Below are 144,179 nucleotides of genomic sequence, written 5' to 3'. Positions count from 1 at the left end.
AGTCTTTCTCTCCAAAATCCACCACCGACTGCAAACTAACACTTTAGTTTGAACCTATTTTCGTAAACTTTAGTAACAAATTTGTCAATTTTGATTTGAGCCTTGGCAGGCCTTATATGATCCAATTTGCAGAAAATACATATCTGTTCTTTATGATTCCGTCAAACGCAGACATGGTAAGGCAAAATAGAGAAATGCACTTACCAGGCTTTGTTGTATTGGAATCCTGTTCGTGACGCCAATTTATGATGGAAATCTTAGAGCTAGTTCCTTCGAGACAGAAGAAGTTTCGGCAGAACATTTATTGTTTCTCGATCGAGGAGAACAGGGAGACACCACGTGTGAATCACAGCGTACTGCTACCCAATTCTGAAGATGGTGTCCTTGAGCACAGTATTTTAACTTCCCCAGACCAGCTAAGTTCCGCTATATCCAAATAGGGTTAGTTCTACATCAGTCTGGCGTGTGTGAGGATTCTATTGGATATAAGATCTAAACAAGGAAATACATCTACATTTGCTGTGTTAGCAACAACATAGCCTCTGTACATTCTCTCTTATCCAGCGTCTCCAACCAGGCGCCAACCGAATACACGTTTCTAGCTGACCGTGGCCCACCAGCTGCCATAGCCAGCTCGGCCTTATCAGGCACATAGAGTGAGACAGGCGAAGAGAGACAGACAGTTGACCTGACCTACAGACAGTTACCTTTAACCTACATGAGGGAAGTTTAACATACAATAAGGAAAATTCCTTCACAGGTGGTAATTATGATAATCTATCTAGTCTTTAAATAGAATCATAACGTGATGAAATCATGTATCGAGATATCATGATGCACAATTATAGTTGTCTTAATAGATTTTAACAAGCACATACTAAAATCTGATGTTAAATATTTTAGGGAATGTAATTTAAAGATTGCAGTTTTGTGTTTACATTACACTTTGTCATTATATCTCAGTTCAGAGTGATTAACAAAGTGGATTCCAACTGGCAACCTTCCAGACGGTGAATAGGGGTAAAAAAAAATCCGTATCATCATGAAACTTCCCCAGTTGATTACTGAACTTAAGACAATCATTTTTATAACTGTTTTTCTGAAAATACATGTTTAAATATGTTAATTAACCGTGATCTTATCCGATATGTGATCATTTGCTGTGTTTCATGTTGTTGACATGTTATATTATATTAGGTTTTTACAGAGGGAATTTTGGATACCTCTTATGTTCTTAATACAATTAGAAAATACTCAAGACCTTGTCTAGTATTTAATTTCCACAGGAGTATACACAAAAACAGGCTTTACCATATAGACTTTTTATTTATTGAATTACTAAAAAACATGCTGTGACAAATATCATTATTGAGATATGAAATGACCTGTACAGATAGAAGCTTTTGGTCACATCGCCCAGCTCTAACTCAGGCCAGTCTCAGAGGACCGTTTAGCTGCACCAGGCAAATCATTGTGCCCCTTCACGTTTATTAGCTACCTGATGGATGGTCCTGTTGAACTGATAATGACATCTGCCTCGTGTGAACCGTGGTTCTCCGTATGTCGCAGTGTCTCAATTTGAAGCTCAGCGGGAGCCTCGTGTCAGCAGGAACGCTTCATATTGTACGCCCATCTGTTAGTGTCTATAAGAATATCAGTGGGCGTGATAGGCCAGTCACTGTTTGCCCAGATTAATCACTTGAAAACAAAACAAATATAAGGAGTTGGAACAAGCTGACATCAAAATGATTTGTTAAAAGTTTTCTGAAATGGTATGTTTGAATATGCAAATTTGGCATTATCTTATTAGATATGTGTTTATTTGCTCACATTACCAGAACAGAAATCTGAACATTGGATAAAGCCAAGTTTAAAATTCTTGTTGCATTTCTTCAACATATAAGAGTGAAAGGATTTTACTGAGGGAATTTCAGATATATTTTGATCACTCCATAAATCAGAAAATATTGTCAATAAAAAGCCATTAAAAAAACATTTTTGCCATGTTTTTAAGAATAAAATGTATAAATCAGGCTATGAATGATGTATGAACAAACCCATCTGTGAAAACCCTCGGAATAGTGATTAGAATGAAACTGGAAAGTTTGGTGTATGTAAGTGATACTGAAGTGGAGATTTCTGACTCAGATTTTGAGAAAAACATTCTTAAATAATAATAATAACTTTACTTAGATAGCACCTTTTGTGGATTTAGAGAGAAATCTACTGACACAAATGGATAAGGTAGTATAATAAACACCTAAATGTGTATTTTAAATGTTTTCTTTCCACTAGTCTGAAAGAAGACATTATGTTATGGAAGCTAAATGGCCTGAGGATGGTTGGCAGTGTGAGTGGGAAGAACGGACCACCGTTGATTATCCAGAAAAACAAAATTAGTTCAAAACCCGTCACGAAAAGTGGAAACATAAACCACTTTATTAGGGTCCTATGCAGACAATTAATTAGAAGAAACCTTCCAGTGCACAAAACACACTCCTTCCTCCATTTTCTTTCTGCAGAATGAAAAACAGACCAACCAGCCTGCAGTCATTCAAAACCTTTTATAGCTCGTCACCTGCTCTCTGTGGCCAATCAGGGAGCATCTCTGGGATTAGTGCCACTCAAAGCCAGGTGGCATCAATCTGCCCTCATTTGGAGCCAATTAGTCGAATGCATTTTGGTAAAAGATATTAATCAAACTAACATTCTCAAGAGGCATAAACAAAACATAAATATTGTTAATGAAGTAGAGAAACAAGTAAACATTCCCTTGTTTGGGATGGACAAGCAGGAACAAATATATCAACAAAGACATATTAAAGGGCACTCCTTCTTCTAAAAGGATCATTCTGGTCAGGGAGTTAATATCCTCAGAAAAGACGCTCACAAGTGAACAAGCATTTTTCAAACATCCCAAGGTAACGGCTCAATTAAATGTTGAACAGATGAGTGAGAGGAATGTGCACCTTCGTCTCAGCACTGACTCAAGGAGATAATAATAATATACTGGTAGTGGATGTCAGTGGTTGTGATTACACTTTTCAATGCGTCTTTTGTGATCAGACGTGCCAGATCAAAACTCAGCTGTGTCCACATATATGTGTCCACACTTCAATGCGACCTTCCTGATTGGATCAGCTGATCATATGTATTTTTGGTCAAATGAGGATGAACACATTTAATTTCCTATAAATTCTTCGTTATTTTTGCTACTTCCGGCCGTTACACACCGGAGTGCTAACGATAATATGGCACAAAAATTGCAAATGACATGCCTGAGAATATTCCGCATTAAAGCTATTCATGCCGGCATTGATGCAAAATGCGACTTCTTCAATACAAGGTTTGAATAGACCAAATACTGGGATCCTATTGACTCAGAGCAGCGACTGGAAGTCTGACTGAGTTAAATTGTTCTATAGCCTAAGCTACTGTAAGCTATTAAATTGAGTTTCCTTTAAGCAAAACACAATGAGGTAATTTGAGTTTCCTCTGGTAAGCAGTTAAAGAGTGTAGATCTAGGGCTTTTATCGTGAAAGGTACGGGAGTGGATCTGTTCTGCGCTGCTTTTGTCAAGCTGAAAAGAAGTAATAAAGTAACAAAACACTGACTCAAGAGTCTTTAGTGTTTTTACGTTACCTGAAGGCCATTCAAGTTCTCTGACAAGCTTGTGAAACTGAGTTCTTGTATGCAGAGCGGTCACCATGGATGACGAAGAGCACGTGATCTCATATATTATCTTCCCATCAGGACGGGCCGCCCACCAGTCATTAACTGTCTTCACACGAAGCCCTAAAGCAGCATCTTCTCCTCGAGTGGCCGGCTGCTTCAACACAACACCGCAGCTGCAATTGCGCACTTGTACATGCATGCACCAGTGAGTTTTTTGCTCTCCTACACTTCAAGCTCACACACTGGGGTCATTGATTAGTGCCAACATGTGGACGGCGCTGGCGGTTGCGTCAAAACAGAGGTGGTCCGGCAGCACTTGAGTCGCAATGAATTCAGTTTCAAGTGCTGTTGTGAAGAAAAAAAAAGGCGACCAGGACCTTCAGAGGATGACGGACCCCCGAATACCCGTTTAGACACACCTGTAAAAAAACAATGGATCAAGAAATATCCAACCATACAGCTGTTGCAAATTTGCTGCTTGGCTTGGAATAAAAAAAGCTGATTACACCGTATCTTTATGCACGACGCCTGTAAACAAGCACACTTTATTCCATATATTAAAATCAATCTGATGTACATAAAAAAAACTAAGAACAAAGCAGGAAAAGTTATTAAAACTGAGCTTTTTTAATTCCAGCGTCTATTCCCCTCTCAGAGATTTTTCCATTTTCTTTGCCGGCTGCAGGGTGACTTCACCGCGTCGTGTGAATGAATCTCCCAGGAGATCAAGCCCCGTCGTGGGCAGGACAGGAAGACCTGTTACACTGTGTGCTTCACATCAATTGTTCTGACACACGGGATGATGAGACCGAAACTCGCCTCGGCCCATTATGATGGAGATGTTCACGCGTATTATCATGTGCAAATTGCTCAAATCTTGCTCTAAAGCTTCTCGCCCGTGTTCTCCTCCCATCTCTTGGAACAAGATTTACATGTTGTAATAGAGCAGCTATTTCATTTACATTCGATTCCCTCCTCCCTCGTGTGTCAATTTACAAAAATAAATTAAACTGACCTTCAAACAACAGCAGGGGCTTTTTTAATACGCTGTGAGGATGCAGGAATAGGAAGTTGAAAGACAAGAGAAAAGAGGAAATATAAGATTTTAAGGGCGAGCGAGCGGTTTAGGAGAGTGATGTGATTGACTGGAGGGGGAAAAGGTGGGAGTGTCTCTGCGTGGCTGTTCCTTGTGATAACTTGTTAATTAACAGCAAGTTTTAGCTCTGTTGGACTCAGAGGCTCTAAGTCAATAATATTGATTAGCGTTAATGAAAACGTTGTTTCACCCCTCGGAGAGTATCTTTGCGGCCTGAAGTCCAGCCAGCTCATGGAATTTCTTTGCATGCATTTTGTATTTCGGTATACCAGGATATTTACAGATCCCAACGGTACCGTCGTTACCGTAACCTCTCGTAGGTGACCCCAGAGGACGGAGTTGAGATTTTTCTAGGCGCCCAAAACGATACAATTCATTTTTACGAACTGAAAACACCCTGTGAAAGGGTTAAAGTTGTAATACGAAAACACGAACAATTCACAGACCGGACAGCGTTGTGATAGCAACCTGTCAATAAAAAAGACCACGTAGCCACGCCCTAAAGCATTCCCTTGCATTATGGTCTAATTAACTCTTAATGGAACCATAATTTACTAAATGAACATCATGCTTTTTTTAAAATTAAATTCATCACCTGCCTTTATGTCAGCGCTGTCAAAGCATATCAGCTGAATGAAGCACGAGAACCTGCAACCTGTCAGATCATCAGCAGGGTGTTAGTGTTAATACTCCAGCTCGGGTTTGTTCTGTCCAAAGACAACGGTAAGAGAAAAATGGTTCTGTGAAAAAAGGAGGAAAATTACAGCTTATGGCAGCTTTTAAACATCCATTAACATCAATTATATGGAAAATGGGTTATGTCACACTAGAATTTAGCAGCACGATAGAACTTGTATGGAGGAAAAATAACCTACTTTGTTCTCTTTTCACTGATATGTTGTATGCTTGCCTGTGTAGCACTTAGCAGAAGCATTTCAGAAATTATACATAATGGCCGTTCTTACATAAATCCTATAATATAACACACATATGGTGTTTCTATCGCCACAGTGACCATAATAGCTATAAAGTGAGTTATCTTGCGTATCAAACAGAGGCAGGGTCTTTATAAGATTTCCACTCTACTATATGCAAAACTGCACATAACCAGCCACAAATAAAGAGCAGAAGAGATCGATTTAAAGGTTTAATAGCTTCTGACTTTGATATGTTTCAAGTGGGGCCCTTGATAATAATATGACAATTATAATAATGTCATTTTTGTTGGAGGTTAGCACTAAAAGAGACTGACTTTTCTGAGTAGAGGTCAGGTTTTGTACTCACCATGCCGCTGCTTATAATCACTTTCAAGCATTCTCATCTTTTCGTTGGATTTTGATTTGACAACCTGTGAGCTGCTGAACCAGAAACATGTGTTTAAAGATCTATTCTCCTTCAGAGTAGTTTTCTCAGGAGGAATTTAGGCGCAGCAATATGTATTGTATATTTCATATTTTCACACAGCAGCCAGGTTTTTGCCCTCGGCTTCTTTCTTGCAAACTGCTGCTTCATGTCTTGATCTTCAGGCATATTCTCTTCATGACTTGTTTTATAACAGCAACGCTTTCTTATTTAGAAAAGTGTTTGTATCGTGGGGCACAACCCCCGATGAAGGCAGCATTGTCTGCTTGTTTCTGTGGACAGTCCAAATATATATGAGAGTGGGCCTTGATTTTTATAAATAAGTACGTACAGCAGATCCTTTGGCCTGTAGCTAACCAAAGTGTGGACGCTTCTCTTCAGATACTTACCACAAACCAAACCAAATATGTCACAAAAAAAAACATCTACCAGGACGATATTTCCTGCACATCCAAAAAAACGCATGTGAAAATTTTGCATCCAATTAAGTTGATGGGGGTTCATTAAATCATGGCACATTTCTAAACAAGCTGCAATTAAAAAAGCTTTTGATGAGTGAGACACAAAGAAGTGAACGACTTGCAGAAGAAGAGGAAGAACACATCAATCAGGATGTTTTGTGATTATAATGAAGCTGAAAGCTTATTATTGGTTATGAGACACATGCAGATGTGGGCAACACATGTAAAAATGTGTGCGTGACACACCAGTCAGCTTAAGGTCTAATGATATTGACCCTCTCTCCTCTTCACCGGCACTTGTTGCCTGGGAAATGCCATCACCTGCATGTGCCGCTGCATGTCTTTACACAGGCATACGTGGACGTAGAGGAGGGATGAGAGGCTGGTAATTGTTGCTCCACTGCGACGTTGTCTGTAGGGAAAGCCATCTATGTGCCTCCTCTCACTCTGCTTGTTCTCAGTGCTGAATTATCAATGACCCCGTGGTGTGTCGGTGATGACAGAGGAGAGTGGATATAGGTTACTCCCGCTGAGCAAACACAGCCTTCACACAGAGAAAAGATATCAGTGACGACTTTATTGCCTTCGTTTTTACTTAGAGACCGGCTCCACCGCAATGGCTGTGTCACAGTATTTTATTATTCATTAAAAAAAAAGAGATAGATTGAACAATCTGTCTCTTTTCGAGTCACTGAAATCTGACTCACCATGGCTGCAATCAGATCCTCATAACTATATGAAACCTGGTTTAAATAATGGGATAATATAAAATGTACCATATATTTTAGAGGCATGAAGTGTAGGAACATAAGAATTGTTTCAAATTTAAGATATTGGGAAACAGGTAATTTACAAAGCATGGGTTAAAGTGCAAATTACACACAAACACAACATCACTCCCAACATGCTTTATATTATAGGGCATAATTAGCAGCTGATATTTGCCAGGGGATAAACAGAAGCAGGGGCTGCGTGCCGAAAGCTTTATCCACCTGCCAAATTGAATAAAGTGCTGCAATAAAGAGGGACAACTCTTGTTTAGGTGTTTTCACACTGAGGTGACTCACTTTGTTCCCTTATTTTGTTATTGTTGGGAAAGACTGTAACAATACCCAGTGAGAACACCCTTAGCAAGAGGTCACTGTAATCAGGTGCACAGGTGCGGAATATAAGATTATTACTTGGTCTCTTAGGTTGATATTTGTCAAATTTTGAGCAAAAAGCATCTCAGGGACAGTTGACTGTTGACTAAGCCCCACACTCCCTAGTTACTGTTGCTACAGCTGTCAAAGATTCTCACACGGCACACCTCCAAAACCTTAAGTAATTTATTTAAAGATGGAAATAAAAGTCTCTTTTCCAGCCGGGAACTGTCAATTTTGCTGTCTAAAATGAGGACTTTCCCTGGAAGATGCTTTCATGTGTAGCTAGTTAGCTAATTAAGCGAACGCCTGCTCAATGAGCTGTCATAATTTTTCCAGCCCGCTCATTTTAAAATGTTAATCTTGTAAAAGTGGTCATAAGGTTTAGTGTGTAGGATTTAGCAGCATCTAGCCATGAAGTTGCAGACTGTAACCAATTGAAACTTCTTCCGTGTGTCAATAAGCGTGGAGGAGAACTACAAATACATTTTATAGATTTCATTGAAGACGCAAAATGTTGATGATAAGCAAGGGTCAGAAATCTGTATTTACTGCTCACTATTGCGTAGTGGGATTACGGATCGTAGTTTAATCGGGATCCCTCCCCGAAATTGGCGGGAGAGCTAGTAACGTTGGCAGCACTGGAGCTAACTGCTAACTTACGGAGGTTACATTATGATGCGTTCAAGCCCTACTGAGTAGATTATAAGGTCATCAGGATGTGTTTCAATGTTATCTTGTAAAGTGAAGTTTTTTGCATGAAACTAGAAGGAGACATTTTCACTCCAACATAAATAGATATTAGAGAGGGAATAATGACCTGTTTAACCTCCTACCCTCAGCTCTAAGCAGCTTATAATAAATAAAACACATTAAAAACTACTAATGCCAATAGTTGTGTTTTTCAGTAGTGTTTTTATGTGGAAAAACCACTATAGATGACTAAAACTAAGTAAAAGGATAATATTTAGAATTTCTGACATTTTACACCAACTTCTTGGCGGTTGAAATTATTTTTCTGGGCGGTGATAAAAAAAAAAAAATACCAGCTATAACAAAATAAATCAGATCCGTGACTTAAAACCTTGGTGCACTCCGAGCTGTGAGTTTTGTGATCCCTTGCACCTCTTCTATTGCTCACATAATGAGAGTCTAATATATAAGGAGCAGTGAATGAGTGAACGAGGGAATGATTTGAAACACAGCCTGAGGCTTAAGTTTCATGTTCCCTGCAAAAACACATCCTCACCAGTTAATGAGCCATGTAGAAGAAGCTCTTGCTCTTGTATTGCAGTGTAGAGATAATTAGTCCCAGTGTTAAGGTTATGATAATGTCAGATCTGACTGCTTCATTCTAACGTAACCCTTTTTGGGTTCATTGGGTTTAGCTAATGCCCAATTTAGTACAAGTTGTCTTTTTTAAGAAAACACAGTAACTTTGAGTTTTTTTCCTAAATTGACACTTTAAGTGAAGTCTTCCTTATGCCGAATGGCTCACCTATTTTTTCATTCACCAAAAAAATCACAGATGTAAATAGCTTTCATTCTACATTTCTACATTCAGCATTTTGATTTTAGGACAATTTTTCTTAGTTCATCATGTTGTTAATGACGTTCCTCTGATCCTCTAAGAAAAGATAAATGTAGCTTCATAACTCACGTCATGGCAGTTAAGTACAAATCCATTAGACAAAACAAAACATTAAATATTAAACACGAGCCATTCAGATTGATGACCACATATGTGTGTATATGAGTCTCACACTAAGGCATGAAGACGTTCATGTACTGTAGGTGGATATCTGTGATACGAGGAGAAATTGGCCAATAAAAGGAGATAAATGACCATCATTAGGCTTATTTCTCATGTTGAGAAACCATTACCCAGATATAAAAAGGCCAAACAGTGTCATTATTGATCTCTGCAGCTGTAAATATCAAACACAATCTTTACAAATGAACCAAATATTGATCAGTCTCTGGGGAAATTATCCCTTAGTTAACTTCATGTGTCATGGTCCCTTCATATGCTGGAGGAAATGCATAATACCAAGTGTTCATCTGCGGAGGTAATGAACTTATCGTGTTCACACTATGTTTGTTTACTCTGGTTTTGTTTGTTCGGGTGAAAACAACATTATTTAAACTCGGGCGTCACCAAATAACAGCATCAGTCTGCTCAAAATGAGCGTCAGGGATGGTGACATGTGAAAATGAAATCACATCAACAGCAAACAACCCCAACAAAAATATTAACCACTCATACCAAAATAGCTCTGCTTGGAAACAACAGCATGAACCATATAATCACCATATGATCATATTACATTATCATATTATTATAAGCCAAATGGTTGTAGATGCCTCAACCTGAAGGCTTTCTGTGTTAAAGTTTATTACAACTGTGGTCTTGTTTTCATAGTTTGGCCCATCACTTTTTGTTGCTGTTAAAACAATAAGGCAGATGCTATTAGCACCCAGTTGTCATGCCAACAATACTATTTGCATGGACCCTGACACACATTATATACTGTATGAGTATATGTAGACTACTGAAGGCTATGTTTATTGTCTGAATTACCAAGTAGTCTTGCCGCCTGAACCTAACAAACTAGTTTGGTTGCCTAAACCTCAGCAAACCACGGCTGAAATCTGATAATAATAATAATAAAAAACAGAAAACAATATGTAAATTAGACTTCTCACAAGACTCAAATCATCAGTATTTTGTGTAGATGTTCTGAGTTTGACTCATCCATCCACCACGACCTACTCCATCAGATACTTGTCGCTCATTATACTAGTACTACAACTTTAACTAATACTACTTAATATTTCAGCCACAAAGCATTTTCTGCTAAAAAGCCTCTCATCTAGCTTACTATGGCTTAATTAAGTACCATATTTAACTTGTGTAAACAGTGCAAATAGACATTCCCAAAACAATTAATCTGATTATCAAAACCATCTAAACCCAGAAATGGAAGGTTTAAACATTTATAGGGAGAGGTGAGGCTGGAAACTCTGGTGGGTGTTTGAAACAAACAGTTTTGATTAAAAAAAAAAAGCCTTCCATAAACGTTTTTGCTGACCTTGAGGTTTGTTTACAACCTGTCTTATCGGCTTTGTAGTCGTGTGGATTATATGTGCCAAAAAAATGTTGATTATGCCACAACTTGTTACAAGAATGAAGAATAGAGACGGTAAATTAAGCCAAAGTCTATCATGGCCAGTTAAAGCTACAGGGACTATTGCGACTAAATGCCAAAAATCTACAGTTTAGCAGAACAACAGGTGGACATTCTGACCAATCAGCATTCTCTCCGATCCATCTGATCCATGTCGCTGTTGCCCTAAAACTACTGACCTGTCTAAACTGTCTCAGGTTTGGACCAGAGAATACAAACTGAAGGTGTGACTGCAGCAGATGACTGCTCTGTGATGTAACTGTTGCTCTGAATCACAGTGTTTTCCTGCCAGCTCTGCTGAATTTAAATAAGCGACAGACAGTCAATGGACGAAGGATCCTGGCGCGTCTCTCACCCATGTTAGCGAAGGAATAGTGAGTAAACTCTCACTTTTCTCTCTCCTTCTCTTTATGCTGCTCTCTTGGCTTGCCATCCATTTCTAAACACTTGTTGAATGCTGAAGACAGCAGGAGATTTAATGATTTTTTAGAAATCATTAAATCTCACACACTCACACACACTCCTCTGTCTCTGCCTCCCACAGGATGTATAATTCAGTAGGCGTTAGTGGGGTTTGGCAGCCATTGGCTCAGTGAGAGTTCAGAGCTGCAATGTGACACGAATTTGGCAATCACCAAAGCAGTCTCCACGGGGGGGAGACAGCAGAGAGAGCTTTGGTGTGTGCTGGTGAGGTAGATTACAGGTGTCAGCGATGCTTCTGGCTGCTGCTGGTTAGAAACCGTCAATTAACGCGTCCAACCGATTCAACCGATTAAATCAAAGGATTTTGGAGCATTTTTGAACCTCTGTATGATGTCATTCTGGCTCTAGTATGTTTACTTCTGATAATGTGATACTTTACAAGCCTCTTTTTACCTGAGAGCCAGTTTCACAGCATGAAACCTGAAGCTCATAGATATTCAGCCCTGTGCTCAGATTTACTTCAGCAAGTGAGGCTGGAAGAGATAGTTTGTACTGACACACACACACACACACACACACACACACACACACACACACACACACACACACACACACACACACACACACACACACACACACACACACACACACACACACACGGACAAACAAAAACTCCAGACAGTTGCAAAGCAGACGATTGCTATGCCAGCATGCAGAGGCTCAGCATGTACCTCCCATCCTGCAAACCAGTTGTCGATCAGCACCACGGACAGCAACCAAATTATATCACAGACACAGATTTAAATCCCTAATTCCAGTCTATAATAACAAAGAGATACCCATGCTCACCCAGTAGAAGTTCATCCTATGGGCCTTGAAAGTCATTAATAACATTGCTCTAAAACCAGGTCCTTTTTCTGAACTATCGTTTCTATTTATTTCTGTCCCTCGCTTTGGAAGCGTTGCATGTGGGGAGCTCTTGGACCTTGTTGTGTCCCCAATTCACTGCCATTTACGGTTGCTATAAGTTAGCCGTAAGTTAAGTTAACGATAAGTTTTTTTTATATCCCACTGGTTGCGTCGTACAAATAGCACATCATCAAAACGTCACACCAGCTGTCACTTTTCACACAGATTCTGTGACTACCACGGCTGCTGTAAATCTCTATCCCCAGAGTAAAGTGATACAGATTGCGATTAACTACTGAGAGCTTCAGATGAACTACCTTTAATGTTCGGAGCAGAACAACTCTCCATCTCACTGACCAGATGTGGACCTCTATTGTGTTGCTCTGCTGCTGTTTTCAGGCTCTCATAGCAGAGAGAAAATCTGGAGAAAAAAAGATCTTACATTTTTGCCAACCTATTATGATGAGCATACAATTAGCTATGTGCAAAATGTCCCTCTATAACATTTCTCTCTGCACCATTCAGCATCATGATATAAGTACAGCGAACGGAAACACTTTAATTTCTGGGACAGTCATTTTTCTACTAATATCCTATTCATTTTCTTGTAGGTTCACCGGAAAAAGACAAGTTCAAGCAGTATATTACTCCACTACACTGAACTGCAACATTTATGGAAAGGATTCGCAAACAGCAGCATGACAGCTCCCGAGATCGTCCCCTGGTGGCACGCATTTAAATATCAATAACGATATGTGTTCATTTTGTTTTGGGGAGGCAAAGTCGTGATCATGATTAATAATGGATCTGCTATGCATTGACTAAAATACTGGAATTAATAATTGGAAAAACAATTTTACCAACAATTGGCAGCAAACGTAAACATATTTTCTCCTAGAAAATTATTAATAAATAATTTAAAATTTTCGACACGCAAGTCTGACTGAGTTAAGGCCCAACTTTAAAGATTCTGATTGGTTTAAGAACTTCAAACAAACAATTAAATTGGAGAAAAAAATGTTTAATCCTGGCTGGAACAACACAATCATATTGCTGCGATAGTGCAGGTCTGAAAAACAAAAAACTAAATGATCGTAATCAGATCTGAAGTGAAGGATTTAGTCACACAACCACGCTGAAATCCATATAGTCATTTATGTGGCCACACATGCAACCACTCTCTCTCCCACACACACACACACACACACACACACACACACACACACACACACACACACACACACACACACACACACACACACACACACACACACACACACACTGACAGGTACATCCAGCTCCCATCTTATTGCATATGGATGACCAAAGCCTCAGGCTCTACTGAAATACAGTATGCATGGTATGCCTGTGTGCTTCTATGAATCATAATGAATATTTCATATCTGGCATGCCTTGTCTGGAGAAGCAGATGGTACCTGTTCTGCCTGTCTCCCGTGCACCTGGACCCCGTTCTCGTATTAGCATTCAAGAGCGTCTCGTCCCTCTCTTACTTCTCTCGGTCTTAATGTCTCTTTCCCTCTCTCTTTCCTCATCTTTTTCTCCGCCTCTGTCTAAACCATGGTATGCACTCACTCTCCAGGAAACATCTGATTAGTTCGGTTTGACAGCACGAGATCAGCTGCTCGATATCTGCTCGAATTTCTGCCACATTTTGTTTATTGTTAATTTCAAATGGGATCTGGGCTTAAAATATGAACTTTATGGAGCACTTGGTCTATTTGTAGACAGTAGTTGAAGCCATTAGTACACCAAACCAGAAACAAATGGTTATTTCTTGCTCTTGGATTCTTATTTTGTATTTTTGGTTTGGTATACCAGGCTTGTTTGAGGTTTGGCAGTCAAAATGCTGCAAAGCATTTCTTAGACAATTTGCGTAAAACTGACAAAGGATTTTGAAAAATGAACGCAATAAGTTGAATGGACAGAGCTGTTTTTCACCTAAGGATATATTGTATTATTCAGGCTATAAAGCAAAGCTGAAAATTATCTATCATCTTATTTAGGAGATGACTAACAAAACCACCCTGACATAAACTGTAGTTGAGTCAAAAGGCTATAAAAATAAAGACTTCATTCTAAGCTTGTAGAATATACCTTTTAACCTTAAAACAAAGTTTTAAAGCAAAAATGTCATTGTAAAGTCTATATTTGTGTTTTCATGCACAGTGGATTCAGGGATGGAGATATATTCTTGTGCAGAGTCACAATTATCCAATCCATGGGCATCCCATTAGTCAGCCATGTGGGCCACAAGATGCCAAAATAAAATAGAAGAAGAAGAAAAAAGCAACCTTAGTCTACAGAGAATCCCACAGAGATGAAGCCAGACGCGAGACTTGACAGACGATCGCAGAGGAGCCAAGCCGCCCATCTCCCAGATGGCTCCATCTACATGCAGTTAGGGGGGTGTAGGTACGCACAACAATCCTGGAGGAACTACTGAAGCTTCCTGCGCTGCAAGAAAATATAAAAGAAATGATCATTTTCTTAACAATTAAATTTGGTTAAATGAAATAAATTGAAAATACATTTAATAATTTCCCTCATTAGTGATCAAATTGTTTTGATTTTATGTAATAATGTATGAGTATTAGAGATGCTGACCTGCCGATTCAGATTTTCTTTCTTTCTAAGAACTATAATTGACAGCATTCCAAAAAAACGTTGTCACTTTTCTTTCACGGAAAATTTAAATTCAACTGTGTATGTTTATAATAAAACAGACATCGAGAAAAGTTACAGGACATTCTCTCACTCAACAGACAAATCTCAACATAGAAGTCTCCAGTTTACTAGACAAATAAAATCCTGAAGATGAGTAGCTGTATATCCAACTTTATCTAACATGTTTTACTTTCCCAGAGGACTACAGGTAAGACCTTTCTCACAACACACAGGTAAACAGTGGTTTCCAACCGCCTCTGTGTTGTTGCAATGTGGGAGGTATGTTCAAATGACAGTGTTCGGCTTCTTCTGTAATAGTGGCGACCAAAGTTCAACGTTTACCAATAAGCAAAAGTAATGACTTAACTTGCTTTTATGACTTGTGATGCTGTTTTTTTGTTTTTTGTGATGTGTAAAGCTGTAACAGTTAATCAACTTAACCATAAGTCGATCAATAGAAGATTTATCTCTGTGGACTGTCAATGTTTACAAATTTGTATTGCATCCATGATCCAATAGTTGTTCAAATATTTCAGTCAGGGCCAAAGTGATGGAGGGACCATCTGCAACCACTGTTACAAAAAGTTCAAATTATTTGCAGGCAGAGTGAAGAACTTTGTAACTTTTATCATAACAATCACCTCATTTTAAATAACTAAATTATCATACTAATTCATTAAAATGGCATGATCTTTTTGGGTCCACTTAATGGCATAAAAGGCTTTGCTTATTCAGAAGGCCACAAGTTCCTCACCAGGTTGCATCTCAGAGCAGCAAAATAAATTACAACAGCTCAGTTTTTACCGGACGCGCTCTGCTATGACCCGCTCAGTTGACTCATATCACAGTAATGGACCAGGAACAGCGGCGGTGAAATGACTCACAGAGACAATAAGTTGTATCACACACTCACTTCAGTGGTTATTAGATATCAGTTTATCATCAATAGTTAATGGAAATCATTTTGTACAAATCCTAATGGTTCCAGTGAGCAGCTGGATGTTTCAGTGATCAAGGTTGTGTGAGTGTAAAATTGGATCATTCATTTTTCTGGGGAGAATAAAAACCTGCATGTTGTCCTAGGGTTTTTAAGACATTGATCCCATCTTTCCATTTTACGTTAACATCTTTAACATGGTAGACTGTATAAAAGAAGTCGACGTAGTGACCCTGACTTCATTCACTGGTTTGTAGACTGCAGTGTTGAAGCCTCCAGTTGGGCATTTTGGCCGTTGCCATCTTGTTTTTTTGCAACCACTAGTGACAAGAGAGGGTGGAGTTAAGTACAACTGAACGTTGGATAAGACATTTTTAGGCGACCAAATGTTACGATTAACTAAAGTCTAAAGAGTGATCACTTCCATGCAACAGGCTTTTTAAAGTACATTTAATATTGAAAAAAACATCTCAAATGTTTCCAGTCATTTGGGGGGAAATGCCACTCTAAAAAAATGCACTTGCAGTGCAAGCCTGGAAAAGTTGTGTTCAACTATCCTCGTTATCAGTCCATGTAGGATTAGGTGGAGGAAATTGACGCTGGAGCACTTACCAAACTCAATGTGCAGCGACGTCTGTTTGAGAGGCTGTTAATTAGAAAGAGGAGATGATTACATCTCTCTGTCGGGCACAGCGTCGGTCCCTCCATTCCAACCTGTTGTTTTGTTATTTTCTTCTCCTTCTTTACTGTTTGTCAGAGAGAGCTGCCACTACAACACACTAATGACCAAAAAATTGTTCTGACTGTTTGTAAATTGTCCCATTAGTGTGACAAGAGGATCAGTAGCACATTCATTGTTCCAGTGTGTCTGATACATAGGTGGAGCTGTTAAATTGTGTTTGTATTTGTATGTTTGTATGTGGTAGCGCCACAATCCGAGTTGATGTGATACACGTTTCTGCCGAGTGTGGCGATGCACAGCAACAGTTGGTGGCATCAATGCGCCAATCAAAGGTAGCAGTTATATAAGATAAGAAGAAGAAGACCTCATGCTGACGTAAACAATGTTAGATTTTGAATCAAACTGGACCAAACTTTTTAGCTCCTTCTGTTTTTAATGAGTTAGCGAAACATAGTTAGCAAAACAAAGTTAGCAAAACATAGTTAGCAATACAAAGTTAGCAATTCAAAGTTAGCGATTCAAAGTTAGCAAGACAAAGCTTGCGCGAGACAAAACTAAAAGACAAAGCTACGAGACAAAAGATAGTGAGACAAAGCTAGCAAGACAAATACAAAGTTGGTGAGACAAAAATAGCAAGACTAAATTTAAGTTATAAAGACAATGGTAACGAGACAAAGGTAGCAAGAAAAGGTAGTGAGACAAAGGTAGCGAGACAAAGGTAGCGAGACAGTGGTAGCGAGATCATGTTTGTGACTAGTTGGTGAACAGAGAACTTTTTTCAGCTAAAGAGAATATATTCAATTAGGGAGCAGGTGGAGATCAAAGCGGAGGAAAAAATTGTGAAAATAATTGTCAGGTGGCCAAGACACTCGACTCCAATAGGCCTTCTACTTCTTTGCTATATCTTCTCCTGAATGGCAAAAAATCAGGAGACAATCAAACAGGCGAGAGAGAGAGAGCAGGACTGGTTGCTTGCGGTGCTTCCATTAATTGAAGTATAAATCCCCAAAGTTCTAGTTTGTAAAAAACTTAACAGAACCTGGACCTTACAGGGCTCTTACATGTTAAGTTCCTTTAGTGGAAAAAGACCTATAAATGTTAATTAATTTGATGTGTCTGCTGGATGTGCAGGATGTTTGCTACCAAGTTCACCATAACAACTTTTTAAGGTAATAATATATCAGATATTATCCTGCTGTCTGCAAGAGGCCAAAAAAATTAACTCATGTAGATTTTAAAGGATATTTTGGTGCTGACAGTTCACACTGGACTAAACATCAATTATTCTGCCTTCAGAGGGTATAACTATACAGGTGCTTTCAATTCTAACCATATGAATGTTTTATAGTTCAATGCCATACAATTACTTAGCCTACTCTATTCTATAGTAAACCGAATATTAAAAAACCTTTACAAATCCAATATGAGTAACAGGTGTTAAACAAACAAATTATTTGACATTTAGCCACGGGTAAACAACAGCCTAAGCCTCACTTTCAATCAAGAATATCTTTAGTGTCTGCATCTTTAAAAATGTACTACAGTTCTCCCGGCAGCGTCACATCGCTTGTCGTCATTGCTGACAGCAAGGACGGCGGTGAAGCTTCTAATCTCTCAATCCCTGTCCTGTTTGGCTTGACGGATGCATCCACCATCGCCACATGTCAAAACACGGCAGCCTTGAGACAAATGACAACAGCATATGGTAGTTTGTTTCTGCTGCTGCAGGGCGGAGCGGTATGATAGAGTGGTCCATGTGGAGTGGGAGGTTATTGTCAGGCTTTGGGAGTAACAGAATAAAGACATATAAAGGTGTTAAGATACCAAACAAACGGAATTGTTTTCCATAACAGATATAGAAAAAAACAAAGATGTGATCAGATAACTGATGCATAATTAGCAGGCTTATAATTTAAAACTACATTTTAGAACAAAGAAGCGATTTAAAACTATGCACAACATGTCTCACACAATTGCCTCTAACGTTAGTTAAACAAACGCGCCATTATTTTGCATGTAAATCAGAAAAATGGGGAACAACATCACGGTACAGTGTGAGTTAACACAATGCGTGATGGTTTGCGCACTCTTGAGCTCATTAAGATTATTCTTTTTGCAAATCTCTGGTCCAGCAAGCAAACAAATACAAGATAAACCGCTAAATTTACAGGTTAATTTCTTGATCTAAGTTAAAATGCAGCAACACAAATGATCTGAGTCCTTATAATTTCACAGCATTTAAACAGCTGGAAGGCAGCACTTGCACTGTACTGAGATATTGTTCCCTTTTTCGGCTAAAAATAAATAAATAAATAATGGCCAAGTTCCTCAAATTTTCTTCTTTATTAGCATATTTGGTATTGATGCAATTCAAAAGTAACGGGAAGTAATCTATACTTTATAAGTAACGTAATCCAAGGATCACAATATTAAAGTGTTTTAAGGTGATGAGCCATTTTAGCATGATAAATTCTTAAAGTAATTCTCTTTGTTACAGTTGAATTGTGGGATATTGCACTTGAAATGTGGGTCCTTTCCCCAGTTATTTTCCAACATCAAACAGATCTCCAGTTTGGAAAAAAATACTTGAAAAGTCGCATAACCATGATAATGTGGTTTATTCTTAGCTGAAAGTCTTTCCCTGTCACTCCGTCTTTATTTATGTATGCCTGCAGACCTTAATGGTGACGTGGGATTATAAAGTCTCTTTGGTGTTCATTAGAGGGTTTCCTTTTTCCCACAACTTTTGTTCCAGAGGAAGTGAGAAAGAGAGAAAGAGAAAAGGAAATGGACTCGGGAGAGAAAAGGACAGAGGTGAGGACATGGGAAGATAGTTGAGATGAGAGACTTTCATTCTGTCGTTCTCCTCAACTATAAACATTCAGCATGAGCTTGAAATATAACTTATTAACTGTGTTAAACTGTGGCCACATTAAATACAGAAAAAAATTGAGCTAACTAAGGGTAAATTCAATGAGGTGTGATTTCGAAATATGCATAATATCAGTGGTGTGTAATTATAGATGCAGCTCACAGTGTTAGCTGTTTTACAGATGTAGAGGAAAGAAAAAAACGTGTTCCAAACACATAATGAACTGTATTGACTTTGCCATAATAAAAAGCTATAAACCCCTTTGTTTTCTGTTTACTCTACCACACATTTAGGGACATAAAATGTAATAGAATGAGTGAATCTGAATGGGAAAACCATTTGGATGTTGATTTGTCTGTGAAACGGCTGCTTGTCTGGGTTTCTTTAAATGCGATCAGCAGGAGAAGGATCAGAGAAATAACACAGTATTGTTAACCTCGTACATTTTTAATGCCCTCTGCTTCAATATTTGATGGGCCGAGAGGCTTCACAGATATTGTGGCGTCAGCTGACAGATGTTAGCTTTACAAGTCTGAGGGGGGGGGCTCAGAGCTTTCAGAGTTTATGTCTCAATTTCTTCCTCTATGAGAGGAGAGGATGGAGACTGAGAGAATATAAAAAAAATAAGTGATTTTCTGGGGGATGTTCCATTTTTCTTTGTTGTGCTGCCCTGATTTTCTAACCAGGGATGTTTCTATAAACCTGAAGGAATCGATTTTTATGGCCACCTAAGGCCAATGCATCAAGCCATAAACACATTATCACCTTATAAAGTTAGAATGGCAAACCTTTTAGCAAACAGGACTTATTTACACATTGAGCAGATACAAAAATACATTAATGACACACATTCATTGTGTCCATGTTGCAAATATTTGTCAAATATTCACTCACTTTTTAGCTCTGTTTGGTCTTCACTAAATATCTTTCTCTTTAGCTGCTAAATGCTCCACTATGTTCACCAGCTAGTTGCTGACTTTATCTGATGTTTGGTGCTTCACAGGAAGTGTACACTGGGGTTTTATAGCGGGTTTTTGTTATGAAAACAGCATCTCGAAACAAGTCTGAGTGCACTCAGAGTGCAGATCTCCGCCAGGCGAGTCTACCTCTTCCCTCTCAAACAATCAAAGAGTTAGATCTCACTCAATCGTCCCTCCAGGCTCCCTTACAGTCAAGATAGAGGCGAAGATAACAAAAACAAGGATTTATTCACCTTGTACAGTGCCTCACTTTAGTGGAACATAAAATATTTGATATGGAATTACTCTCCAGATTCTCCGGTTCAAAATTAGACCAAACTTTTTTATGTAGGTTAGTTTTTGAGGCACAACAAAGGCCAAAATGTGGCCGGCAACAGAGTAAGTACAGCTTGTTTTTGGCCTAGAAGATTGACAGAAATTCAAAGTAAGGAGTCAGAAGTCAGGTGCGGTATGAAACACAACCGCAACCAGAAGAAGTCCTTGAGCATATAGTCATAAATGTGCACAAAAAAAACATTAGGCTTAGGAGTCCAGTGGCATGCAAGATTAACCGTGGACAGACTCACACACGCACGAATATTCACACCATACACATGATCTCCACACAGGCTACAACAGCTTTATAAGAAGCTAAAAAGCTCTGTAGAGCTGAGAGGAACTGCGACGTGAAGTGATACTTGTCTGGTTTTGTAAGTATGAAAAAACACTTTTAAATTAAACATTGCATTTAACTAGAATTACTGTCTTGTTGGTGTACCACCGACAACTGGTCACGTCATGTCTGTCCAAAATGTCATCATATTGTCCTATTAGACATTTGTGTGAAATTGCCATAATTAGCATATGAATTATTGTGTTATTGCTAAAAACGTGTTTTGTGCGGCCACAAATTCTAATCACCTTGAAAGCAACTGGTAGTCTGTGCCAAATATAAAATAATTTGCTAAAGGGGTTCCTGAGAATAGACCAAACGAACAACCAGAAAACATAATGCCTCCATCCACGGCTGTGTCCATCATGGAGGCATGAAAACATTGTGAAGCTTTAAGCTTGATCTAAAAGCAGCTTGAAATATCAAAATTGTTCCTTCTTCCTTCAATTACTCTGAAATTCAATCCAATCCAATAACAAATGTGTCTTTAAGAGGATGTACAGCCCTTAATACTCAATAATCCTACACCCATTTCATTTTGAATAAGTCACTGGTGGCGTGCCCTTTAATCGATCAGTGATCTGTTCTGCCAATAGCACTGTGTTTGCTGTACTCAATTTGATATTGACTAAATCATTATCCCAACAGAAGTAAAGACGCCGTTCCAGCCTCTTATCTCGCTATCAGATGACTTTTAAATGTTGTGCACACATCATTCAGCTCAAGGTGCCGTTTGTCTGCGACGTGAATGAGACTTGAGCTCGTGTTCGCTGTGGATCATTAACACTTCAGCATCATTTAACCATTTAGATTTTCTACAAAGGAGGAAGATGGAAGCAGTTTTAAAAGGGGAGCACTTTCTCATTCTAATAAGACATCTTTTGTAAAGATGGCTATATTATTGGCTATAATTGGTATGTATATATATATATACACGTATATATATATATATATATATATATATATATATTATTTTTGGGGTGTTTTATGTTCGTATATATATATACTTTTGCATTTTATATTTCATGTGTACATAATAGTTTAATGTTTATCTTTATACTTTGTTCTTCTTTGTTCTCCTTGTTTTTTTATTTATTTGTCCATTTCTGTGTACAAGTGAGCTGAAAAAACTGGAGTCAGATTCCTTGTATGCATTCGCAAACATGGCCAATAAAGCTGATTCTGATTCTTATACAGATTAATTGTTAATAAATAAAATACTAATCCTTTATGATCATTAAAAGGAAAAATTATTGGATTGTCAGGTTGTGAAAAATCTCCGGTTTATGTCTGTTGAGTCACCACTTTTGTTCAGACTGAAAATATCTCAACAACTAGTTTTTATGGATTTCCATGATTTTTTTCAATTTGTACCCCTCGGAGGATGAAGATCTCTCTCTGACTTCAGAAGTAAGTTGACTTATATGAGTCAGTCTTCCAAATTCCCGGAGTATTCCTCTAGAGCCAATCAGAGCAGTGGAAAGAAATCCTTTCGTTCAAACAGAAAATGATATGAATGAGTGGGAGATGAACACACGGAGGATGGAGACGCATGAATAAATGGAGGTTGATCATAAGTGATGTAGAGCACATTGTGAGTGTTTGAACTCACGTAATGACCTGTGTGTGTGTGTGTGTTCTGACCTTTTCACACTGAGGCAACAGGGGAAATCTGTGTTTTGATTTGTTAAGTGAAGTTCAGCTCCCCCTGGGTGTTTTCATTTGAGAAGGAGAGACAAATAATAAGATTATCATATTGACACCAGCACATATTTATGCTTGACTGGCTTCTAAGAGGTGTTAGTAACAAACAAGAGGACTTAGGGAATGACAAATTGGCTGGTTTAACTATAAAAAACACACAGACGTAGGGTGAAATTCAACAACTCTCTGGAGAGACAGATTCTTCCTTTCTTGGGGCAAGAAAAATACGACCAAAACAATAAATCAATAGATAAATATTTATGCTTAAAATCAGGAACAAGCTGTTGGGGGTAATTCAATTATGCAAAATCTTTTTTCTCTCACTCATATCTTGCTGTGACTTCAAATATATGGAAAGCCAAAACTGTGCAAATAGTAGTACTAGTAGTAGTAGAAGCTATCTTCATAAAAATACTAGTAAGACATGACTTCCTGTTACAGACTATCCTGTTTTGTTGTCTCATTTAGCCACTTGTTAGCAACCGCCTTTTTTAAGTGGGGTATTTACTGAAATAATAAAAATAATAAACTTAATTTGTATAGCATCTTTAACACAAGAAGTGCAGCACAAAGTGCTTTACAATAAAGGGAGATAGGCGTAATAGGAACATTAAAAAAACTAGTAATCGTAAACTCTGAAGGTTAGATGTCTTGTCTACAATTAATATTTGGTAACACAGACCCTCCCAATTCTACACTAGACACAAATACACTCTAAATCCCGATTGCACCAAAATAAGCATTCTTTTGCCATCTCAAAAATTGTTAAAGTTATTAAACTTGTGTTAACCTCAGACCTCATTTAAGGGAATCCAAACAAAAACCCATTCAAAAGACTCCTGGATGAAAGATCTGCGTTGTGTGATAATTAATCCAAATTAATGCGTTGACACTCTCAGGTACTTAAGCTTTGAATAAACTGTCAATACATTGCTAACTTGTACGATTTTTTATTTTTATCCGAGGCTTGGAGCGATCGATTTTAGTACCTCTTGGATGATGCACTGATCTAAAATGTCTCACACAATCAAACACCAGTAACTATTAATACTCTACCAGGCCATACATAAGCAGAAAAGAAAAAAAAACTAAACTGCGCAACATTTTCACTGCCGACAATTTGCAACTGCGCCACCGTTGGAAGATGCCCTTATCAGAAACACCGGGTATGCCATGGCAACATAAGAGGAAACACGAGGACAATATTTTTCTATATTCATATATATGAGTAAAAGTTTTTGCAATTTAAATTATTACTACTGCTTTACATAGTAAGCTTTTAAAAAGATATTCTTCTCAATTGGGAGTAACATATAATAAAGATTTCTCTAGAATCCCCAAAACATTTTGCTGTTGAGGCTTTCAGAGGGTCTCAAGTGTCAATCAAGCCTGTATTTCGCACACTGCAGGATGATTATTATGAAAAAGCTTGTGTTCAGTGTGTTCATATGCCTAAATGAAGGATGTATTTAGTTATATTTTTCACCTGTCTGATCATCCAGAAATGAAAGTTCCTAGAGAGGAAGGACACAGCAGAGCAGCAAAACCTCCTAAGACATAAAGTATGTCATCGCTGTTTTGTGTCTCGTATTTGTATTCACTGTTTACCTGCAAATCCTGTCCTCCCTCACTTCCTCTGGGGTTATTTCTGTCTTTGTCGGCATACGCACGCATGAAAGGACTCAAATTTCTGGACGAGAGCGGCCTAAATCAGTGTGCAGGAGATGCAGTCATCCACGGTCGGTCTCATTTTTAACCAGGGAGGAAGCCTGGGATGGATGGACGGGTAATTTTATGCCAGCGAACACGGGGCCCAGAACAGAGCAAAGGTCAATGAGCTCTTACGTGGCTCCATCTTGCATCCGTCGCTTTGTATGGATATCAGTCCGCTGCCTGCTGTGATGGCTGGGTGCACGCTCGACTACGTTGTGTGTGTGTGTGTGTGTGTGTGTGTGTGTGTGTGTGTGTGTGTGTGTGTGTGTGTGTGTGTGTGTGTGTGTGTGTGTGTAAGCGTCTCTGATGCATGATGACTAGGGAGAGTAGTGGTCAGCCTTGATACAATTTGAGGTTAAAAGGCCGCGTGAGTCTGCAATGCAAACGTTGGTTTATGTCGCCCACATTCAATCTCATTCTGCCTGACAACGCTGCTATAGTGGGGATTGCCATGATTCACTGACGGGGAGGTTAGGAGGATAAACATCCAATTCGTCTGTGGTAGAAATTAATCAAGAGGACAGGATCAGGTAATGCAAGTAGCCATTTGTCCCACAGCTGCTACGTCAACACAGTGTCATCCAAACTCATCTGTCAGGGTTTCACCCAAAAAGATATAAGGCAGAGCTCCTGTCTTTTGGAGGAAAATGAGCCAACTATGAATCCGTGTGTCATCTCGATCTGCCTCGGCAGAAAAGTGGGCATCATGTTTTCAAGTTTAGTAAATTGCTCTCATTGAGTATCATTTTCGCTCGTGTAGAAAAGTGCGTAAGCATATATGTGGGTGAGACTAATAGACCTTTAAATTGGGTCTTTGAATTGGATATGATGGTGAATTTACAGTAGATGAGATTATTTCTTGGCATGCAGCAAATCAGCCCAGCAGCAGCAGCAGCAGCAATAGTGAATAAACAACATAATGAGTGATTTTAACACCTTATCTTTGGCCGAGCTAAATCTGTCTGTATGTTCCCGTGTCACAGCGGCCATGAGAGAGGCACAAATTGACACTGTACGCAGTAAGACATGGAGGGGAATTTAATCACAATATGATGAAGAGGAGCATGGTAGTGGTCCAATAGCTGCTGCTGGATGCTGTTGAGCAGGAGCAGTGGGTAAAAAGCTCACGTTAGCTAGCTTAGCTTCTTCAACTAATGTTACATCTTCGTCAGCAACTTTTTGCTTCTCCATCATGGAGTCTCTCACTGTTTTATTTATGTCTTTCTTTTACTATGTCTCTTGTGTGCACTTTACTCTATGATGCTGTAATGCTGTAAATTTCCCTGCTGCGGGACTAATAAAGGATTATCTTATCTTATCTTATCTTATCTTATCTTAAAAGCAGTAAGGCTGCTAACGTTAGCTACTCGCTCCTCCTCTGTCGTGGATTCTCTGGCTGTTTTGTGAAACAATTTCTTCGGTTTAGGTAAACTTTCCTTAAACATGCATCCTCCTTCTTTCTCTTTCTCTTTTCAAATTTGAAAACGCTCATGGTAAAGATAGCAACGTCATTTGATTTTGGCCTGAAAACCAGAATGAGTTAGCATTTTTGCACTTCCAGTTCCTTTATCTCAAAGTCATTGTCGTTTTTTAATGGGTTTTAGGTTAGATGCCTGAAATAAGGTATGTGGTTAACACAAGCTTAAGAGATTTTAACATTTTGTTCTACAACATAAAAATATGTCAGTAAACACCACTTCTGGCTTGGCCTACAAAAATACGCCATCACTGCTTTACTCTATTGTCCATTAAATGTGAAATGTGGGTGATAATAATTATCGGCAAATATAGATATTTAATTGGATAGGCATATTTACATTTTGTTAACATATTATCATTCGCGACAAGAGAGGAAAAATGTTTTACAAATCAAAAAGAAAAAGGCAACACAGGACCCAAACAATCACCTACCTATGACGTAGTGTGAAACTATGGTTATGTGAAGTAAAATTACAAAAATACTGCCAAGGAGGAATTGATTTTCTCAAATCCAAAACATCTAATAACGAAAAAGCTGTTTTCAAAGTTTTCACTTTGTGTATCTTTTTATTTTTTTTCAGGGTGAAAAGGCTCATTATCTCATGTTGCTGTCTGGTCGTCTACATGATGAGTCAGAGAGCAAACGTGTCTTGATTGTTAGTTGAAGTCAATAGGCTTGAAAAGTCTTTGCGTGCAATACAAGACACAAATCAATGTCTATCTCTTTCTGTTTTCCTCCCTCTGCTGCTGCCACACATCTGCCCCCTCATCTTTTCCTCCTTCCCGACACCTCCTCATCTCTGAAGGGGTGACTTTCCTCAGGTACAGGGTGGAATTGGATATGAAGGCACCCTGGGGGATTCGTGTTTTTCTGGGTTCTCAACTACGTCACCTCAACGTCAAGACTATGTCAGCTGCTCGCTCTGCTCTGTACAGGAGGAGGGGGCGGTCAACTCCACCCACGCCTCGGTATCTCATATGTCGTACATTCTGACCTGCTCCGAAGGAAATTATAGTCCAGAGGAAGTAATCTACTCAGTTAAACTCAAACACACACCTGTAATGGGAATCACTCCAAGTCTACGGGTCAGAAATGTCTCAAAACCAAAAAGGTTAAAAAGGTTTTGGGATGCTTTTATGGAGCCCTGAAGTGTTCAATGTTGAATACTAAATATGTTTTGAAATACATAATTATATAAGTTAATATTAAGAAATATATAAATGAGCAAATAATAACTATAGGAATTATTGAACCTTAATTGGTTTGAATGGTATTTAATCAGAATCAGGTTAATTGCCAACTAGGTTTTCACATACAAGGACTTGTATGAAAAACAGTTTGATACTGAATAAAAGTTTAATTGTATATTTTTATTAATACATTTCTATGACGAAATTAGTAGATATTGTGGAAATAAGGAGGATTAAATGTTAATTCACACAATTTAATTTAATTTTCATATCAAAGACTGCGGAACTCAATGGCCTCTGGGCCCTTTTAATGTCTTCTCAGTGCAAACAAACAAGTAGAGTGAAAACTATGAGCGTGTAACGCAGCTCTGCGGTGACTAAAGGTGACGGATGCTCTCGGCTGACTCTGGCAAAGCAGCCGGGTTTGTGCCGCCACCAAAGCAAAACAATCTGGATCCCCGTGCTCTATGGCGACTTCTCAGTCTGCTTCAGCTAATTGGCTCCTCTGAGAGCAACGCACAGTCATTCCTACACACACAGACATCTATGCAAACACAAACACAAACACACACACACCAACCCGGGGCCTCCCAGCCATCTGTTGGGGGCTCGCACATACAGGTGCTCCTCTGCTCCTGCTTTCTCAGCTCAGTGCTCAAAAGGGAGGGGTGGTGTTCAGGTCCCACCAGCCTGCTGTTGTGTTAGATCAGAGACGCAGAGTCGCGTCTCGTCATTGTTTTTTTGGCTCAAACCTGTAGTTCACGACTCATCTCGGTGCAAATCAGACACTTCTCCCACTCTCTACCTCTACCTGAGCTCTGAAAAGATTCCCTTCACACACAGACAATCACGTTCTTATCCAGTAGCAGCATTCATTGATATATACTGTACCACAAATCTTCTGTAACATTATCCCATGGTGATGCTCACGGGGTGAATCTGAAACGTTACGCTGCTGACATCAAGTTGTGGAGGCAGGGAACTACAACAGGAGTCCGATTCTGACGCACTTTATCGAGGGAAATGTGTCTTCTCTGGGATTCTTGTCAGTAATAATCCAACTGTGGCTCACTGGGAGTTAGTTGATTTGATCTAGAGGACAAAACAATCCAAGGGATGACACGTAAAGCTACATTTATTTCTAACATTGTGCCTGATGTGATAGAAAACAGGACAGACAATCACACGTACCATGCTCAGAATCCCTAAAAGCAATAAAACATCCCACAAACGAAAAAGTACTTTCATTGTCTTCCCAATTTAACTATATTTCCTTAAATATTCAAATAACCCCCCCCAAAAAATTCAAAGCAGACATTTTGACTTGCAAAAAAGCAGGAAATGCACAGGTGAAATTAATGATATTAATGACAGCTGAATTGCATTCAGGTGAGCCAGTTCCAGTGAATGCTTACTCATGTTTTCTATGACTTTTAATAGAATGGAGCCATCATTAATGTGATTATTTACACCTGTGCTTTTGATGCTTTCACAGGCCAAAATGTCTGATGTGAAATGGTCTTATTTGCTCAGTAAAGGCAGGTAGTTGTTCTAAAATATAAAAGAAAACTTGGTGTTTTTCACTGACACACAATTTGAATTTTGACATGTCACAGTTGGAAAAAAGCACAGGTGAGACTGAAAACATAAATAAAGCACATCCGCGCTTTCCCGTCAAAATGGCTGCCGTGAGTCTTTAAAGACAAAATGCTCTGAAGTTGTTTTCATTACTTGATATCCCTAAGTTAATTTAACATAGCCCTGTTTATGTTTGCATTTTATCAATTAATCTATTTTTATTTTTGTTTGATTACTGTCATTTTTAAAAAATTTGTTTTTTTTTATCTTGCTCAACTTGAGGCAGAAGATTTCCCGATGAATGAAACATGTAAAGATGCCTTGTTTATTTGTACTTTTAACTTTCTTCCTGACACCTCCACTAGGGGGGGGGATGACGGCCCATAATGCACTGGTCCATGTGTAGAATATGTAGATGAGGTCATATGTTTTTGTTCAGTCCTTTGAAAAGTCAAACATAAATCCATGTTGTAACAGCAGGAAACCATCTCTGTAGAACAATAAAGTGAGGCCCATAAATCCTGCACTAAAAAAAATGCACCATTTTAATAACATTTATCCTTAATACTTTTGGATTAATAGGTTGCAAGTAAAAAATAGTTTATTAGAATTTTATTAGACTTATTTCAGGGTTTAGATTAGTTTAAATTACAGCTTGCACTCTTTCATTCCCAGTGTTCCCAGCACTGGGGGTTGAGGTCTGCTGACTTTAATTGATTGTTTTGCAGGAAATTTAATCTCCACACGTTTGAAAATGGTACTTTCCCTTATTACTTATTATTATAAATGCTATCATTCATGTTATTCTAAGTTATTCTACTATTAAATAAATATGACATTTTTTTGTAGATGATAACCAATTTTTTGTTAACATTTAAGAAATTGTAAAACATCTACAAAACATTATTGACCACTTTTCTTTATGTTTAAATATTGTAATGTAAACAGTCTATAAAAAATATTTGGATGGCTATTATAAAGTTGCAACTGATGGTTATAATACCTTGTTAAATGGTTAGTAAATACTTTTTAAAGCATGAATAAATATTATTTAGATCGATAGTTAACACTTTGGAAATGGTTTATAGTTGATTTGTGGGTCATCTATCTACAGTATGTAATGTTTGTAGATGTTTTACAAATGACTGCATAAAAGTTAACTTATCATTTAGTTATATAACAAATTATAACATTATAATGTGTGCAACAATAAACTGTTATTTAATAGTTCACTAATGTAATCAGAATATTGTTATCTTATCCTATCAGATATGATGCCATATATTAATTTTAAACAAATTATTTCATATTACAAAAGCTAATGATAAAATTACAAATGATTAGTAAACATTAATCACATTTAATTGTTTAACATAAAAAAATACAATTAACTAAATTTAAATAACTACCAATTAATTATTTAGCAATGATTATCATATTCATTATTATTATTAATTCTTAATTATTATAAAGTGTTTATAAAAAATATACTATTAAGGCACTGATTACCTTCTGTGAAAAAGTACTTCACTGAGAAAGATATATCTTGTGTGTACTGTGAAGTAGTTTTCTGTGCTTCATCTGAGTGAAACGTTCGCAGGAATAAATCGATTTTAGTGTTGGTGCAGTTTAAGAGCAAAGAACAAGTCACAGGTTTTTGAAGTCAAAGAAATACAACTTTATTTAAGTGTAAACAAAAACAAAAAAAAACTGCATAGGAAATGTTTAAAGTCCACAGAGTACAGAGAGAGCAGCAGGTGGCCAATATATTATAGTCTCATCTGCCTTATTTAGACTGAAGACCTGACATCTGCACTTGAACTCAGCAGGAACGTGTGAATGAGTGTGTGTAAAGAGGGAGGGAAGGTTTTGACTGAAACACACACATATACACACACACACACAAACACAACGGCCTGGATGAGGAAGCGCCAGCAGCAACCATCTAAACTCAGCGGGCCACCCTGGCTCGCCCTGCCTCTTGGACTGTTAGGAGGATACATTCAGTGGATTTCTGCTCACGCAACACGGATGCAGAGCACAAACACAGTTTTCCCTACACACACAACCGGCTGCCGGGGGCGAAACGGGACACAAGACACACACACGAGATGAGCTGGTTGTCAATTCACCATCGGGGCCAAACACCTGGGTAAAGGCCGACGTAAAAGCTGGTAGAAAAAAAGAAAAAAAAACGACTGCGGCGCTGCTTGTTCCACTACAACCACATGATTCCACCTCACACTCGAAGTATTGCCGGTGGTGGAACATTTAGCATCAAATATTACAGAGAAAAAGTGTGTTGTGTCTTTTTAACGCCTCCGGCAGCTGGTTGTGGCGAGTGAACATCAACATGATCCCATTAAACCCTTTTCTTCACAAAATACATTCTAAAAGGGCCAACGGACATCAAGTGGTGTGAAGTGTTTGTACTTTTATTTGTAAAACAGAACAATAAATTGGCAAAAAAACGAAAAAAAAACAATACCCAAATTAATCAAGGGGAAACTAATGTTATTGTTTCAGATTTAGAAATAATTTGTTTTATAATATGTAAATGGGCACACAAAATAATTAGACTAGTACTGGGAGGTCATAATGGGAAGGAGGGGGGAGGGGGAGGAGTCACTACATCATCACTACGGGACACGTTTCAATGAGACACCTGCGGGGCAGGGCCGCTGAGAACTACCTGAGTTTTATTTATTTTTTTTCTTTCTAAATTTTCTTTCCGACATTTCTTTCTTTTTTTTTTGTCTTTCTGTCTTTAGAGTATACAATCATTAAAATGAGGTCTACGACCTTTTGCACACGTCACCGGGTGCAGCTTTGCTTTTTTTGAGAGGCCAGCAATAAAATGGTGGACAAAAAAAAACAAACCACATGGGCCCAAAACAAACAAAAAAACAACCCAGCAAACAGGAGTGCAGTTAACCGGTAACGTGCTCAGCAGCCGTCACCGCACTTCCTGGTTTTCTTATAAGGACAGCGGAGGAAGCCGATTCGCTAGTTTGTGCTGGAGACACCTAGCTGCTCCTCACGTGACAGCGAGAGTTCCCATCACGAGGTCAAAAACAAAGATCGCCACCTTATTGATTCATAATAATTGGGAAGGTAAATCTACGCTCAGCAGGAAGCTTTTACAGCTTGCTGAGGTTATAGGGCTCGAGTATGAAAGGACAAAATGTCAATATGTCTACCCATATTATGTATATACTAGAGGGAGATTAAGTAAATTAAGCACTAATGGTAGAGGGACACATCAGCCTTTATCTGAAAAAAATCTGCCACCGTGGTTTCTCAGGAGTCGAGGCCTGGCTGTCTGAACAGGTTGTGCTCTGCAGAGCCTCTTGAGAACAGGAAATACAATCGCAAAGGTCAAAGGTTAATCCCATCCAACGCAATCCTAACGCACACACACACATCTTTGGGTATATATATTTTGGTAAAACCATCCCCAATAGTTTCGCTTCCCACCCCATCTGAGTTGTTTTTTTTTCAACACCTATCTGAGAGACGTCATTATAATACAAAGGACTTTTTAAAGCATGCAACAAAAATGAAAAACAAATAAAAAATAAAAAAAAAGGTTTAAAATACATTTTCTTTCCTCTTTAAGAGTGAAGACCTAAGGATCTTAAAGATAGAATTCTGCAATTTCAATAAAAGAAAAAAACGAAACAAAAAAACGGATTTGCAACATGAGTGAAACATTTCAGAGTAATACTGAAACGCAAAAGACAATCTTATTGGTGAAACTAGGTGTTGAGTTCAAAGCAGCTGGGTCTGTGGAATCAAACTGGCTCGCCATCAATGTGCTAACAGCTCCACTTCAATAATAAACCACACTGTTGTCACGCATTAGACGTGATCCTGTGATGCGTTCGTTTAAACCGCCAGAGGATGGTGGAGTCAAGACTCGTCTCAAGGTCCTCCACAAATCCACACTGAAATATGGGTTACTTGTGCTGAAATCAGAACTAATTCGTGAAGTTCTTATCTCTTTTAAAGAGGCCACATCCTCTTGCCCTCATCCTTTGCGCACAGCTGCAAAAGTACAAGTGGAATCTTCTTGTTCATCATCATTATGAGGTAAAAGATAAATCGGGCCCAGCCCTCTTAAGTGCATCAATCAGAGAGAGAGAGAGAGAGAGTGAGAGGATTTTTCCTCGGCCGCTCTGATTTTACATTTGTATCTATGATATAATGGTCCAGTCTACAACAGCGTGGTCCCAGATGCCAATCCTGTTTGGCACAGAACTCTCATAGATCAGTTTTTTTTTGGCACAATGCTTTCCATCTGACATATTTGGTTTCTTTTGACGACAAAAGGCAGAGTTTACCAGACACTTTACAGTAGATTCAAACAAACCAAAAGCTGCTCAGGGTTGCAAGATGGAGCGATGACCACACTTAAAAAAAAAAAAAAAAAAAAAAAAAAAAAAAAAAAAAAAAAAAATGTTATTTCCACTCCAGACAGTACCATGATCTTTGGTCCTAGAGCTATGGGACATGTACTGTACTGTAACACAAGACGATTCAAAGAATGAGGTATATTTTGTAATGCATAAATATCCGACGAGGTATGCTTAAATAAAAGAGTAAAAATGAGGTATTCAGAATGTGTAACAAGTTGAGGTATTTGAACGTTTTAAATGCACAGTAGCTACGAGTGACATACTTGAGGTATTCAGGAGATGAGGTATACGAGAAAAGGAGGTAAAAACGACGACGCGAATTCCCGATCGTGTGCAGAGGGGCCCTCTCCTCAGAGGGGAGAGCCGGTCGGTGAATCTTTCCATCGGTCCCGAAGATTCGTCGCTAGAACAGAACCATAATTGTCTAGTGCTTCCAGTGGGACGCAGATTGAACATAAAAGGGGCAAGGAGGGGTTCAAAACCCCACAATGCTTTCACCACAAAGAGTTAGTAGCCATTAGTGTCTATGGTAAATTTGGATTGGGATACAAAGGCTAATCTGAGACGTTCGATGGGCTGAGGCGATAAATGCGAGTGTGTGGGGGAGGGGGGGGTTCTTTGGTGGGGTTATCTTCTGTATTTCGACACGAATATCTCTGCAGACAGATTAAACCTGCCTCACACGGCAACATAGCAGGATGTGAAAGTACTTATGCACAATATACTGTGACTTAAGCACACTTTATTCTTCTTAGCCTAACATGGACAGGGCTATGAACTCAACTCTGCACGCGTGTGATGAACTTCAGACTTCCCAGCAACAATGATTATTCAAGAAAATGTTAATTCATTTATATATTTTTTTTAAGTTTCTTTAAATCACCAAATCTACAGTTGGCCATTGTGCAGAGATTCTAACTTTGGTTGACTCCAGAAGTCGGTCTACAGACCTCCGTCTTTAGAGGAATCGGTCTACTAGCTTCTCAATCTGCGAGAAAGTCCTTTCAACTCCAAGCGTCAATAGATAGGGCAGGTTCTTTTTTTTTATGGACTAAATCCCAAGGCCCCCAAGGAGCCGAGGCGTGGCTTTCAACCACCATCTAAATCCAAAGCATCGTAATTGATGTCCTTAATGTCCTCTGGACAGCCAGATTAGGCGTCTACTTGTGAGGCTTTTGTCACACAGCATGCCTCATCAGAAAATAAAGGTGTCATTCAATTAATTGATTAAATCTCTACGTGAGGATCGCTAACAGATCCAGATCTTGGAAAAATTCAACACCAAAAATCCTTTGGTGGGTCCTCCCTTTTGGAGGAGATGCTGCTCTCCTTGCATACTTGTCTTTGCATCTTAGTTGTTCATGCAACTGACGGGGTAGTGACGACACAGGTCGTCTTATTTTATCAAAAGCATTAATTCAACCGGTCTGATTAGACAGGAGTGGGGGAGGGGTTTGTATTAGTTTTTAGGGCTTCTTATTTATTACTTATTTCAGGGATCATTTTGTAGATTTGTTTGTCAAAAAATTCATCAAATCAGCGTTAGCCAGTAAAGCTAAAGGGAGAACCCGAAAAGCACTGATCATTTTAAATCAGTCCTAGCGTGACCTGAGCTAAATTTGATTCTATCTAGTTTGGCATCGCGTCGCACTCTCTTCTTAGGCTATCATGACACTAACGAACTCCACAGAGTGTAAAGGGCTGATGCATATGCAAAAAAAAAAAAAAAAAATAACGCTCCTATAAACATGAAAAAGGACACTACTGTACCCTAGTTTCCTCTCCGAGCAAAGCCCCTCTGACGAGAATAAATCATGCAGCCTCTACAGCGGTCTGAGTATTGTCTCAGCAACAACATTCAGGAGGTTCACTTGAACTCATATTTAAAAAAAAAAAAAAAAAAAAAAGCACAGCAAGAATGTCTTTAATCCTGTGCAAATATCAAGTGAACAGTCTATTCTTCTTTTTTTTTTGTCTCTTTTAAATAACAAAGTATAGAGGTAGGCTTTTTTTTTTCTTCTTTGTAGAACTTCACGGACTAAAACCTCTGCTCAGTGACTATGAGTACATTCATAAAGAGCTAAATGAGGTAGGTGTGGAGCAGAGGGTACAAGATTTCAAGAAAAGTGAAAAAATCCCTGAGATGGATAACTAAGGAGAGCTCACGGAGAGGATTCAGAGCAGCCGAGACCGAGGGAGGGAAATATGGCTTTATCTACTGATTATCAATTTGTAGAGGTCCCCTTTGTCATACACACCACAGATATCTGATTGGGAAATATAGCAATGTTAATGAAATAAAAAAAAATCTATAGTTTTAATTTCCCTTTACTTCAACATGCTCTCAATCCTCTCCGAGCTCTCCTCCTGTTGTGTCTGTTGATTCATTCTCTCGCCTCCATTTCCTTCATCAAGAAAAACTGTAAAAAGGCCAAACAGAGGGAGAGAATGCAAAAAAAAAATAATAGTCTTTTAGAACTTGATGATGCGATTATTTCCAAAGTCAACGACCACAATGACCCCGTCGGGCGTCACAGCCACACCGGAGGGGCGGTCCATCTGTCCGAAGCCACTCCCCTGTGTGCCAAATTTGCATAAGAAGTTCCCGTTGGGCTCGAACACCTGGACCCGGTGGTTGCGGGAGTCGGCCACGATGATGCGGTTCTCCAGGTCCACGGCGACGCCCTGGGGCCGCAGGAACTGCCCGTTCCCGGTGCCCTCGGAGCCCAGGAAGCGGGCCGACTGGCAGTCCGGCCGGATGACCAGGAGCCGGTGGTTGTTGAAGTCGGTCACCACCAGGTGGTCCTCGTGGTTAAAGGCCACTCCTCTGGGAGAGTCAAAGTGTTTCCACAGGGCCCCCTCGAAGCCGTACTTGTTGAGGAAAGAGCCATCGGGGCCAAAGAGCTGCACCCGGTGGTTCCGGGTGTCCGAGACCAGGATCTTCCCCTCGGAGTTGACAGCCACATCCCAGGGATAGTTGAACTGCCCATTCTTGGTACCCTTTTCCCCAAACTTCAGCAGGAACTGGCCCTCGAAAGTAAACACCTGTCAGAGGAAGCAAATGTCTTAGGGCCCAACATGTTTACGTCTGCAGCGGAGAGAGTAAGCATGAGGAGCTATGTGTTTATGTGTGTGTGTGTGTGTGTGTGTGTGTGTGTGTGTGTGTGTGTGTGTGTGTGTGTGTGTGTGTGTGTGTGTTTACAAGCTAACTAAGCAGACTTTTTCTCTCGTGGATGTTGGACTCAACGATCCACACGTGAATATGACAGAATTTCAACAATTATGCTAGATTAAAAAAGCAGAAATGTGTTGGTTTTCGTACCTGCACACGGTGATTGTCCTTATCAGCCACAATGATTCGCCTCTGACTGTCACACGCAACCCCCGCTGGACGATCAAACTGACCGGGCCGAGAACCCAGCGTGCCAAACTTATGGTGGAACGCACCGCAGGGCTTAAATATCTGAAGAGGGGATGAAAAAAAACAATTTAAAAAAAACAACAATTCTGTAAATCTCTCTCTTAAACCTGCATGTTGAATCCAATTGTCAAATTCAGTTGTGTTTTTGTGTAGTTTTTACAGACTTCTGCAAACACTCTAATGTACATAAAGCTAATATCTTCACCATTTAAAGCCATATAAACATGTGTGAGAGTCACTTAAGCACGAGTGAGTGGTGATTTTTAAGAGCCGTCCTTAAAATTGAGTCCATTTTGTTCTATTAAATACTGATAAATTTCCTGCGTTTCATCACTAAAGCAACCTTTTAGTGAAGACACATCGCAGTAACGACGGTGTATGAAAGTGGGGATGCCCCCGTGCACTTTTCAACATTCGAAAAACACAAAGTTTGCTAAGCAGACTCTCTCTGCTATGTAAACATGTCGGCACGAAAATCAACAGTGTGAAGTTGGTGAGTGAATGATGAGTGGATGATGAATTATATACAACCACTCTAAATGCAATTTAGGTTCAGATATGTGTGGTGTTTAGTAAAGACAGACTGAGAATGAAGGGGGACAGAGAGTCGGTTGAAGAGCTCTAGATCTCTTTCTTTACATTTGCTTTAATCACATTTAAAGCTGCAGTTTGTAGGTTTTATAAAACAACTTGTTTTACATCATATTTGCTCAAACTGTCACTATATCCCTACAGTAACACGTGAGACAAGATAGTTGAATCTACTACAAAATGGTGTTTGCAGTAGTGTTTTTGTTTATTTTCTACTGTTTATCTGTAAAATGAGAGTTTGTGACCTGGCAGCCATGTTGAAAATAATCAACGCAAAACCAAGACACGCCCACCGGCCTTAACAAACTCTCATTTTAGATTTACCAGTTCACTAAAATATATTTCCAAAAACATTTTGGGTGAGAAATATGCAATACAATGACATCATCTGTATTCATATTGCATCAGCGCTGCCTAGTTTGATTAGAGTTCAGTAAATGACAGCTGCTTTAGAGATTCCTCCGCTCTGATTGGTTGTTTTTCTGCAGGCGCAAGGCACTATGAGGAGGCAGAAGAACCTGATATTTCCCCAAAGATCTGTCATATTTACTTCTGTCAGGATTCAGGGAAAGTTTGAGCAAATATGACAAAAACAGACATACAATTCACCATCCTTGTGACGGTGTTATTGCAGATAAAAAGAGGTGGTGCTCTACCTGTATGCGGTTGTTGCTGCGATCGGCCACCACCACGTATCCCTCCTTGTCCACGCTGATTCCCCACGGTCGACACAGCTGCCCGTCTCCCTCACCCTCGCACCCGAAGGCCGCCACCTGTGAGCCCAGGGTGCCATAGCTCCGCCCCGACTTCACCATCACCTTGAAGGGGCTGCCCTGGATGTGCTGGTTACACACCAGCACCGACACCAGGTGCTCCCCCTCACTTTTAGGCAGGTAGCCCACAGTGTACGAGCCGTTCTGGTGGTCCGTTACCTCGGCGGAGGACAGGTTCCCGTCTGGGACCGACATGACTATTGAAGACACCGCGTCCCCGCCCGAGAGACGCGGCTCGCCGTCGTGGTCGTATCCAATCACGGTGAAGGAGGAGGGTTTGCCACGAAGAGCAGTTTTCAGACCCTCACCGTGGGCTTTGGTGACCGGGGCGAAGGCTCCGCTGCTGATGAGGCCCATGGACTGGACGGCTATGTAGAGAGCCTGTAGAAACCACCACACAATACATTTGTAAGGTTAAAAGGTCAACCTGTTACCTCAGAATACATTTAAACAGGCCCTATTATGTTTTTTTCCAGGTGCATATTTATATCTCAAGTTACAGTTAGAACATGTTTACATGCGTTAATGCTCATAATCCTCCTTGTTTTTCTCATCCTGGCTGTCCTGCAGCACCTCTTCTCACCCTCTCTCTGAAAAGCTTGCTCCTCCCTCCAGAAGGAAAAGTCTGCTCTGATTGGTCAGCTTTTACATGTGCAAAAATATATATAACACACTAAAGAAGAGGGAAAAAGTGGAAAAGCATAATAGGGCCACTTTAAATAACCCCCTCATAGCACCTCTCCTACAGCTACTTATCTGACATCAGGCTCGTCAAATGTAGCCATGATTTCATAATGTTAAAACCCATCCAATCTTGTTCATGATCCAGTATCTACAGCGTCGCAGCTCCTACCTGGTCCGGAGGCGTGAACATGAAGCGGTCGTCCTCCTGCGCCTGCAGCAGGCCCCTCAGAGCCTTGAGTTCGTGGATCTGTGTGAGCATTCGCTCCCTGGCCAGCAGCACGTCGAGGTGGCGGCCCTCGTCCAGCACCTGGCTGACGGCGGCGATGGTGCTGTCCAACTTGGTCAGACTCTGGTGCAGTTTCTCCACCTGCAGGTACAGAGACTTGGCCTTCACCTGACGGATCTTCTCCACCTGAACGGAGAACAGAAGACAGACTGTTTACTACCACAAAAGGGGTTTTATTGTTCAAACTGAACAGACAGCACGTGACAGAGTCACTTTATTGAACCATTTAAGCATTTTGTTTTATGTTGTAAAATGTATTTAATCAGCACAGGTCAGGGTTCAGCATTAACAATGCCCCATGGCCACACAACTTCCAGCAGACCACAGTCTGCCCACAGGATGGCAGCATAATGCTGAAAAAAAATCAAGTCTGTCACATATTTAGGAAGAAGAAGAAGACGCCAATTTGGTAGACATGCAGCTAGTTGCCTGCATACAGTTTTGATTGGGCATCATTTGAATTCTTGACAGTGTTAATGTTAACGAGTCCTGAAGAGAGCAGGTTAAGTGAAAAGATGTGAGGTAGTTATAAGAATAGATATATTATAAAATGTATTTGATGTGGACTTAAGGTTGATGGACATGAAAGGGAAATAGTAGATAAAGACATATGACACATTTACATACTTTTAATTGTGATGCAATATTCCTAACGTGGAAGGGCATCATTTATGCATATTTTTTAGGTATTAGTAAAGAGTGCACTCGTGGTCAAATATTATTATTTCATCTTTAAAACTCAAATCTCCAACACTGTGTAGAAAAGATAACCGAGTAGAAGAGAATTTAACCTTCTGACGGTGCTGCGGTGTTTATTGATGTTTATGTGAATTCTGCAAATATGGGTACTGATTTTAATATTATAATCTTGGGTTATTAGTTTTATTTTTCATCCTAGCTATTTACATTTTTATCTCGCCTTTTTTTCCTAATTTATAAAAAAAATGTGTTTTTCCATTAATTATGCCTATTACGGCAGTCTGTTTTCTTTTCTTTTTGCAAAGCACTTTGTGATGCATTTCTTGTATGAAAGGTGCTATACAAAGTAGTAGTATTATCATTATAATATTTAATTAGCTCTAAGAAGGTTGCTCCTAATCAACTTTGCATCACAGATAACATTTTCTTAACCGGTTGTAAGCGACACGTTTCTTCCTTCTTGCCTGAACAACGAGAAGAACGAGAAGAACAGAAGAAAATAAGATAACGATGTCCAACACTGCATACAGAGTATGCTATTCAAAGAGACACTGGGGTCTGGGGCTGACAAGGCTGAAGAAAGGGAACTATAATATTACTGATTTATTCATCTTATTGGGGGAAAACGTGACCGTCACTTAACCACAACACATATCTGTAGCCGTGAGAAGCCAGATGGAGTTACAGTGTAGTCAGCGAGAATAAAAGCATTAAAGAGGTTGGTAGAATCTGAGAAGCATGGATCGGGCTCTTACTTACCCTCACCTAACAAAAAGAGAATAACACAATAGCCCGACTGCCTCCATGGCTAGAAGGACTCCTGATAGAAGGGAGGAACTATGAAAGAAACAAAGACTCCTAAAGAGAGGGGCCTTTTGTGAATCCATGGCATAAGTGGAACTCCAATTTGCATCTGTGAGACTCGAGTTACACTTTATAGTCGCCGAGAACAAAGACTCACGTTCGGCTTCCCTAATGACATCTAGTTTGAGTTCCCTCCTCAGTTGAAAAACACGCACTAGAAGTGTTGGGACGTACTTCACAGTGTTAGAAAGCAAAAATCCCAAGAGACAGAGAGACTTTGATGTCGTTCGATGAAACAACTTCTTATAAGTTAAATAACCTCACGTGCTAGCACAACCGCTGCGTTACGCATTGACATCATGAGTCACCGTGGATTCGGTTTCTGTTTTCCGGACACCGTCCGCCGTCACACAGTACGGGAAGTACTAGCTGAGTCATTTGTAATATATAGTGTATGATTCAGAGGTTGTAAACTGTCTGCACCTGAGCAGAGAACACTAATGTAGCACAACAACAGTGAGGCCCTTTTATTGGGCTGAAATTACCTAAAACGATTATATTGGACAAGGAGCCGGACAGATTAAACTGGAATCATTCAATCATTATTATTATCATCATTGGGATGATTCACAAATGGTTCAACTATTAGTATTTCAAACTACGAGTCTGAAAATACACAATTCCTCGGAAGCCAAAATACCTTCTTTAAAATGACTTGAACAACAGTCTAAATGACTTAAAAAAAAAAAAAACACTTCTTAGCACAATTGCTTAAACTGTCACCATATCCTTATAATACTATATGAGACAGAAAAAATCTGGTTCCTCTACCTCCTCTTTTAGTGCTCCTTACGGCATTTGCAAGATTCCACCGCGGCCAAATGAAAAACAACCAATCAGAGCCGAGGAGTCTCTCTAATGCAGCCGTCAATCACTGCTTGTGGAGCTTGTAAACTCTGATCAAACTGTCAAACTAGGCAGTACTGATCAAATATGAATCAAGATTATGTCACTGCATTGCAACATGTTTATTGAAACCTATTTTAGTGCACCGTTTAGCCGAAATATGAGAATGTTTCAAGTCGCACCAAAACCAAGCACCGCAAAAACAAACTTTCTCAGTGAGAAAAAAGTTGTCAAATGCAGCTTTAAATGACTCATCAAATGCTGCACATTAATTTTCTGACAAACTGTTTCAGCCCTATTTAACAGGTATATACTCCTCCACCACAAACAAAGATACATTAGATCTTAGTAGTAGAAATAGTTAACCAGCAGCATTCCTACTGGTTCTACAAGCATTAGCACTTTATCAGCGCCTTCCTGCTTTGCGTGTTGCCTTCACTTGCCCTCGGGTACTACTGGAATTGTCAATGACATTTTTTGCAAACAACTGTAAGCACACTTAGTCACATACTTATTCATAAAACATGTAAAACAGTCAGTCGTTCAGTTTGCTAGTAAAAAAAAAAACAAAGTGTGTGTGTGTGTGTGTGTGTGTGTGTGTGTGTGTGTGTGTGTGTGTGTGTGTGTGTGTGTGTGTGTGTGGAGGGTGGGGGGTGCTACGGTTGCCTGTAATGACTTTATCAGGTCAGGGATAAAGCGTGAGTCCTGTAGCGGTGTAAAAAAGGATTAAAGAGGGAACACGGGTAAGTGAAAACCTCCTTTGTGACACTTTGACCTGCACACACAAGAGCCGTAAGATCTAAAGGGAGTAAGACGGAGGTCAGATTTTACAATGTCACCGAGCCTGCTCTCAGGAGAAGAGGAGAAAATGTTTGGTAGACTGGTGGGTGTTGAGGTAAATCATTGGTTATGTTCTGTCAGGGCTCGGCCGATACACATTTCACTATCTGGTTTCGTAGCACAGTCTCCTTTTTATGTGGTCATTCATTTATTACCAAAAGGGTTAGGGATTTTGCAAACACGTTTTAGCCGGGTGGGGTGAGGGGCCTCTGGGATTCTTTCTTTTCACTGGTTCTCCGGGTAACCGTAAACCAGGGAGGCCCTGAGCAGAGGATTCCTGAAGCGCAGGCTGTGGGCCAAACTGCCAGGTCAACGGCGGGCTCCTTGGATTTGTTTAGCTTCAACAATGCAAATGAATCAGTCCTGATGACACAATACATGATCTGTAAAAAGCATGTGCTTGTTTAGCATCGGTTTATTAGGTACAATTAGCTAAAACTAAAGCAATACGGAGTGTTGGTGTTGATTTAGGTTTGTTTTGGTGTGGAGTTTTGTGATGTTTGTGGTTTGACAAAATCTATAAATGAAATATTTAAAATAGTGAATGTATGGTATTTTTTAGGGCTGCACGATAAAAGGAAAAATACGCAATAATGATAAATAAACTACAATAATCAAATGCTCTCAGTTCTGCCTTTTCTTTTTGCTTTCAGTGTACCGCTCAAACTGCCCGCTTTGGGACTTGACACTGATGAACATGAAGGAGGAGCTCACCTTCCACAGTAGTTCACACTCCCTCTCCTCCAGCGCTTTCTTGTGCTTGAGCACAAGGGCCTTCACCTCAGTCTGCACCACCTTGGCTTTGATCTCCACCTGCTCTGCCATGGCCTGGACCTTCTCCATGCTTAGCTGAGGAAAACAAAAACAAAACAAACATGTGACCACACTGATGTGCCATAACGCCCCTTTCAGGTTTACAGTGAGATAGAGGAAGAGAGATACATGACACATGATTATATCTCACTCTGCAGCGTCCCAAATGACCAAACACACCACCGCCTGGTCGGTTTTATTACTCAGATGGGATACAGAGACAGGATGCAGAGCAGCAGGAAACATAAAAAGGGCACTGACAGTGACATCTTCCTGGAGTGAATGCACAATCACCTGCTCAGTTCTTGTGATCTATTTCTTTCTCACGTTTGGTGGCTCATTTAGAAAAGGGAAAAGGAAACATGGGTCAGGAATAGGAAGTCACTTCACGCTGCGCGAAATGGTGCAACTTCCTGCTGAGCTGAAATCCTATTCAGCCCTGATATTGAAAGACGGCGTCATAAATAAGATAAGATAAAATAAGATAATCCTTTATTAGTCCCGCAGCGGGAACATTTGCAGGATTACAGCAGCAGATGGGATAGTGCAAACAAGAGACATAGTAAAAAAACAAGATCAAAACAAGTATTATAAATAAGTAAATAAGTAATTATACAGCAAAGAATATTAAATAAGTTATAAGCACTACATTCAAAACCCTTTATGAAAAGTGTCGATATAATTAATAAATTAGAAAATATTTGGCAAATCTTTATTTCAAAGCTTCTAAAAGCTACTACGAGGAACTTTAATTTTGCGTTAATTTTGCGTTAATTTTGCGTTGATTTTGGCGGTCCCTGTGGACAAAAGCGGTAGTGTTTCTTAACACCAGAGTCCCTTAAAAAAACCTCTGATTTTATTGCAGCTGGGTCTGACTGTTTCCCCCGCCCACTCCTGGTTCTGGTTTTCCCGTTTCTCCCTTTCCTATTCTAACATTAGACTTATTAGTCAGTTATTTATCTAACAATGAGCAGTTTGGTCGTTTGCTATGTAACAAAAAGGTTAAAATATGTTTAGATTTCCTAAACGAAGGTATATTTTTTTGGTATCAAAACTCAGCCATTACATCATTAAAACATTTAAAACAAAAGCCAATCCCTTTAGAGTAACATGCACAGATTACATTTTTGGTAAGTTTAATTGTTAAGCCTGTATGTACTGAACAAGAAACTCTTTTTGCCCGGTGCCTCTCACTACACAGAGTAGAATTACTTAAGCAGGGCTTCTTTACAATGAGATGAAGACACCAAGTTCCTTAATTGCCTTTATAACCACAGGCACTGAAAAGCAAATGTATGGCCTAAACTCAAGGTTTTTAGCTTTTACAACCCACAATTTAGGCTAAATGCACATTTCCTCTTTTTGTCTCCCTCCCTCCCTCCCCCCCCCGCTGTGTTTTATCTGGCTTTTCCTCTGGCATTTTCCTGGGAGGTCACCGGGTGAACCGGACCTCACAGGGAACGAAGGGGAGGTGGGATAAGGCCTTCTTTGTGATATCAGCCGCAGGGATCAAAGGTCACCTAAACCTCTGCAGGTCATGATCTGCAACCCCTGTCTTGAGACGCATACCGCCCACCCCCACCACTCCACCCAACAAGAACAAAGCCTGGCAGCAGGGCTCCTTTTCTCTTTCGCCTGGCCATTTGAGGTGGACAGCTAAAGAGTCAAATAAATCAGGCCCCCAGAGAGGGAACAGCAGGGAGGCAATCCTGCAAGAATCGGGGGAGTGTTATCAATACATGGTGAGGAAGGAGGCAGGGTACAATATAAAGCCTCCAGCCTTCTCCAGTTGTCTCTTTGTAGTTTTTTAAAAATTCTATTCATTTGTTTTTCTCCATTATTGTTCTTCCTTCTCCTCTGATTTTGTCCTCTTTCCCTCCGGCACATTCTCTTTTTTTTTGACACTTCATTTTCTGTCCCCTACTTTTCTGTCTCATGATCTCCCTTGGGCCGCAGAGAGAAGGAGCTCTGGCCAACCGGGAGGTCACAGGCCCCGGGGGTCAGAGGTCAGGGAAGATAATGGGTGTGGAGTGGGTGGAAATTTCCTACCTCAGGGGAACAGGAGTGTGTGTGTGTGTGTGTGTGTGTGTGTGTGTGTGTGTGTGTGTGTGTGTGTGTGTGTGTGTGTGTGTGTGTGTGTGTGTGTGTGTGTGCATATTATCTGGCGTCAGCGTTTATCCACCATGGTGACCTGCGACAAAGTGGACAAACATGTGATCTACTGCCAGATGGTTGGAGGTGTTGCTTATGACTCAGCGGCAAAGATCCGGGTGCTTTTCATTAAATAAATGATTGGAGCTGATTTGACTCTCATTGGTCAAGAATAAGTGTATTCTGTGGTGCCTGGTTTTTCTAATCTTTACTACACTTGACCTGGTGTCTGGCGTTCAACTGAGCAGATCCTTGTTGTGATACCTTGGAGCTTTAAGAGCACCCATAGTGACACAAGTACCCATCCATTAAGGTACAAGGTGTGACCCAGTCACACGAAGGTCAAGCGCCGCTGAGAAGATAGTACATGCCAGCGTGTCACATGACCTTAGTGGAGCATCTAGTATTTCATGTTTGGGGAGAGGTAATAACACTGCTGCACCTTCAAGGCACATTAGACAACCCTAGAAGGAGTGACCGATCACTGTTGACATTCTCCTTTACCTCAGTATGGAACTAAATATCCTTTGTGATCCTTCAATATCAGGTCAAACTTTAAATTTGTCATATAACAAACACCTGCAGGTATTTTGTGGTTCGGATGTTGACCCTAGACATTACGAAGAGGAGCTGTATGTGAGAACCCAAATGTTTAAATCATTCGGACCGGACTTTAAATGGGCTTTACTCCGCCAGCTCCATAGTACAAAATCTGTGTATTTGAGACCATGTGTGAATTGAGCCGCTCATTGTACGGAGAATTCACGGCGAGAGAGCGGGCATGTTGATGACGTTTCATGCGGCTTTTCGCAAAACTGGAAAAAAACCAAACATCTGAGGATGAAGAAGAAAGGTCATTTACACCAAGACACCATTTAGAAATGTAACTGGTGAGACGAGGAGGTTCGGAAACTATCGCCGCTAAGAGCCGACACAAATTCAAGGAATGGCAAGAGACTCCGGTGTAAAGGACCAAATTACAAACTGGTTACGTGACCATGTTGTAGTCATCATCATGTCCTGTCTCCTGCATGCTCTGCCCCTCATAAACCAAACAGAGTATTTCCAGTAAGTGAGAATATGTCTGACGCACGCAATCTCCTTTATTGAGTGCTACATGGGTTGAAAGGGAAACTCCTGAAAACTTGCAGACCTGATCCTCCACCCTTTGTCCAGAGTTCAAATGAGGAACATTTCCTGCTAGCAGGTTAGCATTGTTATTCTGTGCATTGTTAGCGCGCAGACATTTATATTTAGCTCGCCGCTTTACAGAGAGGCTAGTGTGGCTGTCGACTCCATATTTAGCTATTTTATAAATAATTCATTGCTTATCAAAATTGCTGAGAAATTTCGTCACAATTTCAAACCTTTCCCTTCAGCACAAACTAGACTGTCATTATCAAAGTGTAAGTGGAACCTCTCCTCCTTCCTTCACTTGTGCATGTGTCACTGTGTTTACTGGACTCTACAGGGGTTATAGGAGGCTGCCATCCAAATCTGTAATTACGCAATTTTGCAACAATGTGTGTGTTTGTGTGGGAGTGAGAGTAAAAGGTGGGGGGGGGAGTGGCTGAAGAAGGGGGAGGGCAAAGTGTCCCAGTTCTTTGAAAAAAAAAAAAAAAAAAAAAAAAAAAAAAAAAAAAGAGGAGGGGAGTTCTCCTTTCTCTGAAATCCTTTAAATACCTCATCCACCCTCCCCCAAGCCTCCTCACCCCTCCTCCCCTTTGACCTTCAGCCCTGCCCCCGGCAGACCTCACCCCATGTGACCCACCCACCCCCCTCAGGGCCAGCTGGACACCTTTAACCTCAGGCTTCCCAGCAGCCCAGGACTGGTCACTCTCCAAACACATTCAAGCTGATCACCCCTTTGGTCGCTCCGTGCTGGAAGGACACAGCTGCTCTCCTCAGCTTCTCCTCCGTCTCTCTGGGAGATGGATGAGCGTGGTCTTGTGTGGTTTGACCTTCATAAAAGGTCTTTTTGTCAGACTCTGAAGAATCATGCAGAAGAGTTCTTTGCATTGTTTAGTTAAGACTTTAATCAGGTTGACCTTTTTTGGATCCTGCGGAGTGACACAAGGCCATTTTCTTTTGGTGCAGTTATGAGAACATCTGACCATGTTCGCTTAAATTGATTAGGTTTCATGTTTGCCTCAATACTGCTGCCCCTAACGAATAAATAACTTAAATATATTTTCCTTTTTATTCCCCGAGAATGAGTCTGTCCGGGTTTCTGTCTCACCTGCACAGCCTGACGTCCTTGTTGTGCGTCGGCCAGCAGCTGGATGGTGATGGCCCTGCAGTCCTGTACAGCGTCCTGCAGATAAACGAAGGTGTGTCCCATATGACGGCCAACACTGCACTCCCTACAGATCGGCACCGAGCAGGATTCACAGAAGAACAGAAATATCTGGGAAACAAGGAAGATAAAATGGACAAATCAGTTTTGTGTAACCATATATACATGTTTGGATGCCTTCATTTTAACAACATGAATGGCCTATAAGTCTCAGCTGCATGCATCCCTGAACACACACATTCATTCATTCAAACTGTATGTTTGGGAAGTAAATGTGCACGTGCTCATTTCTAGACTAGCAGAGATACGGAAGTTGCGTTTCTTGTTGGACTTGCTGCCTGTCCGTCGTCTTTCCGACTTTGGTGCGTTCATGAGCTTTAAGTTTTAATATGGAAACATGACGGACGCTACAAAGAAGATGTCTTCTAGTTTATTGATAAAACAACACGTTTGCAGTTTTTGAGTTGTTGTTCCGATGTTAGTGAATGTGAAACACAATGTGTGTACAAACAAAGAAAGACAAACCGAGAGGAAAACAAAACTTTCCGCAGATGTTACTCGCTGTTTTTTTATATTGAGCCAATATTAGCAGATGTGTGTTCTTGTTGAAAGTGTGATCATAAAACAGGTTGTTGTAACTTTTATGTGGGTTTGACAGGCAGCTTGTGTCCCCTGCAGTGAATCTATTAGTGATGCGGAGTACTGGACCACACCAACCTACTTCCACCCATGCCACTAGAGCCCCAACCATTACTGTTAATATAATGACCTGTGGCAATGTGATAATGTGGTCAGTGATTTTAAAAACGGACACAAAGATATATGTCGCTCCCCTCTTCCTACCATTCAGCTCTGTGAAAGCTAATGTGTTTTAGTGTTTGAGTCAAGCTAAAAGCATTAATCAGTGCGACACTCTGTCCTCTCCTCTCTCTCTCTCACTCGACCGCACATTAATGAGAAAAGACCCTGAATGATAAACATGTCGTCCATAAGCGTGTGTTACCAGAGAGGCTCATACGAGTTTCACAAAAGCCAGAAGAAGCACAGAGCAACTGAAAAGGGACACCTAAACTAGATCAATACTCATTCTGAACATCTGTGGAGGAAAGGCCATAAAAGGGAGATCACATTTATCAAACCATTTATTATTGTTACTACTGTGGCAAGTCTCATGCTTGTTTAAATTTTTAGTTTTGACTTGGAAGTGTATAAGTTTCTTAACTACGATTATGGCTTCTCTCCTACATTTCTATTGATTGAAATATACAGCTACGTTTGCCATATTACACTCCAGTTATCTCTGTAGCAGAAAAAAAAAAAAATTGTCATTTAACCTTTGTTCCTCAAACCTAAGCCTTGCTTTAAGCCCCTTGTCTGAATGCTGATTGTTTGTAATGGATGGCTAATTAAATATGCACTAGCTTTCATATCCCAAAGAGACACCAGATTAATGGCCTCCAATAGCAGCAGACCTGAGTGGACGGGGAGGGGCCTGCAATCAATCCATCAATAATGGCTGTTCCCCCGGGGAGCGGCATAATCTAATGACGCACACACACACACACACACACTCACACACACCTCCCCCATTATTATCTGACTTCCTCCTCTTTTCTGCCCTCTCCTAAAGCTCCTCTTGCATCCTTTTCTTCTAGTCCTTTTCTTGCCATCTTTTTTCTGCACTCTGAACGGGTCCGTCACTCAATGCTCTCCCCGTCCCGTCCCGTCCCACCCCCGTCGACATCTCCTAAATTCCAAAGGGGGGACGTGACACACAACAGCAAGGAATGCAGCTGGGCTGGAGTGGAGGAGGAGGAAGGTGGAGACGGACGATGACGGACACGGGGCTCTGGGAGTTTAGGGTGAGGGACAGGCAGATCGATGGGGCAAACGATCGGATGGATTGTTGATCGAGTGATTGACCCAAAGTATCTCGTCAAATGCAGCTGTTCCCATATTGACAATCGCATCACAAGCTGTTAAATGAACTAAAATGGTGATATAAAAACGCTGACTTGCTTTGTTGCCATCTGTGATGCTAATAGGTGGAGCACCTACTGTCCGTTAGAGGAGCCGGATTCAAGTCTTACAAAAACTAAATATCTAAAGTGATCACGATTGTATCCACCCACCATTGCATGAGCAGACCACCAATATTTTCTACTGATCATAAAAAGCCATCTTGTTACAACATTTTCAGCGGTGTGTCGTAGATTTGTTCACTAGTGTTTGTGCGTGGTGTTATTAATGTGTACACAAGAAGGTTTCACTGCTGTGTGAACATGATATCACTAATATTCATGCTTTGACTACGACCAAAACATTTTAAAATATAGAACAATCACTATGTTCATTTAATCATTTAATTTTGGAGCACTTTATAAAACAACAAACGTGAAAACATAAGGGGGAAAAAAAATCCCTTGCAGGCGTCTACCTTCAATTTATCTTTGATCCATGTTGTTACTTTGGAAATTAAACTTCTTACTAAAATATCACCATTGCACATGACACAATAAAATATTAAAACCATACATGTTTAAAAAGAAAACATTAAAAAAAAAAAAAACTCAGTTAACTAGAACATCCATTTGACCAATTAGATTTTATATGTCCCATTCAGAAATCAATGCTCTCTTATGAATGTATTATCTCATGTTTACAGTCCCCATATGTGTTTGCAGAAACATGACATAATGCAAAAAAACAACAACAGAAGGCCAGTGATTAAAAACGCCGCAGTCCTATTTCACAGAACCAGATCATGTGACAAATCGCTGCAACAGGCTTCTGCTATCTCAAATTCTATCTGCTGCTCATGTGCCGTCAACAGCTCCACAGTCCTCGTGGTGAAACACGCTCACTCAAAACACACAAGGTTGAGGGTTACATAACACCCCCAGCCACTTGGAACGCCAGTCAATAGTATTGACTCACACAGGATACCGGCTCTTCCCAGAGGTCCTCATGGAAGGAAGCCGTTCCCTCTCGTCTTTATCTGCCTCCCTTTAAACCCCCATCATTCACAATCTTTAGGAGTTATTTGCCACAAAAATGTATATTCAACCCATGAGAGACAAAACGTGCTTAACACACACACGGCAAATTCCTCGCGAGCCAGAAATACAGCTGCTCCCCTCACACATGTGGCACCAGAACGGAGCAGGAATGGCACGGCGATGCCACACACCGGACACGCCGGATCACCTCACCCATGCAAGAAACACGCCAGGAAAAACCTCCAGTGTGCATGCGACGCAAGAAATGTGAAAAACAACGTAAAAACGGGCGTGTTGTCACGCTGACAGAGTTGTAAATCCACAGAGAAAAACACCATGAAGGGGGGGGGCTTTCAGGGAGAGGTGACTCACCCACATCAACATGTTGTATGCTCCTACAAAACATACAAGCTGAAGCACATGTTGACGTGCCTGCGAGGCGCACAAGGAAGAAAAGTAAACTTAACTCAAATAACTGGAACAAACAAACAAACCATCATGGGCTCTAAAGCTGTGAGCGACAGAGCTAGGAAACGTTGGGGGAAGTGAGTTATAGTATTTCATTAGTGCGCCGGATGTTTCTCAATCTCTCCCTCTGTCCATTACGCTCCTCCATTATGAATTTACTCTCACATGTTGGTGTGTGTTTGTGTTTGAAAATGTCTTCATAAACACAAAAGAATTCAAGGACTTTTTTTAATTATTGTTTTGTTTGTTATTGTTGCCATTAAAAAACATTCAAATGAAACTGTAAACAATTAGTGGATTAATGGATTGGAAATGAGTTCAATACCAATTTTTATAATCCATTTGCAGATTTTTCTGATCTCTGTTTTTATTTCATTGTACATTTAATATCTTTGTTTTTTTGCAGTGTTGTTCCAAAAGCAATTTAAGGATGTCGCCTTGCGCTGTGGAAAATTATGATGGGAATTTACACCATTTTCAAGACTAAAAATATCAATATATTCTAAAAATAACTGACAAATTAAATCAATAATAATAATAATTGTTAGTTGCAGCCATACATTCCAATATAGACTAATGCTGCTAGTGCACCAGCAACCCAAGTTCTGAAAAATACTTGTGGATTAGTAATTCCAGTAACTCATCTAAGATTAACTCCACAGTAAAACAGTTAATAAATGATGGAAGGTGCCTTCAAGTACAATTATTTCATGGGTAATGTATAAACTGCAAAGTAGATGAGACACAAGCCCAACAAAGGGAAGCGACATTAGAAATCTATTTAGACATGTCAGTAACATAACACACATTCTTAACTGAGGAGGAAAACAGTACGAGAATAAATGCCTGATGGCTCTGATCCTCTGAGCCTGCAGCAGGACGAGGACCGGCCCCCTGTGCTCCCTCCCCTCGCAGGCACTGGGAACTGGGGGAGAGGGCACGAGCTCAACTAGCCAGTAAAATCCCTCCATGCAGCACTCCCTGGCTACGTGCAGAGTGGGGGGAAGGGACCAGAGGCCGTGTAATGTCACACTGTGCTGCCAGAGAAACCAGGGCTGCTCTCAGATCTGTGAAAGCATGTTTCTCTTCTCTCAAATAACTTCTTTTTTTTAAATTTTTTTACAGACAGTGAGATGCTCGGACCGTCTGCAATGGCCGTGTCCAACTGCCATTCCTAAATGGATTATGTGTTACTCTATAACTTGAATGTAACATGCAAGAAGATAATGCATTTCCTCAGTAGTTTGTCACACGTTCTGACTACTTCAGAGTATGTTTTGCATTGCCTGACTTTAAACTCTATGTTCAACTGGAAATTAATTACTGGAAGTAATTATATTATTAAGGGTTACAATAGCAGCTGATAACAGCATGATGAATTTCACATTCATTATTATTTAAACCGAGCAAGCAATTCAAATGAAATTAATTAAATGTGCCACTTTAGAAAAGCAGTACTGTTAGTGGCCCATTCTGAAGTCTGAACGATTTTTAGAGATGAGATCAGACTGTGTTTCCTCTGGAATTTTTTTTTTTTTTTTTTACAGCAGCAGTGTGCAGGGGCGCCGGTTAGTTTGATTTGATCTGTAAAGAAACTTATTTTATTTTAACTCAGGGAAACAAAACAATTTTCAGTTCGAAACCCCTTGTAAAAGTGTAACAGTAAATCAATTCAACACTTATTCCAAAGGAAATTGTGTTATCAAAGTTCAAAAAGTAACCTACCAGTTATATTTGAGTATTTGCTTAAATTCTTGAAATAAACATTTTCTTAAATTAGTTTTTTCAAGATATGGGGATTAACCGTGTTGATCTTAAACTGTTTTGTCATAATCCTTAAAGCCTACGTACCCAGTCATTTTACTAACGAAAGGTGTGGACACAAACAAACACACAACAAAGGGAGCTTTTTCTAGAAGCTGATGACAGATGTCAGTGTGTTCAGCAGCTTAAGGTTTCCTATTGAGAAACAGTCAAACTCTGTAATAACCTGTATTTTACACATGTAGCTATTAGAGGAGATTCCTGCATGTACTCCAAACGGCCTTATACCCACTCACTTAAGTAAAAAAATAATTAATTTAATTTAATGAGTCAACATAAGATAAAATGTGAGCTCTCTTTCTACTTTAGAAATTCTATAATTAATACTTGAAAACACAATGAATTACAGATATTTTGCCTTTGAAGAAACTCTGTAGTAGACAGATTTAAATCTGCTTTTTATGCCCTCTAAGAGACATCCGGCCAGACATACGCGTCATAAATGATGTGAACATTTTAGGTATTTTGGGGGGAAAGTCATGTCAGTTATTATTTTTGTCAACAAACGTCTCAAATGCCTGGCAGTCTCGCCTCTTTGTCAGAAAATGTCTTCCGCTCTGAAGTAAATATGACAGTGACTAAACTGTGGAGCATTTCCTGCACAGAAAAAAAGATCAAGCTAATTGAGGGAATGTTGAACAACAACTTTCCTCTCTTAATTATTTGTCTGTGAGGGTTGAGAACAAGGGAGAGAGAGAGAGAGAGAGAGAAAGATTAGCAAAGTAGCGTCACTATAATAGACAGCACCAAGACCTCCAGTCTGGATAATCTGTGGAATACCAAATCCCAACATTCACAGCAATCCCAGGAGTGCCATCTGCCAGACAAAGCTCCTTTTACGCAACTCCCAGACACCTCCTCTAATCTTTTCCAAACACCCTGCATATCTTGCTTAACATGTAGTTTTTCCCCTTCCCTCTCTGTTCCCTCCATCACTCATTGCTATTTTCCCCTTTCTCCTCCTCCTCCTCTTTCGCCTCGCCGCCCCGCCCTCGGCAACCCCTGTTGGCTCGTAGCCACGGAAAACACACACACACACACACACACACACACCCACACACTGATGTTTTGAAACTCTGCCAGATATGAAAGGGAGGGGCGGGGGGATGGGGGGCGGTGGCTCTAAGCCGGCGATCTGATTGGACGAAGCCCAAGAGCGAAAACAAACCGCAGTCAGCTGGCCTCCTTAGCCAGCGAGCACGTGACTGACTGTCGTGTGCTTAATACTTGAGCGGTAAAAAAAAAAAAATAAAGAAAGAAAAGAAAGGGAGCAAAGGAAGTGAATGGGTGGCGAGATGGGGGTTAGATAAAAATCAAGGGAAAAGAGATGAAAAAAAAAGTGAAACAATAAGAAAGTGAAGAAGAGAAATAAAGAGAAATGTTGAGCAGATGAGATGCAACTGGTTACCGAGACATTAGAGAGCGTAACAAACAACCCACCTGCTTAATTACCCCCCCCTTCACCAAACTCACATGTCAGGCACTCAACGTCGTCCTGACTGCTCATGTATGTCATACGTATTTTAAGCTTTGTTTTTAAGACGGACGACACACACCGCTCCGTCTGTATTCATGGTCTGTTTGTTGCACACATAAACATGAACTGTACATGACTGGCATACCCACCTGGCAGCCTAAAGAGCATGACCTTCACGGGGAAACGGCCCAGTTACACGAGGAAGGGGAACCGTCAACATGACCAAATTCCGGTCCCGTGTAATATTACCCATCATATAAAGAAAACTAAACACGTAAAATCCGGTGTAGACCTTTTGATGAATCCGCTGTTTAACTGCCATGCATCTGAGCTTTCCAGACCTTCAGACCAACAACAACTTTTTTGCGGGGCGTGTATTTTCAGGTCCAAGGGGAACAATGAAATGCGGCCAGTTTGATTGGTTGAACTATGAATTTGAACAGGTTATTGGACATCAAAACACTGGTTTTGAGGAAAACAAGGCACCAAACATTTTATCCTCTATCCAGGTGGTCAAGAGGTAAACAGCAGAAATATGGGACTCTGGATACAAAGCAAAAAGACAGGGGTGTTAACTTTACTCTATTTAGCCGGTGGAAAGCAAGACACCTGAACTTTTTGAGGAGTTGTTGAATTTACTCACCGACAAATAAACTGCACTTATTCACCGTCACACACACACACACACACACACACAGTCACACACGCGCACACACGCTAACTAATAACTAATGATAGATTTTATCTGTTTGTGCATCGGGGTTATCGTTGCAGCTGGGCGGCTTGGTGGGCCACCCCTGCATGCTAGGGAGGGGCACTAATCTTGTTGGTTAATGATTGGTTACTAAAGGTTGGCCATCAGTCAGAAAAAAAAACTAAGTTAGCAACATTACCACTTGCACATACTTGAGTGGCCGACAAACAGTACCAGTCAAAAGTTTGGACACACCTTCTCATTCAATGGTTTTTCTTTATTTTTCTTTTTTTTCTACATTGTAGATTAATATTGAAGACATCCAAACTATGAAGGAACACATATGGAATTATGTGGTAAACAAACAAATGCTCAACAAACCAGAATATGTTTTATATTTTAGATTCTTCAAAGTAGTTGAATGAGAAGGTGTGTCCAGACTTTTGACTGCTACTGCAGCACCTTGGCTGATGACAGTGTGTTGCATTGGAGCCATGTTCAACTGCTTTGAAGAACGATGCTCTGGTTATTAGACTTGCTTTGTTTTTTGGTCGAAGGCCAACGCGTGCTGGTGCATGTCTGAGCATGGCCTTACCGTAATGTATTAAATCAACCAAGCTTTATTAGACTGCGGTCGATTTGCATACTGCAGCCGATGGCTTCCAAGGACAGCAGTAAAAAATGCATCCAAAAATCTAAATATGAGCCACAGAAAACAGCAGAAATGCAGAGCTACAACTTGCAACCTCGTTGGCTCCTTTAACTACAGCAAAGGCTGACAAACAAGCATATTAAAAAAAAAACCACTTAAGGTGGACTAAATGTGGCTAGAAGCTGTGCAATGTCCCCCAAATAGGGTTGAGAGCTTTAACATCAAATGTGTTAACTGCGCAATCCCGTTGAGTGAGGTCAAATAATGGCCAATTAAAAGCCCATTTGTGCCCAACCACTGAGTAGGAAGTAGCAGGTTCCAGCTTCTGAATGGGTTTTAAATCCTGTTGTCAAAGAGAATGTGATAAATGCCTCCCTTTCTATCCATTAAATTTATATGGCCCAACGTCCTCAAGTGGACATCAAAGCTAGGACACACACACATGCACACTCCCCCCCCTTAGCCTACATGAAACGCATTCACAACACACAGGAAACAGGGAATGCACTCTAATTACTGGGCACATGTTGTGCATTAAAACCCTGGAAGTACAACTTCATATAATCTAACTCTGCTGGCTGTGTGGAAACACACACACAAACACACACACACAAACTAAAATCCTCTTCGGAGGATAACTGCCTACAGATGGGAGATGCTCTCAGAAAGGAAAAACACACACGGATACTTCCAAGAGTGATGAAATGTAATCACTTGGCCTTCAGCTGCAACAGCTGCTAAATCATGTTGAGGAGACTTTCTGCATCTATAATGTCCATTGTCTCTGACAAAGAGCAGACAGAGAGCGTTGATGAGAAAGGCAGGAGTGGACAGAGGAAATACCCGGTGTGTGAGAGAGAGAGAGAGAAGGGGAAAAGAGAACCCAGGAGGTATAAACTCAAGTTACAGGAATTCCTCTGGCCTTGTATCAGCTTCAGCGTTGGGTTAGGTTTCCTCACAAACATTCTCTGCTAGTGAGCTCCAGAGAGCGGGGGAGTAGAAACTGGTCAATCACAAACACAGCATACAGAACCAGATAAAAAAAAAAAAGAGCGGTCAAATCCTACGACAGAAAGTAGAATTGTGCAAAAGATGTGTGATAAACTACAAATGTAAAAATTCTCCAAACCAGCGATATTCCCCGAGGAGATACACGAGCACTGGCAGGCTGTCAAACTGATTAGTTCGACTTCACCTCATCTTTATAAACACAGTGGATTGTGGACGCTCATTGCCCAGCAACCACTTTTTCTGTCCGCTCTCAGGCTGCTTCACCAACCCCAACCCCCCGCCCCCTCCCCGCTTCCTCCACAACCCCTGCTTTTAAAAAAAGGACCAAGAAGCCACGCAAGTGAACAGCCGGGCTCGTCGTCATGGCGACAACAATTTCATCCGAAGCGCAGAGTCGACATTATGTGAGATTATCCCGTCATTAGGGGTCTCTCGGATGGAGCTGCGAATGCATTCGTGTGTCGGAGGGGGTGACATCACAGCGAGCAGAGGGCACTCCTTTGATGTAATCCAATTTTCCATTTCCACACACACACACACACAAAGTGGGACCCTCTCTGACTGCCAGTGTTTCAGATGAGTAACAACTGACATTTCCGCTGTTTTTAAGTGGGCCAACATATTCACTCATGTGTGCACATAGCCTATATGTTCTTATCAGCAGGTAGCCGACTCCCTTCGCTGCCTAAGGAACCTTATCTTAACTGAAACCCCTCGTTTCACGGTCAATCTTTCCGTTTCCATCATCTGGGAATCAATGAGGTTCTACTCCACCACATGCATTATATTCCCATTATGACGAAGGGTGTACATTAACAATGGGTTAACTCAATATGACTGATGTATTCCTTGTGCGCACAGAATTGGGAGAAAACTCAAGCCAACGCAAATAAATGTGATATTCACTCCACGCCCTCCAGAACGGAAAAACGCTTTACAGTTGATGAAGTTTAACATGAAGCCGGAGATTTCGCAATTCCTTCCCTGTCAAAGTATCACCATCCCTGTTTTTCCAATAGCAAGGTCTTAGCAGAGATTTATTGTGATATCAATTCCCAAAAACTGAATGAAGCATTATAAATGTGCTTGTATGAAAGCCTCCTACGTTTACTCAGTAACCAAATGTCTTCGGTTGAAATTCCCTTTTTTTAAGCTACAAGTCTCGGATCTAAAGATGGAGAGTGCTGTACAATGATAGAAAAGCTGTTTTGAGGCACCTTTGTGATTTCAGCTATATAGCTTTAATCCCCATGACTGCAGGTAAGGAACAGTGTAATCCACATTGACATACAAGATAACTTTGTCTGTCCTCCACCAAAAAAATACATCAATTCATTGAAATTAGTTGGTTTGAATTGAAAGATCTTTAAAACTGAGTTGCTCCAAAATGAATTCCACAAAAAGCACCACTTTGGAATATTGTCTTTACCAGAGATGCGCTTATAAGTTTTCTTGGGGAAAAAAAAAAGCATACAAAAATGACAAATTTACTTAAGATAGCAGACCGAAGAACAGATCAATCAACTAAGACGTGGCAGCTATTTAAGATAAATATTTCAAGTTTTACTGGAACCTCCAGAGCTGTGAAGAACCTCATCGTGTCGGTCTGTGATGCTAACGTTTGCTAAGGCCGACACAACTGCATCATTTATTGGGTCATCTGTCAGATATCATCAGCTTCCAACACTGTCGGACGTGGCTAACTGGCAAATGTATCGGCGTTACCAGAAGCTGCAGCACAGAGCCATTAACGGTGCCTGTTCTTCAGTCGGATGTCAGGATTGACTAACAGTTTAGTCATTAGAGGTCTTTTTCACAGCAGACATTTTGACTTAGTAGGAAAAGCACGAGTGTAGCTAATAACATTTATAATTGCTCCGTCATATATTGAACTAACATGCATCGTTCATGTTTTTTTAATTACACCTGTGTCCAAATCCTATCAGCCTCAGGCGATATGTTTTTCTGGCGAACAACGTCATCATTGTGAGGTGAGCGTTTTTTGTCATTTAATTGACTCCTTTTTTACGGTTTGTTTTATTCTTGTACCTGTTTCAGACCCAGGGGACCGAACACCTTTATAATAACCTAACGAACAAAATCTCTCTGTTGTTTAGCAGTAACCATCATCGCCACCGATCTCCAGGGAGAGGAGGAATTCCTCGGCAGGCTCACATAACAGCAGAGAGGCGACAGACCTCAACTGACTCACACGACCTGTGCCTTCTGTTGAGAGTCGCACTTAAATACACACAAAAGGTTAGTGCAGATGAGCGTGATTGTTCTGGGCTCGCGTGAGAGGAAATAACTAGTTCAAAGACCAAAAACCAAACGGAACCAACTGCTTTTGCGCTACTGGAAATCAGATTTTATACGATGACAGGATGGCAAAAATGATGATTAATAGTAGAAGTGACAAACTGCACTGCGACAACGCTGCAAAAGAAAACCATTTTGATGAGATCCCTTGCCGCGTGTAACGAACTACTTCTTGCAGCAGAAGGCCTTCAGTTGTTGTCTCTAGAAACCAACTCCCACAATCCATAAATCAAGATGATAGAAGTATCTGGTTGGAGCTTTGCTGGAGAAAAGCATTCAAAATAATAACAAAGTCTTTTCTTACTGTTCAGTGCTCAGAAAATGTTCATTTTTTTCCTTCCTGATACGGATTCTGAAACCTGATCTTGCACATCGGCCGATACCAAGTACCGATCGATATCAGCGCATTAAAAAAAAAATATATATAATTATCTTTAATTTCTACTACTAACCCTACATGGATGTGGTATGATTGCTTCACCACCGTCCCTGAAACGCACTGAACAATAACTTCAACCGTCTCTAAGTCAGTGGAAACCGTCAAAAGTTCTAAATGTTATCCCTTCACATTGTTATTGTCATCTATAGTGATAAAAAAAAAAAAACGTTTCAAATGAATAGGAAAGGATTTTAGGCTGTATTGTAGGCGTTTGATGGACTATGAACTTTGAGGCTAAACGGTCCGGTGTTTCAGAGCCTTCATGTCGGAAATCAAACATGTTAATAGCTGTTCTGAAGATTGTGAATTTAAGGGAGGCGTGAAAAAGCGGGCATTCATTGAGAGAAAGGAAACGCAATATTGTTTAAATACAAAAATAAAAAAGGTGCATATTTTCTCTCCTGAATTCATAATGTTGCAATCTGTTGTTCACGTGAAAAGTGACAGAAATAGTTGTGTAACAAATGGAAAAAAATAGAGATGGCGAAAGAAGTTAATAACCCTGTTCTCCGTCCTCACCTACGATGAGCTGCGATGACGGATCAACAGTTTCGAGTTTGAGAAATGGTCTGACACAGGAATATAGTAGCTCCAACATAAACAATTGAATGGAAACTTGTGATTTAACTAAAGTAAATACATAAACTGAGAATAAGAGAAGTTTCACTTGACACGTCATCATCCAATATGAAACTCCTATGAAGTGCAAACAGGCCAAAGCCGTTCTGTTCCAGCAACAGAGTGACTTTATCACATGATGGATGCAGAGCTGGGTGATGGACAATGACTCTGCTTGCTCAGTGCTCATAAGGTAAAGAAAGACCAGCCTTCTCCTGTGTCATCCCCCCCTCCTCCTCCTCCTCCTCCTCCCAACCCCGGGGCCCGAAGCACAGTGAGTGAGTGAGGCCTTACTGGGAAACGAAGCCCTTACTGGAAAAACTGTGCTCACCTATTTACTGGCAATGGAGTGGGAGGGGCTGGGAGTTAATTAGAAATGTGAACTGGGCCTTTTGTGACCGGGCCTTTAATGTTTTTATTTAAATTTTGCACATTTTGAGGAACAATAAATAACTCTGAACCCCTGACTTTAAATGCTTTGCTTTACTAATAGAAGTTCTGGCAACTTGTTGCATTTATATAATAGAGATTTAGTAAAGCGTTGACTTTGATGATCCTGCAAAGTTCCCCGCTGTGGGACTAATAGAGGATTATCTTGTCTTATCTCAGGTTGTCAACAATGGAGGATATTTTCATATAGTCAAACTCTCAACTCTACTATTTCACAACACTGGATGTATTTTGAGTCATAAAGATGCAGTAGCAGGTTTTTTAAGGTTTAGTCAACAATGAATGGCCTCCTGCTGCGTATCAAGTGCTCTGTTGTGTAACAGGCAGTAAAGTGTGAGCATGCTACTGTTAATTATTCAGAATTAAAGTTCTGTGACATGGCTTCAACTCTTGCAATAGAACTACATGATTTGATTAATTGACGTTAATATACTTTGCGAGCTCGGCACAGACCTTTTTGATAATCTACATTGACAAAATAATGTGTTATTCATGCTCTCGTGGTTTATTCTCCAGCAGCAGGGAGAAACTTCCTCGAGCTCCTCAACAGAAACCAGAAGTGGCACCAAATGATATTTCCCCCCCTCCCCAAGACCCCCTACCAATGCTATTTGTTATTCTTCCTGGCCATATGACTAAACTCAAGAAAAAAAAGCTGGTTTCCTGTTTTATAGGCCTTTGTAGTTTACTATGCCCAGATCACATGGTCCCAAAAAAAGAAATAAAAGCCCTTTGGGCCCCGAGTTCCAACTTGTCTTTCCCATTTATCAGAGAAAACCCTCGATCTCCATAATATGTCCGTGGATAGGACTTCCAACAGTCATAGAAACATGTGTGCTGTTACTACGGGGCCTCTCTCTGGCCTGAATGGATGGTGTGGTACAGATTAACCAGACTCTGCATGTGTCTATGCTTATAAGTGTGCGTGTGTGTGTGTGCACATAGGTCGTGTGTGTGTGTGTGTGTGTGTGTGTGTGTGTGTGTGTGTGTGTGTGTGTGTGTGTGTGTGTGTGTGTGTGTGTGTGTGGGTAAATCCAGCTCAGCACACGTGCCTGTTCGTCTCCGGGGAACTAGGTGAAGAGCCACTCAGCTCCCTTTGAACCTAAGGCCATATGGCCCCCAGTATGGTCCTATACTACACACATAATGCTATTACACTAAAGGGAGTGTGCATGTGTGTGAACGTGTGTTTGTGTGCAATCAATGTAATACACCACCGTGTCAGGACGCCCCAAAAATGATAAGAAAAAAATACAGAGCATTTCTGTGTGACATTCAAATGTTTCCCCAGGTTATGAACATATTTAGGGCCCTGTCTTCTGGGTTCCCAGTAGTTTGGTTCCTCCTGCTCCACTCACCTCGTTGTCATGGTGCTGGCAGAAGCTCATCTGGTCCTGGAACAGGGACAGCAGGGCGAAGTTGTTCTGCAGAGACTGGGCGAGGGACACCGACACCCCCGGCTGGCCCGGGTTGCTGTTGACGTTGACCCGGCCCAGGTGGAGGTTCTCCCCCAGGCGCTCGATGAAGTGGTCCTTGGTCAGCCTCACCCTCTGGTGAGCCCGCACGCAGTTGTCACACAGGTACTCCTGGCAGTCGAGGCAGTGGGAGGTGGCCGGGTTCTCCTCATCGCAGGAGCTGCACTGAGGCTCTCCCAGGTGGCTCTGGTGCAGGAGGCCCCCGTGAAGGTGTTGGAAGCCTGAGGAACCTCCGCCCAAACCTCCCCGGAGGTGCTGCTGCTGCTGGTGTTGGTGGTGGTTGTTGTGGTGGTGGTGGTGTAGGCCGTTCTTGTTCTGAATCTGCTCCTCGGAGCTGCTCACCACCACGTCCAGCAGGTTGCTGAAGAGGAAGTTGGAGGAAGGCAGGGAGTCCACTCCGGCCTCGGAGATGCACACCTTCTGGTCGCAGGTGGGGCACCGCAGCTTCAGGGGGTCACCTGGGCTGCGTTGGCCCTCGAGGCACTGCCTGCAGAAGGCGTGGAGGCAGGGCAGGACGTGGAGCCTCCTGGTGGTCTGGCTGGAGGAGGACGAGGTGTGCGAGGAGGACGACGAGGTGGAGGAGCTGGAGGAAATGGGAGCCGAGGAGCCGCACAGCTCCTTGCAGAGCGGGCAGGTCTGCAGGTCCGAGTCTGGAAACGAAGCCATCTGCAGCGTGGACCGAAACACAGGCTCAGGTTGTGTTGTTGGTTTGTTTGTTTGTTTTTTTTACAAACAAGTTGAGGTATTTATTTGGGCACACATCAGCCTGTTGTGTTTTAAAGACAATAAAGTTGTATTTGAGGTAGATTCATCAGGTCAGTCCAACAGTGAACACGGTGCTTTTTCTTCCCCCTCTCTCTGTGTTAGATAACTCTGACCAGATGCAAATAAAGGAGGTAGGCAGTTCTTCAAAAAAAGACAAATACTTCAATTCATACTATCAATTCAGCTGTGTAAGGCGTGGGTGAGGCATCCGCGTCCCCCTTTTTTCCAATTAAGACCAGTAAGATTACAGTGGTGGAGGGGGAGGGGGGGGGGGGAGAGAGAGAGAGAGAGAGAAGGGAAAAAAAAAAAAAAAAAAAGTGTGTGATGGTGCTTGAATGATTCTCATAGAATAAACCCCAAACTGGAGCGACACTGGGTCTGCGTCGTGGTACTGGGAGCTCCGTCTCTCCTCCCCCACAGACTCGGCAACATGACTCCGGGTCTCCGAAACTCACCCTCCAATGGTCTCAAATGACTCACAATAGTGTTTTTTTTTTATTTTTTATTTGTATGCTTCTCTTTCTTCCCCTTCCCTTCCTAATTCAGGCCCTTGGCGTCGCTGTGGCGTCTCTCTCTAGTCCACCATCGGGGTCCATGCGCAGGCGGCATTTGGTAACCTCCAGCCCGTGAATTATTCATCCAAGCGGTCTCATAGTGTCGTGCACAAACACTGGGGACTCCCAAGGTTGGAGCTGAGCACCGTCAGCCAGAGGATGGATGGATGGATGGATGGATGAATGGATGAAATCACCGGTGCAGCCTTGTGAAGAAGGCCGCTTCCAGAGCTCCGTTCCCCGGATCAGACAGACGCGCAGTACCGCTCTCCGGCGCTCTGCGTGGAGGAATGCGCAAATGGGTTTTTCTTTCCTCCTCTGCTTTTGCCCTGCACCCGGGGGTGGGGGTGGGGGGAGAAAAGAGAAAAACTCGGTCCAACCACCGACTGGAGCTGGATTGTGTCCCTCCCGTGGTCCAGGCTGCGTTGTTTACTCCCTGTGTGAATCACCATTAACATCAACATAAGGCGTGCGTAAAGGTGCGTGTTTCTCCTCGAGCCGCTCTTATCCGATTGAGAGGAAAAAAATGGACCCACTTCCGCCCAAAAGGGAGGAGAGATGAGAGAGAGAGAGAGAAAGAGAGAGAGAGGGGGGGGGGGTGAAATGCTCGTTCCCGATGGCCATGTGCGCGTACCAGCTCACCAGCGTCAGATGTGGTGTTATTTGCGCACAATTTAGCCCCCTCTGGATGTTTAGCTGACTAATACTTGTTGTGATCTGAAGTCATATTTACAATGCAAATATTTCCCTGTTGGGTCAATATAGACATTATTATTTTATTGTAAGTAAGATGCATCTTATAAAACATCTGCATATATATATATATATATACACAATATATATATATATATATATATATATATATATATAATAAATGTGAGGAAAGACAATAACAGTGATGGAGATGTAAACACATAAACAACAAGTAAGATACAGAACATTGCCTAAAAGATTAAGATGTGTATGCAAATGAACTAATTAAGTGAAACATTCTGTATGTGTATCTGTAAAACAAACTATACATTTGTAAAAAGAATAAAAGTGAGGAAATACAATAACAGTGATGGAGATGTAAACACATAAACAACAAGTAAGATACAAACATTGCCTAAAAGATTAAGATTTGTATGCAAATTAATTAATTAAGTGATACATTCTTATTTTTTGTATGTGTATCTGTAAAACAAACTATACAATTATATATAAATGTCAGAAATACAATACAATAACAGTGATGGAGATGTAAACACATAAACAACAGAGTAAGATCAACTAACCATTTAGCAGCAATAAGATAGATTCTTTAACTTTTAAATACTTGTCTAATAGATTAGTATGCAAATTTACTAATTAAGTAATACATCCTCTTGTATTACTTATACATTTGTAAATAAGAACATTTATAATGCAAAAAAATGGAGATAAACACACAATTTAGCCCCCTCTGGATGTTTAGCTGACTAATACTTGTTGTGTTCTGAAGTCATATTTACAATGCAAATATTTCCCTGTTGATGTCGTCAATATAAACATTATTATTTATTTTATTGTAAGTGAAACAAGTATGCATCTTATTAAACATCTGCATTATATATATATATATATATATATATATATAAATGTGAGGAAATACAATAACAGTGATGGAGATGTAAACACATAAACAACAAGTAAGATACAGATTTTTCAACATTGCCTAAAAGATTAAGGTTTGTATGCAAATTAATTAATTAATTAAGTGATACATCCTCTTGTTTTGTATGTGTATCTGTAAAACAAACTCTACAATTATATATAAATGTCAGAAATACAATACATTAACAGTGATGGAGATGTAAACACATAAACAACAGAGTAAGATCAACTAACCATTTAGCAGCAATAAGATAGATTCTTTAACTTTTAAATACTTGTCTAATAGATTAGTATGCAAATTTACTAATTAAGTAATACATCCTCTTGTATTACTTATACATTTGTAAATAAGAACATTTATAATGCAAAAAAATGGAGATAAACACACAATTTAGCCCCTGAAGATATTTAGCAAAATTTAACTAATTAAACATTATCTGGATGTTTAGCTGACTAATACTTGTTGTGTTCTGAAGTCATATTTACAATGTAAATATTTCCCTGTTGGGTCAATATAAACATTATTATTTTATTGTAAGTAAGATGCATCTTATAAAACATCTGCAATTATATATATATATATATATATATATAAATGTGAGGAAATACAATAACAGTGATGGAGATGTAAACACATAAACAACAAGTAAGATACAGAACATTGCCTAAAAGATTAAGGTTTGTATGCAAATTAACTAATTAAGTGAAACATCCTCTTGTTTTGTATGTGTATCTGTAAAACAAACTCTACAATTATATATAAATGTCAGAAAATATACTATAAAAGTGTGAATTACAATACATTAACAGTGATGGAGATGTAAACACATAAACAACAGAGTAAGATCAACTAACCATTTAGCAGCAATAAGATAGATTCTTTAACTTTTAAATACTTGTCTAATAGATTAGTATGCAAATTTACTAATTAAGTAATACATCCTTACATTTGTAAATAAGAACATTTATAATGCAAAAAAATGGAGATAAACACATAGACAACAAGTAAGATACAGATTTTTCAACATTGCCTAAAAGATTAAGCTGTGTATGCAAATGGACTAATTAGGTGATACATCCTCTTGTTTTGTATGTGTATCTGTAAAACAAACTCTACAATTATATATAAATGTCATAAAATATCCTATAAAAGTGTGAATATACAATACATTAACAGTGATGGAGATGTAAACACATAAACAACAGGATAAGATCAACTAACCATTTAGCACAAATAAATTAACATTTAAATACTTTTCTAATAGATTAGTAAACTGTGTATGCAAATGTACTAATTAAGTGAAACATCCTCTTGTATTACGTATACATTTGTAAATAAGAACATTTATATTGCAAAATAAAATGGCTCCAGTCAGCCACTGGAAATACATATAGGAAAAATCTATTTTCTCTGATGCACCACTCAGTCAACATGCATTATGTCGGAGTAAACAGTGGTTTGTGAAGCTCAGAGTAGGCTGTATAGTTAGAGTCCTGGGATAAGGAGGGTTATTGATCTGTTGTCTCTCTTCTCTCTCCTCCCTCCTGCTGAAACAGGTGGGAGCAGAAACACAAGGGAGGACTGTAAAACTAGGAGGAGTCACCTCAAATGGTATTAGTCAGCAGCAGAAGTTGTGTAAAAGGAGCATTTAAGTGAAAGAAAACATCAACACATCATTCTGCCACGTCACCCTCCATATTTTTCATCCAACCACCTCTCATCTAAAATGCATAGCGTTTGATTTGGCTGTTATTTACATCCTGCAGAGGGAAATGCTGACAAATACTCAGTCAAAACTGTAATTTTGTTATGGTAACAGAGGCACTTACATTTTCATAACTAGGTCACACAAGTTATTCCGTTTATTTGGGGGGGGCCTTGATTTACAGAAACCTCGCAAGGTCACATCAAGGGCACATAAAAGAAGGAGTGGTTTTGAAAACATGCCATAGGTCACGCTGATATATCCAAGTGAGAAAACATTCCCCCCTAAGGAATAATCCATAAAACAGGATGTTTCACCTCTTAGTGAAGCCACTGCAGGGCAAACGACTGCGCATGACGACGGCTGCAGAGTCACGGTGTCAGGGTCTGCTATTCTGAAAAGTATAAAGTATAATGTGTTCTTTTATATTGACGGATGCAAAGGCCCTTATGTGACACGGGCTAACGTCTGGAGGGCAGTCGTGGTTATTGGGAGACTGGAGGCTAAAACAATAAATTAAATCAAACAAACAGTCCTGTGTTAGGATGATTTCTATAGTTAAAGTCCCCTTATTCAGTATTTATGAGCTAAACATGTCATCATTTTGTTTTTAACAGTACAATTGTTAATATATGTGAAGAAATAGGGGTCTGCAGTATGTCGCCCACACTACAGCTGCATGACATAATAATAATAATACATTTTATTTGTATAGCGCTTTAAAAGGCACTTTACATGATAAAGACAGAAACAATAAAATAAATAAAAATGACTGGTGCTGCAGCACTGTATGAGACTACAAAACTGTAAAGATTTAAATAATACAAAGTCTGCCTCTTATATTTGAAAAAATAACTCTAATTTCTCTCCCTTTTCTTAGAATTCCACCCATCACCTCTTCTATTCTAACTTAACATGTATTTAATCACCTGCATGTCTTTAGCTAATCATGTTTTATATTACTCTTCACCTCAGAACAGAACAGCACAGCACCCCCCTGGTGGTTCTGTTGCTCCTGTATCATCTCGGCTATAATGATCTGTATTTAAATGCACATGAACAGAAACAAGAGGTAAGGAAGTTCAAGGAGTGGCAGCTGATGCCAGACACATGCAGTTATTTGACTTTAAAATGTCCCATATAAAATGAGAAAAATGTATGTGAGCCATTAAGACATTTTAATGTTTCTATAAAATGAGAAAATGTCTGTGGTATTGGCTTTGAACGTAGCTACAAACACATTATCGTTGTTTCTAAAGCACCACAGATCCTAGAAGTCTGAAAAAGATAGACTATATACTATCAGTCTGATGGCAGCCAGAACTTTAAAAAAATCCTGTATTACCATTTATTATTGTATGATGCAGTAAAAGAGGCTCAAATGCAGCTTCTATCATTTGTAAAAAAAGGCTGCAGAGGCTAATTGTTAGTCAGCAGGACATCACCATCATTAGTCCAACCAGCTGTGACTCCATGGAGGACATTTGTAACCAGCAGGACATTTAAACCTGTGATTGATAATCATGTACTTCTTTATGAAATATCCTTCGTCGTCAGTGATAATTGATTTCCCCCCTGTGGACATTTTAAGAAACTTGGCTCCACCAGGCAGCTAAACAATGTCAGTGGGATTTTAACTACCAACCTACCGAGCTTTTTGTTTTTGGGAGAAGAAACACCAGAGTCAAACCTTTTGGAGCAGAACAATATTTTCTTTTATATAAAAAACGTCACACAAAGAAAATGTAAATCACAGCTCTTGAACAAGCAACAATTGAGGTTTTGACAATCAGTAAGATAATACGGCAACATAATACTGTCAAAGACTTAACACCATTATAAATATACACCAATATACACTCAGATGTTATTTACATTGTTGTTATAAACAAAATATAATACTTGTAACAACAACCTTACAAAATGATGCTGGACTCCACAATGTTTCCCAACAGACTTATTTTTCTTTCAAATAGTAAATCACACTGAGTGTCATTAATCAAAGACAAATTAGCTAAAATAACTCTTCAGGAAACAACAATTAACTAAAACAAATAAGAACAAAATGAAGTTATTATCCTCGTAAAAAAACTAAAACATTTTAAAGTACTTGCGTCAGTCTTTGGTTGTGATTCTCTGCTTCCTGGTTGAAGGCTAAATTGAAATATGACCACAAACGTGCAGCCAACAGAAATGCACGTGTTGTTTTTATTCCTGATTTCATTGGTTGTTTTTTCCCCCCCCCAGAGTCGACGGACATCTCCGGAACATAAGCAGTTTCAAGGGAAAGGAAAAGTTTAGTACTTCAAGTGACCACAGGGGGGCAAGCGCTCAGATCAGTGCGTCCACACCTCGCTGGCCCACAAGTGATTGTGTCGCAGCCAGCAGCGAGCAGAGGGGACGTCGAGTGCGAACACTTGATCCTGCGACGCGTTAACCGCCAAGTAGTGAACGATAAGTTTGGGCTGAGGGATGCAGGCCGCAGAGAGGATGCGGCTGCCGGCGGCGAGGTACTCCCCCTCACAGCTTTGGGTCCTGGAAGAGGAGGAAGGCAAGGACCATCATGCAACAAACAGATCACATGACTCAATCTGTGTTCTCACACGCACACACACACACACACAACGTTACCTTTTGAGAGTGATGCTGAGACAGGAAGTGGAGTTCTCTGAGAGGTGGAAGATGTCCGTAGCGTTGACGGTGATGAACATCTCCAAGGTGAGAGCCAGCTCCACCTCCCCGAGTCGACAGGGGACGATCAGCGCCATGAATCCAGGGGGAGCCGACACACCCGGGTAGTACCCCGAACTCAGAGAGTCTGAGGAATACACACAATGACTCTCAACCATTTAATTAACTGTTCTACAACTGTTAAAGCCATTCGTTTCTCCAATCTTAAGTGGTGCAGCTAAGGGGTCCCTCTTACGTCTGAAGACTTCCCGGGCCCGGAACCAGAGGTTCTGTTTGCCCAGTTTGTGCAAAAGGGTCTGCAGCAGAGCGTGGTCCACCGGCAGCGTTTTAGAGAGCATGAAGTCCACTGAGTCCGAAGCCACGGGAAGAATCTGTCTGTCCATGCACACTCGCAGGTGATAGTTGAACAGAGAACCGTACCGGGAGGTATCAACCAAGTCTGGGGAAAGAATAAACAAAAGAAAAACAGCTGTACTTACCTATGGAGGTGTGTACTTTTAAGTCAGCACAACATATGATAATGCTATTGATTTAAACAAACATGTCATTGGGGTTTTTATTTCAAAATAACTAAATGCATCCTGCAGTGGAAAGAAACTGGACAAAATGGAGACAATTTGACTGTGCTCTGGGGTTTGTATTTTAAATTGGGAGCAATGTTTGATGCTCGTTACTTTAGCTAATTCATTTTGTTAACAGGCAAGCTACACTATGACATTTGGAAAAACTAGTTGAATTCCCTGAAATGTGAGTCATTCAGAGGCTTTATAAATGCTTACAAAGTGTAGTGAGCTCATACGTTTGACTTCTGTCATCCGGCAAGTCACAGAACCAAAGTAACATAAAGTTGTTCTGTCTTGGCCCTGTTTGATACACATTTCTCTGAACCTGATCGACAGGTTATATAATAGTGTATTTGATTTAAAGTGATAAGACAGTGATTCTCGACATTACAGGCAATAAGAAGAGTGTTTTTTTGTTCTTTTCCCTCACCGGTTGGCTCTTTGAGTCCAGGCAGATTACAGAGGACCTCCAGCGTGTCTCTGTGCGACGTCTTCTCAGCCAGACGCATCAACACACGAGTCCTGCTCTCCAGATCGGCGGGCTCACACGGCCACGAGCACGAACTCAGGAACCATTTGTTTCCTGAATAAACAGATACATGAACAAAAGCCAAAGAGATTTCTGTATAACTGATTACCAGAGGGAAATTCACACAGAGCATTTTGCTAAAAGGACACTCAATATAACAGCTTACAGTTGTTCTAGGCTATACAACAGTTTACCTCACATATACTGGCACATAATGCTGTGGGTCAATATATATTATAATAATATTCAAACCATTTATTGAAAAATTGTTGCAATTGCAGCAAAGTATTTAGCATTTTCGTATTGTTTTTAAGTCTAAAGAATGCTGCTTTACTGCCGGGCAAACCTCACCGTGTAGAAACACAAGTTCCATTTTGATTATGGGGTCAGATAAACCAATCACGTCCACATATTGAGTCCAGGGTCAGAGCCGTTACCTCGCAGTGTGTTGAGAGCTCCCTCCAGGCTGCCACTCAGGAGGAAGAGCTCCGTCGCCACGGTGACCAGGTAGCAGCGTGATGCTCCATCCTCGTTCCCAAACAAGCCCTTCAGTGTTGAGTAGTTGACTTTTGAAATGAACAGAACCTCCACCACCCTCCGACCCTACAGGAACACACACACACACACACGCACGCACGCACACACACACAAGCTAATAAACATTTGCAACATTACTGCATCTTAAATTACTCCTCTTTAAGATTTTTGATAACAAAGACAATCTTTTGATATCTGCAGTATTTCTGGGTCCACATCTAATCAAAACATTTAAAAATAAGAAGCTCGCTGGCTGAGACGACGACTCTATTCGTTTATATCATGCTTTTATGTTTTAGAACATCCTCTTTACAAAGAGATGTTATTTTGTATGAAGGGTTTGTAATGTAAGTCATGTTTTGGACATAGAGAACAAAATGCTGTACAACAGCTTAACAAGACTAAATAGGAACAAAGAGACAAAGACTCCTCTGAGAAACAGTTCATTGAGAATAGAAGAAATCACCAGTGATTGGTAAAATATACTGAAAGCTTAGCATCAAAATGTGAGCAGATTTAAAAACAGAGCAAGTTTCAGTGTCAAGCGCACAATAATGCTGCATATCCCAAGCTGGAATTAACATGTGTGCTGCTTTAGCAAAGCTATCCATCAAACTTCACAATAGATTTAAGTCTTAACCTATTCAATGTAGCCACTGAGGTAAACATTTAGAGCTCCATTTGCACCGCGTTGAGGTTCAATAATGACCGATGGTCTCTTATGCTTTACTGGACTGGAAAACAAATTCAAGATCTACGGGTATTTGGTGAACGTATTTAATTTAATTTAACGTAACACACTAAATAGAAATTTTAATAATTTAGTTTTTGTAAATATTTCAAATTTGAATTATAATTTGGTGTCTGTCAGAACTCAATTCAAGATGGCCGGCAGGTCAGATCGCATGATACACACACACACACACACACACACACACACACACACACACACACACACACACACACACACACACACACACACACACACAGACACACACACACTTACCTTGGCCCACTGATGCGTTTTGTAGTATCTTAACATGAGCGACACTCCGATTCTGCCTAAAGAATTCCTGATCGGGCTGTCCTCACCTTCGCTCTGACACACTAAAAACCAGAATAATCAAGGAATTATCATTTGTTATATGTAAACAAATGAGTTTATGTTTTTCTAATCTAAAGTAACAGTTTCTACCTGTCTCAGCGAAGACGGCAAAAGGCAGTGACAGCTTGTCTTTGCTCTCAGACAGGAGCGCTATGACAATGCGGCCGCTGATTCTCCCAACCTGTCTGGGATACTGGCTGGACTGGCAGATGGACCTGAACACCTCGCCCATCCGCCTCCAGTCCTCCTGCTTGGTACAAAGCTGACAGACAGAAAACAGATTCAAATGATAGATCAAACAAACAAAAAAACATTTCATCCTTGGATAAATTGAGAGAAATAATCTTCTGATTGACTAACCTCTATTTCTACGATGGAATGGGCCAAATTCAGGTAATCTGGAAGACGTGCACTGGTGGACAACCTTTAATATTAAATATAAAAGATAGAGTCATCAAGTAAGTAAGACGAAAAAAAATTCAAAAGTCAAGAGTCTGAAATTAATGGATGATAATTGACCCTTCGCCAAGTCCCGCCCTCGATTGCAGACTGGCCAATTATAGCATAGCGTCTGCCGGCTCCGACCAACTAACCAGCTCGGCTCTGTAGACTCTCATGCAATCATTTCAGATTTTCAGGCTGGTTTTGAGGGTCTCGTCCTCGTCATGGTTAAACGTTGTGTAATAGTAATACCCGTTACCCCGAGAGGTTGGAAGGAGATATGCGCATCTAAACTGTTACGTTTCTACGTAGAAACCGGTGAATCTAACATTAGCAGTGCACGTTAGCATCATTTAAAGTGCAACATCATTAACTAGTGTTAGCACTTCTATGCTACGCTAGCTACTGAAGGTCAACTAAATCATTGTCTTCTGTGTTTATCACCATGTGGTGCAGTGGTTCACTTTGAAACTGGGATTTGTAGCTTTAGCTTCTGATCATTATCTTTTTCACCTGTTTCAACTCCTGAGTCAGTTTGACATCCTGGCTATATCCTTAAAACGCATATCGTAGACCTTTCTGTCTGCTTCTCTCTGAAATCTCTTTTTTCCCCAAAAAATATTTTTATCCAGGCGGTGCAGTTAGTGACACTGTGGGCTCCATGGTTCGCTCTGACAGCTTGAAGCAGTAGCAGCAGGGGCGCGGTTTGCAAAGGGTGAATTAACTCCTGTTTTTAAAAAAAAGGTGATGTGAGTTGAAGTTCCACTTACTTGTAGTTACCAGACACTGAAACAAAGGAGTTTGGACTGACTGCCTGCTGGAACTCAGGAGTGTTTTTAACACAGTCAAGGCAGTCCAGACTCAGCACTAGACCTGCACTGGCCATCTGTCAACATACATATACATGCATGATTAATGCTTCCACGTACACATAAATACAGATCCTTCTACCGTGCGGTGAGTTAAGTGTCCAGGCGTTCCGAGATACCTTGAATGTGAGCTGCATGAGTTCAGGAACAACTCCCATGAGACCCTTTTCTCTCACAATGTTGAAGAGGGCCAACAGGAACTCATGGCCAGGCTAGCAGGGGAGGAGGAGAAGAATAAGTTCAACATCTATTTTGATTATGACCATCAAGAGGGCTTCATACAAAATATAACATGTCCTGCCCTCTATTGGACGACATGGTGAACCGCAGCATGACATTATTTTGTGAACAGGTGGATAAAGAAAAAAAAGAACACACTGACCACGATCTTGTGGACCAAGCTGACGTTGAGGACTGAGAAGACGTCGGACACCATGCCAGCTTTGAGCAGAGCCCAGATGAGAGACAGGAACACCGGCATGGAGAAGTACACTCCTGGTAGGTTGTTCTGGTAGTAGCCCCTAAACACGGCTCCTGGAGACCGAAGGAGACGGGTTCACAAAGAGTCAGACAGGTGATGAGGGTGAAGGAGGACAGAGAGTTTTACAGGGGAGAGGTGAGGACGTTCAAAACAGAGGCAGTAACGTAGGAGTTACATATGTACACAGTTTAAACTCTCCCCATTAGGGTTTTAAATTATTGTAATAATGAAAACAACTCACCTGCTTTTTGAAGGCACATTGGATTTTTGGCGAAGCGTGTCACAGTTTCAACGCACAACTGAATGAGGAAAGAAGTGAAGTGACTGAAATCAAGTGTGGAATTACAGATATGGCACAGCAGAGGGAGATGTTTTCTCTGCGATCAACACCCAGCCGAGAGCTTTGGTATGAAGAATGACTCAACTCCGGGCTTTAAGCTTCATTTATAAAATTATAAATCAGAAGTTCATTGTCTACTCACAGAATACTTTGCCCACAAAAATCACCTTTTTTAAATACATTACTAATTTGTTTGTATGTAGTGTTTTAAATAGTAAGGTTTTAGTGAGGATGCATGTGTTTAGGAAAAAGTGAGCATATGATTTGATAAATGACACTTTTGTGGGTGAAGACTTCTTTAAATCCACTGCACTTTATGAAGTAAAAAAGGTACATACCAGATCTGTGCAGCGCTCCAGTGTGCTCATGATTTAACATCATGCTGGCAAGCTATAAAAATATTATTATTTTCACTTGGAGCAGTACCTTCTCGTCCCCCTCCACAGGAACATGCTGGAAGCGACACATCTTGAACCCGCAGGACAGCGACTCACTGAAGTACTGCCTGCAGTACTGAGGGTTCAGAGGAGGAGAACGGTTGCTACATTATTCAAGTGAAATTAAAAACATCTCGTCCGTGGCAGGAGATTAAGTCTTCTAATATCATTAAGAAGCTGAGCGTCTTTGCAATACATCCCTAATTGCTGCCTCCACACATGCACATTAGTTCGATGAAACTAGTTGACTGTTAACAAGGTAATACATTTCATTCATAGTCAAAGCTGCGTAATTCATTTTGAAGCAGACCTGAATAACATGTTGCCCTGAAGATATTTCAACATTTAAAAAAAAAAATAGATAAATAGATAATACCAGGCAGATGAACTCTATTCAGCCACATTGCATTCTTCTATGTACTTTAAAATTAGTTAATTAGACTTGATCCTTTTTCAAAAATAATCATTGCTATAGTGTTCTTTCTAGAATTAACACACAAATGCAAATTAAGCTGAAATTCAGACAACGGCCGGCATTAGCATGTTTTTTTCTGATTTTTTCCCCCCTCAATTTCTGAGATTTTTTCTTGTAAAATCAGGATTTCATTTATGATTATTTAAAAAAAATTCTTATAGTAATAATATATCAAGTTATATCTATATAGCACCTTTCAAACAACTCAAATACAATTCAAAGCGCTTTACAAATGATGAAGATGGAGTTGGCTATTAGGCTAATTATTAACCCACTCCCCAAGCTCCGTAATAATTTGTATTTTCCCACCCACGCTGAAGGCAATAAACATGTTTATAATGAGCTCTATGTTTTGAAGGAAGACAGTGACTGTTCTTTATTTAATGCAACACTTACAGCAGTAGATTTCTGGCGCCTGAACTCTGTCATGTTTGGATGGGTCGTGAGAAAAGGCCCCGTGTAGAGAGCAGAGGAGCAGAAGAACACATCGTCATACACAGCAGCAGAAGTTTTGAAGCTGAAGGTACATTTGACTGAAAATTTGCATCACTTAATGAAATGACAAAATTAGGAGTTTCTCAGTTGCAAACAAGTCAGACTTTCATTTACCATTTCTTATGGTCATAGGTGGGGGGATGTGATTATGCAGAGAGTTGACGGCTGGGAAAGGCTGGCTCCTAAATCAAACGCAGTGATTAGCAAAACAATGAAAGATTAAGAAGGTTGAACAAATATTTAATCATGGGACGAGAGCAAACAGCTACCTGTCCACGACTCCGTTTACATGATTGTTGTTGGCATCAGGCTGACCCTGTTCAAAGACACAAAGCAGATGAAGTGTATTTCTTATTGTAGCAACTAAACCTGTTTGGTCAAGAACAACAAGCCTTCTTTATTCTATAAGGTGTATGACAACGTTTTTTAAAAGTAAACAGTTGACCTTTATCTCAGCTTTTCTTTCATATCTGTGAGGCAACTTAATGAAATTGCTATTTCTAAAGTTTGGTTTATTATTTAAGATATAAAGCAGGATAAGGACACAGAGTCAGTCAGAGAACCTTCCCTCTCGGCTTAACAGCCTAAATCTGTCAAAAAAAAAGAAGCCTTTTAAGTATGTATTATTGTAAAAATCCATTATACAGACAGAGAATTAAAAAGGCAATTAAAAACAGGAAAACTCATCTCTAATGTATTGTTCACAGGAAATAATGTGCTCAAAATTCATCTTAGTAGCTTAATTTAAACAAACTCCCTACAGTTATTGCTTTCCTAATTGCAGAGTTTATCAATTGTTCTGTTCTGTTATTGTTATGCATAGAATAGAATATGAAATGTCCATAAAATAGGTCACTTTGTCTGGCGTTGTCAGTTTCTTTAATGGTAGAATAGGAGTCCCTAAAGGGAAAAGGTTGGGAACCAAGGCATAGGGCTATTACTTCATCTATGACTACGGTGACTGGTCGTCCAGTTTCTTTTCATTCCAGACTTGTATTTGGTGAGAAACAGAGAGCATTAATGCAGGAGAGAGCCTGTGTACGTTTTGTTTGCTGTTGCCTTGCAGTAAAGTGCTGAAAGACTCACTACATTACCATGTTTTTGGTTTGTTTTTCTGCAGCTGGCCATATGTTGCTTTGCATTCTGGGAGGGTTGCTGCCACTACACTGAGGTCTCCATGATCTGCTGCTTCTCTCCTCTGTAAAATACACAACAAAAGTAAAATCACAGGATGATCTTTGGATTAAATCCATCTCATTACACTGTAATATTTTTTATTTTTAGATAAGGTTAACCATCAGTTGTGAAATTGATGCATGAGTCAGCAAGCAGAGTTTAGCATTAGAAATATGTCTTCCTCTGTTGCAGAGATTTATACATGTTTGCATGTTGTGTTGTGGCTTAAAATGACTCTGTTTGCATTTTCTGAATGGTGCACGAGCCGTACCTTTGATATCAAGACTTTCCATTTGAAAATCACAATTTAATGGGGTCAATCTGAAAAACAAATAACAGTGATTTCATTTGTAATTATTAATTTGATACACAGCTCATCTATGAACGTGAGGAGACGCTATTAAATATACGAGACCTTACCTTTGTTTTAACGCCAGTGATGCTCCGTGTATCCTTGGCAAAAGGGTTTTCACCGCTCCAACAGGTCTGGCTGCAGGGGCCTCGGTAACCCTGTGGCGGCCCAGTTTCAGCAGACTTTCCTGGGGCAGGTTTTCAAACAGCTCTGGATCATCCTGGAACACGCTTACGAGCAGGATGTCCTGCTCGTAAGCGGTGAACTCATCCAAAATGCTTTGCTGAAGATCACCAGCTGTCTCTGCCCGAGTTTCCTCCCTTTCACTGCCTGAGATTTCAGATGGACCTGATCCCTCTCCTCTAGCAGAACGTGGCCGCCCTTCATCACTGAACGCCCCGCTGTCATCTTCATCACTGCTGGGAGAAGAGCAGGGTTCTGTCAGAGCACCGGAGGGGAGGGCTGCCTGTATTTTAGGGTCGGAGGGAACTTGTTCAGATATTTTGTTATCCTGTTCCACATCGTCTTCATGATCCGTTTCATCCTGGCTTTCCTCTTCATCACCATCATCTTCATCACTGCCTGGAGATGACTGAGGGTCCCTTAAAGTAGTTTCAGAGACTCCTTCCAATTCTTCTCTAGCACGTTCAGGATAATCCTTAGAGTTTTCATTATTACCGTTAATGTGTTGCATGTGACATCCAGGAGACATTTTATGTTTTCTGGTGCCTTTGTTCATCTCCTCCTCCTCCTCTTCATCACCTTCATCTGAACAGCCTGTTGTCTGGTGTAGGAGGCTTGTCCCCGAGGGCCCTCGTCGTGAAGCGACAGGAGAGATCATTGGTGTAAGCAAAACCTCATCTGAGTCCGTTTCTACACACTTTTCAGTGAGGACGCTGTGCAACGATCTCTCTTTGACAACCACGTGGTTAAAGGGCCCTGTGTCAGATGTGTTCCTGCCTGGGAAAAGTCTGTCATCGCTCTCTTGGTCGTGTTGAGGGGGAAGAGAGGAGGACTCGCATGAATAAAAAGAGTCAGAGGATGAAGTCAATGAAGTCCTTTGGGTTCCTTCAAAGTATAACAATGTTTCTTCTACAGCTCTGACCACACATTTGGGTGAACAGGACGTTAGTGGTGCACTCGCAGAATCAGCCATCTCAACACCTTTCACTTTCTTCAGTGGGAACCATGAAGGTGGGAGAGAGGACGGCGTGGCCGAGAGGCTGCTCAAACCGCCGACCGTGAATGGAGACGACATGGGAGAGAAAGTAGTGGCGGTTTCACAGTCACTCAGGCCGAGAGCCGAGGGGGAAAGAGTAGACACGTATCTGTCAGTTTCAGGTCGGTTAACCGGTGACGATGAGGCTGTGACACGCTCTCTTCCACGCCGACTTGGGTTGGAAAGGACGGCCGACGCATCCGAGTGAAGACTGGCTAACGATGCTCCTGCCTCCGTAAAGTGAGGTGCAAACTCCCTTCTCTCTTCTGAAACGCTTTCTCCGTCCTCCTCTCGCCTCTCTCCATTTCGATGAGACACCTGGTGGGCGTAAGGTGCAGCTGGGAGCAAGTCATTGGCTCGGTTGCTGGATAGACCCGTCTGATTTTGATCCAACAGAGAGCCATTATCTCCAGCTGATGGATCTATAGGTTTTGCTGGACATCCTGTGGTGCCAGCATGTACTCTACGGGTCCAGCCACCGTTGGAGAAGGGCCAGGACATGTATGTGCGTGCACACGTTAATTTTATTTTTCTGAAATAGGCCCTCACTCTCTGGCAGGTGAATGACTCTAGCTCATCCGCCTCCTTCCCCTGATGCAACACTTCTGATGACATCTGTGCTGCATCCGTTTCTGTTGGATTCTCAATCTCACCACAAGTCCTTTCGTGGACACAGTTTTCTTTTACAGCGGAGACGAAAGAGCTGCTGCCCACAACAGCGTGCCCTAAACCTAAACATGACTGACTGTCGGCAGATGTGAAAAAGCATGTTTTCTCTTCGTCTCCAGAGTCAGTTTTTGCTGGATCTTCGCAGCCGTTGCTTTCTGAATCCGGATGGGATGGCAATATACCATTTTGAACACCATCTCCAAGCTTTATTCTCTTGTCTCTGTGAATCTCCGCTCCTATCTGGCAGGATCCTGGCCCAGGGCCCTCCTCCACATCTCTGTCCCACATGCCAGTCCTGCACTCCCCCTTTTTTGTACGTTCACCTAGTGAGAGAGAAGCAGAACAGGTTGCAGAGCTTTCACCTGTCCAACAACCGGATAACGTCTGCACATCTGTGCGTCCTTGGTGTTCGTTCAGACTCTGAGACCGACGGACGCTCTTCTCAGACTGAACCCTGGGAATAAACTTGCTATTTTGAGCCAGAGCGCTTCCCTCACTTTTGCGGTGGTTGTGCAAGAAACAACCAGGCCTGAACGGAAACCCAGCTCTCATCTCCTGCTTGAAGCAGCGCACGACCTTGGTCTTGAGAACATCCGGTAACACGTAGCCACAGTCGCGACTAGGAGCATCACATTTTTGAGCTACGTCGCAAAGCGTCACCTTCGGATACTGGTTTATCCATATGAAAATCTTCTTAGAGGTCTCAGTGACTGTGTTTTTTCCCCTCCCGCTCTTAACCTGAACTGTAGGGTGCTCTGACCCCAGGTTACTGCTGTTTGGCCCCTGTTCGCCCAATGTCTTCTGCTGGGGGGAAATGCATTTACAGCCACCACAGAGACCAAAGCCGGCTCTTCTTAAATAGTCCTCTGAACCAGCATGTCCAGCGGGGCTCGGGTGTGGGTTTCTATCAACGTCTACAAGTGGAAACAAAATTTGGTCAAATTGAAGTGAAACACCATCTTGTATCATTAGGGACTAAATGCACCCATTTAATCACCACATTTAGGTGTTTGCGTGCATACACAGAAATGGATTCCCACCAATTTCAATTGGATAATGAGACAAAAAGCTAGTTTTAGCTGCTTTTATCCTCTTATTTAACTCATTATAGTCAACATACAGTACCAGTCAAAAGTTTGGACACACCTTCTCATTCAACTACTTTGAATAATCTAAAATATAAAACATATTCTGGTTTGTTGAGCATTTGTTTGTTTACCACATAATTCCATATGTGTTCCTTCATAGATTGGATGTCTTCAATATTAATCTACAATGTAGAAAAAAATAAAAATATGTGTCCAAACTTTTGACTGGTACTGTATATATAATATACATGTATATATATATTATAGTCTGTAAATGTGTTTTGTATGTTGTACTTAACATAAATAACCCACTAAAGTTATCCCCTGCACAGAAAACACATAAAGTAACTAACATGTTTATCAGTGTTAGCCGTTAGCTTAGCATAATCACATGTTGCAACACACAAAACAAAAACATTTTTTTAAAAACAAAACAGCAAAAGTGAAATAAAAACTTTTACCCACCAAGATATACTCAATTAAAAAAAATAAAAAACCTTAATTGGGAGTTCAATACCAGTGACTTACTGGTCAGCTAGCTAACACGGCTAGCAAACAAACACACCTCCATGCTCCACGTTACGCAAACTACGTAACTCTTTTCGTTTTTTGCGTAGCTACGTAATTCTCTTTTTTTGCGTACCTACGCAACTCTCCGCCACATTTTTTCCCGGGCCCGCTTTATCAGTTGGAGACGTTCGAACGGGCTCGCTGTTGTTGCCATGGACACGGGCCGACCTCGGCGGGCGTCTCCGGCGCGGCTCCACGTTCAGCCGCCCGACGGCCCGGTTGAGTTTCACCCGGTTAGAAGACGGCAACATGCTGACAGTTTAAAAATGCTGCCGAAAAGCTAGCGCAAACGTCCCACTGCGTAACTGAAGCGGCCCCTAGCGTTCATGTTTCCCCTGCTGCTCAGATTTATGAACTACAAGTCGCCATGGAGCGAAGGTGTGCCGGCCGTTCTGCGCATGCGCGAAGTGTCAATTAAGCATACAACTCAGCTCTCATTAAAATGGTGTTTTTTTAATTTATAACAAATTGAATAAAATGAAGAAATCAAAAACAAAATAAATTATTGACTAGTTAAATTAAATTCTATATAAATTAATAAAAAACAAGGCATAAAGACATATATGTGTAAACTACAACCATAAAGCGAGAAAAGAAAAGGAAGTGAAAACAAAAAAAGATTGAACCTACTAGTCAAAAGTTTGGACACACCTTCTCATTCAATGGTTTTTCTTTATTTTTATTTTTATTTTTTTCTACATTGTAGATTAATATTGAAGACATCCAAACTATGAAGGAACACATATGGAATTATGTGGTAAACAAACAAATGCTCAACAAACCAGAATATGTTTTATATTTTACATTCTTCAAAGTAGTTGAATGAGAAGGTGTGTCCAAACTTTTGACTGGTACTGTATCATGATATTTTACATTAGCTTGCTGACCCTTTGTGTTTATTCTATTATATTTATCATAGGTCTTACACCTGAAACTGATATGAGATGTGCAAAAATTGTGATAGGACTAGTACAGAGCTGAAACTGACCCTGCACACACTGGGAGGGGGCAGCCTATTAGACAAGTATTTTGTGTAGGAACATTGATAAACAGGAAATGTAATTAGTAATAGTGTGGTGCTGGGATTAAGATCTACTGGAAAAAGTGAGTAATACATTTTTATCCAGGTAATTTTCTGGTGGAGCACTGCCTTTGCATAAAAATACTCAAATAAAGTAAATGCCTAAAACATGAAACAAGAGAACATTTTACCTTCTGCTTTGTGTTCAGAGACAAAAATGATACAATACAATACAGTATATAAAAAAAAACTGAATTATATGCTAAGACAACTCAATATGAAGCTCAGCCTTTAATAGTAACTATTTTCATTGAAGAACAAACACCAGTCATTTTTTTATGCATATTTAATTTATTTATTTGGGAAAAACTTGTTTTGATCTTAATTCATGGCATTTATTCTCGTTGTATGTTGTGTGATATAGTTTTACATTTTTATTTGGAATATTTCCTATTTGTTGTACTTTTTTGTCCTGATTCGTAATTCGAAGGGCATATGATGCAAAGGAAAAACACTTCACACAGATAAAAGTCATAGTATTACAAGTTCTTGATCACCATTACATCAGGCACAAGAGAGTATATAGCAGCAATTTGAAGTAAATGCTGACTGACTCCTTCAAGACCGGGGTGAGAGTGTGTGATGTGAGGAAGAGAGGGGTGAGGGTGAGACCCTGGTGTTGGGAAGTAGCCGGTCCTTAGATTGTGGCGGCCTGATTCACAACACCAGCTGTCCCGCCCCACCGAGCCAGCAGATGGCGCTCTGATGGTGGAAGAGGTTTTTTCCCCATTGGAGAGCAGAGAAGTGGTTCCAATCTCATTGAGTCCCCCCCCCCATTGGGTTGTAGAGTCATCTCTCCCTCTTTCTTCGCTACATCTGTGACAATGGAAAAAAACCCAGAACATGCAAATTAGATTAAAAGGAAACTGTTAAGAGGTCAGACATGAGGGGGAACTTTCTCTGAGCTCCTCTCGATGAGCTCTTGTCATAAAATAATCGAGACGTGAGGGATTCTGGGAGTCTCTGCTCCACCTTTCTACACCTGACAGGCATTAGACCACCCGCAAAGCCCCCCCACTTTGCTTCAGCTCTGGTGCTTCTGCACTCTGCAGCTCTGACAACATCCTCTATGCAAATTTTATAATCACACCCTGGCAATGAGGGATGTGTGTGTGTGTGTGTGTGTGTGTGTGTGTGTGTGTGTGTGTGTGTGCGTACAGTGAAGAGGGATATAAGCTTTTTACTTAGCATATGAAATGAGTTGGGATTAGAATGAGATAAAGAGCGGAGCGAAGAGCAGAGGGAGTGTTACGAGAGAGGTCACTCGTAATTTTGCTTCCGTGAAGCACTTTAAATCTTCCCGACTGCTCTCACAGGCGTCGGAACGGCACGCTGGGCTCAACTGAGTGATAAAAGAACACCGGCTGTTTCACCAATAACTGCTCACTTCAAATTAAACCGTTGTAGAATATCAGCATGATAAAAAAGGGACATTAAAAATCATTATAGGAGAGGAAGAATCAACTATCAGCCCTGTGAGAACGGACACGGTGAGCTGGATTCCTACAGATCATTAAATCTTTTGGATTTCAGTGCTCGTTTCAGGGTTCAGTGTCTTGTTCTGGGACAACAGCCAGAAGTCTGTTGATGGCTCCAACTAACAGCTATTATCATTATTCGTTATTCTTTTATTGTATTTTCTCAATTAAATGTTTATGATCAATAAAATATATAGTCTCTACAATTGTTGGAAAATAGAGAAAATATGACAAAAAGACAAAGAAAAGCATCAAATTTAAGAAGCTAAAACTTCCTATACAAATTTAAGGATGAATTGGTCATTAAAATAGTGAATAGCTGATTCATTTCCTGTCAATTTACATCAATTTATGGACTAGTCGTCTCAGCGCTACATTTAAGTGTGTTGGTTTTTGTTATCCGGCCTCTCTACTACTACGGTTTTATGTACAAACGTCTGTAAGTCTAGCAGTACAGACTAAGTGTCTCATTACACAATCTAAAAAACAATATATTTTCCATCTTACTTTGTTGAGAAATCTAACCTCTATAACCTGAACACTTTGTTCTAAACAGCATTCTTGTGGTGGTTATTTGGTGAAAAGAATAGAAATGAAGCACCGGCAGAGTTAAATGTTCACAGAGACATATGAGGGGGGGGGTTCAGTTAAAATACAGCAACGCCCTCAGTAAGTGATGGGAAATAAATGTCAATTTCCTCCATCCGACAGAGAAATATGCGTTTAAAAGATGTGCGTAAGAAAAGCTGCTTTCCTTTGTTTGCTCTGCCTCCCTTTGGCATGCAAGGCACTGTAGGTGCACAGCAGTTGTTCTTCCTCTCACACTCGTCTCTCCATGTGTTGCTGTCCACTGAGAAATGCCTCTCTAGAGGAAAGGTATGTTTTTTGTTTTTTTATTATGAATAATTTGAGACGTCACATTACAGTGGCCCCTTCTGCAGACAATTCAAGCATAAGCACATCGCCGTTAAAATATATCCACGATTGTGCAAGCAAAGCTTTGGCTATAATACACAATTTTATGTGAGAATGGATTTTAAATGTGTGCAGAAATGTTCTCAGCGAACTTACAACATGGTGCATTCACGTGTTTGGCTGTGTTTGTTAAATGCAAATGCTGCATTTAAATCTGATTTATTTAACTGGCATTGGCACAAGCATGAATACTAATGAGCGTCGGACAAAATACCAAACCTGAATTTCATGCGTAGGAGATTGTAAATTAGGAGTTAAGACAAATTAAATAAATGTTCAGACTCCTAAAGCGTGCAAACATTATTTTGTTTTATTCCAAATCCTTTTTATACCAGACACTAGATTGTAGGAGTGGAACCATAAAGGATCTATACTTCTCCCTCACATCTACTTCTTTGTCTTTCACTGGACCGGTGTGAAGCAGACGGGAGTGCGAGCAGCAGCTGAATTCCTTTAAATAGCCCTGCCTGCCTCATCATATGGTTGCTATGGCAGCCAGCCCCTCGTTTCAAGATAACGTCCACATGCTTCAGAGAGAGACCTCCTCCACCTGAACGCTATAGATCCACGCCGCTGCTCGGCGTAAAGAGAGATTTGCCGGAGAGCGATGGATATGAATAATGTTCCGTGCGTACTCGGTGTGAAAAAATAATCAATATTCATCAATATTGGAGCTATGCATTTGTGTGTGAGATCAATCCGCTGTCATCGCAGCTTCCCTTAGAGGGTGATTTTATATTTTTAAAAAAGCACTTATTGTAAAGAAAATGACAGGTGTTTGAAGAATGAGGGAGGAAGAAGGAAAATGTTAAGCAGGTAGAGAAGGAATATGGTGGAAAAAAAATCTGAATCCAGATCAAAAGTGAAACAGATGAGTGAACAGCTGGTTCAGGAAATGGAGTGATACGGAGAGAAATGAAGGGGGGAAACGTCAATGGTCCGTGACGTTTTTTGAGCAAATGAAGGATTTGAAAGAAAGCGAAAGATGAGAGAGTATAATAGTAAATGCCATCTTTTGAAAAGCGTCTCTTTTCCTAATAACCAGCTTTCTCTCTTACCTGCTCCTTCCCATCTCCTCCTCTCCTTCCTCCCTCATTCCCAGCCCCCCATCCTTTGTCCTGCTCCTCTCTCCTCAGTTTTTTTTTTTTAGCCCCCGTGCTCCCAATTAGACGTATGTTTAGCTGAGGGTCAAACAGGACATTAGCAGTGCCGGATTGTAGGCAGCTGTTGTGTGCTACATGGAGGTACCTCTCAAGCTGACTTTGTCCTGAATCTCTCCCATAAGTGCACTCAGGAAACTATTGTGAGGCTCAAAGGTGTGAAATCAATTACAGGGGAAAGAGAGAGAAAGAGACAGAGGCAGGTTTCATATAGACAAATTAAAAAAGCTTTTTTATGCGATCTGGATCGGAATTGAAGATCAATTTAACAACTAAAGTATAGAACAAAAAGCAGTGAAAACTATGTTGTTTCTGACCGAATAAAATGTAAAATGCAAGTTATTAAATGTAAAAAGGAGGTACTGTATCAATCGTGTTAAAATAGCCTGCCTTAAACTCGCTGTGATCACAAAAAAAAATGAAACATGGGAAAATATAAGAGGCACTGCTGTAATTCATATTAACATTGTGTAAAATTACATAAATAGTGGCATTATTTCATTTTATTTCAATTTATGTCAAATTATGCCATTAAATAATTTCAAATTACGGCATCAGTCACATTGATAGAAAATGAATAATCTATAAAACTTGCATTGTGGGTTGAACATATGAAATTAGGCCTTAGATTTAATTAATTAAAACATCTCAAGACATTGCACACACTTGGAGAACATGCTCATTTTCAATATGGTGTGTCTAGATCAGGTAGACATAGATGTTCAGCATAAAATGGGCTACTAAGATTTTAAAGACAAAGTCATCCGCCAGATACATGTTGAACTTACCTCAGAAAATCTATCTAAATCTTTAGGAGATGAGTTTACAGTCCTCACAAGCCTCCTCCGTCTTTTCTCACGCAGCCTAAAAGGGAGACAAATCAGCGTCATCAGAGTCTTCATGGAAAGAATCCATATGCAGCTGTTTACATTTAGAAATGATTCAAGGGAGAAGATGAGTCTAGAAAGGAGGAGGAGTCAAAAAGGAGACGATGAAGATGGCACCCTCCGATTTCCTCTTAAAACACACAAGCAGGCTGATTGCATTTGAGAGAGTTGGGCGCGCCTCGGCATCTCCTAATGCGTCTGTAAATTGAGTTGGAAAATGAAGACGCCTGTTGTCTGCACTCGGGATGGAAGCCAGGGAGGCAAAAAGCTTTATATGGAGAACATCCTCCCCATCTCTGTGTTTCAGACCCACACTATCAGCCCGCAGACCTCCACTTGTGCAAATCACTATTCTCGTTTATTCCGTATCATACCATGCTGAGAAAGAAACAGAAACTTACAACACTAATTCCTTTAGTTTGGCTTTTTCTCTCTTTATGTGTGGGCTGCATCGCCTCTCTCTCTCTCTCTCTCTCTGTCTTTTAATCAGATGATAAATGACTGCGTTAACAGAAATGAACAAGTCTCCTGGATTAGGACACATTATTCTGTGCATTAGCGTTATCTGTGGCAACACACTGTGAGGCTGAGTGAGTGCACAAATAGAAATGACTGTGTTTCTTGTGCACGTTATTAAGGAGCTGTGGTGGTCAGCTCTGAGAGCAGCAGTGATAACGATGCTGGTTGGAGCATTTGCCAAGCATCCATTTGCTCTTTACTCGGGTCGAAGAGGCCCATTGCCAAACACAGGTACACACTTATACACACACTTATACACTCACACACACATTCTGCTGTCCTCATGTTCCCTTTACTCAAAAGGGAGGACATCAATAACTTTCCAATTTAATAGGATAACAAAACAAGATTATTTCTTTACCCCTGCTGTTCTAACTTTATCTCTTTTATGGTCCTATTGTTAAATTGTCGTTAGCATATCGTCGAAAACCAGAAGCTCTTTGAAATGGAACCCAATAACAGTAAATGGGCTTCTGGTCGCTGCGCTTACTGTAGCTCTCCAATAGCTCATACGATAATATAACTAGTGTAATACCTTTAAATGTGCTCCGTGATTAACATTTGTGAGCATATAAAATAACATAAATTGACTAGAAGGCCATTTAATAAGATCATATTCTTTTTTTTAGCTAAATTGTATTTTGGAAGCTCGTTCATTTTGTGTTTTTACAATTTTTTGAAAGTATTTTCAAAATGTGCTTTTAGCCCTGATCTACAGTATTTATAAAGGTTGAACAAAATGGCTCTGTTTGTAATGAGCATAATTATTATGCACTCCAATCAATAGCAGAGGTATCTCACACACACACGCACACACACACACACACACCTGTATAAGCACACATCCCCAGACACACCCATTATGGTCGGTTGCATGTGCACGTACGGCGGTAAATTCCCTCATCGTCTTCTTTCCTCTCTGCTGCGTCTCGACTGAACGGTGTGACCACGCTGCTGCTTGGCAAACGCATTAGAAAACATCGGCAGGGATTTTAATGTGTAAGCCCGACCCTCGGCTGTCACATTCGAGCCTCGCATTCACACACACACACACACACACACACACACACACACACACACACACACACACACACACACACACACACACACACACACACACACACACACACACACACACACACACACACACACACACACACACACACACACACACACACACACACACTCTTTCTCACTTGAGCACACACAGCCGCACACCCACACGGTTGACACACCCACACGGTTGAGATAAGGCCCGAGAGCTGGTAGTCATTTAGTTCAGCTTTGTCTTTTTACAGCGTCTCCCTGATGAACTGCAGAAAATGCTAGCACTTGCAGTATTTGAATTATTAGCAAAAAAACGGCACAGCTTTAACTTAATCCTGCGATGCTTTTAATCTGTGCTCTTTGTGTGCGTGTAGTCTAATGTGAATGGGAGGAAAAAGTGGGTATGTGAATAAGAGAATGCTGCTTATCTCGGTACAAAAAGTGTGTGTGTGTGTGTGTGTGTGTGTGTGTGTGTGTGTGTGTGTGTGTGTGTGTGTGTGTGTGTGTGTGTGTGTGTGTGTGTGTGTGTGTTTAAGTCTCTTAAAGGTATTTTGGAGAAGTGACCTTAGAGGAGTCATTGCTCTTTTTGTGTCAAAGCATAAAGAAATACGCGTACATCAAACAAAACAAAGTCCCTCAATAGACTTTGTTTAAGATTACAGAATGAAACCTTGGTTTTTTTGCTGCAATAAAACCTCTGCATGTCTCTTAACTTGTTCTATTGACTGTTATAAATCAGGACCAGCAGCAGTGTTTTATGGACGGATGGAGATCGCCCCCCTTCTCTCTCCCTCTTTCCCTAATGTAAGTATATTATTTGATTGTCTGGCCTTTGGTTTAAGTGCAGATCTTTAAATTTACAAGTTCCTGCCTGATTCCTGCAGATGATTTTGGCACGGAGGCGTGCCAAAGGCGCACTAACCCTGATGACTCCTGCAGGTTGCCAGTTCTGGGCAGGGCCGGGCCGGGCCTGCTGGGTGGATTGACGGGTAGAAAGCTGGATGGCTGGCAGGGCGGCCGGCTGGGTGCTGGGCTGGCGAGGTGGAGAGCTGTAAAGAAACAACAAGGTCAGCTCTTTGGTAAAACACATTCTGTGAAAATGGCGCCGCTTTGAAGATGGCTGACGTGAAGCTGAAAGGGCGACTCCCAGCGCCGTCGCTATTTAAAGCGGAGAGCCGAGTTTTATTTTTAAAAAGCTAAAAGGATCTTTTTACAGGTTCCAGGGAACACAATCATCAACTGTTACAGTACGCCGGTTTGACATAATGGCTCCTACGCTCTCGGTATATTGAGGTTGGTAATTATGGATTAGCAGAGATCTCCGGTGAGCGGAGAGACTTCCCCAACGACACAAAGCAGTCAGTAAAAAAGCAAAAGCAGGATTACTCTCACATAGAGTTAGCACAAACACACAGGCAGAACATACACACACCTAGACAAACAGGCGCACACACACACAGACAGGCGCAGCTATACACGCACACACCTTAGACCTACACACTCTTGTCGGCCATCACAGACTGCGTGCCGGCTCGGCAGCCATTTTGCAGGGCTGCTCTGGAATGTTCAATTAGGGTAATTGTTGCTTACGCCACCATTTCCAAGCGTTACAGACATCATGTACGCAACAAAGTACCATTTCAGTCACCGTGCGACTACACTTACCTCCGAATTATAGACAAAGAATCCTGATTCTGTGCCCCCGATGTCTTTTCTCGGCGCAGAGGCCCCACATTGCAAACCACGAATATGAAGGCCGTCATGTCAGTTATTGTGCAGCCATGTGTGAACTCCACATGGTCGTGAATGTATGTACGCTGCACGGTTTGCTTATAACGTATGTGAAAGGGGGGGGGGGGCACGCCCTACAGCTCGTCAGTGCTCACATATGGAGGAGGGGATGAGTGTGTGCATGTGTGAGCAGAGAGAAGAAGGGAGAGAAAATGGGGAAGGGTGAGAAATGGAATAAAATGGGAGAGGAGGGAGAGGAGAGAAGGGCACTGTGAGAAAAATGTACAGCTTGTCCTCGTCGCCACCATTTTTCTACACAGATTGTGCAGTTTGGTCACTGTTCATTCGTTTTCAGAGAAGCCATAGGCTTAGAGTGCGCCGCTCCCATCATATATGCAATACTCGGAGAATGACAGCCCATACATGTCACAGTCCTTCGTAATATAAAACACGTATGTTTAAGGCCAAGGGATGCCGTCTCCGTCAAATATGGAATTCTGCTTTTCCAGGTTATTGCACACTGAATGGCCCAGTGTCACTGTAGGAGAATGCGCGACCTGTATGTCCAGAGTTCGAACCCGGCTGTCCACTGATGTCCCACAGGGTACTTACCAATAAATGCCACAAAAAAAAGATCTGAAAATGATAGAATCTGCCCTTTTTACATAACAGATATTTTGTCCAAAGAAAATGGGCCTTGAATGCAGAAAACTGCCATTTAAGAGTTTTATCGATCTGATACAGCATTTGTTAACCATCAAAGGTCCTAAAACGCAAATCTTCATACTACAAAATACACTCGACTGCACCTCGGCTACAAAGAGCCGCAATCACATGGGCAGGATTTAACAAAGGCCACGTAAGGATAAAGAGCACATCTCTTACAGTAGTTGGCACAAAGAGCGGATTGATAATTTTGTGTCATACGAACAGGGCTGAACCAGTCTGGAGGGGTGCTGGATGAGGCTGGAGAGGGTCGGAGAGGGATGACGGATGGCTGTCGAACGGGGACAGGTTGAATAAGGGCGTCAGGGAGCGAGAACACGGCAGCGCAGTGCGCACATGTGATCAGCCTCAGAGACGACTGGCACTAGACAGGACGGTCTCAGACGGGATGATCAGACGTACTGTACGCACATGCCTACGGAGGTGCCCTGCGTATGTGTGACCGTTCAACATACGAACCCTCCCCCTTACTCCCCCCCCCCCCACCCCACCCACGTACACACTCACTCACTCGCAGTATGACACGAGACTGCACATATGATCCGCCGCCCTTTGTCTGGGTTTATCGGTCAGTAATGGCCGGCAGTTCTGCACATTACGCTCCTGCTCCCGGTCTTTCTCATCCCTCACACACAAACACGTACACACACACGTACACGTACACACACACACACACACGTACACACACACACACACACACACGCACAGAGTCATGTGAATGGCAGATGACCCCACATGTGTTTTCACCTCATCCTTTATGACACGTCTATCACACATTACAGCAGTGTCATGACCGTCAACCCCCCCCACCCCCCATCCCTCCCTCTCTGTCAGCCTCCGTGTCCTCAGAACACCCCCACCCCCACCCCAACCCCAAACCCCCACCCACCGGGTGATCATCTGCTGTGACCGTGTCCTCCTATCACCGTGAGTCAGGAGTGTTTCGACAGCGATGGGTGGGTGGGAAGGTGGGGGTTTTGGGGGGGGGGGGGGCAACCTATTTGACTTCTTTTCCTTTTCCGATCAGACGTGATTGCTGACGGAGAGAACTTTCCCACCCATCAGCGTCGGCGTGAGCGCTGCTACAGCGCCAGACAGAGGGGACCCTTTGTCTCCCACCATCACTCTGGGAGGGACACCGTATGTACACACACACATATACTGTACATGCTGGCACGAAACATACACACACACACACAGGCTGACTGCATCTACGCACACGCTCACACACTACAGTATTAGGAGTGTTAAACACTATTGTAGTGACAATACCCACATCCTGGAGCACATCATCGGCCGCACACCTGTGTATGCAAATCTGTTCAATCCAACTCATCCCCATGTTAAAACAGTGTGGAATCACTTCCTTGTGAACATGCACAGCATGTGTGTCAAAGTGTCTGCGTGTGAGAGTATGTGCGTGTCCTCAGACTCACCTGGCAGCACCCCTGGAGCTGGTTGTCGTGGTAATGCAGCCTCACTGGGGTTGCAGAGCGGTGACACCTGATGTCCCTCCTCCCTCTCACTCTCCCTCTCTCTGCTGTAGTATAGGATCAGTAGCTACACCCTAGCACTGACAGAAGAGGAGGAGACAGAGGGGAGGGGTTCTTATCGAGCCTGGCGGATCGTACCACCTGCTGCCCGCAGACGAGGGGCTGCCGGGGGGAAGAGCGGGTAAGGATGACCCTGACAACGCTCAGTCGAACTGCATCCCAACCACCCTGCCGTCTACGCCCGGATGGTCTCTCCCTGCTCCCACTGCTCTGATTGGATGAAGTGCTTCCTCCTTCATCAAAATGTAAAATTCCAAGACAGAGAGAGTAGTGCAGCGCTGTGTGTGTGTGTGTGTGTGTGTGTGTGTGTGTGTGTGTGTGTGTGTGTGTGTGTGTGTGTGTGTGTGTGTGTGTGTGTGTGTGTGTGTGTGTGTGTGTGTGTGTGTGTGTGTGTGTGTGAGAAAAAGCCAGAGTGTGTGTGTCTGAGAAAAAGACAGACAATGCAAGAAAAAAAAAATGTGTGCATCTTTGGGTTTGGGGAATATTTTCCAGTCAGACTAGTATGACTGTTTGCATGAATGTGAATGTGTGTGTGTGTGTGTGTGTGTGTGTATGCACCGAGTTTTCATGTAAATGTGTGTGTTTGCGCCTTTGTGTCAGCGAGACGATATACAGGATGCCATTGTCTGTGTGGGCGTGTGGTAGAGGATAGAGGAAGAGGTAGCCGAGGGAGAGACACAAGAAACAAAGAGAGCGAGAGAGAGGAAGACACGGTGAGTGTGTCTGTGTGCGAGAACGAGAGAAAAAAGAGAGCAGTGTGTGTACGGCCTGAGAGCTGTCATCATTAGTCTCTCCGCAGTGGCTGGTGTTGGGCTGCGAAGGGGCTCGTCACTCAGTTTCTGTCACAACATGTCACACTGAACGGACACACACGCTCTTCCCAGAGGAGATCATGTCAAGATGGGGGCCGGTTGCTCTTGACAAGCTGATCAACCCCCCCCCCCCCTCCCCCATCCCCATCCCCATCCCCTTAACAACCTTTCACCCGACTCCTGACACACGCAGGATCAGATCTCCCGACATTTGCCAAAAAAGGTAGAATAAGACGAAGAAAGGGAGCACAAACATACAGAAAGGCGGTAATAAAAAAAAGGCGAAAGAGTGGCAAGAGAAAGATGGCAGCACATAAGGCTACGGAGTCTCCTGAGGACTAACCAGTGAAATACTGCTGACTCACTGCACTCTGGCAGGCCTTAAAAACACACACAACCTCTTCATCCAGCGTATTCACTAAACACTATTACAAACAAAAAAATAAATAACTGTTAATATCAATGTAGGGGTGAGAAAAAAAAAAAAAAAAAAAGGCTGTGTTTCGCCTTCGTACAATTGATCCCCTGTAGTTGGCTTCAGAGGGGAGTTTGATCCTCACATAAAACAGACCATCCCTTTTTCTTTTCTCTTCCTGGCCTTTTCTCTGTCTCTCTCCTGCTGCCGATTTAATTACCTTCTATATTTATCAAGCTCAAGATGCTATTTTGGTTTCGAGACTCTTGTCACTGATATCGGGAGGGCTACATTATTCAGAGTGAGAGCACCGGGGGCCGTCAGACCCAGAACAAGAGCTGCTGTTAACCCTGTGGAGAAGGACGGAGGATATGTCACACTTGCAATACGGCTGGTTGTGCATGTGTGTATTGTCTTACATCCTTATTTTATACTATACACTCTGAAGCTGTGTAAATAGACCGGTCTAAGGTGTGGTCTGTCTTTCTTGTGTTTCTCCATTTTCTGACTACTCCGTATCAAATCTCTGCGCATCAGGAGAAAGAAGAAGATTTCACACACACACACACACACACACACACACACACACACGCAGAGGCCCACATACAAACAGGTTACCACAAATGCACAAAAAAAACGTAGAGGCGCATGTACGCTGGTGCACTGCACAGCCGCCCAGGAGCACACACAAAGCGCCACGAGCAGCTGGTATAGATCGGTGGCCTCCATATTTGGTTGTGATTTATGATTGCTCTTCAGTAGAGGCCACAGTCATCTGGGAGATGATGGCCATATCGATCTGATAAACAGTTTCATTTGCAGCCAGAGCCACGCCATTCATACTCACACTCAGTCACGCGTGTGCACACATACACACGCAAAAACACACAGCGAAAGACACATACAGTAGATTCACAGCAGGAATAACCCAGCTTTCTGCTTCATCAATTCCCCACCTCCTCCACGTCTGCTTCTCTGTTTCTCTGCTCTTTCTCTTCTCCTCCCCCCCAGGCCACCTCACCCTCTCCTCCGCTCTCGACGCTTTAACCCGTTCCTCTTCTGGCCTCGTTCTTTCTACCAGCATCCTCTGCCAGTCACCTGGTTCTCTAAAAATATTCTCCCACACGCACCATGGCCTCTTTGTTTCTTCATTTAGCTCCACACGGCTTCATGCTAAGGTTATATCTCATTTTGCTCATTTCAGATCCCCAGCGTGCATTTGGTAGCAACATGCAGGAGGTGGCTGAGCTTATCATGTACAATATAGTGATGCGTTCAGCTGTACTGAAATGTAAGAGATGGTGGACAACATCCACAGCCCTTTAAGAAACGACAATGTTAAATGTAGGATTACTGCCGTTTTGCCGGCATAACAAAACTAACATGCAACTGCCTGGAGAATCCCTCCGATGCTGCGCAGCAAGTAAATACTGCCCATGGAAACACAAAGAGGGAATTATGTGCAAAAACACGGTGGAAGATAACCACTTCATTCAAAAACTCATCCTGCTGAAGCCTCTTATTAGTTTCAGTTAAACTTGGGAATGCATTTTCACACATTTCTTACAGCAAGGCATCAGTGTACTTCCACAAAAGTGCTTGTCACATGGTTGAACAGCATCTGAAGGTCTTTATTTACACAGATTTTCACTGTTGGATACACAAATCCGGAGTTATACCAGAAGTAAGCAAGCCGCAGTTACTGTGGTTGCGTCTGCCTACAAAATGTGCACGTTTGAGGGCAAGCTAGCCTAAGAAGTGCAACAATGTCTATGAGAAGAGCCTGTAGGTATATGTTGTCAGAATTTAGCCTAACATGGTAAAACAATTAACGTCAGCTAAGTCTAGTGGCTGCGACGGTACCACAGAATAAATTAAACTGAATCACCTAACTGGGGCGTTATTGTGAAATTTAACGGTAGTTGCTCCAACAAGGGAAACCTAATGACCACTAAGTAAACATTCAGTCTACACCACAACCAGAACACATAAAATGGTGTCCGTAGTTTTGGTTTAGTGAGTGTTTAACTGCGGCAACCATTTACGGAAGTTGCTAAGAGGAAACACGGACATGTTCGGCTCAAAGTCACCAGTTAACACGGTTAGCAGAGGGTGAGTCATCACAGCTTGCCACAGCAGTAATGGCAGCGCGGCTAGATGGCGGAGAACACAGAGCAGCTCACCGGTTTGGTCTGCAGGAAAAGCTACTGTTTTGCATCATCTACGCAAACATTTCTAGCTTTTACCACAATTGCACATCTGCATCATGTTACTAGAACGAAGCAAAAATAATGAGCTTTGGCTGTTGCCCAGTGTAGCAACAGTCAAGGTCAAGATTGCGTTCCATAATGCTAACAATGGTGACTCCGGTGTTGCAACATAGTGATCCACCACAGTAGCCGAGCAGTCAGTGAAGCAAATTGGTGATGGGCGGTTTCATGTGTTAAATATTAAACAATGTTACACAATGTCAGTCTCGTCCTTGAAGCAATGATGGACCATCGTCAAATTAAAACAGCCTTTATTTCATTAGTCCATTATATTTTTTTAACTTCAATCTTTTAATACAGATGTCAGGAATTAATCCGGCATTAGAAACACTAATGTTTTCCAGAGTTTCACTGCTGTTTAATTGGTGTGATGGGTCAAACTGGCCTAATTAGCCCTTCTGGTAACTATAATTAGTGAAGAGTTTTAGTGTCTGATGAAGGTCTTAATGTTCATTCAAAGGCATTTCGAAAATGAAAAGGAGTAACAGTCTGGGATCTGACTCACTTGTACTTTTTTGGAATAAAAATGTCCAAATGTAATGAGATATTGAATATGAATCATCAAAATCGGTTGAACCTCCTTCATATGTCTTTCTCTGTGTGTGTGTGTGTGTGTGTGTGTGTGTGTGTGTGTGTGGTGTGTCATTGTGTGTGTGTGTGTGTGTGTGTGTGTGTGTGTGTGTGTGTGTGTGTGTGTGTGTGTGTGTCTTGTGTGTGTGTCTTAGTGTGCATCATTTGTGAGTAAACAGATAATGTTAGAGGGGTGGAAAAACACACACCAGTGAGTGCACGACTTATTCATACGCACACATGCACACTAGAAGGCTTTCAGTTTCTAAATCAATCCCACATCCGTAGCTAATGCAGTGCTGGGCCCTCTTCAGGAAGCATTAGGCCTATTAGTCAAAGTGCGTACGCATTCCTGTATGTATGTGTGTGTGTGTGTGTGTGTGTGTGTGTGTGTGTGTGTGTGCGCGTGTTTGAGTGTGTGTAGAAGCCGCACACTCAGCAGTAGCCGATCTCAGTGGATCCTGTGGGGTCAGCAGGTGCAACAGGGAATGAGGGACCATCTTATTGTGTAAGCGTAAGTGTGAGTGTGTGTGTGTGTGTGGTGTGTGTGTGTGTGTGTGTGTGAGTGAGTGAGTGTGTGTTCCCTCCCCTCGATATCCTCTGGGCTCTTTATCGCTCTAAAATTATCCTCCATTTACTGGAAGACACTGGACCGACTGAGAGGGAAAGAGAAATATGGACACTAGTTTGAATGCCTTCCTGGATCACTTATGGATGCAGAACTAAGAGACAAACACACTTCTTTGCTTCGTTAAAATAATCAAATTTAATAAGTTTGAGATACGTTAAGGAGTCTGATGGATACAGCAAGACTGATGAGGCCTCAGACATTTTAGATCTGTAGAACAACACTCTACACATCTGGGATGCTCATGTGACATTATTAGCGCTAAAGCTGGAATAACAAATGAGGTTACGACAAAGCTGCCAAGCATGTAGCCACGGTAGCTATGCCGTTGGCTAATTCCTATGCAACGGCCATAGAGACACCACATGGGGGCTGCACGATCTGTCAACATGGGCCTCATGTGTTTTACACAAGTTTCTTAGGATTGATAGTGAGGACAACATTCAAAAAAGGATAGGTTCACAGTCTTGAAACACTGATATGCCCACATGTTAGTCGCTGTAGTTCCATGCTGACTTTTAAATACAAAAAATACAAAACAACTCAGCAGTCTTTTCAGTGACACACATCTAACAAAGCCATACTCACTGCAAACACTCTGCTAACCGTGGTGTGAAATAAAGTATACGTCCATTTCACAGCAGTATCTTACACGCAGTAATAATGAGACGTGTTCAAATAGAAGTTACCAGGATGTAAGTTTAGTTATTTACATACATGTGTAGCTCACTCTCGCTCTATATCCCAAAGTAAATGAAAGAATATAAATACAACTACTGTGGGGAGAATTATTAAAGCCAATACGAGCTAATCAAGTAAAAATCATCTTTATAGCGATGAGGTGAAATCCATTGTTGAGCTATAAATCAAAACCTGCGCTGTAGGTGTCTACAGCAGGACTCCCGTTAGCCCCTTGTGTCAACTATAAATCCAGTTTAGGTCATACAACATAAAGCATATTGGCTTGCAGATACGGAGGACTCTCGCTGGCCTTGTATCAAAGGGTCAGTTAATGTAAATTCACAAAGAGCATATTTTCTCTCGCACCTCTAGAGGTATTTGGCTATGCAGATAGTTTTGCCCAGGTTTTTGAGATATCTGTAAATAATCCACAGACCTAAATGTAAATATTTTTCTAAGGCTGAAACAATTCTTGGAGTAACTTGGTTATTAATAAAAAGCATCGCTAAATCCATAAATCTTAAATGACATATAGCACACTGTGTTTTTATAGGAGGATTATTACAGAAGGTTAGCACTTAATGTTAATCAATATGACTGCTAGTTGAGATGGAGGCTGGTAAAGAATGGACATTAATTATGGCTAGTTATGCAAGTCATAAAAATCAATATGGTGGCTAGTTATGATGTCCCTAAATTAGCACAGCTCTGCTCTAAAATGCCACAAAGTCTTCAAAGAAGGCAGTATTGTTGCATTATATTTGAGCTGTAGTTAGGTTGACACTTAAACTGAAAGTTAAACTGCGCAATGTAAAGGCAATGTTTATGTATTGTTATTTTATTTTATGCCTTTAGGCTGTGTGTATACCTTTTAGTATTCACGTCTTATCGGCTCATTCGATGTATTGATGGCATAATCGGTAGAATACTTGATTAATAAAATACATAAAATATAATATATATATTTTATATTTATAATAAAATAATACAATAATATAATAAAATATATATATATATGATAGACGTTGCCCTTTATTTTTCTAAGGGACCATTTCTTCAGCAAAAAGCTGTTAACAGCAAGATTATTGAATTAACTGGGACACTGTTTCCGGAAAAAACAAGTTGCGGTTGAATGTTAAAAAATGTTTTTCTAAATGGAAGAATCTCGGAGACAGGAATCTCTACATCTTAGCGGATGAAACCAAAACAATCTAAAGGGAAATCAGATATCAGTCAGTCAATTGCATCTGCCTCTCACATAAAATCAACAGCAAAGTCTGCCATGTAACTCTGCTTAAGGAGCCACTAACACAAAGGTGATTTTGTGAGATTGTCTTTTAGCAGAAAGTTCAGGGTCTTATGATAGTCTGAATACTGTTCTGTGACAAATCTCCACCATAGAAAATTCTCAGACAAATCCACACTGCTTTAACTGACTGTACTTTTCACAGAAAAAAAGATATATTTCAAGAGCTGGCATCAGCCTTCAAAAACCCATTCTATCAAAAACTACACAGTAACTATCCGCATTCTTGAATGACATCATTTCATCTTACATATGGCCCTCCATTTCACCTTTTATCTCTTCCCCTCACATGGCCTCGTGCTTCCTCCTAACACTGTATTTGTCCCCTGAGGATTTTCACATCCAGAAGTGGATCTAGTCTCTGCAAATCAATATCATCCATTCAACTGGGTGCAGCTCATGCATGATCATGCAAACATGCACGCTTATACATAAACGCACGGACGTTGCTGCACCTATATATTTACATTCTGCACGAAAACTGAAAAGAGAGAGAGCGAGAGATAGAGAAAAAAAAATCTAAATTAGTCGTTATTCCCAAATAAACTGAATTTCTTCTCAGTGTGCTTATGATGGACGCAGGTGAGAATATCTGGAACACCCATATAAATAACAGCTTTTACTAAAGCCAGCAGTAAGTACTCAGATCAGTCAAACAGGGCCGGTTAATAGACCAGTACAGTTCCTGAGGATAGAAATTAGGGTAGAGGATGGAGAGAGTCAGTGGAAAAGTGGAAGGGAGGAGAGGAAGGAGGAAACTAGCAGAGAAAGCGAGACGGTGAGGCTGGCCATTATAAATCATATCCGCTGTTGGCGCCGGCCACGTTTCCTAGCAACCAGACAGACCCATACGCCTCTCCTCCATCCCCTTTTTTCATCTTACGCTAACAGCTCGGTCACTTTTATTACCCATACTGCACTGGGCCATGCCCCAAAAAAAACTCATGACAGGGTGCAGTTTGTGCTTACAGCTGACTGACTGATCTACAGCCGGTCTGCGTTAACCTTGTGCTAATCAGATCTAATAGCAGCTGACCCCAGAACAGTGCACCGGGAGCAGAATAATGGACATATGCAGACCGGGTTACATAAACACACGATGATAGAAAATATACCAGCGATGTGTTCAGAGCGAGCCTCAATAACACTCACATGCCAGAGGAGACTATCCACGTTGTTCTGAGCTCCAACACAATGATACAAGTTCCATATATTACTAATATATTATTACAATTACAATACGATATTTATTATGATTAATCAGGGCCCTGCACTCCCTTGCGGGTGTTTTTTTTTAATTCCTCCGGCTAATCAGGCCTCCTGTTCAGGTTGAAGTTGGGTGAAGCTATAATGGGAACTGCGTGAGGTCATCGAACTTCATGTACTAATCAAGATGATGGAGGTTTAAACTCCCCTGCCTTAACAAGAGCAGCAAAACAAGTGAGCGAGTCTGTACATGCACACAGCCTTAATTAGGTCTAATTAGGGAATAAGTGAAAACACCTGTGTGGGTTCCCTACTACTGTACACTACATGTATTCAGTTAATGCTACTCATTCGCACAGTATATTGTTTTTTACTTAGTATATAAAGAAATCCTGAGGCCTTTTTCACGTGTCACAGTAGGAAAAGCACGGGCGGAAATAATTAAAATGATGACGCCTGATTTGCATTAAGCTGCTTAACTTTCAGGGCCCTTTTATAAGCCCTTTTCACAGCAACTACTTTGACATTGCAGGGTAAACACAGGTCTGACTAATAACATTGATGATGGCCCTGTTCCATTTAGGTTGGGCCAGGGCCTTGGTATTGTGCATGCCGGCTCACTGGAGTGGCCGCGACACTAAATAGAACAGGACTCATTTTTATCATTTACACCTGTGTTTACTCTGCATTTACATGTCAATATCAATGGCTGCTGTGAAAAGATCCCCTTGTGCATGCTGGCACGGCTTTCTGAGACACGTGATTATAACGGAGCGTTCGTTAATGTTACCTGCCCTTTTTCCTATTGTGACAAGTCAACATGTCTGCTGTGGGAGGGGTTTTGTAACAACAGGAAATGATGCCATATTTACACATACAGACGTCAATCAAACTGCACAATGGGATGCCACTGCCAGTCAAGCTTAAAGGAACAGTGTGTAGGATTAAGTGGCATCTAGCCAAGAGGTTGCATATTGCAATCAACTGAATACCCCTCCGCTCACCCTTCCACTGTCAAAGCCTGTACGTTGGCGTGCAGGTTACGTAAAAACCCGGAAGTAGAAACATGGCGGTGCAACATGGGGGACTCAGTGAGATGACCTTATGACGATACGACGGGCTCGTTCTTAGCTAGGGAACAACACAACAATTATAAGTTTAAGGGGATTATACACTAATGAAAACATTGCTATGAATACAATATATAGTCAGTTTATGCTAATAGATCCCCCCTAAATCCTACACATTTAGAGATTTTTTTCTGAGCTTCCTAAACACTATCCACATTGCTTACATTTTATTTTTTTTTGCAGCTGTTAGCAGCTCCTCCATTCCCTTTTTTCATTGCTTTTTTGGTACAATAGTGTGCATCAACACCGCACACAATTATTGAACCTTTTTAATATTCATACTGGCTTTTATGAGTATAAAAAAACATACATCTTTGTCCCCTTTTAAAAAAAAAACCTTAAAATGAGTCTGTAGTATGGAATTGGGACACTCAGTTTCAATCAATTCCAGTATTCACTTAAAACCCTACCACAGTTTTTCTAAAACCACCTATGCTTTGTTAATTTTAAAACTGTGGGGACTATATTTGGTTACTTACATTACATTACATTACATTCAGCCGATGTATTCAGCTTGACAAGATAATGATGTAAACAAGACTTTAAGACATATCCTTTCAGATTCTTGAGTCTCATCACCCCTGGATAAAAGCCTAATTATGCACTGAATGGCACTGTGTGCATGTGTGTCGTATTTCTGCATGAAAGACCTATACAAGATGCTTGTTAACTTGAGTTAACACTATACACACCTCCAAGAACAATCAGTTAGATTAAACAATTTAGACCAATTTGTAATGGCTTTGCCTGTTTTGTGAAATTTCTTCCTGATTGTCCAAGGACTGATGAGACTGAACAGACCTTGTGTTAAGTCAATTTACCGTCTTACCACGGGTCACAGATTATTTTTTTTGCCTTCGATAAAACAAGAGGTAGAGGATACACAGTGAAACCTCTCGCTAGCATGACTAGCATTTAGTTGTTTGAGTCACTGAGCAGGTTGGCTCCATGCCGCAGCTTTATGCCGTCTCCTCACTAAAAGCTTCACACAGTTACTGGTCTCCAGACAGCTACAGGCGGGCTGGACTACAGCCTCATTGTCTACTGGTTTATGATATTTTGAGTGCTCAGCAGAGTGAACGGATAGTAACACACGGAGAGGAAGAGTGTGTGCATCTATGAGAGCCAAGGAAATGAACCACTCAGGAACCACTCAGTAAGCCCACAGTCCAAGAGCCACCAGAAGTGGGTGGTATGAGAGGAAAATTGTGTTTGAGGAATGAAGGACAAAGTAGTGTGTGTGTGTGTGTGTGTGTGTGTGTGTGTGTGTGTGTGTGTGTGTGTGTGTGTGTGTGTGTGTGTGTGTGTGTGTGTGTGTGTGTACTTAAAGAACACAAGTACGCCACCTTGTGGACCAGGACTGGTTGGGCGCCCCTCAAATTGTCCTTGACCTGTGAGAGAGAAAATCACAAATCATTTATGAAAAAGAGTAGTAGGTTTTCCAGATCATCACTCCGTTTGAAAAGTGATTATATAAACAGTGTGGTGGAAGTTTTCCAATACAATTTACTATACTAATACCCAATTTGTACTAGTACTATCTATGTCCCGAGATGAGTCCCAATGAGCGTTGAAATAATGATCAAATGACAAATGAAATGTCCTTGCGGTGTTTTATTTCTTTGCATGAAAGAGCCAGAAGTTTACAGAGTCACCGGGAGCCTGCAAAGTACTGAACTCCCGAGTCAGGCTGCTCACCCCTCTATATATGGGAGCCGGGGTGGCCAGGCTCAGTTCTGAGTTAGCATCTCCTGCCAATGAATGGGTGAAGGAGGGGGGGGTATGAAGAACAAAAGGGGTGCATGAATATCAAAGAAGAAACAAAGGAGAGGAAGAAGACCAAAAGGTGGGTATGAGTCTCAGGTGGGGAGGAAGGTCAAAGGTGTGAGAGGGCCAAAAGGTGGGGGCATGAATGACAAAGGTGAAAGGACATAAGGAGCATCTCCACACAGTGTAACTTAACATACAGAGAGACGAGGTTCTCGACCTTTAGAGTACACATCATAGTACATTTCATTCAAAACCTTTACACTATATACTTCCAACATACACTAATATAATTTTCCATTACAACAGTGACTTGCCTGCATGTTGGAGAAATGTATACCTGAGTAAAGCTTTAAAAAAAAATCTACTTTTTTCTTGCAAACATGAGGTAATATATTGTACATAATGTATGTTGTGTGTTGACCGATTTAAATCCGGAGCTTGTTAGGCGTCTTCTAGTTCCAGAGGTCTCTGACAGGCATAAATACCTCTTTAAACCCTCGTAGAGCGAACACTGACTACAGAATCATATCTTGAAGGGTGCTCCGGACCATTTCAAGGGTAATACCTCTGTTAATCATAAAATAACCCTCCTTTTAAGATTTAATGAGATTCACAGTAAAAAAAAAAAAAAAAAAAAGGGAAAAAGTGAGATTAGAAAAAGTGCTTTTCCTGCAGCAGCAGGATCATACTGTACCACTCAAATCCTTGAGGATAATGAATTAAATTAACTTTGCCTTTAATCTCTTACGTTATCTTAAATTACAATATGAAATGTATGCAGATAAGCACCGGTTTAATCTCTATGGTTTCCTGGATAATATAAGTTTGAGAGAATCCAAAGTCATCTCCCTTGGTCTGTCATCGCACAAGATGCAAACAGATTTTTCAGCCCTCCGAGGCAGTGTTAGGGAAATATCTGTTGGTGTATTAAATTCTAATTAACTTTTTTTCAAAGCAGCATGGGCAAGAGCCTTCACCAGTTGTTTAATGAAGACTAATATAGGAAAAAGTAAAATACAGTATGTCACAACACATAATTCAAGATACAAAAACTAGCCATATTGTTATGATTACCTTTAACTTGTGTATACAAATAATATTTACTCCAGTAACATTTTTAAGTAAAAGCCAAACATACAGTACCAGTCAAAAGTTTGGACACACCTTCTCATTCAACTACTTTGAAGAATCTAAAATATAAAACATATTCTGGTTTGTTGAGCATTTGTTTGTTTACCACATAATTCCATATGTGTTCCTTCATAGTTTGGATGTCTTCAATATTAATCTACAATGTAGAAAAAAGAAAAAAAAGAAAAACTGAATGAGAAGGTGTGTCCAAAATTTTGACTGGTACTGTATCTTGAAAAAAATGTGACTTTAACAGCATAAACAGCTCCAATTAAAGGTTCAATTAACCATCCAGCCTCTGATTGGCTGAGTGACGTTGTGACCAAAACGTTGCAACTACAGGTAATCCTAATATCTTAACCCAACAAAACCCACTTGTTCATGCATATTATACTTGTTCTTTAGCTAAATGTTAAATTGTTTCATTCCTAATTTTTGATTTTCATGTCGTAGGGGTCGAGTATTGTATATTAACGTTACCTCTGTCAAAATGAAGCCATTGGAGGTCAGCTGTGTAACTTTAGTGCATTGTTTATGGGTTAAACCCCTCTTAACGAATCCCTAGCAATTCTTCAAGTAAAGATAAACGGGCTGAGGGGGATTCCTCCATGCAAACCAGAGTTTAATTGTCAAGACATAAAAACGTGGCACACCTGAGCTCTGCACCGTCCACAGCAGACCACGCTGCTGCCTTCAGGTGTAGTCGGTCATACTAACTTTCAGCCATCTGAAAGCCCCTCCGAGTCCACAAATTACCTAAAAGCATAATTTTTTCATTCATATTTGTTTGTACCACCATGTATTATTAAATAAACACATGCTGCACAGACACATGCTTGGTAAAAGGGTATTTTGTGCTTACTTTAGTTGTAATTTGCACATTAAAGTTTAGTTGTAATTATTTACGGAATGTACTTGAACGCATCACGATGAGTTCTGTAAGTAGCCTTTCACATGGTTGCAAAAACCATCACAAAACATCATGCTGAGGATGGCAGAGGACATTCAACCTACCAAGGAGCACAGGTGAGTTTTCATCCATAAAGACGCTTTTATTTTGAAATCTACTTCATACACAAATGTTTGGTTGTATAAGTTTGTTTGTGGTTTCCCCCACATGAATGCAGTTTGTTTTGTGATGACCCAACTGGATTGTTTTCTTGAAAACAATTAAAATCTCTGTTAAAAGTGTGTAATTTCCCAGTAAAATTAAGTTAAATATCTGAATAACGTTAAATATCAGTTAAAATACATCAGTATCTGCATGGGTACATAATGTTCTATTAAGCAGATTGGTATACTAATAGAATAAAACAACTTTATTTAACTCTTTCGTGAAATATCCGCCTGTCTTTGTGTTCCCAACAGTTAATATGTGTTGGTATAACTGTCTCTTTATGTAATAAAGTCAACAATGCATATAGGGAAACAAGTCAACATTAAATTTACATGTTTTTAGTGACATCTGGTTTCAAAACACAAAGTGCAAGCTATGTAACTGGGCTTCACTCCAATTTGAGTTTACATCATGTCAAAGTTATCTACAAGGGGGATTCAGGGGAGTCCTGTGCAGATTGCATACCAGCCACGCTGATAACAGCAATGTCATGTGGTCAAAGTTCAAATTGTCTGTGTTTGCATGTACTTTACATGTTCTGTGTGTGCCACGCTTGTGCATATCTGCTGTCTAAACCACAGCTCCTGGATATTAAGTTGGCTTCCCTCTTGGTGCCCCACTTCTCCCTCTCAGCTGAAAGATGCAGAGGAAAAAATGCTCAAGAGTAAGTGTGCCGTTGATCCACTGCTGAGAACTTGAGAGTTGTTTATCAGTCATAAGTTGTGGTGGTGCATTGTCTAAATGCTGAGAGGATTTGCTGTCTGCAATACATCTAATATTTTGTCTTGCAAAAATTGTCAAAAGTACTAGTCTTATAAATCTGGAGCGGTTAGGATGAGTCCCATTTCTCTTACTTTTCCTCCCTCCTTTGTCTTCCCCTTGTCCCATGATTCTCCCAGATGTGAAGCAGCCTTTCTCTAGGCAACATATCTGCATATCCAACAACAACTATCTGTGGACCTTAGCGTTTTCCACCCAGCCACAGCCATGTTCTCCCCCCGAGCCCCCAGCCCAGTCCAGATCTCCTCTGGTTCTGCTGCATGGCTTTGGAGGCGGGGTTGCCCTTTGGGCCCAAAACCTGGACTCCCTCTCCAGCATCGGACCGGTCTACGCTCTGGACCTGCTGGGCTTCGGCAGGAGCAGCCGCCCCCAGTTCAGCACCGACCCGGAGGGGGCCGAGGAGCAGTTTGTGGAGGCGCTGGAGGAGTGGAGGGAGGAGGTGGGACTGGAGGAGATGGTGCTGCTGGGACACAACCTGGGAGGATACCTGTCTGCTGCCTACACATTCAAATACCCACACAGGTGCTTTGGTTTGTGTATTTAGCGCAGAACTAGCAACACAGTATCTTTAGAACTATTTTATGTTTTGTTCAAATTACATTTGTTTTCTGTTTAACGTGGCATTAGTCAACTTTCACTTCTATCATTTGGTTAGGGGTATAATTCAGAACCTAACGTTACTAGTAGAGACACATTGAGCTTCTTATTCAGACCACCAGGAAAAAAGCCAGAAATATATTCAGATATAACAACTTTTAACATTGCATTCCAAGCTTGTAAAACACATTGTAACAACTAAATACATTGATAAACATTCAATCAACTGTTATTTATTAATAAAATAATAAATTGTACACCAGCATCTTGGTAAAAAAATATTTTAAACCTCTTAAAGGCAACGCCAATTTGGTCAAAATGTATAAAGGTATACAAATGACATTCATCGTGTGTGTGTGTGTGTGTGTGTGTGTGTGTGTGTGTGTGTGTGTGTGTGTGTGTGTGTGTGTGTGTGTGTGTGTGTGTGTGTGTGTGTGTGTGTGTGTGTGTGTGTGTGTGTGTGTGTGTGTGTGTGTGTGTGTGTGTGTGTGTGTGTGTGTGTGTGTTCAGGGTAAAACATCTGCTGCTGGTGGAGCCGTGGGGTTTCCCAGCACGCCCAGAGAACCCCAACGACAACTCCTTCCCGGTGTGGATCAGAGCCATGGGGGCCGCCATGAGCCCCTTCAACCCTCTGGCTGGACTCAGACTGGCCGGGCCTCTAGGTCAAAACACACACACACACGTATTATTCCTTCTATTTCATATTCAGAAGACTAAATTTGAGGTTTAGCTTACTCTATAATTATAATCATAACCTTTAATTTGATTAGTGTACAATGGAGCGTGTTTGTGATGACTATACCACCTCATGTTAGTGGTATTGTTAGTTACTTTTAAAATGGTTTTCCACATAGAAAATACAACCAGTGAGACCCTTTTGCTTGGTAACACTAACAGGATGTTGCTTTGTGTTTTCTTCAGTTTTTTAGAGGTCAGAAGAAGCTGACAGTTTTCTTGTCATTGTTCTGGTTTGTTTGCAGCTGGTATACTAATATCTTGAAGTCAATATTCTCTCTCCTCTCAGGTCCAATGCTCATCCAGACAATCAGGTCGGATTTCAAGCAGAAATACTCCTCCGTGTTTGACGACAACACAGTGTCCGATTACATCTACCATCTGAATGCCCAGACTCCGAGGTGAGGAACGTTTCTATGTATATACCGTGCTGGGTTTATTTCTCTAACGTTATTTCTCTCTGTTTCAGTGGAGAAACGGCCTTTAGGAACATGACCATCCCCTACGGCTGGGCCAAGAGGCCCATGGAGGAGAGGATCCACCAAATCCAGGCTGACATTCCCGTTTCCTTCATCTATGGATCGCGCTCCAGCTTTGACAGTGACTCTGGATACGCGTTCAGGAAAACCAGACCAGATGTGTACATCATGGTAGGGTCTTTAAATAGTTTTGTTTTGTCTTTATTTATCAGTTTCATGTCAATAACATTCAGTATGTAAGGAAAGACACTACAGGTGATTAGGATAAACATTTAACTGATAAATATCACCATGAAATTTCCCCAGTTGTTTACTTAAATTAAGACAATTATCATTCATATTACAGGTTTTCTGAAATTGTTGTTTAAATCCGCAAATGAGGCATTAATGTATCAAATTTCCAGAACAGAAATCTGAACATTGGATGAAGCCAGATTCAAAATTCTTGTTTCATTTTGTTGACATATTAGAGTCCAAGATTTTTACTTAGGGGATTTTGAATATCTCTTTTTATCACTCCATTAATCCGAAAATTCTGTCCACAGCCATAAAAAATATAAATTATAAATGAACACACCCCTCTGTGAAAACCTTTAGAATATAGATGAAGGTTTGGTGTATGTAAGAGCTACTGAAGTCGAGATTTCTGACTCAGAGTCTAATATTTATTTGAGAGAACGACCTTTAAAGATATGTGTTGTGAAATAATATACATGGCGAAGAGACTACAGGTGAATAGAATAAAGAAAATAACTAATAGATGCAAATTTTCAGAAATGTTATGTTTAAATTAAGCAAATGAGGCATTATTTACATTGGTGGTGAATTCAGGAGAATTCTAAAGACCCAGATATACAAAGTAGTAAAATAAACACGTAAATGTGTATTTTGGGACTTTTCTTTTCACTTATGGAAGCAAAAGAGCTGAACATATCAATGTTTTTGCCTGTAGCCTCAAGAGAAATACCCATCTCAGGGTCTGTGTGTGTGTTTGTGTTTGTCAGGTGATCAGAGGAGCAGGCCATTACGTTTTTGCCGACCAGCCGGATGAATTCAACCAGACCGTCCTTCAGATCCTCACTGGGACGGGGGAGAGAAGCCAAGATGAGGGAACAAATCACCGAGCGCTCCCTCCTTCAGACGACACGCACACACAGGAGTTTGACTAACCCAAACCCAGTACACAGCCTCAGCTTCTTAACTGTAAGCCTCTTTATCCTGCACTTTACTCTTAAGAGAGAACCATCGCTGACTGAGGACACTTTATCCAATCTAGTTTTGTAAATAAATGTGAAATACAGTCTGTGTTGTCCATTTAGTTGAAATTCTGCAACGGATATTCTGAGAAACCGTTGTGCAACTCTTCTGCACAAAAAGAGAAATCATGTCTCAAGGGAGAATCTTGTTTTTGAGTTGAGGTCTAGTCAAATTGTACAGGATGTTCTTTTTTCTGATCCCTCACCCACTCTGTGAGAAATATGAGGAAGGAGGTGTTTCAGGGCAAAGGGCGGGTGTGGTTTTTATTTTATTTTTCAGGGAAACTTCCTCACTCCTCAGGAGACACTGTGACTCAGAGCAGCCAGCAGGTGGCAGCACAGCAACAGCATACGCACATTACCGTTTCAGAAGAGAGAAAACGTTGAACCCCTGCACAAAAAGCCCCTCACATGCATATTGAGTTGAGTGACCTACACTCAGGAGACCTGGACAGTGACGCTTTAAGAGCAGCACCACACTCGGCGCTCTGCTAAGTCACAACTGCAGTGACAGAATAGGGTCAGAGATGTGTGTTGGACTAAAAATAGGCCTTCTGTTTCAAGTCGGGGGGGCAGGCGGGTTAAAGTTCCCCTCTAGACACAAGTATGGAAACATATTCTGCTATGAATAATATTGTGTTTACCATGTTTGGTTTTTTTTACTCATAAAAAGAAGAAGAAATGTCTGGAAGCACATCTCTTTCTCCCTCATTGAGAAATTAGGGAATCATGAATATGCAAATTTGCAAATACCACAGGCCTTATGCCCCGCCCACCTCTCTTTTGAAGAGCAGTGTGCATCAAGATGGCTAGTGTTAGAAGAAGCATTGGCGAGATTCAGCTATACATTCATCACCCACAATGCAACTTGTGAGAGATTCAGGTTTTATGCTTGTAGCGGATAATGTTAGCTAGCCTCACGCAGAGATGAGGAGCAAGATATGGAGCTCTGGTTTGCTCACTTCTTTTTAAACTCCACACACCCAGGTTGTTTTCATTTTACAACGTATCTGCAGCTCTCCATGGAGACACAAAAGGCTTTACAAAACTTTTTTCACATGTGCAGTGGTCCTCCCCAAGACCTGTAAGCAGACTTTGTTGCATACACATGACAAAGTGTAAACTTTAGCAAACATGAAAGCAAACATTGCTTGATTTAAAATATTTCAAAAAAGTGTCGTATGGGGAAATAAGTACATACAACACATTTGTTAGACCTTTTGGTAAAGAGCACGACATGCCATTATAACTTGAGTGCCATCACAAGAACCCCGACCTTCAATACGGTGACTTTTTATTTCTCTAACAGCTTGATGCAGAGCAAAAAAGATGGTATAAAATGCTGCAGTTTGGGAAAGTAAACCAGGAAGAGATATGTTATCTTTGAGCACCCTGGCCTGTTACCTCTGTCATTGACCTGGCCCGCCCAAACTGTCTCCAGGCAACATGGTAGCCACGGAGACCGATTATTTTGGAACTCTGACCTGCTGGAAGTGACGCTGTGATTGGACGGGGTAATTATGGGTTGCTTGTTTTTCTTGAAGACGCTGGCTTGCTGCTTTCGAATTCAGCGAGGAGCATTCAGCTGAGCTGTGTGTGCACGGCCTCGTGGGGATGGAGGCGTGCACACACACACACACACACACACACACACACACACACACACACACACACACACACACACACACACACACACACACACACACTGTGTCCAGGCCTCTGTCCATGATACTCACTTAATAAGCCTTAACAGCTTATTCGCCATGCCTCTCTCTCTCTCTTTTTCTCTCTCTATCACCCACTCAGTCACATGGGCACGAAATCATTTCATTAGGAAAAGTGAAACGGGGCGAGAAAAGTGACAGGAGCTTTCATACTGGGTTTGGATATAATTGAAAGCTTGAAGGCCTGAAATAACTGCACATAAAAGGTGTGCGCTCACAGAAACACACTGTTGTTGCTGCTGCTGCTGCTGGCAGCCTATCAGCTCTCGGTTTATCTTTAATCAGCATCGCCACATACCGGTTTGTGCAGCCAGAGCATCAGGAGCTCAGTTTTAACAGCTAACAGTCATCATCTCTCTCTGACCTGCAAGAACAAATTGATATATCACTGATTATGTAACCCATATTTTTAGAATCAAAGTGTAAATACTCAATACCTAAACACATATTAAGATATGAATAATCATGCAGTTAGTCTTCCAGAAGGCTTTCCTGGACCTGCATAGCTCTTTTTTTTGCCTCTTACTGTAGCTATCGATCACCTCAGTGCCAAAGCCCCATTAAAATTGTGTTCATTTTTGCATGTGACAATCCACTGGTGTAATGAGATGCATGCATCAAGCACACACACACACACACACACACACACACACACACACACACACACACACACACACACACACACACACACACACACACACACACACACACACACACACACACACACACACACACACATTCCCCTCTTGTCTAACCCAAACAATTATAGCCTGTCTATGAGTGACTGATGATATTTGCAGTCCAGAGATTTATTTATACCCCTTTGTTGGCAGCCAGACTGACATTTGCACAGGGAAAAAAAGGGACGATATTTCAATGAAATCTGTGCAGCACAGCTATGTTGTGAAATGAAAGAAATATCTATCTAGAAAGTAAAATTCCCCCACCGATGATCTCAAAAGGTAGTTATTTTCCAAAGAACTCCCAAAAATCCTCAGCCTTTATGCAGTGAGAGCTCCTAACAGCACCTCACAGCTCTCACATTACACCAAAAGGCGTCGGAGACTAATGATCACAGCGTTTTCGATTCTGACTGAGTGCATTAGGAAAAAAAGAGAAGAAGAGCTGGAGTTTTTTTGCCAGCTGGTTGGTTATTCTCTATAGACACAGCACAGGAAAAGCTGTCGATGTGAAGACCTCTCTTCAAGCTCGCAGACGGAGCGAAAAAAGGATCCAAAAAGGCATTGAGATTTTTGAAAACTCATGCAAAGGCATCTCCTCCTCATGGGACCGATACTGAAGTGCTGCTGATTCATAAAATCCTGTAAAGCGGGTAATTTCTCTCTCTTCACTGAACACATTGATTCTGCAAAACTGAATCTGATCTTGGAGCCGCCCAAACTGTTTGTTTACATCGATTTACAAAGTACAGCTGGGCCTTCCTCTTCTACTTATTTATTCATATTATTCCATTATCATTAGTATTCCTTATTAGGATGGCTAATTTAAATATACTGAGGCTGTAAACAGAACTTTAAAAATAGTTCTCCAGTTATCTCCAGTTGCACCTGGATGTTATTTGATCAAGAAAAGGACGACGTATAATTATTATAAAGCAGCTATAAACAATATTTAGTTATATATATATATATATATATATATATATATATATATATAATTTTTAGTTATTGTGGATTTTTTTTACTTACTTATTTAATATTCTTAACTGTGTAATTACTTATTTACTTATTCATAATGCTTGTTTTTTTTACTTATCTCTCATTTGAACTATCCTCTCTGCTGCTGTAATCCTGCAAATTTCCCCACTGCGGGAGTAATAAAGGATTATCTTATCTTATCTCTTATTTGTATATTACAATGGATCACATGACAACCTGAATGTGAAAGTGGCTCATAGTGATGAAGGCACAGCGATTTAACAGCCAAATGGTCAGTTCCCCTCAGCTATAAGCAGCATTTTAGCTCATTGTTTTGGTTTTATGGCATCATTTTCTGCTGCAGCAAACAACGTCTAAAACCCCAATGTACCTGTTAAGAGTCAGTGACTAGCTTAGCAGCTAAAGATCATTTAGAACCGAACCAGAACTAAAAGAAAGTAAATATCAGACCTATACCACTTAAACTATCACAAAGGTGGCCAGAAACACAAATGCTAGATGCTAATGTTAAATGATACAACAGTTTTCACAGACTGAGTAATACTCTCAATGGCTAACAAATTGACTTTTATTTTATTAAAATCAATGAAGTGCTCCTTTAAAACCAAGCATTGACTGTTTATTGTCATCCTCCAAACTATTTTACCTCATTTGGAAAAAGGTCACTGGCCAAAATGGTTAATTACTCCAGAAACAAAGAGCTTTAATGCCAGAATTTCTGCCTTTTTCTGTATTCTGTGGAGCCTCCAAGGTCTCTTATAAAAACAAGCTTGGGTAACATCCAAAAAGCAACTCTCATATATTTTGCAAGTGTCCTTCAGAACCAAAAAGGATGTGGCATTGAAGGAAGTCTGCCATCCTGTCCTTGAAGCCAGTAATACCTCTCTGTTGTCATTCTGCTCTGGTGTTCTTAAAGCTACAACTTTAAAAAGTTGCAATGTGTAACGTCTGGCCACGAGCTCCATACAAATACTGGTCTACTGGGTTCACACAATCTTAATATAAAGTCATCAGTTATTATAAAAGAAGACAGCTGCTAGCTAACAGCATTGCAAGCATACGTAGAATTTGACAAAACTGCTGAAACCCTGGGAGTCAAAGCTAAATGCTAACAGCTAACGGAAGGTCCGTCTGAAGAGCTGTTTCCTTGTTTCTGCCACTTAGGATTTAATCCAATAATCAAACTCAACACATAGATGTCTTTGACATAACGTCAACAGTGTCAGACTATTCTTATCCAGTATTCTAAGCTATACTTACAAAAATAATACTCCCTAATTTGTAAATATCCCACAAAAAACAGTCTTTCACCCAGGAGAAAGTTCCTAATGTGAAACGACAAGTCAACGTTTATTTATTATACTACTGTACTTCAGTAACAATACTGGCATAGTTATTTTGACCTCAACTAAGGTCTTTCACTTAACCTAACCAAGTTGTTTTGTTGCCTAAACATAACTAAGTTGTTTCCTGTGAAGACAAAAGTTTATTTTGGAAAGACTGTATGCATGTACGAGTGGAAATTGATTGCTTTTGCAGTAAAAACTCAAGAAACATTTGTGACTTTCCGTAAGATATCGTACAAATCGTATGAAGATACATTGGCACTATAATCTTCTTCACATACTGTTGAATAATGTTTTTTTTTTTTTTTTTTTTACACATTGCACCTTTAAAGCTAACCTGCAGTCATCTTGTCCTCTCTGCTGAGCTGCTTCGTGATTTCCCGTTTAGCAGCAGTGTTGTGACAAACTTTTTATTGCTTTTATCGAATGTTCTCCAGCTGTGTCCTTCCTTCCTCACAGTGCAAACCTTTTTGTTTATTTTTGTTCACATCCTTTTCTTTGTGTTTGCCCTGTTGCTGTTTGCTCCTTTCAGTCCCCGTCACATTATTTGAGTTTCACCGGTTAATATTTGTTGTTAAACTGCAATGGATTCCCTTGTCTTCCATGTTATTACTGTAATACTTTTTTACACCCTCCTGTCACGGCTAATGAAATCTCCCTTTAATTGACTTGCTGTTCTTTCTCCCTCTCCCTCCCTGCCTGCTCTCTCTCTGGCAGTCCTTGGTTTCACATTGTGTGAGATGGGCAAACACACTGTTTCAGTAACACACTCAACAAGCATACAGTGAAATCAAAACACACACACACACACACACACACACACACACACACACACACACACACACACACACACACACACACACACACACACACACACACACACAAAGAGAGCATCACTGCACAAACACTTCTCACTGTCAGATTAAAAAAAAGGCTTAATCAGATGGCCAAACACTGTCTGTGTACTCTGAAACCAACTGTGTGTGTGTGTGTGTGTGTGTGTGTGTGTGTGTGTGTGTGTGTGTGTGTGTGTGTGTGTGTGTGTGTGTGTGTGTGTGTGTGTGTGTGTGTGTGTGTGTGTGTGTGTGTGTGTGTGTGTGTGTTGTGCTGGTTGGGCACAGTCACAAAGAAATGAAGTTTTAAAATAACGGTGGAGTGTAGTGTCTCAGCAGGCTGTATTTAGTCTGAGAGGTGTGGGATGCGTCTGGCTTGCTGACAGTGTGTGTGTGTGTGTGTGTGTGTGTGTGTGTGTGTGTGTGTGTGTGTGTGTGTGTGTGTGTGTGTTGTGTGTGTGTGTGGGGGGGGGCTTTGTTCCTTAAAGCAGTTTTATCAGCAGCTCTACTGACAGCCTGCTGACAGGAGTTCAGCCTCAACATTCAGCTCCACTGGCGGTCAGATTAAATGCTCTGCTGACAGACGGAGACAATACAATGTAAAAATCAGGGACAAACACAAGAAAAGGAAATAAGTGCAATAATGGCTGATGGCTGAAAAGCTACACTAAGAAGAGAGGGGTTATCTATGTGAACACCTTCAAATGATTAAAGGTTCAATATGAATGATTCAGAGCATCAATATAGTAGTAATGTAAAGAAATATTGAAGTAATGTAATAACTCTCCCTTTTTGGTATATCAGTCCCAAAATGCAAGATCACAACTCTGCAGGCTAATGCCAAAGTGTTGGCTTCATTGCTGGCTCACAGATTTATTTTTAACCTGGAAGTTAAATACAGCCCCCTCATTCTTGCAGTTGGCTACAGTGCTTTCTCTTCTTCCTCTAGAAAAAGTCAGAATTATGTAAAGCCTGCAAGAACTTTGTGTCGATCTGGAGTCATTTCACAGACTCTAGAGTAGACTTTCCCTTTTGTTGTAGCTTCCTGCTTATGACCACGTTTATTCTATTATCATATTTAAAAACATTTATGTTACTTCTGAATTGAAATTATATGTCCATGTTTGATTCTAATATGTTTCCCATAACCTTAAAAAATGAAAAATAAAGTGTTGAAAAAAGAATCGAAAAATAGTGTTTTGTATGTCAGTAAAGGATTAACTCTAACAGACCTACTGTTAATGCGCACTAACATGCCAGAACCAGATAATCTGTTTGCTGCTGTGAGCGTTGTGTCTGCAGACAGAGTTTCTCTGCCAGTCAGACAGATTGATCCCCTGCGAATCACACAACATCTACTGTAAAAAACACAGATACTAAATTTGCCCTGAAGGGGTGTCATATCCAACATGTTCCACATATTTGGTATTTTGTGAACAGTTAAACGAACTACGAGAGATGTGCAGAGAGCGGCAGAGAGAGATTAGGTGGCAGTGATGTTTTACGATTCAGTAGGTGGATCGTTAGTAGATGATAGGATCGGATTCCAGCGCATGCTTTCATTGTTTGTGTGTGTGTAAGCCTGTGGGTCACACAGGTTCATCGGTCGACCCAAGAGCTCATCTGGTCTGATCTGATTTCCTCCCACATGGCTGATGTGGAACAGTAGCCCAGATGTTGCAGAGATTACAACCCCCTGCAGGGCTTTGAGGGGGGGAAGCTTCCAGACCATTGAGGAAAAATAAAACACAATGAGAGAATTTGTCCTGCGCAAAGGCCCAATCTGCTCTATCAAGCATCCTCCTTAGAAATGTTTTTTTAATTTCAGATATCACAGATTACAAACAACAACTTGTGGTTTCTGCAGGACGGCATATCACTTGTGTCGTGTTAGAGAACTTCCTGGCCTTCACCTACAAAATGTCGCCCAAAGAGATACGCAACAACCAGGAAGAGACAAAAAGAAACAGAAGAAAACAAGAAAGAGACCAAAACAACTGCAACGAGACAATGACTTTGAAAAGTGGCAAAACAAACTCAGAGACATAGAATGACTACAAATAGACACGAAGCAACTATAAAGAGACACCAAACAATGAGAAACAAGAGTTGCAAACCAACTACAAATGACCAAAACAGTTACAAAGTGAAACAAACAACTACAAAAAGTTACAAAAAAACTACAAAGAGACACAAAACAACTAGAAATATACTTTAAATGACTATGAAGAGACACAAAACCACTACAAATAGATACAAAAAAACTACACAGAGACACAAACAACAGCAATAAGAAGCTTAACAACCATACAGTCTGTGTAACTTTCACCTACAAGAGGTGGTGGGTCCTTCTGCATGTCTGTCAGAGGCTCATTGTCTCGTTATCCGCCCATGCTGTTATCAGAACAGAGGCATACATGTATCATGTGTGAGATTAAACTAAATGGGTAAAATATGCTCTGGCAGTTTTGGGGGCAAAGTTCACAAGAAATGAGCAATACGTGAAACAAAAAAATAAAAGTAAACTACGAGGGATTGCTTTCCCAATGTGCAGATAAAGTAGAGGTGCTTGCCATCAAACAATCAGTGGAGATGAACACCTTTTTTTTTTTTCCATTAAATGTTCCAAAATTGTTTTAAAGTGTTACAGCAGCAAATTTTTATTACACTTCTGAACTGGCTCACGGTTCAGACAAAAAGAGGGAGGAAACAAAATAACGATTGGAGGTCAAAAGGAACTATTTATCAAAGCATTTCATATTAACAAACACATCGTGTGGTGTGACCAATCAGTACATCGATAAAATAGCGTCTGGCTGTGTTGCATGCTAAAAGGAAAAATAACACAAAACGATACAAACCAAGCGACCATGTGGGAGCTGAGAGAGAACGAGGCAGCCTGAGCAGCTTTGTAGGTTTTTCCCTCATCAGCACACAGGTGAGCCAGCTCGGTAACGACCTGCAAGAGGAGGAGAAACTAAATCAGAGCCAGACAAGCAGAGACACAGAGCACAAAACACAAAATGTTTAAGTATCATATACAGTCACATGGCTTATATTCTGCCATATTACAAAATCCAATGGATTTTTCTTTTGGATGCCATTAAAAAAATCTTTTTCTGTGTCTTCCTCTCGGTAATTGTTGCAATTCGCCATTAATAACCGTTCTTCAGCTCATTTCTATGCATTCATGAGGTGCTTTGTATTGACTGTTTGTGCAAGGTTTGGGATTTATAAAAGGAAATTGAACACTGGCCAGCCGTTGCAAGGTTTTATAAATCAGAATATTTTCATTTTGCCCTAGGCACATTTCCTCATTTGTTCATATGTGAACATTTAGTGTGGAGCTAATGCACTGTTGTATAAATGAGACTCCTGGTAAGACAATAGTGGTAATTTACCCTAAAGACACATTTATGCAATTTTTTCACTCCGACTGGCTCATTTAAAGCTGGTTGTATATGGCTGCTTAACAGATGTCCTTCTAGTTTTCTTTCTTTTCAGATCTACAAAAGGTGTATTGGTAAAAAAAAAAAAAAAAAAAGAGAAAAAGAAACAGGTGCACATCAACTGTCACCCAACAAAAGTCAAGAAACAGACTTTATTCACATAATTTCCTTTTAATATATCTCTATCATATACAGTACATACAGTACAATATGCTCAAGACAGATTTTTATGGCACATCCATTTTTGTTGTACATTTTGCAGTCGCTGGTTTTGTTGTGAGGCTACGGTAAAGTGACCACTTGAATCCGTTACTTGGGTAGATACAGCGGGTGGATTGACCTCAGTGGGCAAGAATAATGTTGCTACAGCAAGAAAACACATGCACCGATCAGGTTATATATATTCCACTAGGGGTGGGTCACACATCCAGGTACACGGACCGATACTTGAAGGGGCGGTGTTGTTATGTTCTATTGAAACCCCCTTTTTTTGTTGTTTTCGTCTTGGAATATGCTACAACTGTGGCTACCGTGATCCTGGAAAGCTACGGGATGTTCACGGTTTTCGGTTCCAACCCAGAAGTCATTCGCTTTGAATCTTAAAGAGCTGCCGTTGCTTTTATAATAATTCAGTTTTGGTTTCATTTCAGTGTTCATTTCCTGCCACCAAACACACGTCTACCTCTGGGTTCAACCAAAACGAGATTAATGGTGTGTAAAGGATCTAGTAATCAGGTTTACTACTGCGAAACAACTTTACCGTCAATACTACAAGTACAGAGTACTGCTAGGAAGGTTATTCACATATGTACAAACTCTGCGGTGTGACTGTGCAGAGACTTGACAAGTGAGTGTGCCTTTTTCTTTCTGAGTCTGCGGAGCAAGTTTTGAGATAGAAAAATAAAACAGTGATAAGACTACAAAATACTGTGATGCCACCATCACACTTTAGTGCTGCTTAGTTCATTTTCACCCTGTTCTTTGTCCTCATTAGAATGAAAAAAAAAAACACACACACACAGGCATAACTTAACTCTTTCAGTCATAATAAAAAAAAACAGCATAAAATGATTGTCTGAAAAAAAGGAATTATTAAAAATAATGGTAAAAAAACAGCATCAAGTACAACAAAATACACTATGTAACATGACACTTAAACTCATCAGGTATCCCTTTTTACCAGCTTATCAGAGAGTGATGTAGGTGTGCGTGTGGATGTGCACCAAATGTGTACATACAGTATATACATGTGTGTAAGAGCAGGGATGTTAGCACCTCCTGTGTCAGTTTTTCATACTTAATGTTTCCTCTTTAAACACACCAGTGGGTTTAAAATGTCCCTTTAGTGTTCCTGTTTAATCTGCAGAAAGTGCTTCACATACTTGGCGTGGCACCCAGTGTCCTCCACCGAGACACTTATTATTTTTTTTTTGCGTCTCTAAAATGTGCAAAGTAGGCATTTGGACTCCCTCCCAGCTATCCACCGTCGTAAAGTGTTAAATAATAGGAAACGGCTTTAAAAAAAAAAAAGTCATGGAAAGCGAGATGATAAGGGATGTTCAGATGAGCGTGGAGGTGCAGCTCTAGATGACCTGGCAGCAGCTGTGCGGGGTCGGCGTACAGAGCAGACCCTCCTTGGGGCTCCGGTGGATGTTGACGGACAGAGTCTTGTCGCTCAGGGGCATCTGCAGCACGCGGTTCTTCATGTTCCTGTGGTTCTCCCGGGCCAGGTCCAGCTCTCCCAGCCTCAGCGTGCCCGTGCAGGGCCCGTCCAGCAGCGGGTCTGCCAGCGCGTCTCCACCCAGCGGGGGTTGGTGGTGGTACAGGTTCCCCCTGGGCGAGGGCCCACCGAGCAGCGAGACCTTATCCAGGCTACCGGTGGAGCCGCCCATGCACATCCTCCACATGGGACGGTCCTGGGTGTCCCCGCCAACAACGCCCCCACTGCCGCCGCCGCCGCCAACACCTCCTCCACCTCCTCCTCCTCCTCCCGTCAGGTTGTGGAACTGAGAGCTCAAACACAAGCTCATTAGCTTCAAGCTCTCCACCAGGCCGCTGGAGGCTTTGGGTGTGCCCTTGCCTTGGCCCGAACCTGATCCAGGACTGGCGCAGTTGGAGGGACTGCCCTGCCCTGATCCCCTTCTGTCTCTGTCCTCGTTCCTCCCTCCTCTCTCGTCCCCTTGTCCGCCTAGAGTCGCCGTATCTGGTTTGTGGTGGCTTTCTGTCTCGTCGTCACTGGTCTCCGAGCTGGGGGTGAAGGCGGCGACCGGTGCCGTTACACCACCCGTTTGGGGCGATGATGTGAGCGTTGAAAGTGATGGTATTCTAGAGTTCAGATTGAGGCTGAGGCTGGGTTTGGGAGGGCCGAATCCGTGCAGCTCCCTCCTCTCCTCCTCTTCCTCCTCCTCCTCTCTGTCCTCCTCGTGGATCTGGTTGAGAACCGGAGCGCTCATACGGGATGTCAGACGGCTAGCAGAGGAAGACATGGATGAGGAGGAGGAGGCTTTGTGGCGGAGCACCACCTGAGCAGGTAGTGTAAAGGGCGGTAGACATTTATCATCCCCTTCTTCTTCCTCATCCTCCTCTACGCTGAAAAGGCTGGGACTACGAGGTTTGCAAGGGCCGACTGAGGTCAGAGAGCCCAGCCTGAGGGGGTTGGAGTGGGGCTTCACCGGAGGCCTGAGCCCCCTCTCCTGGTTCTGTCGCGCAGGATGCTGATGGCTGGACGCCTGCATGTGGATCTCCTGCCGCTGGCTGAGGTCCAGCAGAGCCGTTTTGGGCCGGGGGCCTTTGTGGAGGCTCTCAGCACTGCGGGCGGGTGACTGCGGCCCCCCGGGGTGGGAGATAGTCGGACCCCCCAAGCCGTCACTGACATCCTGGTGAACGTCCACTCTGGTGGGCCAGGACTGCCTGTGAAGGTTAAACACACACAGAAAAAAAAGGTTTAGTGGGTTTGCATTTATATATTTACACTTCCAAACATTTCATCAAGTCATTTATTTGCATGCTGACACAAAAGCACTTCATGAAAGAGCGTATTTACATTTTTCCAAGCGATAAATTAAAATCCCTCTCGGGATGGAGAGAGGCCTAGCCTAGCTTAGCATACAGAAAGGGCTGGTACAAAGCACAGCTACACCTCTACTGCTCACTAATGAACACACTGTATTGCCAATAAATAATAACAGTGCGTAGTGTAACTCCACCCAATGCCACAATCTATCATTTGTACATTTGAACAAGAATGTTAAACAAACGCATCGTTCATATTCAAGTTGAGATTTATGGAACGGTCATGTGATATAATTTTACGTCCAAAAGGATGGCATCTGTTATCTGAAAGCTGGAACTCTGACCAATGAATTTGCATGATGCAAACACAGCTGAGATAATCGACATGATAGCGGCTTGCTAGGCTAATTATAGATTACAGACGGGCAGTGGTGCTTGGTGTATGAGACACGGAGCAAAAGAGAAGTATCATGGTCAGACTACAGAGCATATTGAGAGTGAAAATACTATTATTATATTTTTAATGACCTTTTTTTCCCCAGTTCCAGATATCTAGCTGCTAATGTTAAAAGACTAAAAGGGTCTGATTGCAAGGGAACCCGTTTTATAACTGTTCTTGAATCTCTTAAATGTCTTTGAATTCTACTCTCTCAATAATAATAAATACATTATTGATTCCTGAGGACTATTTTTAGACATATTACACTACAGACCCCTAAAAACCCACTCAGGCACAAACAGAAACCTATGTACAAATGCATTAATGACACAAAGAGATGTCAAAGTACACGGACATGATCCTGAGCAGATGGTGATTTGGTCGGCCTTGCTAAAGGGCAACCTGGCACGTCACCAGCTCCCAGTCCAGACTCCCTACTTGGTCCGTTTGAGACTTGAACCAGCGTTCCCAAGCCAAGTCTCCATGGACTGAGCTACTGCCGCCCTGAGCTAAGAGCTGTTTCTCTTGTTATTTTAAGATATTTCTGGCAGTACATCCCTGATAATGTTGTTGATCTGAAACCTCTCTTATATTCTCAGTCTGACCTTCAAACAAAACAAAAAAAAAGCTCCGTCTGTCCAATCTGCTGTCAAACATGTTTTGTGGAAACTGACAGTACACAGCACTGCAGAGGCAGCACTCTGTCCATCTCAAGGAGTGTGTGTGTGTGTGTGTGTGGTGTGTGTGTGTGTGTGTGTGTGTGTGTGTGTGTGTGTGTGTGTGTGTGTGTGTGTGTGTGTGTGTGTGTGTGTGTGTGTGTGTGTGTGTGTGTGTGTACCTGAACTGGGCCTTGCTGGGGCTCGGTGATCGTGTCTGGCTGTGCTGCTCCTTCTCCTGCCTCTCCCTCAGCATCCTCTCAGCCAGCAGGAAGTATGTAGCCGTGATGTGGTTGTACTGATTCGACTCCAGAGCCCTGAGGTGACGGAGACAGAGGAATCTATTTGAATTCCAAAACACACACACACACACACACACACACACACAAGTACAGCCGCTCACATCCACCCACATGTCAGCACGCTGAGCTGCACCAAACCCTGACCGCGAGTCAAAAGGAAGTGACGGAGGGTGGAGATTTGATTTGACACGGCAACAGCTCAGGACTGACTGCCAGTTGGTTGTTAATGGCAATTAAACTGTCGACGACTCTCAATTAAGTTTGAGCCCGACTAGTGAACCGTGGCGAATTATTTTAGATTACACAGGAAAGAATAGCTGCACGTTCATTTATGTGAGATGGAGGAAAACACATACTCAGTTATGGTGTCTCGGTCTGTGATCCCCCCCAGCACCATGCGCTGGATGATGGAGCTGTGCTCCTCCTCCGACAGGCTGCGATGGGACACCAGAGGGGTGGACAGCTTGGTGGCCGGGGAGGGGTCGACGCCTTGAAGCCATTCGTGGGCCCCGATCTCCTCTAGGGTCGCTCGTTTCTTGGGGTCCCGCTTCAGCATCCGGGCTATGAGGCTGGAGGGAGGCACAGGGGGGATCAGCATCGTGGAGGAACTACAGAAACATCTGGTCTAGCTGTGTTTTTAGATGCACATTGATATTCACATAGAAGTTGGGATAATTATCATTTGTTCATGAGAAAGGATTTTCAAACAAACTACCAGTTTAACCACCAAATTTGAAATGGTAAAATGATCACCCAAAATGTCCACTGTAAACATCCATCACAGTTTCTTCTGGTTCAACTTTGACCCACTGTACTTGCCGTAGTTAGTTTAAGTAAAATGTACACAATTTTGATGTGCTCACTTTAAGTTTTACCTCCAAATAAAGTGTTTTAGATTAAACTATTGTCTTGTTTACAACCTCACAATCTGATCGTCTGAATGCTTATGTTTCTTGCTCAAACCTTGAATACATTTTTATTATTACAGGTCAAAATAGTGGCCACAAAATGCCTTCGAAAGGGAAGTACGACCCAAAATCCAACGAACCAGAAATTACTAAAATGCCCGTGCTGTAAAAAACATTTATATGATTGGATGTTGTAAGTTAGCTTGGCCATATAGCGGGTGATTGAGCCGGTGATTGTGAAACCCGAATAGACCGCTGATGCCAAAACTTTGCTAATAAGGTTATAATAAAACAGAATTTCTTCCAAATAGATAATGTTGCATGTCATATCTCATATCATAAGATATTAGACATCAGTACAATATAATCGACTCTGCAGCTGATATCCAAGAGTACTGTTATCAGTGTTTGCCTTTGGGATAATCCTGTAAACAAGCTCTCGACCGTAACCATTTGTCTTTGCAGTATAGCAAAGATCGGTGTAGCATCAAAAGCTAACGTGTTGTTTCTTTAGGGCCACATGCATGAGCAATTTAATTAGGGGGTTCAAACTGAAAACGCATGAATCAGCACGTGTGTCGATAATTCAAGTCAAAAAAGAATATGTGTTTTCAAAGCTACAGTCATTTAAAATGTATTCAGCATCTATTTTGCCCTGCTCTGCTTTGATGCAGAGCCAAACCCTCACAATGTTAAAAATAGAGGGCTGACTTTAAAGGGTGCATTAGATCCACTTAAGGCAGCGCTGCATCTCCGGTGGAGCAGCTGACTGCGGCGCCGAGTGAAAAGCAGGACAACAGGGAGCGGCAGAGGAGAGGCCGCTCCTCTCTCCTCGCCTCTCTTTTCTTTCACACATCTATAAACATGAAATATGCAGCACCTGCAGAGTACTCCGTCCGTCTGTGGGTGTGGGCGTGTGCGCGCTACTCACTCTTTGCATGCATTGGAGATATGCGCAGGCACTGTGTATTTGCAGTCCATGATCATGGTGAGCGTCTCGCTGTCGTTGGTCTCCTGGAAGGGGGGCTGGCCACAGACCAGCATGAAGAGGATCACCCCCAGACTCCAGATATCTGCAGAGACACAGAGAGAATGCTGTTCAGACCAAAAAGTTGAACTAAGTGGGATTTTTTTTCTAAAAAGGTAAGATGGCCTCAGAAACCCCCCAAAAAATAAGGATAACAGACCAACAAAGTGAGGAACATATGTCCTCTCTGCTTTGTGACCTATATAACAAACCCCCCCCACACACACAGCTCAAATGAAGCATGAATCATACTCGATCAGAGCCGTTTCCAGAAATATGCACTGGCTTAGGACACATTTGCCTAACCGAGTGTGAGGCTCTGTACGGCTGCCTGCCGCCGGCTTCATGCTCAAACACACGCATGCATGCACTCCCGAAACGAACACGCAGTCCTAGGAAAGTGGGTTAACGTGTTCATCGCCCATCAGAGCTTCATGCAAACGCTAATTTAGTGGAACAGTTATCTTGGTCTGATTATCCGTTTTTTTGTTTTTTTTTAAAAGAGCAGCTTTTTTTGCTCCGGGGCATCCGCTCTGGTCAGCAGGATGGTCCACTGACACACATTCTGCAGTCAGACACTGAGTACGAGCAGAGAGACGCTGACGTGAAAAGCACACAGTTTGATAGTCAGTGTGATGACCTCAGTTTCACAACGACCTTCGGAAGATATTTGCAAGATTTGGGGCTTCATGTGTAAAGCAATATGAAGTAAAGGAGAGGGGAAATGAATTGGAGTTAAAGCAGCATTAGTATCAGCAAAAGTCAGTTGATTTATGATATCTTTGTACATTTTTTTAAAGCTGCAGAAATTGATTTTTTTGGCCACATTGGGGCAGCGGAACAAGCTGTAAACACGACATTGACGTATCAGCAGCGTTTCTGGTCAGTCGCAAATTTCTTTTGTCTGCCATTTGGTTCTGGGCTGGTGAAGTACAGCCGATTATTTCAGAACCTTTTGAATCGTTTCTTTTTTCTTCTTTCCTCATATTTACCTTAATGAGAAAGTGGAATTCAAGGGAAATTCTAGAGGTTGGTTTGCACACTTGCAAAAAAAAAAGCATCTGACTCTTATGATCTTTAGCATTATTAGCCAGATATCTGGTTAGTGTTTAGAACCTAGTAATAGAAACTAAGCTAAAAGCTACAAGCTGCCTAACGAGGCTGCAGGGTCAAACCAAAACAAGTGTCAATGTGTGATAATTATCTGCTAGTTTGTCCCCATGAGCGACCCTTTAACATTACACAAATTCATGTAACAAGTCTTTAATATAAAAATATTGATTAATGCATCTTAAAAGAGCTAATCTTTGAGTTCCTTTTCCTGTCTTTTTATTGTTTTTTTCTGGTACTAAGTGTGTATTACTACATCTACTCTGCAGAGATCACTATTTGTTTGAACAAAATAAAAGTTGTGACTTTTTCTCTCAAAGATTTTCTGCAGATGAAGCTTTCTCTCCCATGGATGCAAAGGCTGCAAAGGCCAAATATCCGTTCTTTATCTGTTCATTAAAACCAACCGTAAATGCAAAAATACTTTACTTCCTTTGAAGCGGATGTCGTCTTCTCCAAAGCTGGGACAGCAGAAGTATTTATTACTACCTTAAACAGACCCTGTGCTTATGGAACTTGCTTCAAACTAGTTTATCCCCCTTTTGGCCTCTGGTGAGATGTCTACAAATCACTGCCGTTTGCCAGGAGAGGAGCTCGCTGGAGATTTCCATCTGGTAAAGTCAACGTGCCAGTTTACTGTGGGTGGCGAGTATTTATTGCTCCGAGGCTGTGAAGGAGCGTCTCATACTGCTGATGGAGGGAGGAAGAAGACGCTGCTGCTGTCCCCACTACCATCTTACCCCTAGCCAACGTATCCTAGCAACCGTGACCCTGCTCCCTCACTACTTGCGTCAGCCGGTTCGGCCAAACTTCCTTCCTCAATAACTTTATTTATAAACCAGATGGCTGACACATCTCTTGATAACACATCAGCCTCACTGGAGCAAAACGACGGCAGCTACTTATTGGTGACAGCTGGGAGTGTAAACATCCCTTTTATGCCGGCTCGCTTTGCATTTTAACGCCAATTGCTTCCCTGAGATAACCAACCAGCACTTCCTTGTGTCATGACATTGTTAGCCCCGAGGCTTAGTGGGCAGAGTTCAGCATCCTGTCCTGCTGATCATTATACAACCCACTTATGTGCGTTCACCAAGCACAGATATACTCTGAATTATGCAAGTGCCGAGGATATGTTCTTTGTAATTGCTATTAGGAAACTTAATTTTTATTTTTTTATTTTTGAAGTGCAGCTTGTGCTTCTTGAAGAGGAAGCAAAAAAAAAAATCTATATTTAACTTTTCCATTTACTGGAGACAAAAAGGGAGCCCACACGCATAACATCAGAAGGCAAAAGGAGGCCGGCATTTTTTCAGAGCACTTATTAGTTGTTTGTCTACTTCCAAAAGTGAGCAAACACGCCTGCGTTGTGTTAAACCTGTGATTTCCTGATAAAAAAAAACATTTCACATATTATTCTATCCTCGAAAAATCCTTTTTATTGACTCAGACTTTCACACCTTGGGATCTGTGAGGACAATTGATTTTTTGACCAAACGATGCATTGAGAAAACCGATTCATTGATAATGAAAATGATTATTTGCAGCCCTGATCCTGACAGAAAGCATGTGAGGGAATGATGGACACCTTTTTCAGCGAGTCAAAACACCTGACACTTTGAATTTATAAATAAATGTAGCTTTTTCCTCAGCTTTTTTTGCTACTGCTAATTGGCTCCTTCTGTAGGACTTGTGCAACCCCCCCCTATTTTGGATCACTTTTCATCTCAAATTATTTCTTGATCGCCTTTCTCAAAAGAGCAACAACCTCCAAAACAGCTCTGACTGGAGATGGCTGAGCGAGGACAGCCTCTTTATCTCTGCCACAAAACCGGGCTCGCCGCCACCTGGCACGTCACCAGCAAACCTCAGCACCATACCGGCTGTCAGCAACCTGGACAGCGATGTAATCCCAGGCCAGCTAACCTAAAAGCCCCGAAAAGTCAGGACTTCTGGCCCTCCGTTCATCCCGTTCCACATCAAACTGCACCGCTGCTAGAATCACACATTATTACATCCCGGCTGGCTGGACAATCCCCCGCAATCAAAACATCATCATCTCGGCTGAATGAACAATGGCGCACAGGAAGAATGAAAGAACACTCTAGACAAACACACACACACACACACACACACACACACACACACACACACACACACACACACACACACACACACACACACACACACACACACACACACACACACACACACACACACACACACACACACACACACAAACTCCTGATTCTTCATATGGGCCAACTGCTCAGACGGGCTTTTAACACAGGACAGCTGACCTCACACAGCCAGATACTCACACCGTTATCCAAAAACACACACACAGTCAAACAACTACTATTGCTTCACTTTTGGGTGCAGCATATCTGCTCGATCACAAAAGAGATGGAGATAGATGGAAGGGGACGGTCAGAGGAAAATAGCCACTGCGAATCCACCCAGTCAGAAAAATAGAAAACGCTTCTCTCTTGCTCTGACGCAGTGGCCTCCGGGTAGACAGAGGGACTACCGATGCTTTCTCTTTTTTCGCTCTGCCTCTTTCTCTTGTTTCTCCCCCATCAGACCCCCCCCCTCTCCGAATCTGCACGCCTCTGTTTCATTTCTTTCCCATTACATTTTTGATTGAATATCTAAGCTGTGGCTCAGCATAGAATTGTTACCGCTATCGATGGGAGAGACGGAGGTGAAGGTGGTGATGGGGGGGGACTAGCTCGAGAGTGCTGAGGAAACCAATTTCAGCCTGATAAGATATCAGATTTTATTATACACAGAAAGGCAATGACTGTCAATGAACGGAAACCGCAGACAAAAATAAACTGCAGGTGTGGGACGGCGATTCTGTGGGTTAAGTTATATTCTAATTTACAAACTGCTTTCGCTAACACAATCTGAACTTTGAGCAGTTCTCCTCCTTCTATCAGCCGGCTGATAAAGCTGCCAGTGTGACAGGTTGTCTGCAGGGTTCCATCCAAAGTGCTGCAGGTCATACAATATGGTCAAAGTGTATGTGGAGATATCAGTAGGTCATATCTGTCGCTGGGAAGTCCTGCTGCTGGGAACACAAACTGGACTCTGGACCGAGACAAAGTCCCATCCCAGTGAAGGTAAACGCTGTGATCAGCATACGTAACTCACCCACAGCCGGAGCGTCATACTCGTCCCCCAGCAGTATTTCAGGAGCAGAGTAGGCCAGCGAGCCGCAGGAGGTGTTGAGTGTCTTCCCGGGCTGAAACCGGTTGCTGAAGCCGAAGTCGGTGAGCTTGACGACGCCCTGCTTCTCGAAGAACACCACGTTCTCCGGCTTCAGGTCCCGGTGCACCACATGCAGCCGGTGACAGTAGGAGATGGCGTGGACGATTTGGGCGAAGTAACACTTGGCCACCTTGGAGAGGAGGGACAGGAATGGTAGCAAGCATTAGTAATGAATATCAGTAGATTCATTATGTCAGTTTGAAAGTTTGTAAGACAGCAGACATTACAGGACAACACATTTTTATTCTCTAATCCATCTGAATTACATGTGTTTGGCTTGTGGGATGAACACCAAAAGAAAATTGTGCTAAGCAACGACTAGCAATGCCTTGAAGATAGTTTAACATTTAGTGAAATACCATAGACTGCTTTTAAGAAGTCGACTTAGTCAACTTGACGTTTGACGTCCTTTGACTAAGATTTTGAAGCCCCCAGTTTGACATTTTGATCGTCGCCATCTTGGTTTTTTGCAACCACATGTAACACAAGAGTAGAGCTCAGCAAAACTAGCCCTTTTTTAAGTAACCAAAATGTTAAAATGAACTTTCATGAACTGAAAACACACTATGATAGGGTGAAAGATGTAAAAAGAAAACTAAAACAACTCCCACACAACACGGTGGTAGCGACCTGTCAATTACAAAGTAGCCACACCCTAAAGCATACCCTGCTTTATTGTCTATTTTACTCCAACAGTGACCATAATTTACTAAAAGAACATCATGCTGTATTGAATAAGACTTGAAACTAGCGATTGAGACCATAAACTCTTGTTAACAATGCTTACTGAGGTAATTAATCAAGTGAGAAGTAAGGTCATTTTCTAATAGACTGCAACCAGAGGAGTCGCCCCCTGATGGCTATTAGAAAGAACGCAAGTTTAACGCAATTCTGCATTAGCTTCACTTTTCAGAACTGGAGGTCAAATAATTCTCCAGAGAATAACATGCATCAATCTAACAAAACATGCAAACTTTATTTTAACTTATTTTAGTCAAAACCATCTTTAGCCTGTTTATTGGCCACCTCATTTCGTACCAGTAAGGGAACATAAAAGGTTAATAAAAAGCCACTGGTACCATTGCAGAGTTTGAGAACGTCTTTTTCCTGCTTTTTTGCTGCTTTAGGTGCAATGTTACAGCTTTCAATGTCACACAGTTGCCTCCTGGGGGTCTAGAATTGATTAACTTTAAAGGATCGGTATGCGCAATGCATTGGTGAGGTTCTAACTACCTTTGAAGTGACCTTCACTGCATTCCCACAAAGTAGTCTCAACTAAATAAAATGAAAAAAAAAGAACTACATCCAGATTTTGCTCCCTAGAGAGGCGAACTTAAGTGATTCTCATCCAATTGGCAGGATAATTAATATTGATATGGTACTTTATTCATCTCTTACTATATCTAGAGCAACCCCTGGAAATGGTGCAGAGTCGTTAAGTCAAGGACACTTCTGCAGGTAGGGTGAACCTTCATCTACCATTTGAAAGCCTCAGTCCAGGTCTATGCAACCTAACGATTAATCTGCTACCCACAATCCCACTCACCTCCTCAGTGAGGCCTCCGTCATGCTTCATGATGCAGTCGTACATGTCTCCTCCGTCTCCCAGCTCCAGGATGAGGTAGAGCTTGGTGGCCGTGTCGATGACCTCGTAGAGGCGCACCACGTTGGGGTGCTGCACCATCTTCATGCATCGCACCTCCTGGAAAAGGTGCCCCCGCGCCACCGGGTCCAGCTTGGTCTTATCGATCACCTTCACTGCCACCTGGAAGAGCGACATAAAGAGAACTGATGATTGGCATCTGCCTCAATCTACAACTATGAGCAGCAGCATGTTTTGCATTCTGTAGAGGTGATTGACACTTTTGGATTAAAGCAGCTAATTGCTGATGTGTGGTGTTGATACCAAAGATATTTGGCCTCATTCACAAATCTGAGGCTTAACGCAGCGCACAAACAATTACACACAAATCTGGGTGTAACTATTTTCGTGCCTGAATTTGTTCGTACTGTTTAGAACCTCCTCCGAGCATGTGTACTGATGTTAACGATGATACTGTAATGTTGAAAGTCCGGAATATACACATTTTAACGTCATGCATATTCAAACCGCATTCATTAAAAAAGGCTTTAATAGATTACAATATTTGAAACCGTTTGTTTACTAATGCATTGGACAAATGTATTGAATAACTATGAAATCGCTGCCCTTTGAACCTGATTAATTACTGTCAAAATTAAAATATTCATCTATAAAAAATGAGTGTGTCAGTCCAAGCTTACAATGGATTATACGATATTGTATATATTGAAATGTAGTAGTTTTGGTTTTAACCGTTTCTATTGACTTCAGTTGGGAAATTCTTTGGCTTATTTGCTTAAGGGGCTATGAAACAACCGCACCACTTTCTCCATGATACACCTATAGGCAAACGCATTTCCTTATATGGAGAAGTGGGGGCGTGGCAGTATGTCGAATGCAGATAGCGAGAATCGGCCTGTCAACTTTGGCCAGTGTGCACGTCATTTATTCAACCTTTATTTTGTGTACACTTCTATTCGCTTCCTGTATGAACGAGGCCCATTGTGATGTTTACGGTAAACAGACTTGCATTTGTAAAGCGCTTTCTAGTTTTTCTGACCTCTCAAAGCGCTTTACACTGAACGTCAACATCCACTTATTCAAACAGACAAATTCACACACTGATGGCCATGCAAGGTGCCACCTGCCCATCAGGACTCTGAACTTATTCACAGTCTTTGGGAGCAATTTGGGGTTCAGTATCTTGCCCAAGGACACTACGACAGGTGGACTGGAGGGGCCGAGGATCGGACAGCTAACTTTCGCTTGGAAGACGACCCATGCTCTACCTCTGAGCAACAGAGAAACATTGCAAGTATTTCATGTTTGGCCTTGTCAGGTCGGAAACGCCTCTAGAAACCACATTGCGATGTGACGCTAAAACATTCTTTACAGCCAAGACAATCACAATACGTGGGCAAATCAATCCACTCATCTCTCTTACGTTACTAGACTCCCTTGTTTGGTATGTCTGTCTCTAAGGGCGAGTAATCTACTAAAAGCTCTTTAAATATGCGGAAATTCAATCACTGGCATCAAAGCCATGAACCTGCATGTACAGACATGGACACGCATACCTTTTCCCCAGTGAATACATGTCGGGCCAGTTTAACCACAGCAAAGTGTCCTCGTCCCAGTGTCTTGTCGAGGTCATACAACCCAGCGATTTTTCCATCATGATGGCGTTTTAGCCCCGCCATGGCTGCAGGTGGAAGGGGGAGGAGCTTCCTTTTGTTGCCTGCTGGTCTCTGGTCAGTTCTCCATCTCCTCCTGGGTAGTTAGGCGAGGTCTCTCGAGGTAGATTCAGGGTATTGACTCCACTGCTGGACGGTAACTGCAAATATTCACAGAGCTTAGTCCTACTGCGCTGTTGGTGCTCAATTCAATCCTATCTTCTCCTGATCTGAGGGTGAAAATGGTACAAGAGAGAGAGGGATTCAAATTTCACACATTCATATTAAAGAGTCAGTGCTTTGGAGGAAATCCTGCCAAATCCTGAACCTGTCTGATTAACTCTGCATGTCAGTGTGTCAGCGACTATAAATGACATCCGGTTGCTTGTTAGCACATCATTTACCTATAAAATCAGTGAGAGTAGTTAAATAAAAGACAAGAAAAGACTATCTTCATCTAGCACTCACTACAAATAAAGGTTAATTTAAAACTAAAACTAGTAGTCCTAGACGAGTTCAAGTCCCCACAAGACCTAAATCATCAAATATGCGGACGACTCAATAATCTATATGGATAATTGGAGACAATCACTGGCGTTGGATAAGAGTAAAGGTTGACACAGAGTTATTTTGCAAGGGCTGAACAATTTAGAAAAATAGGTGTTTTTTTTGACTGATATTGCAATTGCGACATGGGAAATGATAATTTTAACATCATTATTCTCACTTTAATTGAAAAAAATATTTAAATGATTATGGTGTGATTTTTGTGGGGATCTTTTCAAAACATAGGTTTTTCTAAAGTCTGTAGAATATGGTGTGAAGCCCAAGACAATTAAATAATAAATGAAGAAAGTGTATTTTGACATGCATTTCAACTTTAAAGAATATTGGCAGCCTGCAATTTGATTAAATGCAGAAGGCCATATGGAGATTTGAATCAAGTGTTGAATAATTGTTCAGCTCTACCTGATGCATAGACACAATTATCTAATTTAAGTGTTGATGAAACATTTTTTTTCCTTATTTTATGCAAAAAAAACAAAACCCTCACCAGGTAACTTGTCAGTAACACAGCTTTAGATAAAGAAAAAACAAAACGTAACTTTTTTTTTTCATTATTCTGCTATATCTTTTCCCCTGAGTAAAGTCATTATTCCTTTGAAAGGAAGTAAAGTAAATTGTTTATAATAATAATAATAGACTTTGTTGGCATAGCACAGGTTGCAAAGTGCTTTACAATAAAAACAGAACACATTTAGGCTCAAAGACAATGAAATTAAGTAGACGCCTAAAGTAATTGTTTAGTGTATGAAATATCGGAAAGGAGTAAAATACCAAGGGGATATCTTCAAATGTTTTGTTAGACCAACAGTCCAAAACCCAAAGAAAATTATAACCTGGAACAATTAATTATTTAAACTTTTTCTTGATTAAATCACCTTAATTTATTATTAAAACTAGTGCCAAATAATATTCTGTTAATCTACTCATCAATTAAATGCCTATTTCTTAGCTCCAGTTAATATATTGCATAATTGTGCAATAGTTGTCTGCTATGTTTAGAATTCTTTCATAATTATTGTTGGTCATTTGCTATGTTTTGCCCCTCAGGGATGACAAAACGCTGATCTAACTCATGCTGTGCACACATGTCCGACCGTCCGCTCTGTTCACCGGAAGCTACAGTTGTCACGCAGCGCGTTGCTTCACAGGCCTGATTATGAAACGACGCCTTCAGGGGAGGAATGGCGTTCCCGCTTCAAGGAATCTACCTGCATGCCAAGAGCACAAACGACGGCCAAAAAGACACAAGATATGCACGTTAAAAAAGAACATTCCTACGAGGTGACTCTGCACCTGGGTGTGCCCAACTCACCTGGATTCGAAGACACAACTGGAAACCAAATAACTGTTGGTTGCTACGGGGGAACACGCCTATCAGTATGACGAGACAGAGTACTATTAAGAAAATTAAAAATAAGAATGAAAACGTCTGTTAACCCCCCGGCAGTCTGTGGTTGCTCAAATGAAACTCTGAACGCCTTAAAAAAGCTCTTTGGGTTTTTCTCATGTGATCCTCAGTTGAGAAAAAAGAGTGAGTCATTTTTCTTAGAATAGGAAGATGACATCTGTGTCTGTCTCTGCTCTCTCTCACACATGCACACACACACACACACACACACACACACACACACACACACACAACACACACACACACACAAAAGTAAACTCAACTCTGCTGAACTCTTTGCTTGACACTTACGTGTAGGTGTTGATGTTTTATGATCTGAAGCCGTGAACGGACACACACACACACACACACACACACACACACACACACACACACACACACACACACACACACACACACACACACACACACACACACACACACACACACACACACACACATAACACACATAACACACATAACACACTTGTGCCTGCGTTCATGTGTTAGATAGGTGAGATCAACGTGGGCTGCAGTTTGGTGACAAGCTGGTGTGTTGGCCAGGATCTGCAAGTTTAAATCTAGACCTCTTATTTACCTGAACCTGTGTGTGTGTGTGTGTGTGTGTGTGTGTGTGTGTGTGTGTGTGTGTGTGTGTGTGTGTGTGTGTGTGTGTGTGTGTGTGTGTGTGTGTGTGTGTGTGTGTGTGTGTGTGTATGTGTGTAATCACTTGATCGGGTTAAAGTTTGATGAAGATATAAATATGTTGAAGATAAGTAAGTTTACAAGCAAAATATTTTTTGGGCACACTGCAGATGGTCAGCAAGTTAAGATCTAATACTTCAGTGACATAGATTTGATAATAACCAATAGTAAGATAATAAAGTGGTTTACAAACATAACTTAAAACAGTGAATATCAATAGTTACCAGTTCAGCCAAAAATGAACTAATATTTTTACATAAGCTTGAAATTAAACTATTTAAAATGAAAGATTAGGAGGAATATCTGAAAATAAATAATTTGAAGTAGCAGAATTATGTTTTTTGTTGTCCTATCCTAATATGTACATTTCCCCACCAGAATATACTGCTACTAGAATACAACACAAATATGACAGACAATACTATACACATCACCTGATTTATGGTTGTAACACAAGGTGCTTTACAGATTAGTTTAAGTCCCTTTAGAAACAATACAGGAACTATATAGTGATTTATCTGTTTATATTTTTCACACAATGAATATGTGCAGCCGACAAATAACACAATAACAAAAGTCTTCAGTGCTAAAACATACTTTATCCTGTCAGCATTGGGTTAATGTAGGACTATAATAAAAAAAAAACCAACATTGGTAAGTCTTTAAACTCACTGCACACAGAGCCACAGGAACCAATTTAAGTCCATAGTTGGATATAATAGGGAAGACAAATGCATGATGATATATATGTTTTTCCCGTTTGGGACACTTCCAGCCCCCCTCTGCTGTCAACATGCCTTTCTGGCTGCATCCACAATAACATGACAGTGCAGACCAGCCTGCACCAACAGCGCACAGAGGACGCGGGCAGCAGGAGCACCAACACTGGACTCCAAAGATGCGCATTTAAAAATAATAATAATAATAAAAAAACATATTCCTCAATGAAATCATAGCAGAGAACTTGACTCATATCACTACACGGGGCCCACACCAGTCCTACTTACCATCTGAAGAGCTGCGGTGCGGTGCGGTGCGGGGCGGTGCGGTGCGGTGCGGTGCGGTGCGGTGCGGTGCGGTGCGGTGGTCAGTGTGTAGACAGTCAGTACCGACTGACAGAGAACCGGCCCGGAGATTAGTCCAATGAGTCCCTGAGAGAGTCTGTCACACTGTCAACTCAGCCTCTCCTCCTCCTCCTCCTCCTCCTCCTCCTCCTCCTCCTCTCTCTCTCTCTCTCCCTCTCTCTCTTTCAGCTGCGTGAAATAAAAACAACAACAACAACACAGGTAAGCAGGTATGTAGAGGAAGGGCAGCTTTCACAATAAAAGCAATATATTTCATTAGTTCTAGCTACAGCTATTGAATAAGTAACCTTTTTGAGTTGTAAAAGGTGATTATTTATTTGATTAGATTTTTGTTCACAAGCAAAACAATTATTTAAACTAGAATAAATGTCTTGGATGTGTAATCATTTGACATACAACATTAAACTCTTGATCTGAATTACAACTTATTTCCGCACCAATTGTCATACCTTTATTGGAAAATTATATTTTTAATACAAAATAATTCAATTTCAATTTATTATCAATTTGGTCCAACTGTTACAACTTTTTTAACATGATGAATAAAGAGAGAAGCTACAGAGTTGTAAAATAAATGTAACTGAATTTATTAATGTACACAATCCCGAGGTCAATTGGAGGCAGAAAATAAGTGTACTTTAATGTGAATACCCTCTCTATATATATATATATATATATGTATATATACTATATATATTATATATATATATATTTAATATCTATAAAAGAGAAGGTTTTCACATTTATGAACAATTAATACAGTGGCACACATGTAAAACTTGTAAAATATATATTTTTTAATTTACTTTAAGAACTGCCTAGCCAAACAGTGACTTTAAAGGAAGGTGAATAACAAACCATGTATTTTTTTACATCAGTCAATAGAATAAATATAGGGTTAAATATATATAGTTTTATTGTTTGTTATTTTCAAGATCCGTGAAAATGAGTTACAGGATATAAAACGGGCACAGTTTGTGTATTGAGCTTTTATTTTGAAGGCCAGCTGGCTTGTGTTCCGGTGTCGTTGCTTCTGACTGACAGCTCTGTCGTCACTGCGCAGCCACCATTCACCTCTGACGTCACAACCACGCTCAGATTAAAACAAAACGTGTTTATCAGGCTTCATGATAATAAACCCAGAGAATCTATTTTATCTTCTGCTATTTACCTGAAACCCTGTTCATTTCCAGAGTGAGAGTGAAATATATATATATATATATATATATATATATATATATATATATATATATATATATATATATATATATATACTATAAAGTACCAGTCAAAAGTGTGGACGCACCTTCTCATTAAATGTTTTTTCTATTTTCTACATTGTAGATTAATATTAAAGACATCCAAACTATGAAGGAACACATATGGAATTATGTGGTAAACAAACCAGAATGTTTTATATTTTAGGTTCTTCAAAGTAGTTGAATGAGAAGGTGTGTCCACACTTTTGACTGGTACTGTGTATATATATATTTATGGCCCAGGATACAAAAGAACAAAAGGTTATTATCAGGTTTAATACTTCCTTCCACTAGGTGTTTGGCCCCAGGCCTCCTTCAGCACTCCCACCATGCACCGCCACATTCCTCGGGCTTCCAGGGATCAAACCACCGGTCTGATGTGGTGGTGCTGGTTTGTGGTGGTGAGAGAGGAGGTGTGCTGGCATTAACTATGTGTTCTCTGTTCTCCGGTCTCCACCAGCTGGGCAATGTTCAAGTGTGTTATGTAATATTTACAAGCTCCTCAGTGGGATTTTGAAGTGGAGCCTGTTTGGCTGGTGACAGGATCTCACATCCTGCTGGTTCCTTTCAGCCGGGACCGGGCTGCAGGCTGCATGTGCTCAAAATATAAAATTATTGTTTTAATAATCATCTGTTAGAAGACAAATCCACTGATTGGGAAGCAGCATTGTGTGTAGGTCTGTTTAAGCTCATTTAGATAATTATTAATTTCCTGCCATCATGACATGGCTTATAATATATATATATATATATATATTTAAATAAAAATAAACCTATATGCATCTGAAACGGTGTAACTTTGTGTGCTTCTTTTAAGCAAGTAAAAATAAAGACAAAGGGGTCAATAAACACTTTCAGCTGAGACTGCCATCTAGTGGATGTTTGAGAAACTGATTCTTATAAAACAAATTTATTTTGTCCAATTATTTTGCTTTATATGAATTCTTCATCCTATTTCAAACTCGCACTCTCAATTTAAAATTCTACAAGGAAAAATACCAATTTAGTGGATTATATAACAATCCTAAATCATATATCCTGGACCAAGAACCAGATCAGGAAAAGGAAAGTGAGTAATAAACACAACCGAAAAAGTCAGCAGCCAAGTAGAGTTCTGCAATATTTAAAGTTAAAATAACCGAAAATAAATGATTGGACCATTTCAGTTTCTTTGTAGTGAGAAAAGCAACTCCTGTTTTTAGCGGAGCATGATCAGAACTACAGGTGAACTTTAGCTCAGAAATGTTTTCATATTCCGCATGTACCAAAGCAAAAACTCTCCAAAAACATTCAAATGTGTCTGGTTGATCCCTTCGACATTCTATGATTTTTTTAATTTTTTTTTTAAAGTGATACATTGGCAATATCCAAGTATCTGTACAGTTTAAAATGAGAAAATTAGCATTATATGCTTTTGTTATATTTCACATAAGTGTACAAATCTTCAGGAAAGTTGGGTGGTTTAGGGTAAGAATATATAAACTCTGTTCCTGTTTTTAATTTAGTGACTAAATGTCAGTGAATTCTTCTAAAACAGATCTTTTGATTTCATGATTATTTAACTGCAGCTTAAATCATTAAAGTATGTGAAACAAGCGTCTCAATTTAAACGTGTTCAAATAGAGAACCACCACATATCTTAAAGCACTACATCACAACAGACAAATAAAAAAGGGGTCAAGCAGAAGAAATCTTTAGAGTATATTCCCCAGTAAAATGACAACATTATCTAAGCTGACATTAACCAGTCCATAAAAGGTTTATTCATAACCAAGAGGTGGAAACACACCGAGCCAGAACAGAACAGACGAGAAGACACCGGTGAACAATTGAACAGGAGATTTATTGAGTGAGCACTGTTCACTTCTTTGCTGCCTCCTTCTGGAGCTTCTTCACCTCATGCTTGATGATCTTGTTCCTCTGCAGAAACAAAAAGAAAAAGAGCATTAATAAAAAAAACTCAATGACAGCTGTAGGATGATCATTACACTAATTGACCCTTTTAACTGAAGTGACATTAGGTGTTAAATCAACCTGCATCTTGTTCATTAATTATTCTTAAATCAATCATTATTCATGTCTGCTAAATAATGAGCATCGACAACGGCACACAGTTGTCAATGCCTAATCGCTGGAACAATTTAACTGACCCATGATCAGTTCTATTCTATGTTTAGTGAACCATCTGTGAATAGAGTCTGCCACTGATCAGTCAAAGCAGATCAATACAATGACTATAATACGAGGCCTCACAAAAAAAAAGATTGATAATCGTTCAACACTAAACCGAATCTCATATAAGTGGAAACATTAAAATCAAATGTTAAACTACTAGGTTATTCTCATTAAAAATTGAGGGCACTCTGCTAAATTACATGAAATGTGAATTAATTTAGAGCTGTGTGTTTAAGTCATAAAACAATAAGCCAAAGGAAGAACACAATGTTGCAACAGCTAAAAATGATTAAGCTTTAAAAAAAGCAATTATATAGAAAAAAAAAAAATTCTATGAACATTCATCAACTCTTTAACAATGGGGAAGAGGAATAAACAAGATGCAAACTATTTTAACATTGTAAATCAGGTAAAGAAATATACAACTTGCATTAAGTTGAACGCTCAAAATCAAAAGTTTGCAGTTTGTACTGAACATTCAGGATTGTTCTGCATGTATGAAATAAAATGTGTGTCTCTGTGGAACTTACCATTCTCTTGGCCTTCATCACCTTGTAGCGGTCAAAGTCGGACATGCTGGCCCTCTGCAAAGATAAAAGAAGAAGACAAAGTCAGGGATGCAACCACAATTCAGCTTTAGGAAGGACGGACTTAAAGATATTCATGTTGGTGTGAACAGTGGCTCCTAAATAAGGCGTTTAGTCAGCTACATTGAATTCATTCATCTGTATTATAAGACTATTAACAGGTAGCTACAGATAGGCCTTACACAAAATTGGGTTATCGTTCAATATGAGGACAAGACCCTTCATTTTTATGTTATCGAATCAAAGTCAAGAGCTCTGAGGTGGAAACATTTTGGATTTAAGCCGAACGAGAGGAGTGTTGTAGTAACTTATCTTATAGACTGTGTTGTTGCTTTTCACTCCCAACCTCCACTTAATCAGTTAATGCCTCTTCAAACATCGATAGAAACTCATTTATGAAATAGAACCATAAACTTCAGGAAAAGACGCAGTATTTCCAACAGCATGGGTCATATGTTTACTAAGTTTATACAGTCGTCTTGTACGTAAATTTATCCCACAAAAGACGAGACGCCATCAGGATCTGAGGCTCAACGGAGTAGCTGACTGTTATCTGCCTGATGGTAAATTAAGTAGCATATGACACCAAAGTTGTTGGAGTCAAACAGATCAGTCAGGAATAGAAATGTCACATGAGTTAGCAGAAGCTGCTGCCTTCAAAGACAAGGTGATGTGTAGCAGCTGGATGCAGATTTTACACCAAAGACCGGATTAAAATGAGTTTGCCATTTAGAACTGACCAGTAACCTTGAGTAAACCCTGCAGGGTATCACGTTGGTACAAACGGCAATTAGTCTTGACGCACAACAAATATGTGCAGTATTGTGTGTTGGTTTCAGATGGCAATTCAATTAAACCATCAGGTATAAACACCCACCTGCAAACCAACAAACACCCTTCTATCTGAAATACAACTGCTCAGATTACATCTTCATCTACTCATTATCAACTTCATCACCACGACTACCTCGTTGATGGCGTGTAAAACCAAATACCCAGCGTACAGCAACTGAAGCTCAATGAATGTATACCGACATCTCAAATAGTAATACACTTTAAAATTGTTACCTACAGTTTACTATAAGTAGTAAAACTATTAATATCAAATACTGCATAGTAAAAATGCACCATTGAAATTTTTAGCTCCGAGTGAAAAGTGAAAGAGACATTGTCGGCACACTGTGGTTACGTTTACTGAACGTCTATTTAGGGTGGAGCTTTTAATTCTAAGATAATGCTGATAGATCATGAAAAACAGCTGCAATGTAACCAGTAACATCCCTCCATAAAGGTAAATGTACGATGTTTTCCTCTGAAGTAGCAGTACACAGTAAGTAGTATCGAGTAGAGTTGCTTTTCTGATGTGCTTTGGGGTCTTCTGATATTTATTTTGGGGTAAATATTATTCTAAACATCATAATAAATATACAGCAGTGGCCAATGTTGCCTAACTATCAAGTTTACCCCGAGTGTTTTCTCCCCAAATTGAGTTTCTGGCTGCGACTAGCCACGACTTGGGTGTGAGACGCAACTGTTGTACGGCATGGCCGGTGTTTTGCCAAAACCCCAAAAAGCGCAGTGCGGATATTGAAGTCGTTTGTACGTGAGGTTCTCGAGAAGGCTGCAAGCAGCAACGCCAAAGGCCAATCTAACCATCCATGTCTTTAACTAGAGGATCTAATTCTAAATCCACATTATTAGAAATGTCCACTATAAGCTTTAACATGTCTTAATTACACAAAACACCTAAATATCCATCATGTTGATGATATAGCCTTTACCTTCTGTCTCGCCTCGATCTTCTTGGCCCAGCTGCTCTCTGACCACTTCTGGTTGACCTCGGCCTTCACCCACGCTCTCCTCACAAACTTCTGGCGGGCGCTGTGAACAAATAAATACAGTCAGTACCAATAGTGGAAGCATTATTAAGGTAATATCCCAGACAACCACTTTACAACAAAAAGACACCAGATTGATATTGGCACGTGTACGGTGATGTGAGGACAGTCAAGTGGACTGTTCTTAATACAAGTAATGCAAAGAATTCACTTAAATTCACATTTGCAGCACAGCTTTCAAACATCTGTCCTTGACCACAATGATCAGAACGTCTGTTTGCAAACTCTCACACAACTTGTGCAACACAATCCAAGTCTCATTTGCATTTTACTGTTTAAAAACCTTCCACACAAACAGTCTCTGAGTGCACGGGTTAGATACTTGTCCGTACAAGTCCGAAATGTTTTAAATGGGAAAGTTTTCTGCGAAATTGAATAAGTTTAAGAAGTGGTCAGCTTAGGAATTGATAAGTGAGACTTTGATTATACTGCACAAGTTTTTAAACTTTTTTTAAAAACAAGGTACTCATTTCCTTCCATTCATTGAAACTTTTAGCTTTCTTTGGATTCTTTATTCGCTTTGAATTTATGAGAGAAAAAAGTTTTCACAAATTAGAGGCAACACAAGGTGAGTAATTAATACACGCATGATTGTTTTAGGGGTAAAATACCCCTTGGTATAATAATTTGAACTGACCTGTGAGGTACTTTGATGACGTAGTCTGTGAGCTGCATGCACTTGAAGGGCATGGATTGCCTCTTCACGCCGGTGCAGGGACCATCAACAAGAGCCTGGAAAAGCACAGGGCACAATAAAACAGGTAAATATCACCAAGTCGAAAGACAGATCAGATAAACATCGATTCATCCGTTTATCCTTCAGGCTGCTCACCCTGTTTTGGTCGATGACATCTACGATGGCCACCAGCTTGCCGGCATGGGGTCCGAAAGAGACGTAGGCGACGCGGCCGACCTCAACGAAGCGTTTGAACACCTGAGGAAGACACCGAGAGAGATGCACTTCAGAAATGAAGGACGTTGAAATGGGAGGTTATTGTATTCGTATTAGTTTGTTATTGTATTCGTATTAGTTTGTTTCTGTACTTTTGCTCTGGTATCTTAGATGCTTGTTTAAGAAAGGAGATGCACTTATGACTTCTGGTGACTAGTAGTTCTCTTGAATACCTATGTTGAATACACTTATTATGCTTGCTATGTTTTATATATAAGATATTGTTTTATATATAAGATATTACATACACTTATTGTAAGTCTCTTTGGATAAAAGCGTCTGCTAAATGACTAACGTGGTTGGCTGCCTTATTACATTATGTGGACAAAAAAACATAGCGTACTAAACATGTCTAGTAAACCCTGGTTCTCTCTTGCACATTTTAATAAACTGAATATGGAAGATAATGCTGGTTTAATTAAAGAAGGTATCTTTTGAATATAAAAAAAAATCTGTATTTGCAGTGGCAAAAAAAAGCATATTCAAAGGATTTATCTAAATTAAAATTGAGTCTGAGTGCCTCAAGTGTCAAATACAAAACTCCTAGAAATTATAGTTGATGAAAGGTGGAGTTTGAGGGAACATAACTGGTTTAATAGAAAGATAAACACATATACTGGAATAATAATAAGGTGTGTGGAGGCTTCACATAATATACCTGTTATGTTTCTGTTTTCTAAATCATGCAAAATAAAGTTAAACCTCAAAAAAAAGGCAGGATATTCTGTTTTTAAGGGAGAAACTAAAGGGTTGGTTTAGAGGCTGAGGAGCTGTTAGCATCGCCCCATTCATCTCCATTACGTTTATGCTAACGTGAGCTAACGCCGACTAAGCTACCGTTTCTGCTAATAACTTGCGCGTCATTCACAACAATATTAACATAAAACAACACCTTAAAGTGTATTTAAACGGAATAACGAAAGAGCATCGGTGCAAAGGAGTCGACACAGGGTGAAAAGAGTCCGTTTTAACCGAGCAGGGATCGGCCTCGCAGCGCGGAGGACCACGTTGTAGTGTGGACGGAAGCCGACATTTCACACACATGGCGTTAAAAGTCAAAAATAAACGCGCATGTATAAATCATACGCGTCGTAAACATGCTTATGAAGATGTTAACAACACACGTAGCTGCTGTTGTTGCAGAACAACGAGGTTTATATGAAGGAATTCGACATAGAAAAGGCTAAAACTCTCATGGCGAACTCACCATGATGGCAGTCCGGGAGCAGAAAGGACGTGACAGCTTCCGGACGGCGCAAATACTGCTTCCGCGCATGCGCAGATGGGTTCTATACAGTACGCATGCGTAAACTATCCTTGTTTTACACAGTACGCATGCGCAGACGGTCCTTGTTTTATATTAATAAGATAAGATAAAATAAGATAAGATAAGATAAGATAAGATAATCCTTTAAGTATGGGGAAATTTGCAGGCTTACAACAGCTTAGAGTAAAGTGCACACAAGAGACATAGTAGAAGAAGACAAGATAAAAAATGAAAAATAAAATAAAACAAGTATTATAAATAAGCAATAAAAAAAACAGTAGAAAAAACAACAATAACTGAAATATTATATTTACAGACAGAAAAAAACAAAAAACTATTTTAACTATTTTTAACTATTATTGCACAGTGTAATGTATTGCACAGGTTTTTATTGTCATGTTATTATTGTCATGTGGTCATGTGGTCTGCTGGGAGCAGAGCTGGTTGTGTAGCCTGACAGCAGCAGGAAGGAAGGACCTGCGGTACCTCTCCACACACCGGGGGTGAAGCAGCCGGTGGCTGAAGGAGCTGCACAGAGCTGCCAGGGTGTCCTGCATGGGGTGAGAGGTGGTGGGAGACAGGAGGATGATGGCCAAGCTATCATCCCTGATGAACAACACGTATCCAGTGGACACCCCGGCACACTGCTGGCCTTCCTGACAATAATATTAATAATAAAAAAGCCACTGGGTGTTACAAATGTTCAAATA

The 144,179-nt window shown here is 41.0% G+C and overlaps 5 protein-coding genes across 7 annotated transcripts; 1 reads left to right on the top strand and 4 right to left on the bottom strand.

The window, feature by feature from the left end:
* Window positions 1–35,185: 35,185 nt before the first annotated feature.
* On the bottom strand, window positions 35,186–62,870 carry trim71 (tripartite motif containing 71, E3 ubiquitin protein ligase). The gene is made up of 7 exons (XM_054606253.1): window positions 61,721–62,870; window positions 47,355–47,522; window positions 42,866–43,000; window positions 38,786–39,028; window positions 37,816–38,313; window positions 36,470–36,610; window positions 35,186–36,192 (listed from the first exon to the last, which is right to left on the bottom strand). Exons 1-7 carry the CDS (start codon window positions 62,501–62,503, stop codon window positions 35,620–35,622), a joined length of 2,541 nt encoding a protein of 846 aa, XP_054462228.1. The 5' UTR covers window positions 62,504–62,870; the 3' UTR covers window positions 35,186–35,619.
* Window positions 62,871–68,279: 5,409 nt separating this feature from the next.
* topaz1 (testis and ovary specific TOPAZ 1) lies at window positions 68,280–80,844 on the bottom strand. Of its 2 annotated transcripts, XM_054606674.1 has the most exons (21): window positions 80,608–80,844; window positions 79,374–79,790; window positions 77,057–79,199; window positions 76,908–76,957; window positions 76,555–76,658; window positions 75,730–75,776; window positions 75,575–75,642; window positions 75,362–75,387; window positions 74,480–74,566; window positions 73,955–74,012; window positions 73,615–73,766; window positions 73,352–73,444; window positions 73,134–73,249; window positions 72,283–72,346; window positions 72,013–72,184; window positions 71,824–71,924; window positions 70,718–70,883; window positions 70,182–70,334; window positions 69,424–69,627; window positions 69,129–69,315; window positions 68,280–69,032 (listed from the first exon to the last, which is right to left on the bottom strand). In XM_054606674.1, exons 1-21 carry the CDS (start codon window positions 80,783–80,785, stop codon window positions 68,834–68,836), a joined length of 4,785 nt encoding a protein of 1,594 aa, XP_054462649.1. In that variant the 5' UTR covers window positions 80,786–80,844; the 3' UTR covers window positions 68,280–68,833. The 2 variants fall into 2 exon arrangements, with proteins under 2 accessions (XP_054462649.1, XP_054462648.1); XM_054606673.1 differs by having other exon boundaries at window positions 77,057–79,790.
* A 23,725-nt stretch (window positions 80,845–104,569) lies between these two features.
* LOC129097374 (1-acylglycerol-3-phosphate O-acyltransferase ABHD5-like) lies at window positions 104,570–108,572 on the top strand. The gene is made up of 7 exons (XM_054606208.1): window positions 104,570–104,636; window positions 105,309–105,391; window positions 105,627–106,029; window positions 106,615–106,766; window positions 107,129–107,240; window positions 107,309–107,489; window positions 108,323–108,572. The coding sequence occupies exons 1-7, from the start codon at window positions 104,593–104,595 to the stop codon at window positions 108,485–108,487; spliced, it is 1,140 nt and encodes a 379-aa protein (XP_054462183.1). The 5' UTR covers window positions 104,570–104,592; the 3' UTR covers window positions 108,488–108,572.
* Window positions 108,573–117,824: 9,252 nt separating this feature from the next.
* LOC129097325 (SNF-related serine/threonine-protein kinase-like) lies at window positions 117,825–135,437 on the bottom strand. Of its 2 annotated transcripts, none has more exons than XM_054606146.1 (8): window positions 135,254–135,437; window positions 131,492–131,817; window positions 129,879–130,097; window positions 128,216–128,462; window positions 123,854–123,995; window positions 122,371–122,583; window positions 121,895–122,029; window positions 117,825–120,515 (listed from the first exon to the last, which is right to left on the bottom strand). In XM_054606146.1, the coding sequence occupies exons 2-8, from the start codon at window positions 131,612–131,614 to the stop codon at window positions 119,189–119,191; spliced, it is 2,406 nt and encodes an 801-aa protein (XP_054462121.1). In that variant the 5' UTR covers window positions 131,615–131,817; window positions 135,254–135,437; the 3' UTR covers window positions 117,825–119,188. The 2 variants fall into 2 exon arrangements, with proteins under 2 accessions (XP_054462121.1, XP_054462122.1); XM_054606147.1 differs by having other exon boundaries at window positions 131,492–131,748.
* A 2,977-nt stretch (window positions 135,438–138,414) lies between these two features.
* On the bottom strand, window positions 138,415–143,481 carry rpl14 (ribosomal protein L14). The gene is made up of 6 exons (XM_054606085.1): window positions 143,410–143,481; window positions 142,083–142,184; window positions 141,888–141,982; window positions 141,134–141,233; window positions 139,296–139,349; window positions 138,415–138,510 (listed from the first exon to the last, which is right to left on the bottom strand). Exons 1-6 carry the CDS (start codon window positions 143,476–143,478, stop codon window positions 138,451–138,453), a joined length of 480 nt encoding a protein of 159 aa, XP_054462060.1. The 5' UTR covers window positions 143,479–143,481; the 3' UTR covers window positions 138,415–138,450.
* Window positions 143,482–144,179: the final 698 nt, after the last annotated feature.

Source organism: Anoplopoma fimbria, chromosome 10 (assembly GCF_027596085.1).
Source record: "Anoplopoma fimbria isolate UVic2021 breed Golden Eagle Sablefish chromosome 10, Afim_UVic_2022, whole genome shotgun sequence".
In the NCBI taxonomy this organism is placed as follows: Eukaryota; Metazoa; Chordata; class Actinopteri; order Perciformes; family Anoplopomatidae; genus Anoplopoma; species Anoplopoma fimbria.
Note: the sequence above shows the minus strand (reverse complement) of the source record. Positions and strands in the feature narration are given on the sequence as shown.

What these genes read in the sequence shown, in the direction of transcription:
- LOC129097325 (XM_054606146.1), bottom strand. Translation starts at nt 131,614, where the DNA reads ATGGCGGGGCTAAAACGCCATCATGATGGAAAAATCGCTGGGTTGTAT. An exon ending in ACGGAGGCCTCACTGAGGAG is followed by an intron (nt 128,463 to 129,878) that starts GTGAGTGGGATT and finishes CTCCTCTCCAAG; the next exon opens with GTGGCCAAGTGTTACTTCGC. An exon ending in ATCTCCAATGCATGCAAAGA is followed by an intron (nt 122,584 to 123,853) that starts GTGAGTAGCGCG and finishes GCCTCCCTCCAG; the next exon opens with CCTCATAGCCCGGATGCTGA.
- rpl14 (XM_054606085.1), bottom strand. Translation starts at nt 143,478, where the DNA reads ATGCGCGGAAGCAGTATTTGCGCCGTCCGGAAGCTGTCACGTCCTTTC. An exon ending in ATGTCATCGACCAAAACAGG is followed by an intron (nt 141,983 to 142,082) that starts GTGAGCAGCCTG and finishes GTGCTTTTCCAG; the next exon opens with GCTCTTGTTGATGGTCCCTG. An exon ending in AGATCGAGGCGAGACAGAAG is followed by an intron (nt 139,350 to 141,133) that starts GTAAAGGCTATA and finishes TTATCTTTGCAG; the next exon opens with AGGGCCAGCATGTCCGACTT.
- topaz1 (XM_054606673.1), bottom strand. Translation starts at nt 80,785, where the DNA reads ATGTTGCCGTCTTCTAACCGGGTGAAACTCAACCGGGCCGTCGGGCGG. An exon ending in AATGTGCCTTCAAAAAGCAG is followed by an intron (nt 73,767 to 73,954) that starts GTGAGTTGTTTT and finishes TTCGGTCTCCAG; the next exon opens with GAGCCGTGTTTAGGGGCTAC. An exon ending in TCATGCAGCTCACATTCAAG is followed by an intron (nt 73,250 to 73,351) that starts GTATCTCGGAAC and finishes GTATGTTGACAG; the next exon opens with ATGGCCAGTGCAGGTCTAGT.
- LOC129097374 (XM_054606208.1), top strand. Translation starts at nt 104,593, where the DNA reads ATGCTGAGGATGGCAGAGGACATTCAACCTACCAAGGAGCACAG. An exon ending in AGAGGAAAAAATGCTCAAGA is followed by an intron (nt 105,392 to 105,626) that starts GTAAGTGTGCCG and finishes TGATTCTCCCAG; the next exon opens with ATGTGAAGCAGCCTTTCTCT. An exon ending in CAGACTGGCCGGGCCTCTAG is followed by an intron (nt 106,767 to 107,128) that starts GTCAAAACACAC and finishes CTCTCCTCTCAG; the next exon opens with GTCCAATGCTCATCCAGACA.
- trim71 (XM_054606253.1), bottom strand. Translation starts at nt 62,503, where the DNA reads ATGGCTTCGTTTCCAGACTCGGACCTGCAGACCTGCCCGCTCTGCAAG. An exon ending in AAGGACGTCAGGCTGTGCAG is followed by an intron (nt 43,001 to 47,354) that starts GTGAGACAGAAA and finishes TGTTTTCCTCAG; the next exon opens with CTAAGCATGGAGAAGGTCCA. An exon ending in AGGACAATCACCGTGTGCAG is followed by an intron (nt 36,193 to 36,469) that starts GTACGAAAACCA and finishes TTCCTCTGACAG; the next exon opens with GTGTTTACTTTCGAGGGCCA.